This window comes from Pelecanus crispus, chromosome 1 (genome assembly GCF_030463565.1).
Source record: "Pelecanus crispus isolate bPelCri1 chromosome 1, bPelCri1.pri, whole genome shotgun sequence".
NCBI classification, from domain to species: Eukaryota; Metazoa; Chordata; class Aves; order Pelecaniformes; family Pelecanidae; genus Pelecanus; species Pelecanus crispus.
Window position 1 is genome coordinate 25581491 of NC_134643.1, and position 132590 is coordinate 25714080.

Consider the following 132590-nt stretch of genomic DNA (forward strand, 5'->3'; position numbering starts at 1 on the left):
GTATATGCTAATGGTCAAAATAGGAAAGGAAATTTAAACAAAAGGCAGACACTTCTACCTCACACAGATTAATCAAGAGAATTCAGAAATGCTGCAATTTTCAGCATATCTGAAAAAGAGAGTATTGTTATCTACCCCTGAATTTAATTTTCATTTTCTAAATGAATAGATGTAAGAGCGATAATCAATCTGCAGGCTAGAAGGGTGATACTATTAATGACTTAATGGTTTAAGCTACTTACTATACTGAAAGCAAATTAAATATCAATATGTTAAAGAAAATAAATTAAGTGGATCTGAACTAGCTGGAAAAGCATGCTGTGTCTTTGAAAAAGGGACCTAGTTGGTAGAAGTGGGGGCTTATTAGTATTAATTTTTCCTCTCAGGGCCTGCTGTTTTCCCTGACAGTCACCCTGGCTGGGGGACTACTAGTACTCTGGGAGTTGCCAGAGCTGCAGGGCTGCTGGCACCCTGGGCACCTACACCCCCACTTTGCAGCCTGTGGGGCAGCTGCTCACCCGCTGCCCACAGCTGGCTGCTCCAGAACCTGCTTCTGCTCCTACCCCTTCTCCAAGAAGCACAGCTCAACTTTGTCCAGGCTTTGTCATTCAGGCCTCTTTGCTGGGGAATACAGTGCCTATTATTGGTGCTGATAAGCAAACACTACACGGTGGGGTCCTGCTGATGTATCAGCTTGAATTCAGAGATCATAAAAATTGTTTGCTCTTACGAACGTTACTGCATCTATAGTAGGACACGCTGTGTCCTCTCGGTTGTTATCTTCTATCATTCATCTGTCAAGTTTCTCAAGTTTAGTCACAAGTTAAATCACTGCAATCACTGTCTGCATTGCAAGTTCAAATCATGCAGTAGCCATGTGGATTTGAAATGTCCTGAAACTGGATATTTCCCTATTTTTGCATCCATTTTTAATGATTTCCTTCCTTGCCTGTAAAGTCAGACCCAAGTTATCCTATCATAATTAGCCTAGCTTCACTCGCCCCTGGTATTTTCTCACTCAGTCAACATCACTTAATCACTTTTCCTAGACAAGGAGAGCTCTTCACACCTACCCATCCATTAGCTCACAGCTGGGATCACTAGGTTTCTTGCTTTCCAAACCGATATAGATAACACACTACTCTACATACTAGATTTTGTAGTTCTCCTTGGATTTTGCCTTTTAATCTGTAATGGAATGCCAAATCTACAGAAAGGCTGCAGGGTACTCCTATGCAAATCTGCCAGCAGAACTTACTAAAGAAAAATGCTTTTCCATTGTTTGAAAAATGTTTAAATGTTGAAAAATATCATGCATGATATAATCCAGGATTTATCCCCTTGTCGTTTGTCCTTCCTTGTCATTTTTACATCCTCTGGGTTTGATGTTTCTTTTCCTATCTGCCACTGCTCTCCTGATTTTCTGCCTTTCCCTTAAGTCTCTACTTTGCCTTTTTATCTCCTACAGAACAGCCTTCTCTCCTCTATCCTCAGTCCTGTGTTTTCCATCCTCAGTACCAGGAAAGCATTGAGTTCCCCTGGGGAGTGGTCTGGTACAAGAGCACCTTCCCAAGAGGTGGAGGAAAGCAATTTGCATTAAGCAATGGCTCGGGGCAGTGAGTGAGGAGCAGGACTGCAAGAACCTACAACACAGGACTCCCCAGGAGCAAGCCCTCATTAGCAAGCTAGAGATTTGTGCTCCTGTTGTTTCCTCACCTGCCCTCTGGCTGCTTGCTTTGCATGCCTAAATATAGATTTAGCACCCGAGTTTTAAAACTTTGCTCACAAACCTTTAGATCCTATTAAGGATAACACCCTTGGGTGAAATGGGCCCTTGCTACAGGCCATCAAGATGATACTACGTACAAGTGTGCCTGCTGGAAAAAGATGCCAGGTTATTTTCACTCTACTGATCTCCTGGAAGTAAGTCTTATGCTTGCAACTGGTATCTTTTTCTTGGTTTTCCTGCAGAGTGTTGCATAATCGTCTAAGTAATGTCATAGGCTGGGAAAGAAAAAAAAAAAAAAAAAAAAAAAAGCCACAAAAAATGCCTTTTCCTTCCTTTTTTATACAAACTGATGAATCATGAATGCATCACAATATTTTTGTACTCCTCCTTTGATGCAGCAAACTGACTTAGTACATTTGTAAGTGCTTTTTCATTATTTGGACTGGATTACTTTGCAGTACATGAGAACAAGCCCATAACATAAACAAAGATTTTCTCAAAAAGTGAAAAAAGTGATAGCTCAGATGAAATGGGAAGAGCACCAGGAGAGAAAAAAAAGACCATTAGTGAATTTCTGTGTAAGAAAAGATCTGGGAAAGGATCCCAGCTGCCTATTCCCACAATCCAAATGCTGATATTGTGCAGTCTTGTGTTATGTACATATAATTAGATCATTTTGTCAGGTTTAATGACTAATACAGTACAGTTCTTGTCTAGATCTGACAGCCTTAGGCATTACAACATTGCAGATAATAAATCATATCAGAGATAGGCTAGGAAATAATAGTGCAGGATAATTTTAAGTTATATTTTTAGTTCCTGGCCAATTGTTGTCACTGTCCCTGACAAGGCTTTAAATCACAGAATCTCAGAATGGCTGAGGCTGGCAGGGACCTCTGGTCCAACCCCCCACTCAGGCAGGATCACCTAGAGCTGATTGCTCAGGACCATGTACAAAACACCACAAGTCACAAAATGCAAATATTTATCTCAGGACATGTTGAATAAATCTCGAGGGTCTTTTGACTGGATTGACCAAATCTTCATTGAAGTTGTGAAGAAGCCTGGACAACTTGCTCAGCTGTAGACATGCAGGTGTCTGCATCTGCAAGCTGAATCCCACAAAAAAAAAAAAAAAAAAAGCAGGAATCTGTCTAATCCTGTTCAAGCTGTTTAGAACTTAGGGGTCTGGTCAAAGACAGTCATTCAACGTCCTCCAGTGAATACTGGACACCTCCCAAAGCTACCATAAATTCTTTATTTAAAGCTATGTGGAATTAGTCACCCAGCTATCTCCATTAACCTAGAAAAGGAGGTGATAAGTGCCTAGATAACATGCCTACCTATTAGATGGCTAAAGCAACTCATTGCAAAGCATCTCACTTTTCCTGCTACTTTTTATTACACACAGGAGACATTCCCATACACACAGTTCCTTAAAGGGGAGACAATTCCAAAAAATTGTCCTTTGAAAAAGTTCCAATCCAGTTGCATTAATCTGCAATTAATTCTGATGTTATTTGCACATGGGAATTTAATTACAGGTGCTTACTTTTTTCTTTAAAAAGCCATCTGAAGCCAAGTGAAACAAGTTTTCAAAGAAACAGGTAAGCCTATAGTTCTGAAAGAGGGGAAAATAAATTATCTGTTGTTTCACAAATGCACGAAAGAACCTCTAAACAAGTACAAAACATCTTTTGTTACAATTTCCACTACTGTATTGCTGGATCATGGCCTTTTTAGTCTCATGCATAGGCACTAAATGGACTGCTTTAATCCCTGTTTTTTAATGAGCACAGGCACTAACGATTCCTCCATGAAGCTCATTATCAACGTTGATTCAAATTCTCCCATTTTTCTGATTCAATGACATATTGTCATGGTTAATTTAACTTCCCAAAGATGCACATAGCTTTCTGAGGCACTTACAGTGTTTTCGGAACAGGATCTGTTCTCAGTGTTTCTGCTCTATATTCTAAAAACAAAAATGAATTCTTCATAAGTGAAAGAAGTGGGGTCTGATCACAAATCCATTGAAGTTGATGAGATATTCTTTATTGTACTCAGGAAATTTTGGAACATGTTCTCATTGCACAAAATAACATGTAGTTTTTTGTATGCATTAGTTTCTGCTATGCAGTTTAGGATGAAGCAGGTTATGGCTGGATTTCAATATACCCTTTAATAAGTGTGGTGAAATTTGCCATTTCTTGAATAGAAAAAGTGAGTTCATTTCTGCATATTTCTTTCATAATTTTTGTAAAAAGAAATGAGAAAACATTTGCTTTTCCCAAGCAAATCCTGTTAACTTAGTCAAACCATTATTTCAACTGTGTTTATTGGTCAGAATTCCACTATATTTCCATTTCCAAATAGTTGATGACAGCTGAACTAGACATCTTAATTGCACACTTTGATTCCAAAATAAACAGCTTAAAATTAGTAAAAATATAGACTCTCACCCTAAAGAAACCTATTTGCACACCATGTGTTCCAATACAGCCCAATGATGTTCTCCAGACGGCCAGTTCTGCTTCTCTGATGGTTTTTATTGATTACCCTGGCATTCTTTTCACTGTCACACATGATGTTACAGCTGGTACTTTTGATTATGATTCGTATGTTGGTCATATAGCCAGCCAATGCAACTTCATAATAGCCAGTAAATGCATCCTGTCATTTTATACTCATCTGTATGATGACTTTTCAAGGAAGTATAATCCATACGTTTAGCTATAATACCATTCTGTGTTTTCATCTTCTGCTGAGTTTAATTGTTCTTGGTGCCTAAGGTTTATAATCTCTTCTGAACGAACGGCTCATTGTATGGACATATTCGCTATTCAGATTTATCTTGCAAGAGTGGGACACTGTAAGTGTTTTGACTGCCTATGCAGTTTAATGTCAATGGGCAACCAGCTAAGAAGAATCTTCTATCAAATAAGCATTTCATAAAACTTAATAATCTTTCACTGTATACTTCAGTTAACAGTTGATACTCTGGAGATTTCATTTCATTATCATTCTTTACCTGTCAGGTGAGAAACTCACAGGATATCCGTGTAATTTTTGTACTCATTCCGAAGTAATCATCAGCATAATTCCTCCAGAGTGATAATGACAAAGGATGACATAAGGGCAAAGAGATTTTAAGCAGAAGTTGCAGTGAAGCAGAGAAAGCATGTAGATTTCGACCTCATTTCTAGTAGGTGGTTTACCACCTAAACCACAAAGGTGGTTTAGCTGACATTTCAATCTTGCTGAAATATCATAAAGATGATCTTAAAAACTAAATCACATAATGATTATAACACCTGGAAGCCTGTATCCTATGAATAAAGTTGGGCTTATCTCACTCCTTCAGTTCAGGCAGAGAAGGGAAAACTACACTCTTAGTTTCAAGACCATTGAAATGTGTACAACGTCATGCACAGTAGGAAAGCAAGAACTCACAGAGATGTGGTTTTACCTGCAAAGTATGAGTATGAGTTAGGCTGCACATCTTTCATTGAACTCCATCACTATTTCAGAATTCACAAATATATTTAGAAAAAAAAAAAAAAGAGGAAAAGAATCTGAAGTTCCTACAGTAACAGCCACTTCAGATTCCCTCATTAACCAGTACCTGGCTAGCATAATTTAGAATCCAGAATAGGAAAGAGGTACAGTTAAATTATAGAGGAAAGGTGATTTTTCCCAACTTATTTAGCAGAAAAGAGTCATGCTTTGTGGCCTAAACTAGGTTTACAACACTTTACCAAGCTTGCTTTCAACCTCTCACATGAACTATTGACTCCTGTCTTGCAACTGCTGAGTGTAGCGCTGCACTTTCTTTCATTGTAGACTCACATTTGTTTTTTAATTAATATTTCTCATTTCTGCAGGGAAGCATTTTGCTTGGAAAAGATATTAAATATGATGGCACTTAAAAAGGAAATTAATGTAACTGGATTGTTTGCATTCCACTGAGGAATTGGCAACTAATTGGCAGCTAAAAGAAATGTCCTTTTTTGAACATAGGCTGACCACATTTGGGGTAGAAATTGCTATTGTGGCTAAGAAATATGGATGTTTCAAGTGTATTTAAGCATTTTTTTTTCACCATAGAATCACTTTTAAAGTAGCTTGCAAATAATTTGAAAAATCTTGTGCATCGATACTTCATTCTCTATGAGATATGATTTATATGCACACAATATGCATTTACAAGATATCATGTATTTATCTACACATGTATATACATCCCTCTGTCTTCTTAGGAAATAAAAGAAAGACCAAATCTGTCCATCCTGTCCTTGTCTTGCTCCCTCTCCACTGTTATTCTTCTGTTTCAAAATTATGTCAAAAATCTTGCTTTTCCTAGTTTTGTTGAAAAATGGCTTGCATTAGATAAGGTGGTAAGGTGGACACAGCCTGCATATCTACCGTGAATCCTTCTATGGTCCAAAAGTTTAAAACTGCATTACAGAAAGATTAAGTGTCTCTTAAAGTCTCTTGACTCACGTTGTCCTAATTCTCTAGCTGTATTTCTCAGACTAGATTCCAAGTTAAAAAGTGAACAGAAGAAGAATAACACTAAATTTTTTGCAGTCTTCCTTACAGATCAATAAAAGTACAAAACGGACATACGATTGGCTTTTTCCTTTGCAATTCATATTACACTTCCAATAGCTGAAAAGAAATACAAAAGGTTGCAAGGCATGAAGTAGCATCCCTTTATTTTTGTGCAAAACATGTGAAAAGAAATTCAAAGAGCAAGGAGATGAGGATTCAAACCTATGCTATCACCGCTGACATTTTTGTAAACTGTGGATTAGTCATTTTAAAGCAAGTGGAAAATACCAGAGGACATTCTTGGGTGCATATTCACAGTTTTACAGTAAGTCAGATCTGCTTAGGCATTTCCTGTTTAGCTTTACTGTTTCTGTTATGTGCAGCTTGTGTCATGCCTTAAATTGAGAGAAAAGATTGCGAGGAAGCATGGGAATGAAAGGGAAAAGAATTGGTATTGAAAAGATATTCTTCCCATGGAACCAATAATTCTTCTATTAAAAATAACCATTTTAGTTCTTCATGTGTCCTGCTCTATGCTAATCTACCTGTAATGTCTTTGTCGGATAGTCGTTAGAGGCCAGACTCTTACACCTTTACACACATCGTTTCTCATGCCAAGTCATCGCATTAGTACCAACAAGACTGAGGGCTACTCAGCACAATAAATGGTGATAGCGTTTCACCCCACCCTTGGCTGTAGGACTGGTTTCATAAAAGCACAAATCACTCCTTAAACTACTTCCACCCCGGTATAAACCTCAGTAAAACCAGGAGACTCGTAACTTCTCATTTCCAGTTTGATTTCGCACTTCCAGAATGACAGAGGTTTTAGCTGTGTTTAAAAGTGAGAAATGATGGTGCAGGCTACCGAAGGACAGAAAGGTCGGGCTATCCCAGCCCCCCAGTACCAGTGCCAAACCCTCAGCATAGCCTGCAGCCAGCTGCACTCATTCCTCTAGGCTTTGCCATCAAAAGTGCTCTTTTGTCCATGCAGTTAAGGCTGGGGCTCTGGTCACTTCCAGACCTCACAGACACAAAGACACTTGCATCTGCATGTTGTCACCAAAAGTAAAATATTCGTCCTTTCCCCTTCCACGTGTGAGGTGTAGGCACCCTAAACATCTACTGGTGCAACACTGCGGTGCTGCAACAACCCTGTATATTGTCCCAAATACTTTCACATCCCATTTTTGGAGCCTGCATCCTCTTTTTGTTTCCATCTGGCCGCTCAAGGCTGGGTACAGCCTGCTCAATCACAAATGGGTGTGCTGGGGTCAGCTTGTCCTTGCTTCGTGCTCACACACAAGCAGTGGAGGTTGCCAGGGCCAGGGATTTCCTTCCCTTCTGGCTCTTCTCCCTCACTGCCCCACTGCCTTTAACACAGGGACCTCAAACTGGTTTTCAAATGTTAATTCTTAACTTCCTGCTGGAGAGAAAAATGTTCCCTATTGGGATACTGGAACTTTTCAGTGATTTACTAGCAAATCAGTGACAGAGGGAAAATTAAGATACAGGTCATGGTTCCCAGTACTATTTTAATTAAAAGACTGTCCTGTCATTTTAAATCACTGCAGATTATTGATGACACTTCGAATACCAGGGAAAGATAAAGTAATATGGTTTAAATCTGTCTGTGCAGTAGAGGGAGATTAAATATATATGTGCCACAAACAATTTTTCAATTGCTGAAGGATTGAGTAAAAGTATTTTCTGAGTGGATGAAACTATATAAAATCTAGAGTATTATACCATTTTATGTATCTAATACATGAATTTAGATTGCATCTAATATCTGAAACACTGATGTAATTTTTTTATGGAAAAGCTTGATGTACTGTTATTTTCAATTCCATCCATCTGTTGCTATTGTATTATAAACTGGGGACAAACATATTTTAGAAAAAAACATTCTCAATATTTAAAGTTGTAAAGTTTATGTTAAAAGTATAACCTTTTATATGCAATTTCAATATTTTTTTCTTCCCCATAGGCAAAGAATAAAAGGGAAAAATAAATTGTATTTTTTGCCTTCCCAAGGAGCCATATTGACTGTCAGAGCTGTTAGACACTTAATTCCCTGAATAATTAAGACTAATGCCCTCAGCAATGTTCAGTACACTGTTCTGGCTCTGGCCCTTGACAGGTGAAAATAAAAGAGCCTACCAACAGTATTCTGAAAAGAAGTTCTTACTGGTTTATAGATTTTCCTTTTAATTTATTACTAAATACTTTTAACTGAAGATCATGAACATTAATTGGCACTAATAGAATACATCCTGCCTTCTGGCACATAATTTTAATAGCTTATAAGAAAGTATGAATGGGTAATGCTGTACAATAAATAATACATGAGTTTACATTGTTGCAAAGCATTTAAAATAGTTTAGCTTCTTTCATACCATCTGTTTCATTCACACATTCAGTTTTTGAAAGGTTTATGGTTATCAGAGGCAATTATAAAAGAGAAAATTAAGTCGAATTAATAACACAGAGAATTCCTACAATCAGGCTTTGGCTTATTCCTGAGAAAATGCTGTAAGCTAAATTAACTTCAGCTCTCTCAAAGATAAATTCTGCTTTCAGATGGTGTAATTCAAGAAAATTCAATTGAAATTAATTGAGGGGTGTAAATCTGGAAATATTCCAGTTGAATTAATGGAGTTATTAAGCATTTATAATCTTATGAGAGGAAAAATGTGTCCTTTAGTCAGCTAAAAAACCCTAATATGTTGGCAAATGCTTAAAACAGTTGTGTATTTCCATTGCTTGCAGTAAATAATTCCTATTCTTTGGATAACACAAAAGGAAATATTACACTTTGCTGAACAGAACTCAGAATAATTTGGAAAACATGCGTACAGCATTTGAGGTGAAATTAACTTCAGACTTTATTTGCATGCCAATACACATCTTGTCTGGTGTCTACATTGTCTCAAATAAATGAATTAGAAATATCTCTAGCTCTAGAAATACCCAGCACAATATATTAACACAAATCATTAATAAACAGAACTCATTGTCTAATGAGTTGTCTGAAACGACTAACGTTGTCCTCTTTTGGGGTCCTTTTGAGATTATTTTAAAATACACTGTTTGTAGGTGATGGACTGCCTTACTGTGAGACATCTTGAAACAATTACCATGAATGTTTTGCTTTAATGAAAGAAGTATTTTTTTTTTATTTTTCATATGGGATTAAATACATGACCAATATATGATTAGCTGCTTTCTAGATGTCTAGTGTTGCATGCACAGCCCAGTGTGCTTAAGTATTAAATTGATTAATCAGATTTTGAAATACCTTTAAAGTCAAAACATTAGCCTTGCTTTTCAAATGTGAATTTTATTCAAAAGCAGCATTTCAAGATCACTTTTCTAACTTAAAATTCCTGTTACACATTGGAGTGTAAAGCACCAGATAGCTATTTGACAGAAAAAAAAGAAATAAAATATAGTCCAGAATTGACACGCTACTGAAAATAACACAGAAAGCCTTACTAATGGGTAGACTATAAGCAGAAGTGAAAACTTTGTTTTACTGATTATTAATTGAGTAAATAACATGGCACTTACCTCTATAAAGTCAGTGAACAGGAGAAAACTTTGGTGGAACAATTTACAACAGTTGTTGTGTTTGTCCGGGAGTGTGCTCTTCCTAATGAGTGGGCTTTTAACTAATGAGAAACTGAGGGAATCTGAAGATAAGAGCAGAATTTTACCTAAATACTCATCATGTCATTGCAAAATAAGTAAAGAAATTCATTAAAAAGTTAGCTGTATTAGTTGTAAGCAGCCTGGCTCTTGCTATAATAATTTTGTATCATGTACTTTTATGGCCTGATAAGGGAATGACTGGACTAGTGTTTGAGAAGAATTAAGTTGTGTTTTGAGAGTTACATGCCCTGGACTCAGCAGCAACAGCATTAACAGCAGGGGCAGCTCAGTCACTGCGGCGCAGGGAGAAGAAGGGATGCTTGCAAAACCGAGCAAAAAAAAAAGTTCAGGAAAAGCTGTTTTAAAGAACTGGCTGGATGGCCAGACACAAAGCGTCGTGGTGAATGGAGTTAAATCCAGTTGGCAGCCAGTCACAAGTGGTGCTCCCCAGGGCTCAATACTGGGGCCAGTTCTGTTTAATATCTTTATCAATGATCTGGACGAGGGGAATTGAGTGCACCCTCAGTAAGTTTGCAGATGACACCAAGCTGGGCAGGAGTGTTGATCTGCTTGAGGCTCTGCAGAGGGACCTGGACAGGCTGGATCAATGGGCCGAGGCCAACTGTATGAGGTTCAACAACCTGGGTCACAACAACCCCATGCACTGCTACAGGCTTGGGGAAGAGTGGCTGGAAAGCTGCCCGGCAGAAAAGGACCTGGGGGTGTTGGTTGAATGTGAGCCAGCAGTGTGCCCAGGTGGCCAAGAAGGCCAACAGCATCCTGGCTTGTATCAGAAATAGCGTCAACAGTGGGACAAGGGAAGTGATCATCCCCCTGTACTTGGCACTGGTGAGGCCGCGCCTCAAATACTGTGTTCAGGTTTGGGCCCCTCACTACAAGAAAGACATTGGGGTGTTGGAGCATGTCCAGAGAAGGGCAACAAAGCTGGTGAAGGGTCTGGAGCACAGGCCTTATGAGGAGTGGCTGAAGGAACTGGGGTTGTTCCGCCTGGAGAAGAGGAGGCTGAGGGGAGACCTTATAGCTCTCTACAACTACCTGAAAGGAGGTTGTAGTGAGGTGGGTGTTGGTCTCTTCTCCCAAGTAGTTAGCGATAGGACGAGAGGAAATGGGCTCAAGCTGCGCCAGGGGAGGTTTAGATTGGATATTAGGAAACATTTCTTCACCAAAAGGGTTGTCAAGCAATTGGAACAGGCTGCCCAGGTATGTGGTGGAGTCACCATCCCTGGAGGTATTTAAAAGATGTGTAGATGTGGCACTTAGGGACATGGTTTAGTGGTGGACTTGGCAGTGTTAGGTTAACAGTGGGACTCAATGTTCTTAAGGGTCTTTTCCAAACGAAGTGATTCTATGATTCTATGATTTGGGCATAAACCTCCCTAAAACTTAACCCAAAGCGCTCAGTCTTTGCTATTCCCTGAACATGACACCTGCAAGAGGACCCCAGGGACCGCCGGTTCCTGATCATGGCGGCTGAGCGCTGTGGGATCACGTGAGTGACCATAGCAGGGCAGGAGGGACCAGCAATCTCACAGCACCCTTGTGTGTTCCTCAAAGAGGCTTTTAAAATGATTCAGCATGACAACAGGTTAAACAGCTACATCTTACCTCAACGACCAGTCAAATCCCCATCAGATGTGTAGGGATGGATAGAAGGAGTCCTCACATACAGAAGTGTGATGGCCAAGGGCATTTGTGTACTGTAACAGTGCAGACAAGGAGGTCAGAAATGTCCACATCCCCACATGGGAACTGCAAAGTGTAAAAGAAGGAAACCCTCATCTTGTCCATCATGACTGTTGCCATTTCAGTATTAAATTTGAAATAAATACAGGAAACAAGTACAGAGAATTATTGGAACAACTACAGACATTTCTGTTGTTGTTGTTGCCACATTTGTCTCCGAAGCTGCGCAGCTATTTGAATTAAATAGGAAACAAGTAGCTCCATGGACCCTGGAAATAATAAAGGCAAGTTTCCTATGGGCCTGTGTCTCATCCTTGACTGAGCTCCAAACGAAGGTTTCCCAAGGCTGAGGCAAGTACAGAAGATCTCTCCTGTGCTGGTTCTCTGGCTTGCGGCATGACTCCTTTTTTTACTTTCCTTTTACTCAGCAGGTTGTTTCCATCAATGGGTAGAGATGAGATGGTCTCTCAGACCTGAGCCCCTCCTGAGTGTCTGGCTGATGTTTGCTGTCAGGGGAGGACATGCAATTACACAGACAGACAGGCTTGTGCCCATATCTACATGCTCTGCAAGGGCTTTAACATCCCTTCTTCAATGGGAAGGTCTGGAATAACTCCTCATTACTGACTGTTGCCCTACACCTTCAGTAGATATGCAAGAGGGTGCATGTAACAGCTGTCCCAGCCATGCCACGGGTGAGGTGGTGCACCCCAGCCATGCTGCTGAGGTGCCCCTCACTGCCCGGCCGCTGCCCGGCAGCCCCGTGCTGCAGCACTTGGGGTTCCTGTCCCATCCTGGAGTGCACTTGGGGTTCCTGTCCCATCCTGGAGCGCAGGGAGCAGGCTCACCCACCCGGCACCGCTTTTCCTGAGTACCTGCCAGGACTCAGCAACAGCTTATTCAAAACAAAGCACAATTTATTTGCCTAAAATAGAATATAGGACAAAGGGTAAAGTTCAACAGACAGCTTTTCGTATTTGGCCTTATATCCATCTTCCTTTGTAAGCCATTGTAAAGGTCTCTTCAGCTCAATTATCTCAGCCTGCAGGCTTGGGAGTGCCGACCAACCTGAAGCATGTGTGAAAGGCCTCTTTCTCAGTGTGTTTCTAGCTACATCTTTCCCTTGGATGGTGACTGTTGCCCCAGGTGCTGCCCACCTCCCCCTTACTACACCCTTACCCTTTTTTTTTTTTTTTTTTTTTTTTAGGTTGGAAAAGACCTTTAAGATCATCCAGTCCAACCATTAACCTACACGACCAAGTCTACTCTAAGCCAATCAAGGGTAGACTAGACTAAACCATGTCCCGAAGTGCCACATCTACCTGTTTTTTGAACACTTATTTGTACAGGTTAGCATCCCTTTGGAGCCTCGGCTCTGCACAGCTCAGCCTTGCCAGCCCTGCAGCGATACCCCCACCTTTACTTTCATTCTTGTTCTGTGTCTCAATTCACCCCACTAAAACATTTTCCTTTTTCTTATCCTGCACTCAGGTGGAAACTATGAAGCAAACCGTGGCATAATTCACAAGGAATTCACTTCAGTGATTCTCTTTGTTCTATCTGTTCAAGTATACCACACGAAGAATAACTTTCTAATGAAATGTTATTAAAAATATAAGCATGTGAGAGTCGAATAAATACATGCTGTGCACGTGCGTTTGGTTTTATTATCATATGTAGGTAAAATCTTTTGTATAGTCAAAAAATAGACCTGAATACACTTAGAGTGGTAGGGCGGAAAAAAACTCTCAGATAAACCAGTAGAAAGTATCGCATTTCTTTGACTAAAGTGGGAAAGAACAACAAATTTGAAATAAACAGCTGGCACCTACCAAGATACCACCCACTCCAGGGTTTTACTCAGAACTGCACAGAAAAGTGAATCCTGCAGGATAAACAGGAGACAAAGACAACTCAAGAACTTGCTTCTTCAAGGCATCACGAGTCATTCAGGCAGTACCCTGAGCTGGTGGATCAAGAGAAATCCCTCCAGCCACTGAGGAAAAAAAGCCAGCAAGAGCAAAAAGCATGTGTTCAGGGTGATGAAACAGCCCCAAACAACCCAGAATGGAAGAAGCAGCTTTGAGAACAAGTAGCTACTGTTTTACAATATTACTTCATGGCAATACTTAATAAACGTCAGTGTGATACTCTAACCCACCACAGGTTTGGGGTTTTCACCTTTCTTTCTACCTGCACTTGTGTGGGCACTAAGAACACAGTGTGTTTCACTCCTCTTGCTATTTTTACTTGATATTGCAGTTACATTTGATATTTGAGAAATGGAGATCACGAGGAAGGTGCAACAATTGCCATGAGTCAGCATCTATCAAGTCCTGCCATCGGATAAAGGGATGCCTGCGTGTGTATACATATAATTCTGACAGACAGGAGGAGAATGACGCCAGGATTTGCAGTTTAGCTCCTGCCAACCTTCCCCTGTGTGGTACAAAGCTTCTGCTAAATCCGAAAGCCCGAAGCAGCCTGAGATATTTTTTGTGGAGCGCCTGTCACTTGCTGTGTCTCCCTGAACTCCGGTGGTGTGCATCTACATTGGGAGCCTTCCCAAGTCCTGCTCCTTCTTCTCAGCAGCCAGACCTCAGCCCCAGCCACGCTATAGGAGAGGCAGAAGATGTTCTCTGGGACAGAAGGAATGACAGCTGCAGCAGAAGAAAGGGAACTAATTAATTACCAAGTAGTTACTAATATTTGTGTTTAAAGACTATAAGAAAAATACGAAGCCCTGATATATATTATAATCCAGGTTTTACCCCATGTCACAAATGCATTCTGAACAATAAATGCTTCTAAAAAAACTCGCACCTTATTAAACAACTGGACTAAAATAGCAATTCTATGAAGAATATACATTTAATAACAAAATTACTTTTAAGGGGCTTAGAAAAAATTAAATTCAACGCTGCCTACAGAGTAACTCCTTATGCGCCATAGCTAGGAAAAGAAAGTTGATAAGGGGTATGGGAACAATCCAGTACTAGACTGAGTTTTAATACTGATTTTTAAAACAGATTTTGTCAAGTTGATTAGACCTGTGGGCTATGGGCTTCATTTCAAGCCCATATGTGTACCTGGAACTGAGTTCCACTCCTAAGGGTCTATTTTATTTCAAGCTAATGTGACATAAGAGGGCTTGTGCCCCTGTGGTCAGATTTCCAAGTCACATCATTGCCTAAAGATGCAAACAGGCACTTACTGGTGGTGTTAAAAGCAGTTGAACTGATTTGGCCTCATAGGACTAAGGGCTCATATCTGTAAAATTATTCAAATTTTTAGTTCCAGTTTATTGGTGATTTCAGTCCAGTCAGGCACCTAGCTATCTTCAGCATAAGACTGATAGCACTGAACCAGTGTTGTTACTTCTGAAAATACTATTAGATAGTTATCTGCACTTTAAGCCCTTATGTAATTTTATAAATCTCTCCCTTCAAGGGTTAGCAGGTTAAAGGATTAGGTCCCTCTCTTCCATTTCTGAACACATTTAATCATGAATACTGGACATTTGATTTTATAGCTAGATAAACTAAAACTAAAACACTCTAAAAATATCTAGCTAACCATGAGACAGAATAAGCTGCCTCTCCCAGCTTTCTGTTTGGACAGGGGCAAGTTTGGGATGCTTGTGTCTACTGGTAGCTACCTTTTTGTCAACACTTATCACTGACACCTTTTTGGGGAACAGCACCCCATTGTGACAGGCTTTCAGTGAAGTTTGGCTGAAGCTAAGGATGCTCAGGTCACCTCTGCCAGAAAAGTGCTTGGCCCCCGTTGCTGGCACTCAGCCTCCGATCCAGTGTCATATCCACCTCCTTCAAGGTGCAGGACCAAATCCAACATACCCCACTTATTTTTCTGGGAGACGTCAGACTGCCTGATGCTTAATTGCTGATGCAACCCACAGATGCCAAACCATGTTTAATTCTGTGGGTAAATGCAAAAAGTGTACATTTTACTACCATTCTCTGGATGTACCCAGTGGCTTGGTCAATCTTAGGTTTTAGGTATTCTTGCAAAGAATTCCTGAGAATACACTTACCAAACCAGGCTTTTGCACTTAGATAGCAGAGATCTTACTCTGGCGATGGTTATATTTGCAATAAGAAGATACAATACAAAGACAGAAAATATGTTCAAGGCTCAAACATTTATAAGCTTATCACACTGAGAACATAGTTTTGAGATATAAAGGCTTTAGTAACAACTCCCAGAAAATCAGATCTGTGGCTCCCCAACTCTTGGTACATCTATCAAACAGGGAAAAGCCAGGCTGACTCACTGAACACATTTCCCAGTCACCAGGTCTGAGATGCTGCTGTCTGAAGAGATACTTTACTCAAAGAACTTTTCCTAATTTTTTTTTTCTGTGATATTGCCATTATTTTGGCACTTCTTTAGAAAAAATTGTTGTGCATTCACTTTTTTTCTGAACTTAGATGAATTTTTATTGTCACACCAAAGGGAGTTGGTAATCTCATCATACAAGAAGAGAATAAGTAACAGACCTTGTTCCTGGTTGAACAGAGGAATGAAGTTATATTGAAAGTGCAAGGAGGAAGAAATGGAATTCATAAATGCTCAGCTTCACGCAGAGAGGCGGCTGACTCACAGGCCTGTATGGCTGATGGAAGTTTCAAGCAACAGCAGGAGATAAATGAATAAGGAGAAAAAAATGTCAATTTATGTTGACTAAAGAGGAAGCTAAAGAACAGCCATGACTTCTGATATACTTCTGCAAGGCAACTTTCTTCTGTTTCTATTGTATAGTCAGAAAGCAGAAGCTGGGGCCTGTGGCTAAATCATATATCCACAATTTTTGTAGATTTTCTAACATGCTATGAAAACAAGCAGGATCATAGTAATCTCATGAGATCAGGTTATTCCTCCATATCGAAAAAGATGATTTTTCACATTAAATACTTTTGGATGTTAATAAAAAATAATTAGGCAGCACTTGAGAAAAAACTTTTTGTAGAAAATAAGTCTTTGCTTATCTATATACATATATAGAGATGTAGATATATACAGAAATTACAATAAGAAACCCACTGCTCACAAAATGCACTTCACGCTTTAGACTCGTTTTCTAAAGTCTGTGCTGTAAACCAGAACTTGGATAAGCAGGGAGGGTTAACAGTAAGCTACCAATAGAACCAAGAGATTTATTTTTCTGAAATTATTTAGCTCTTTTCTTTGTTGAACACTCAGGCTCATGAAATGTCAAAAGTTCTTTGTCAGCAAGTAGAAACATGATAAAGATATTTGCAGAAGTGTTCACTTCGGTCACGCCCCTTGGCCTTTTAAAAGCTCTTGTGTGGGAGAAGTGAAAGAGGAAAGGCTCTAAAAAGTGCTGAAGATGAAACAGGGATGGGGGAACCATGAACCAGCGCCCAGACTCCACTGCCATTGCACACCTTCAGTACACCACGCTGAGAGAGAGAGCAACCAGGCGATGCTCGTAGCACCCTGGGGCAGCTGCACCTGCAGGAGTGGTGACGGTCAGCAGCCCTGGCACCAAAAAAGAACCAGCAATCAGTCACGGGGAGAGAGCCATCTCATGCCTCTGACAGAAGCCCTTTCTAATAACCATCCTTCTAATCCATGAACTTCCTTTCCAGCTTCTTTTTTTTTTTTTTCTTTACATTATTTTTTCTCAATGCTTTCTGCTTTCTGTCTGAATGAGAACCCATCTCAGCCAGGCAGATCACCTTAACCCTGCTACATTTAGCTTAGCACAGCAAGCTAAAAACCAGTCCCAAACAACCAGATCTAGTTCTTAAAAAAAAAAAAAAAAAAAAAAGTTTTCCATGAATTGTAGAGAGGAAAATAAGAGCAAAAAGGCAAATGTTTTTCCTGGCCCAAAGAACACACTTTGGATCATGTGGTCCAAAAGCTACCCAGATACAGAAGCTATATTTTCCTGCCTTTGCTATTCCTTCCTCCTTCCCCTTCCTACCAGAGGGCTTTGTTTTGCTTTACAAGGAAATATGATTCAATTTTAATGGTGAAACAGAAATGCCACTGTCTGAAATCAGCACCTTTTTTTTTTTTTTTTCACAGAAGGGACATTAATTATGACTTTAAAGACTACCAAATAAGAGAGGTTCTTCCTCTAAAAATAGGGTATAATATAAAAAATATGATATAATAAAGCAGAACTATTTAGAAACATGGTGTACTGAGGTTTCTAATAAGATTTAACCCAAATTATATCCACTTCTTTAAAAATCTTACCCTTATCTTTGAAGCTTTTTCTGTTTCCTTTCTCCTTTCTCTCTATTCATCTTCCTTTTTTTGGCATTTAATAAAAACTAAATGTAATTTTGCTTCCTACATAACTAGTAAAAACCAAGGGCCTTGCAGCATAACTTCAAATCCAGATTTTTGTGCAAAGCAAGGAAGTAGTACAGTCATTTTCCATAAGAGTTTGTGTCTCATCTTTAAACTAATTTTCAAGTACAGGCTGAGTATGCATACGGATGGGCAACTCCCATAAGGAACCGGATTACTTAGACATCAGAGAAACACATGCATGACTTAGGCTGGGACACATCCTTAGGCTTGCAGCTTGCCTAAACAAACTAGGTATGGAGCCATCATACTACCCTGAGTCATGCAAAATCCCGTACTTACGCAATTTGAAGTAAACACTTCCTTTTGACACCCATTGGGTGAACAACCTGTTCCTTCCACAATTAGGGGTTACCACAGGAATGACACCCTATCACCTGGGCCAGGCAGAAGCCAGGTGCGAGTGGCGACTTACCTTGAGACAATGACTTGCTTCATGGTTGGGAGGTGAATTCATGCTTTGTCATCCAGCTACTTGTATTAGGGTTTCTACTTTTCAGAAGAGTTTGTTGGGCAATACAAATACTTGAAAACACTTCAGTCATTCACCCTGCTGTTCCTAGCCATGTGAATGGAAGCAGGTTTGGATTATACTCTCAAATAAAACTCACAAGACTGCCTGAGAGATGTAGGAGCCTATGTGTTTTGTCTTTCAGTAGGAATCAGGCACAAAACTAATTTGAATAAAAGGTTGATTTTTCCACCTTAAATACAGATTAGCATTTGCATGATAAAACACAAAATTACAGCTCTATTCTTAGTAAATTAAACCATATTCTCATCATGTGTTGGACTGGCAATGTGTCGTGGTTTAGCCCCAGCCAGCAACTCAGCACCACGCAGCTGCTCACTCACTCCCCCTACCCCGATGGGATGAGGGAGAGAATCGGAGGAGTAAGAGTGAGAAACACTCCTGGGTTGAGATAACAACAGTTTAATAATTGAAATAAAGTAAAATAGTAATGATAATAATAACAACAATATTATAATTATAATAATAATAACAATATACAAAGCAAGTGATGCACAATGCAATTGCTCACCACCCGCCGACCAATAGATACCCAGACAGTTCCCAAGCAGCGATCGCTGCTCCCTGGCCAACCCCCCACAGTTTATATACTGAGCATGACGTCATATGGTACGGAATAGCCCTTTGGTCAGTTTGGATCAACTATTCTGGCTGTGCCCCCTCCCAGTTTCTTCTGCACCTGGCAGAGCATGGGAAGCTGAAAAAGTCCTTGACTAGCATAAGCAGTACTCAGCAACAACTAAAACATCAGCGTGTTATCAACATTCTTCTCCTACTAAATCCAAACCACAGCACTGTGCCTGCTACTAGGAAGAAAATTAACTCTATCCCAGCCGAAACCAGGACACAATGGTGCACATGGTCAAGTTTGCCCAATGTTTTCACATCACTAGGCAGTATTTTTGGGATACTCAAATCCCAAATAAAAGCAGGGAGATCCTCCATGCTGTTTTGCTCCTCTGCACTTTTCTGGGTGCCTTGCAGAGGAAGCAGCTACTAAATAAGTGTGAAGGGAAGCAGAGAGGGGAGGCAGCCAGGGAAGCAGGTAGGAGATGCTGCTGTATGGATGGGAGAAAAGGGCAAAGGCCAGGGCATCCAGAGGGACTGGAAGGGGATGAGCAAAGGGGAGCCAAGGATGGGGACAGACAGCTGCCAAGGGGCCTCCTCTTTTGCCATCTCCTACTCTTTCAGTATCTGACTTCAAGATAATTTTACAGGTGAAGTGTTACACGAAACCATAAATTTGTTTCTTACTCTTTCAGGTTTTCACCTGTAATGAGGTGAAAATAATAATAAACAGCACTTACCATCCCAAAAGGTCTTCTGAAGTGTCTATAAAAATGATATTGTGAATGTTCTGCTTTTTTACTTTTTCTATACATTTAGCTTAAAAGTTAGAAGTGTTTTGTCTTCTTTTTCTAATTGCCAATTTTGTAAACCCAGCAGCAACCTAAAGGAAAGCTGGTAGCTGGTAGCTTTCCACCCGATTAATCATTCCCGGCAATGAAGACTCTCAGATGTGTTCTCAGCCACACATTGGCAACCCCACTCTTTTTAAATTGCAGTTATATCTGTGCAGATCACCCATGTTCAGTGCATTTCCTTAGACATAACGCTTTGAAATTTGCTAAATAATTGTTTTTATGGTGCATAGAAAGAAACAGAAACCCACTGAGACTGAGCGCTGTGACGCTAAAGAGCTAGCAGTGACAATACGCACTAAAAGGCTATTTCTGTGACACAGATTAGCAAATATGTCCCTGAAGCCATGCAGGATGTATTTTACTCTTTTGCAGAGGGCCACACAAGGACCATATGTCATTTAAATCTCATTTAAACACTATTTTAAAGGCACTAGTAGGACTTCTGCACTCCATCACCCTTTTCATAGGGATTAATTTGATAAGTGTTATTTTTATACAGTTTTCAATGGAAAATTGTACTTTGAGTTGAGGAAGTGGCACCATCTTGTGGGTGAAAATGAAAGTGTTTTTTCTTTAGTAAATTTAGTTGGGTTTTACTTTTCTCTCATCCCCCCCACCCCCACCCCTTTTTGGTTCTCATAATTCTACAGAGTAGCCTTTTGAGTCTAAAAAATCATTGTTTCAGAAGACTTTAGAGCAGAGCTGTGCTCTATTATGCAAAAAGTGCACAGTATTTTGATAACTTTCCCTGCCTACACAGATTTCTGAGACATCGGCTAATGTCGATTCTTGAAAGCACATTTTGAGGTCAGCCCCAGAAAATTAGGAAAAAAAAAAAAAAAAGCTAAAATATGTTTATCAAGAAAATAATGGCTACATTTGCAGTGGCAATGTCTTACTCCCAGAAGTGAGTCAAAATTGTTCAAATCCACAGATAGAAGATTTCAGCTTGCTTACAAACTGATACCCATGCCTTCACTCTGAGAATTATCAAGATGCAGGCTCATTTTTCTCAGTCTTTTCTTTTTTAAATACCTCAACTTCTTCTACTTTTAAAGGGCTAGTCAGACTTGTCAGCAACCTACTGTGGAGACAGAAAAGAGAAGACCAAGAATATTGATGATGATAGACTATTACCAGCTTGTTTAATATACAAACAGCTATAGGGCTAAGAGTAAAATGTGTAGTGCTTGAGCTCATTTATTTAAAGGCATGCCCATAATTACTGTCAGTCACCTCAGTGGGATTCACCTCTCTTTAGATATCACCAGTACAAATGTCTATACCTGAACTGGTCACCAAAGCTCCTTTTGAAGTCACTAGGGAGTAATAGTTGCTTTTAAGGTGCAGTTCATCTCATTGTATTCCAGATATCTGAAATAGATCTGCTGACTCATACTCTTAAAGTGCTTATTTCTCTGCTTTGGTTAAAAAGGGAAAATTATGTGATTAGCATAGACGTAGTTAGCTCCTGGAGTGATCTGCACACAGTCAAATGAATCCCACCCCTTGTGGCTCATATAAATGACATTATCAAGATTTTTTGAGCCCTGTGGATGATATTTAAGTCAGCACTCCCAATGACTTACTACAGACTATCTCAAATACGGATTTCAAGAACAAGCTCTAAAGATCAAAACTCAATTAAGAGCCATTAAAATAGCTTAATATAGGGCTGCACATGTTGCGTCAAGAGGTTGGCATGATCCTTTGTGGTGAACCTATGAGAGGAACTACATATTATAGCACTGGTAGCTTTATATTTAGAGGTGTTTTCAGTTCTTTTTGCCTGTGGTAAATGTACATATAAAGTGGCACTCACAAAAGTTAATGTGCAAAGTAAAAATAACTTCTCTTTCTGATCGCTGAAATACAAGTTAACCCTAAGACATTTCTTGTTAATTGCAGCTATTTTCCAAAATCAAAGTGCCAGAATATGAGCTGGGCCATAAAGCAAAACCTAGGACAAGAGTATCCTCCTTCCAAAATCAGAAACTTATGCAAAGAATAGGGTCCTGCATTGGCATTACCCCTTGTGAGAAAAGCTCAGATGCTATTTCCCTGTTGCTGAACAGAAGGCTGAACTTCACAGCACCTGAGTACAGCTCCTTCCCTTGACCCCGTTGCAGGGCTAGCCACTCCCAGAAGCATGGGGAGAAAATGGGAAGGCTCGTCAGCTTTGCTGCCCAACGGTTCCCCCACACCCGCAAGGTGTGGAGATCCTCTCTGGTGAGATGAAGAGGTGGGACAGGTCTTGCCCATCCTCCCGGCGTGACACAGGACAGCAGTTCAGAGGCTTCTGCTGCCCGAAGCTCATGCGGGAAAACAGACAACATCCAAGTGCTTCCACCTTCACCCCCCGCCGGCTGGACACACCTGGCACCCACGTGTTTCTGGACACGGCTCTCAAAGTTTCCAGTTCTTGAAGGTTAAGCTGCTAGGGGATTTTTCATCTGGGCTTTATGATGCACCTTACCCTCAAGGAGATGAAGGTCTTCATTTTGGAACTGCTGACTCAGAAAATACCTACAGGGATTCTAGATGGGATGTATCTTATCTGAGATCTCCTTCCCATGATCTTCTCTTAAGAAGGGATATTCCAGGACACTACATGGATGCATGTTGTAAAATAATGGCAGCATTTAATCATGAAGAAGCAAAAGAATATAAAGATATATATATACATAAAAATAAAGTTGTAAAGGCAAATCATAAGAAAATGCTTCCCCAAAATCTTACTCAGCAAGCCATAATTAGTTACCTGTGCATTTGTAGAGATTAAGCAAGATAGATTAAAAGTGCATATGGCAAACCAGCCCAGTTATTCACCCAATGAGGAAAGACATCAGAACCTTGTGCAATAAACCGAGAACATTTATTAGAAAATTGAAAAGTTACAGAAACACAGTCTAGATGTAATTTGGGTTAAGATACACTGCCTAAAGTTAAATGTCCAATGTTTAAGGGAAGAGGACAACCCCTAGCTCAACACAAAGCCCTTGGGAAATTCAAGACTTTGCCTAGGCTCCCTGGCTCCACATTTGTAGTAAGCATTTGCACAGACCAAAATCATTACGGAAATACTGCCTTAGGCAAAGCAAGAATCTGGTTGACCCTTTGGCCAATTCTTGGACTGAATCTCTTTTGATGTTAGAAGTAGTCTGGCTCATTTAAATGCTAGCCACTCCACCCACCTTTTCATCTCCTGCTTTGTTTCTTGGGTTGCAAATGTCACTGAGACTAGAAGCTCTTCTTGCAGCACCCTGGGCCCAACGGCAAGCATGATGCAGCTGGAACCTTTTCTCAAATCTTTTCTCCTGCCATTTGCAGCCCATCATCACAGACTAAAGAGAGGCATGTTATTTCAGTGGAAAATCCTCTAACTTTAAACTTTGCCTCATCAATTTGAACAAAATTTGGAGTGAGAATGAAAGAACCCAGAGCTGGTTTTATAATTGCAGAAAGCTTGGTCACCATCATTCGTCATACGATTGCCATGTTAATTGTCACGTTCTCTGCACTTCCTTGATCTGCCTGTATTAGAATGCGCAACACCTGAATATAGTTTCTCTTTTTCAGCATTTGTGATAGGGCACAGTGAGGGAGCATTAGAAACACTGGAAATAATTTTTTTGTTATGAAATGGAAGACACCAAAAGATTTATCCAGATTTATCATGATCAAGATTCATCAATCAAAAAATATTTATTTAACACTCAGTAACACAAGTCACAACCATTTTGGAATTTCTTCATTCAATAATGATATATTAAAAAAATCTTAATATTTATTATCAGGCCTCTATACCTTCACTGCCTTCCATTAAGCTCAAAAGGGGCACAAGTCTTTTCAGTAATATATCAAAAAGGGTTTTGATAGAATAGTTTCAGGTTTTAAGTCTTAAAACAAGCAGTGCCTGAAAAGAGAATACACAAAGGTTGAGCACTGAGCTATGGCTGTTTGGGGGTCCAGGATTGTTCCCACAGCTTTCATTAGCATTTCTCATTTACCTCACTGCAGATGAGACTACACACTGGAGAAGCAGTCAGGTTTGCAGTGCATTTAAATTCTCATGTATCCATTGAGCTCAACTTGCACCCCCTACAGATCTCTGATTCGTTGTAAATGTTTACCATAGGAGGAGGTTTACATTTACATGCCAGCTGCTTACAAAACCTGCAAACACATCAGCATTTTAAGAGCAGGAGGTTTTTCATATGATTTTGTATTCAAATTATCTTGGATGACCAGCAACAACTTCAAAAATCGATGTGAGGAAGCAGAGCTATTCAAAGCTTTCTAAGAAAAAGCTACACCTTCTTGGAAGTCCTGCCTGTCCTCAGGCCCTGGGCTATAAAAACTCATCCAGACAGTACAGCCACATTAAAAGTTCAGCTATAGCCTTAACTGGTGCAAAAGTTCCAGCTTAATAGGCATTTATAAGGCCAAAGACAAACGATGCTCTTCAGGATTGTTGAAGGCAAATGGTTCTTCTCTGGTGGGAGTTTTCCTTTACTCAAGTGGCCAGGATGCATCCCTGTTGGAACAGCAGTGCAGGACAAGAAAAATCAGTGATGATATATATACTAATACACACGCGTATATATACACATACACATATATACAAGCACAAATGCTCCTATCTCTGCAATACATGGCAATTTTCATGAAACCAGCTGTAAATGAGCATGCTGCTTTCCGGGTTGTGGGCTATCATGAGACATGAAGTACTGATGCGTTACAGACTTGTGAAGTGCCTGTTTCGCTGCGGGGAGAGGGGTTACCCCCCCGGTGAGAAAGTACTGCTAATCTTTAGAGAGTATATTATGGTTGATTAACTTCATGGACTGCATTGGTTAATGGACGATTTTGTTTCCAAATATTTTAAATCTCTGATTGCTGGCTCAGAAGCATGTGTTGAAACACAACTCACTTGTGTAGATTGTTTACTGGGTTTTCTTTGTTTGCTTGTTAAAACTTTTGGCATAACTTTAGCTATTCAGTTTCATCAAGAGCAAAACAAGTACAGCAAAGCACAAACTTTGAATTTTTATTAGTAACTGTGCTTTTGAGGGAAAAGGGAAAGTTAGACCAGCCAACCACTAACAGTAAGCAACAGTTTGCTTTAAATTTACAAAGAACAAATAAACGTAGAAGTGGAGATGGTGAACAAAATTATTGCTACAAGACAGAAAGTGTGAATAGTATTCTCTAACAGCTGCAGGACCTCACTGCATTTCTCTTTTGGCACTTACCTCTTCTGATAAGCACAGTGCCAAGCTGTACAGGGTTTGTATCCACACGTATAGCTTGCAGTCACCTTGAGATGCCCTTCCCCAGAAAGCTAACCCTGGTGCCATATCTTAAGTGATCTAGAGGTTATGATAGCGGAAGGGTGCAAAAAAGAAATTACTTGTGCAGCATTGTGTGCATAACCAGCAGAATGGATTATGTTAGGAGTGGTGGGTTTTATGCTCGTGTATCTGTGTAGGCTTTGACAACTGCACAGAGAATTGCCCACCACCAAGGAGGGTCTGTGTCCAAGGACTTCACCATGAGCCCACCCCAGTAACCAGGGGCAGCTTCACAGAAGTGTGAGCATGCCCTGGCACTTGTGACTGCTGGGATTCAATCAGAACAGGAATTCCACATGCTCCCAGCCTGCTGGTATTGTCTTCTCTGCTGTTTCAGAAAGCCGTCCAACATCTTCACATCTCCTTTTTTTAGCATTCTTCCTTTGCATCGGTACAACATCATCTGTGATCTCTCTAGTTTTCTTCTTGGTGTGTATGCTCAGCATCTTGAGTGGGTTGACTGGCCTTTGCATTCGCCAAACTATTTTTTTTAATACTGGAAAAATTAATTTCCCCTGTACATAGTTTACTTTTCTGTGACAAGAGTGGTGTTTGCATTTTTTTATCATTTTAGCACATTCACTTTTTTCACTTATAGGTCAGCCAGACGTTATAAGGGTAAAACCTGTGGCCAAATTCTGCAGTTGCAAGAGAGTGAATTCAAAATGAAGCCAAATTCATAGTTACAGGAGGTAGAGCAAAAGTTGATGAATCCACAAAGTAAGTTTAGAGGAAATTATTTTTCCAAATTTTGTATGCTTAAAATATACGCCAGGAAGTATTGTGATAGCTATTTGCTTTTTATTGTTAGACTTGTTTCAAATGATGCTTGCAAGAATAATATCCAGCTCTAATGGGATATTGAAAGAAAACCCAACAATTTTTTATTTATATGGCTGTTGCTTTATTCCTGTGGGCAAACACCATTTAGATAACTGCTGCTGGCTGGTGGGTCCTGTACCATGAGATAGCCCAGCTTCCTGATGGGATGCCAGAGGTGTTCTAGCCCGGCAGCTCCCAGCGTTACTGCTTTGGCATAGCTACACAAATTCTCTGCAAGCCGTTCTCTGAGATACTGCAGCTTAGTGCCCCTGCACCCAGTGAAAGAAACCTATCCTTCAGCATTTACAGAAGTGCATTGTTTAATAGGATTGCATTTAAATTTCTATAAAGGTTGTCAATCCAAGGCTTATGATTCAGAATGGAAACTTCCTCCAAGAGAGACTTTATTAAACTTGACTTCTAGATACAGAGAGTGAGCGGTACACTGTAAAGAGAGGTTATAAACTTTTTCTGTTTTAAACTAACCAGCAATAAGTTCTGGCTTCAGCAGTTTTATTACTCTTTGTTAAGTGAAGTAGAGCTTGTCTATTATTGGAAAGGGCTAAATAGAATGAAAAAGCTTTTTGACAAGACCGGTTAGACGTATTTTATCACGTATTTTCTATTCAGGGTAATTTCACTGCTGCAGACTAAACAGAGACTTAAATTAAGATTTGACAGATTTGTTTAGAAGCTACTGTTCTCCAAAAAACCCCAAATCATTTATTATTTTTACACAGCTTAAGACAGAAAGATTCTGAATTCCTTCCATAGCAGTGACTGGTTTTATTATTACTTTTTAGATGGTAAAATACCTGAAAGACAAATATGAACAGAAAAACTAAAGGGATTTTCTGAATTACTGAGTCCTGTCCTTTGGTGTTAAAAGCAACACTTTATAGAATCACTTTGATAAATGTCTTGAGCTCCAGCTTAAAAGCAGTTCAATTTTTTGCCTCCACTTAATCCTGCTGGAGACACACTACAGACTATCCTCACAATTAGGAATCAGTAAATTTCTGTCTAAATGTATCCATTATTAATTTCTAAACAATTTTCTTGAACCAATGTTGCCTTTTCCTTTAAAAAAAGATATTTCTTCTCTGATGTGTTCCTCTTAAAGTCCCTCATCACCTGATAAACGAGGATGCAGTCATTGTGGATTGTTTAGAAATTACACGTATGCACAGAAATTATATCTATTCAACAGAAATTGTATCTATTCAATGATCAGGAAGTACTCTATATTTAAAGTTATATCTTTTCTCAGGTCTTCTGTCTTTTTTGTTTTGCCATGATACCTCATCTCTTCTTCCCTATTCTCCTAGACACGCTTTCTTTCCTCTGAACCTGTTCCAATCTAAATTCACCTTCTAGAAAAGGGGCAGAGAGAATCCCACACATTATTTCTGACCAGCGGGCATCAGGGCCTTGCACAGCGGCACTAATGCCTCCCTGGCTTTAGTGGCAATCTCTCCCCCAAAGGCCCCGGGACACACATTCACCTGTCCAAGGCCACATTGCCAGGGCAGCTCCCAACCATTCTCAGGCCTCCCGCTCAGTCGTTCTCAACCAAGACACATAAGCACAGCGCTTTTTACTGCTGAATTTCATCTCATTCCTATGACTCATCCTCAAAGCCACTGTGCTCTTTCTGTCTAATATTCTGATCCTCCTCATATTTTAAGACAATAAATAATGGATAAAGACAGCTCATATTGCAAAAATTAAGCAGGCTGCAGGTTATGGATTGCATCATATTTGAAATAAACCACACATGGTTATAGAGACTTCGGCAAACATTCTGTATATTCAGGAACGATATTAAAAATTGAGTGGGTTATTATTTCATCAAAAATATTTTTTTCAGTGTAAATATGAATTGATTTTTGTCTTCTCTTTTGAAAGTTTAGAGCTCATGCATTTATTCCAGTCCATCTGCTTTATACCATTCCTTAGGCAACCAGCTAACACCGGATTATTTCAGCGTGAAGGAAGTCTCGGTATGACACAGGCCTGTGTAATACTCTCTTTCAGCCTTGACCTTGCACACAGAGACAGCCAGAGAAAGGAGAAGTATAGATACAATGCAACAGCTGAACACACCTAAATCTGCTTTGGAGATTGGAACTACGATTCAGTTATACCCTGTTAGAGATTCTGGGTTACAGAGCACCATAAAACTTATAAAAGTACCCATATTCCCACAGAGTTACGCTACGGTTACAACCATGAGCAACCTAGAAAAGAAAGTTAATTTATTTCTTATGGTTACATGTTGACAATATGGATGACATTCACAAGCAGAAGAACTTAATAACTAAAGGCTGTCTCTTCTGCCACTAACATTTCTCATGTCTTTTTGTTCTGAATTGATCACTGTAGCTAGTAGAAATCAAAACACCTATCCAAAATAATTGTCATAAAGTATCATTATGGAAATAATCCTATATTGCCTATGTATACTGAAATATCATACCTCAGCCTACTGCAATGTGTAGGTAGTATTAAACTAGTATAAAAATCGTACTGAGCCTTATGCCACCTGATTTGAACAAATTCCTTTCTACCACAGTTAAAAACGTCTTAGCTTTTAGGAAGTTTAGTGAAAAATTAACACCCCCCTTAAGCAAACACTCTGCAGGCTATGCTTATGGAAAATTATTCTCATGGTAATCAGCTGTACATGCTGACAAACTTGTTCTTTTCTGGTTGCCTAGCTGTCTACCAACCTCCTCTGGCTCCCTGCCATGACCTCTGTGAAAGAGCTGCTATAGCAGTAGCAAGTATTTTCCCAGAAAGCCTTATTAACTGTGCTGTAGGTTTCTAGTTTTTGAACAGCAACTTGTCGTACTGTAATTATTGTGAAAGTATTTTAAATGAAGACGCTTCATTTCATCTTTTAAACAGATACGAGAAAATTCAAGGCCAAGAAACCTAACTGGAAAAAGCAGGTCAGCACTGCATGTCATGCTGTTGCAGCAAACACTGCAAAAACAAGTCTAGAGTTCAAATAAAATCAGTTCTGGCTCTCTTAAAACCCACAAAAATAGCCTATCAGCTGAAAAATGATAGGTCTAAGGCTGAGATATATATATATATAACAAATGTGATGGTAGGCTTGAAGAACCATGACATCTACAAAAAAAAGAGGTATACATCTTCCAAAATTTCCTTGTCGCAAAGAAGTATAGAAAGAAAATTGATTAAAGGAACTTAACTCAATTTCTCTACTTCAGGTTGTAGCACACAGAATCAATATTTATTCAAGGATGGTTAGTTTTAGGAGGCAGACTCCTGTGAATGTTCTCCAAGTTTAATGTCACCTCCCTCCAGATCAGCTGCTGGGTTCTCATACGTGTTTACAGGGCACTGAATCTGTATGGGGCTTCAGGCACTACTGTGCTACACATACAGCCATATTTCAGTTAGAAAAAAGAAAAAAGAAAAAAAAGATTAGTTCTCATAGGACAACTACTTCTCCTTCAGGTTCAGTTGACAAGCACAAGCAAAGTAGATATCCACATAAAGCACTGATACCATTTGTATGTGCCATCTTAACATACCACGGGAAGGATCCTTAATTGGAAGTAATAATAGGATAGCCAGGAAAGTACCAATTAAAATAACTTGGCTGTCTGTGCTAAATTCTAGATATTCTTAAGGTCTTAAGGAAATTTGATAATCTTTACTTCCTAGGATACAATCAAAACCAAAGATTTACTTTTAGTCTTACTTATCTCTGAGGTGAAACAACAGGACATACTGCAGATTTTTTTGTTGATGCATCATACGTATAAGCAATAGTCAACGGACTGCACATAGAGTTTTGAAAACCAATAAAATAGATTATTTTCATCCATCTTCTCAAGCTAGTTTGCAGCAGGTTCAATTTCATTTTGCTTATATTTGTTAAAGCTCCTACCACATCTATTTGTTAAGCTTCTAGATTTGTTAAATATATTCTTTTTTTCCTGTAGAAACAATATAGTTCACTGCACCAGTAGCTCTAGGTGGCCTGGAGCTGATATGAGTAAACTCCCTGAACACAAAAATCAAGCTGATCAAGATATGCATGTTCTCAATCTCGCTTTATGAGGTGGAGCCATACGCCTTCAAGAACACTGATGCATAAAGAATGCTTTTTCTTTTTTTTCCCTAAATATTTGCATCAACTAGCAAAACCACTGTTGTGGCTTAACCCAGCAGGCAGCTAAACACCACACGGCTGTTTGCTCACTCTTCCCCTCCCCAGTGGGATGGGAGAGAGAATCAGAAAAAAACAGTAAAATTTGTGGGTTGAGATAAAGACAGTTTAATAGGACAGAAAAGGAAGGGATAATAAAAAAAAAAAAAAAGAATGCAAAATAAGTGATGCACAATGCAATTGCTCACCACCCACTGACCGATACCCAGACAGTTCCCGAGCAGCAATTGCTGCCCTCCAACCAACACCACCCCCCCAGTTTATATACTGAGCATGACGTCATATGGTATGGAATAGCCCTTTGGTCAGTTTGGATCAAATATCTTGGCTGTGCCTCCTCCCAGTTTCTCCTGCACCTGGCAGAGCATGGGAAGCTGAAAAATTCCTTGACTAGCGTAAGCACTACTTAGCAACAACTAAATCATCAGTGTGTTACCAACATTATTCTCAAACTAAATCCAAAACAGAGCATTATGGCAGCTACTAGGAAGAAAACTATCTCAGCTGAAACCAGGACAGTATCCACCCCTTATACTATACCATCTATTTCATGCCCAGGTCTCTACCCTTTCCAATAAATTCCAATTAATCACCACTTTTCCTATCTTTTGATATATACACACAGATATTATTCCCTTAGTCTGTGGGCCACCCCTCTAAATTGTCCATTGAGGCCATGACTTTGGGCTCCATCTGTCATAACAGTCTTTCGGGGCAGCAGAAATGGTGTGTGGTATTGGATTGTTGCATGTTGAAGCCAGTTCTGGTTGCATCACTGCTGCACTTTGCATAGTTTCATCAAAGTTCATTCTTCATTAATCTGGGTGGTTCTTACTGTAATACCACTGATATGGCATATAGCAACCATAAAAGTGAGGCCATACAGTATTATATAGCAATTAAGATCATACAGTTCAGTTCATTGGCTATTTTCACCCAAAATCAAATCCTCTTGAGGTACACATCGGACTTCCCCATCCTTCCACATTACCCACCAAGTGCACCCAGGTCCTTGAGCAAAGGCATTCCCACAAATGGGTTTGCCTTTGCCTGAGGCAGGAGTAACCCAGACTGTCTTCCCCAGCATATTTCTTATGTGTGCTACAGGGACTTTATCCTGTTCTATGGTATATAAAAGTTTTGATTGGGCAGGGCCAGCTCGACTGGCAGATCTGCTGGTGTTGACTAACCAGGTGGCTTTTGCTAAATGTGTATCCCAATGTTTGAATGTCCCACCACCCATCGCTCTCAGGGTAGTCTTTAACAGTCCATTGTATCGTTCAATTTTCCCGGAGGCTGGTGCATGATAGGGGATGTGATATACCCACTCAATGCCGTGCTCTTTGGCCCAGGTGTCTATGAGGTTGTTTCGGAAATGAGTCCCGTTGTCTGACTCAATTCTTTCTGGGGTGCCATGTCACCATAGCACTTGCTTTTCAAGGCCCAGGATGGTGTTCCAGGCAGTGGCCGGGGGCATGGGATATGTTTCCAGCCATCCGGTGGTTGCTTCCACCATTGTAAGCACATGGCCCTTGCCTTGGCAGGTTTGTGGGAGTGTGATAAAATCAATCTGCCCGGCCTCTCCATATTTATATTTCAGCTATCATCCTCCATAGCAGAGAGGCTTTAACTGCTTGGCCTGTTTGATTGCAGCGCATGTTTCACATTCATGGATAACCTCTGCAATAGTGTCCATGGTTAAGTCCACCCCTCGATCATGAGCCCATCTATACGTTGCATGTCTTCCTTGATGGCCTGAGGCATCATGGGCCCACCGAGCTATAAATAATTCACCCTTATGTTGCCAGTCCAAATCCACCTGAGCCACTTCAATCTTAGCAGCCTGATCCACCTGCTGGTTGTTTTGATGTTCTTCAGTGGCCTGACTCTTGGGTACATGAGCATCAACGTGACACACTTTTACAACCAGGTTCTCTACCCGGGCAGCAATATCTCGCCATAATGCGGCAGCCCAGATGGGTTTGCCTCTGCGCTGCCAGTTGCTCTGCTTCCATTGCTGTAACCACCCCCACAAGGCATTTGCCACTGTCCATGAGTCAGTACAGAGATAAAGCACTGGCCATTTTTCTCATTCAGCAATATCTAAAGCCAGCTGGATGGCTTTCACCTCTGCAAACTGACTCGACTCCCCTTCTCCTTCAGCAGTTTCTGCGACTTGTTGTATAGGACTCCGTACAGCAGCCTTCCACCTCTGATGTTTTCCTACAAAACAACAGGACCCATCAGGGAACAGGGCATATTGCTTCTCATTTCCTGGCAGTTTATTATATAGTGGGACCTCTTCAGCAAGCATCACCTTCTCCTCCGTCGATATTCCAAAATCTTTGCCTTCTGGCCAGTCCTTGATTACTTCCAAGATTCCTGGGCGACTGGGGTTTCCTGTTCAAGCCCGTTGTGTGATTGGTGCAACCCACTTACTCCACATAGCATCAGTTGCATGATGTGTAGAGGGGACCCTCCCTTTGAACATCCAGCCCAGCACCGGCAGTCGGGGTGCCAGCAGGAGCTGTGCTTCAGTACCAACCACTTCCGAAGCAGCTCGAACCCCTTCATGTGCTGCCAGTATCTCTTTCTCAGTTGGAGTACAGCGGGCCTTGGATCCCCTGTATCCCCAACTCCAAAACCCTAGGGGTCGACCTTGAGTCTCCCCTGGTGCTTTCTGCCAGAGGCTCCAGGTAGGGCCATTCTCCCTGGCTGAGGTATAGAGCACATTTTTTACATCTTGCCCTGCCTAGACTGGCCCAAGGGCCACTGCATGAACTATCTCACGTTTAATTTGTTCAAAGGCTTGTCGTTGTTCAGGGCCCCACTTGAAATCCTTCTTCTGGGTCACCTGCTAAAGAGGACTTACAATCAAACTGTAGTTTGGAATATGCATTCTCCAAAAACCCACAACACCTAAGAAAGCTTGTGTTTCCTTTTTGCTGGTTGGTGGGGACATAGCTGCTATTTTGTTGATCACATCCGCTGGGATCTGACAACGTCCATCTTGCCATTTTATTCCTAAAAACTGGATCTCCTGTGCAGGTCCCTTGACCTTACTCTTCTATGGCAAAACCAGCTTTCAGAAGGATTTGGACTATTTTCTCCCCTTTCTCAAAAACCTCTTCTGCTGTGTTGCCCATCAATGTAGTGCAGGTGTTCTGGAGCTTCACCCTGTTCCAGTGCAGTCCGGATCAGTCCATGGCAAATGGTGGCGCTGTGTTCCACCCCTGGGGTAGTTGATTCCAGGTGTACTGGACGCCCCTCCAAGTGAAAGCAAACTGGGGCCTGCACTCTGCTGCCAAAGGGATTGACAAAAATGCATTAGTGGTATCAATTGTGGCATACCACTTGGCTGCCTTTGACTCCAGTTCGTATTGAAGTTCTAGCATGTCTGGCACGGCAGCACTCAACAACAGCATGTCTTCATTCAGACCACAGTAGTCTACTGTTAGTCTCCACTCTTCATTAGACTTTCTCATTGGCCATATGGGACTGTTAAAGGGTGAGCGAGTCTTGCTGATCACTCCTTGGCTCTCCAGTCAATGAATCAGCTTATGGATGGGAATCAGGGACTCTCGGTTGGTGCAATATTGCCACCAGTGCACAGTTGTGGTAGCGATCGGCACCTGTTGTTCTTCAACCCTCACCAACCCCATAATAGAAGGGTCCTTCTAGAGACTGGGCAAGGTGGACAGCTGTTTAATTTCCTCTGTCTCCAAGGCAGCTATACCAAAAGCCCACCAGTACCCTTTTGGGTCCTTGAAATACCCTCTCCTGAGGTAGTCTATGCCAAGGATGCACGGAGCATCTGAGCCAGTCACAATGGGGTGCTTCTCCCACTCATTCCCAGTTAGGCTCACTTCAGCTTCCAGTACAGTTAGCTGTTGGGATCCCCCTGTCACTCCAGAAATACAGATGGGTTCTGCCCCTGTATAGCTTGATGGCATTAGGGTATGCTGTGCACCGGTGTCCACTAGAGCCTTCTACTCCTGTGGGTCTCCTGTGCCAGGCCATTGAATCCACACAGTCCAGTAAACCCAGTTCTCCCTTTCCTCCACCTGGCTGGAGGCATGGCCCCTCTAGTCCTAGTCATAATATTCGTTACTCGCTTCTTGTAAATATGAATCAGAAGTCCCGTTATTGAGATCAGGGGTAAGATCAGCCTTCTCACTCTGTCTGGGGAATTGCCCACTGGAAACTGGAGCAGCAATTTCCTGGAAGAACCCCCTTTTGTGATTGTTTTTCCTTGCAACTCAGGTACCCGTGCCTCTAGGGTCGAGGTAGGTTTTCCATCCCACTTCCTCATGTCCTCTCTGTGGTCACACAGGGTGGCCCGTGGTGTGTATCCACTATATCCTCTCTCTTAGGGAGAGGGATGCTTACTCCTAATGGCTGAGATACTGGTCCGTACAGGTGGGGAGTAGGACATATCCTCTTTGAGTTGCTGGAACTCTTGGGACAGTTTTTCGGACAGTCTTTCCACAGCTGAGACACAGGCCCATACAGAAGAAGAGAGACTTTCTTCACATTGCCAGAGTTGGCCAGCCAATTCATCCACTGTTGGTTCCTCTCTGTCTTTCCAGATCATTACTGCCAGTGAGTTTGTATGTGATGATGGTGCACTCCATACAAACTTCCGGCACATGGGTCGTGTGCACCTAACTTCATCTGGATCTTTGGATAACTGCTCATTGTTCAGGTCACTATAAATCACCTCCAGCATGGCTAATTCTCTCAGGTACTAGATACCTCTCCCCATGGTGGTCCACTTGTCTGGGTGACATGTAACATCTTCCTTGACACGATACTTTTCCTTCACGCCTGACAGGAGTCATCTCCAGAGGCTGAGGGCTTGTGCCCCCTTTCCAATCACTTTGTCAATGCCCCCTTCCCTAGAAAGGGATCCCAGTTGCTTGGCTTTCCTGCCCTCTAATTCCAGGCTACTGGCCCCGTTATCCCAGCATCGGAGCAGCCAGGTGATGATGTGCTCTCCTGGACAACAACTGAAATCTTTTCGCATATCTCACAGTTCACTCAGGGATAGGGAGTGGGCGGTTACCATCTCATTTATGGGTTCTGCCTCTTCCTCCTCTTCTCATGATGGCCCTGGTTCATCTTCATCCCTTACTAAATGAGCCGATCTTCTTGTGTATTTCTTCTTGTGTATAGGGGTGACTGATATTGGCACAGGTTGGTTCTCTAGTTCAGCCGCGGTGCCTGTCACTGGAGTTTGAGTAGCTCCAGTGTTTGTCACTAGGGTTAGAGTCACTGCAGCACCTGTCACTGAGGTTTGAGTAGCTGCACTGTGTGTCGCGGTGGTTGGAGTAGCTGCAGTGCCTGTCACTGGGGTTTGAGTAGCTGCAGTGTTTCACAGGGTTTTGAGTAACTGCAGTGCCCATCACAGGGCTGGAGAGGCCACAGTGCCCGTCACTGGGGTTGGAGTGGCCGCAGTGCCTCTCAGGGGCTGATGTCTGGATGATATTCTGAAATAGCTGTCTAACTCTAAACAAGACCTGAACTGCATTCAGGAGACATAGCAGTAGGAGGATGCTGGTTTGAATATCCCAAGGATATTCAAAATTCTCAAGAGCTGTTGTAACTAGCCTGAAGGATAAAGGGACAGTGACGGAGTGGGGGAAAGTGTCCCCCTCTGTCTGCCCAATAGATAGGTTCTCTGAGGAGAAGAGGTAAAAAGTGTAATTATTAATACTTTCCTAGAAATGGCTCCCAAAGTATGGGAATGATGGCAGTGCTGAGTACCATCTCATGACCAATAATTTTATCATACCATAAAACAGTGTTACACAGTACAGCAAAGTGGTAACTTTAACCCAGCTGCCATAGGTGATAAACAGCACCACAGGGAATGCATACAGCAAGTAAGGTGTTACACAGCACAGCTCTGAGAACGAGCACAACAACTTTGAGAGCAAATCAATCAACATGGTGACCAGTGACTATTAAACTAATATAATGAATGCTTATCACAAATTTGTTTTAACACGCTCTGGTCAGATCCGTCACTATCTTCAACCCTTTGTGCCCCATGCTGGGTGCCAAAATGATGTTGTGGTTTAACCCGGCAGGCAGCTAAACACTACACACAGCCATTTGCTCACTCTCCCCCTCCCCAGTGGGATGGGGGAGAGAATTGGAAAAAAACAGTAAAATTTGTGGGTTGAGATAAAGACAGTTTAATAGGGCAGAAAAGGAAGGGATAATAATAATAATATGCAAAGTAAGTGATGCATAATGCAACTGCTCACCACCCACTGACCGATACCCAGCCAGTTCCCGAGCAGCGATTGCTGCCTCCCGGCCAACTCCCCCTAGTTTATATACCGAGCATGGCATCATATGGTATAGAATACCCCTTTCATCGATTTGGATCAGCTGTCCTGGCTGTGCCCCCTCCCAGTTTCTTCTGCACCTGGCAGAGCATGGGAAACTGAAAAAGTCCTTGACTAGCGTAAGCAGTACTTAGCAACTAAAACACATCAACAATATCTCCAACATTATCTCCATTATCAACATTATTCTCCAACTAAATCCAAAACACAGCACTATGTCAGCTACTAGGAAGAAAATTAACTCTATCCCAGCTGAAACCAGGACAACCACATTGAAACAAGATGTTTAAAGAAGTACTAACACACCAGAGACAGTCTGATGCAACAGTGAAGCCCCAGGTCTGGATCCATCTGCCAGGTGAAGGCTGACCTTTGATAGGATCTCACTCTTTGGCCTCCTGGAGGGAAGCAGCAGCAGCAGAACAGGACTGGCAGGACACAGCCAGCCCTGACACACCGCAGGGCTGCAGTATGGATCTGGCAGTGTGAGCCCCAGCACAACCCCAGCAAGAACCAAGGTGCAGTTCATGCCTATTCCTTAGGGTCATTATATGCCAGATAAAGAATTGAAAGAAAAAAGAAAAAGAAAGTAACTTTCATGTAGGTTTTCTAAGTCATCCATCAGGATCCAAATTGCAATTGTTGCCGAGTTGCATTACATATTTGCCAGCTGTTCACCGATCTCTTGGGAGTAAACTACTGATCTCAAGCCAGCTCTTAGAGGGCACGTACATCGTACTTAGCGCTTACAGTAAAATGGGTGGATTTTGAATGCATTTGCCTGTGTTCCCCTCTGCTCAGTAAGAACAAGGCTCCCTGGTCAGAACCACGCTGATTGGGGTGGGAAGTCAGTCACACTGCAAACAAGAACTGACATTTCAAAGCCAGAGTGAGATTTCTGTTGTTAAGGAAATGTCCTCCAACAACGGATTTGCAGATTGCAGTAAGGAAAGAACATATTTTTCTTTTTCTTTTTTTAGCTGGTGAAGTTCCTGAGCTTTATCGTGGCTGATTAATAGCTGAAGGAAGATTTCATTACATTGAATTTAAAAACTGTCAGGAAACTTAGAGGAAGGAATAAACATTCCTTTTAATACCTATGGATAAATCAAAATGAACTTATTTACTCCACTCATGGTTATTGCTGGGTGCAAAACTCAGAAGTCACACCTCTGCTGATGTATAAGCCAAACAAAGGGAATAAAGAGTATTTCAACAAACCTGCGCTATACAATTTTGAAGACGAGCTTTGACACAAGGCTAGATGCTAGCTGGGCTGGGGAAAGAAAAATGTTTTCCTCTAATTTGCAGAGCAGCTACAGAACTGTTCCACAGTTACTGCATGCAATGATGAATAAATAAGTATTAAGAGGAGACAGAGGATGCCTCAAATTCCAGTATGTTGTTTGGTCCATCTTCTCCACAGTCCTGGAGAGTGATACAGTCCGATGCTTCAGGCCACAAAGGAATTGTAGAGGAGCTCTTGCGAAGAGCTAGATCTCCCCATAACTGATTTCGAAGTTAAAACAGAGTTGCTCATATCTTAGCCCAGCATATTGAAAGTACGATTCTACATCCAAAGCAAAATCAATGTTATCCTTTGCTGAGCAAAATGGAAGGGCACAAATTACTTTCCTTCAAGTAAACAGTCTGAGGTCGAAAATGAGGGCTAGAAAAGACACAGCAAACAGAAAGACACGCGTAACAGGCACTGCAGGGAAAGAAAAAGTTCTAGCTGGCACCCAAGACAGCATTCGTGCAAGAAATGAAAGAACTTATTGTCCCACGGCACTGGTTCTCAGGCTCCAGCCTGCTCACTCTCGCGGCAAGGACGCTTGCTGAGTGGCCAGCCCACAAAAGGAGAGGATTCTTCCTGCTGACACTATACTTCCACATCCATATGGAATTAGCAGAGGCTTTCCTGACTAATTAAAATAAAACTTAATTGTCAACTTCGTGACTTCTGTGGGTATTTCATGCCCTTCTGCAACTGAAATCTAAAGGATGTAAATTCAATGTCGAGGAAAAAACCACCAGACTCCAGATCCTCTTTCTTCCAGACTATTACCCACCTGAAACAGATAATATAAAATCTCTGTGAGAAAGGAAATGCAGTGACTGAATCTGAAATGAGCCGTAACTTAACAGATGATTCAGTTACCTCCAGAGCAGGCCGGGATTCCTAACTGTTTAAAGGTTCAGTGCACAGAGAGTACAAGTCAATGAACCTCTTGTCATTAAAATAATGTTATTTGCCATCGATTCAGTAACGATGCAAACCCAGTCCTCTTCGATGAGATCTCTGTTGAGAAAAACAACGTGGTTTACTTAAAAAAAGAGAACTTTTGTCTTCACAGCTCAAAACCCACTTCCAACCACAAAGACCGTTCCTTTTTTCGGTTACCACAAGCGGTTTTGCGGTAAGTGGACTGGTGTTTTCTACAGGCCCAGCCAAAAAGGGTGCTGAGGGAAACAAGCCCTTCCTCCCTTTTGTTCATTCTTGGGCTGCCCTGTTGGCATACCCCTCCCGTGCGGTGACAGTAATCATACACTTTCACTCCTGATCTCCCCCAGCCGTGCTCATGTGGTCGCTGCAGCAAGGTTTGCACTTGTCCCAGGCCACTCCACATGTCACAGAGAATGACATGAGATGGAAGAGAGATGGTAGGAAATCTTTTTCTACAGAGAGCCACGTTCTCCTTTAAGCCTGCTTGTTCTTTGGTGTAATCAACTGTCTCTTCATCTCATGGAAAATAAGAAAACCAAACTGTGTGACCTAAATTCAGCACTGGGACAAAATCAAGATTTGGGAAATGCAGTGACACTACTAAAAAAAATAATAAATCCTTGGAGAACTAACTTCTTGCATTTAGATAACTCAGACTTTGATAAAACCTTTAAAATGTATTATGATTCTAGACCTAGAAAAATGAACTTTAGGAAGCTTTCCTCACCTTTTTACTCCATTTTCAACTGCAGAATGTTATTTCTAAAATTGTTTTAACAATTTAACAAAAATTGGGATCGAGTGCACCCTCAGCAAATTTGCAGATGACACCAAGCTGAGTGGTGCAGTTGACACACCAGGAGGACGAGATGTTATCCAGAGGGACCTGGACAAGCTGGAGAGGTGGGCCTGTGTGAACCTCATGAGGTTCAACAAGGCCAAGTGCAAGGTCCTGCACCTGGGACGGGGCAACCCCCGGTATCAGTACAGGTTGGGGGATGAAGAGATTGACAGCAGCCCTGCGGAGAAGGACTTGGGGGTACTGGTGGATGAAAAGCTGGACATGAGCCGGCAATGTGCGCTTGCAGCCCAGAAAGCCAACCGTATCCTGGGCTGCATCAAAAGCAGCGTGGCCAGCAGGTCGAGGGAGGTGATTCTGCCCCTCTGCTCTGCTCTGGTGAGACCTCACCTGGAGCACTGCGTCCAGCTCTGGGGCCCTCAGCACAAGAAGGACATGGACCTGCTGGAGCGGGTCCAGAAGAGGGCCACCAAAATGATCTGAGGGCTGGAGCACCTCTCCTATGAGGCCAGGCTGAGAGAGTTGGGATTGTTCAGCCTGGAGAACAGAAGGCTGCGAGGAGACCTTATTGCGGCCTTTCAGTACTTAAAGGGGGCCTCCAGGAAAGATGGGGAGAATCTTTTTAGCAAGGCCTGTTGTGACAGGACAAGGAATAATGGATTTAAACTAAAGAAGAATAGATTTAGACTAGACATAAGAAAGGAATTTTTTACAATGAGGGTGGTGAAGCACTGGCACAGGTTGCCCAGAGAGGTGGTGGAGGCCCCATCCCTGGCAACATTCAAGGTGAGGTTGGATGGGGCTCTGAGCAACCTGATCTGGTTAAAGCTGTCCCTGCTCACTGCAGGGGGGTTGGGCTAGATGACCTCTAAAGGTCCCTTCCAACCCAAAGCATTCTATGATTCTATGAAAATATTTAAACTCCAAAACTCAAAGTATGAAAGCATGAAAAATTACTGCAGAGGTCCACATTTAAAGACAAAAGTCAGAGATACATATTTTCTGTCAAAGATAAGTCTGACAAGGATAATAAAAATTGTTTATTAAATAAGTATTTATAAAATAAATCTTTAAAATCATTACACTTGCTTGTGCTATGAGCTAGTACCCTGACATGGAAAAATACAAACCAGCAGCTTCCCATAAAGATTACAGACATCAGCAGTTGGTAACACAGCTTGAACCCTAAGGACTACAGTGAGAAATTCAGAGGAAAGCATCAGATAAACACTGACAGCAATTTCCCTAAGAGAGGTCAGAAAGAGCACTGCAATTTCTTCAAAATATAGACAGGTAATTCTAGCGGGTGGCTTTCCTTGAGAGAACTTTGCTTGAAATTGGATGTTTTATGCAGGAATAGCAGCTCTTTGCTGATATTACTGCAAACATGAATATCAAAGGCAAAAATCTGTTTTTCAGTGGGTCCCTTGGTCTTCTCACCAGATACCGATATTTCCATTTCCCTTCAGGACTCGCTGCTTTGCCATGATACAAAACCAGAAACAGCTTTTGCATAATTAATGAAACACAGGGTCTGAAAATAGTCTTTTTTTCTTCCCTTTCCTGCCTACCCCTATTAAAAAAGCAAACAAAATCCTAACAATAGAGCCTGAAGGTTAAAGGGCCCTTACGAATAGCTACCAGCCAGCTGGTCTGAGAAGAACAGTATAAAGCAAAACATTATCACCCATAACACCCAGAACTCTTTTTGAATGGCACGATCTACACAATAAGGAACAAACAGTAGAAGGTAACAGAAATGAGAAAAAAAATTAAGGAACATAGATGGTCAGAGAGGTGAGGACAGTACCAGCATGTATCCATCGAAGCTGTACTATATTTTTAGCTATTTACACTGTGACCACCAACAGAGATATGTAAATGTCCTTGAAACGGCTTTGGCTATAAAATAATTGTTTTATGATATAAAAAAAAATATACCAAGTGTCTTGCAAATTGCTTCCATGTGTTTTATCTTTTTACGTACATTTTCAACGAGCAAAATGCTGCCAATATTCTTTAGCTAAAATATTTCCCCTTCCACTAAAATATGTGCATACTTACATAAGAAAGGAATGAAAACTGAAAAACCTAGGATTGATGAGAAGTACTTTGGAAGCATTGGTTCCTACTGCTTTTTCTTTACAGCAAAGGCCCAAGCCACTTCTGCAAGATCTGCAGATTGAGAAGTCCTGTATACACGTACATTTTAAATTCTTTTTTATGCCAAAAGCTCAGGATTTTCCACCATATTCTCCCTTCCTTACACTTTTGGACACAGTTACAGGCTCTTAAGAACAGGAAAAAGGGCCTATAAGCGGAGCAGAAGGGGTTGCCATCTGTTCCCGCCTGATCTTTCGGAAGATAGGAAGAGAAGTCAGTACAGCTTTGTACAAAGACTTGTGTTCACAGGTTTTCCTCCTGTGTTTCTCTAGTTCCTTTCCTCCTGTGCTTCTTCAGTTCCTTCCTACAATGCAAAGTACACCACCATGGGGGGATTGCTTTGGCACCTCCCCGACGAACAATGAATTTATCAGAGGGTGTGAAGCCAACACATTCTTCACCTAAAAATACTGAGAAAACTAGCAAGGTGCTCACTTTGTCATCTGGTTTTCACCTTTGCCCGTGGGAAGCATGAGGATTTCTTTCGTGCAGCTGAAAGCCAGGCTGGGCATAAGGCAGCTGTGCTCTGGATCTTCAGGCTTCGAAAGGTCTTCAACCTAAGGCAGCTGTGCTCTGGATCTTCAGGCTTTGAAAGGTCTTCAACCTAAGGCAGCTGTGCTCTGGATCTTCAGGCTTTGAAAGGTCTTCAACCTCCACCCCAGCTAGCTGCTGTCACATGGAGAGAAGCAGGGGGAAGAGAAATCTAGCTGACAAAGGCTGCTGATTGCATACACGATTTCTCCTCAGCAGCTGACCCCCGGAGAGCCTTAAGTACCTACTGCTACTTTTAGGTATTTCACCTGAAAATGCAGCAGCCTGCGTTAGGCAGCGTGATGGCGGCCACCCCCGCTCCTGCCTCCCTGCAGGTCACCAGGACGCGTGAACTGCCCGTCCCACGCAACGTGGCGGGGAATAACGCGACCGACTGGGCAGCTTGTATGGCGAATCGTGAGGGAACACTTTCCTGTCACAAGAGGTGAAAAGATTTCTGAGTTACAAATTAAATCGGGTTTCACTAAAAACCTAAGGGCTTCCAGCACAGCCTCCTTCCCTCGCCCCCGAGCCCTGCGTGAGGCCTGGCCACCCCGCGCGCTCGCCCGGTAACGAGCTCCGGTTTAAGGGGCTTCGGGACCTCTTCGCGCCCCGGGTGACCCCCCCGACGGCCCCACGGCCCCTCGCCCGCAGCACCCAGCGGCGCCCCGGGCCGCGCCCCCCCTCACGCCCCGCCCCGGCGGCTCCCACGGCCCCCGCCACAGCGCCGCGCCGGTCCCCGCCGCGCAGCCGCATCCCATCCGGGGACGGCGGCCACCGCTCCTTCCTCTTCTTCTTCCTCCTCCTCCTCCCCGCCTCCGCCCCGCAGCCGCCAGGCCGGCCCGGCAGGTATTGCGGGGGAGGCCGCGGGCGGCGGCGCTCAGCAGCGGGCTGCCGAGGCGCGGCCCGGCGGGGCGGGAGCGGAAGGCGGCGCCCCCTTCCCCCCCCCCCCCGCACGGCGCATGGTCGCGGCGGCAGCGCGCTCGCCGGCCTCCCCTCTGGCTGCCGCGCGCTGTGGTCTCGCCCGCCCCCGCTGCCATGTTGGATCGTGCGGCCGCCGGGGCCGGGCCGGAGTTGGAAGTTTAGCGCCTCTCGGAGGGGCGGGCGCGATCGGCCGCCGGCGCGGAGCGGCACCGGCGCGGCTGTCCCCCTCCCCGGCGCCCCGTCCGCGGGCCGCCGGCAGCTGGCCGAGGCCCCGCCGCCCCTCTGCACCTCCCTCCTTCCCCGGCCCCGAGAGGGAGGCTCCGCGATGCGGCTGCTGTGAGGCCGCGGCGGCAGCGGAGGAGGAGGAGGGGGCCGCGGGCGCCAACAGTCGCAGGGCGGCGAGGGCAGCGCCGGGCCGGCCCCGGCCATGAGCGGCAACCCGCAGCAGCAGCCCCCGCAGCCGCGGCGGGTCACCAATGTGGGCTCCCTGCTGCTCACCCCGCAGGAGAACGAGAGCCTCTTCGGCTTCCTCGGCAAGAAATGCGTGGTGAGTCCCGGCCCGCGGCGGCGGGGAGGGGAGGGGGCGGCCCGCGGCGCTCCCGGGCCGGGGACCCCGAGCCCGTCGCCGCCCCGGGCGCGGAGGCCGGGGGCCGGGGCAGGCAGGGGGCGTGTGAGGACAGGCCGGCCGGGGCGCCGGGAAGTTGAGGGCTGCGGAAGTTTCCGCCGGCCCGGCCCGCTCCGCTGCCCCGGCCCGACGCCCGGGGCGGGGTGGGGGGGCCGCCTCCGCAGGCCCCGCTCCCTGCCCGCCTCGCCCGCAGCGCCCTGGGCGGGGGGAGCGGAGCGGGGGTGCGGGGGGCGATGAATGGCGGCGGCCGCGGCCCGCAGCGCGGGTGCCGGGGCCCCTCGCCCGGCCCGGCCCGGCCCGGCCGGGCTGCCTGCCCCTCGCGGCGGGCCCGGCCTCGCCCCCTCCGCCGTGCCGGCTCCGGCTGGAGCCGTGCGCACCGGGGCGGCTCCGCGGCCGCCTCGAGTGCCGGCGTGGGCGCCGCGCTCCCCCGTCCGTCGGCGCTGAGCTCCCGGGGGGCGGCCGGCGGGGCTCCCCCCTGCCCTGCCGCTGACCCGTGCTCTGGGGGCGAACTGGCCGGCCGGGGAGCAGCCGTGGGGCTCGGTGGAAAAAGTTCGGTTGCTGGACGGGGCTGGGACGAGCCCCCGGTGCACCTGCGGTACAACAAAGCAAGGCTGCCGAAGTTGTAGGAAGGCTCGTATCAGTGCTAGGCTTGCCTTGGGTTTAGTCTGTACTTTTCCTAGCCTAAACAACAGGTTCATGTACTCAAATGCGACTCAAATACCAAATTTTTTCCTGTTTTTATATATATATATGGCAACGTAATGGTTAAAAGAAAAAGCCCTGTGGTAAATGTGTTACCAAGTAGATCAGCAAGTGCTTCATTTTCAGAATACCTTCTTGCATGTTAATATAAAACTGTACTTACCTGTACTAAAGAACTACTTGAAGGCTTCAAAAGTTAACCGCTTTCTTTAGAACAGAAGTGGCTTTTAGAAAAATTGTGGGTTTGCAAAAATTTTTAAAAATGCTTCTTTTTTTTAAAAAGAATGACCATTTGGAAGCCATTGAAAACTATGTTACCTGGCTGTCTTCTGATGCTTTGTGTCCAGCACCTACCATACTAATGTCAGGCACTGTGCATCGTGCTGTAACTCTCTGAAGAGTATTTAATGAACTTAAAATTGTGATTTAAAGCAGGATATCCGTGCAGTCATAATGGTTCCACATACCTCTTTGGACTTTGAAATGGTATTGTTGATCAAACTGACTGTTGCAAGGAAAGAGTAAGATGTAGTAACCGAACAGGAAGTAGGTGATATTTACTTTGGGGTGGGTTAAATAAGATGCTCTCACAGTAACTAAGTTAAATGGATCAGAAGGTGTGACCGTAAAGCATGTTTTTTGAAAAGTAATAAATTTGTAAAAAACACCCTCAGTTAATTGAACTACTTCCATGCACACATTTCATATGTTTAGCTCCTTTGCAAGAAAAACAAAACAAAAAAAAAACCCCAAACCCCAAAACTTTGATATAAATGTTAAAAATAGTGCATGAATTTGTGTAAGTTGATTTTCAGTTTGTTTTTCTACAACTTAGATTTTCTTGTCAAGTGAACACGCTTTGAGTTTGTTACGCTTAGCTGTAACACTCACCTACTCAAGTTCTCAACTTTTCTGCATAAATAGCATGTTGAAAGCAGACTTTGGAGGTATTTATCTTCACAGTATCTGGGTGTCATGTGATTTGTGACAGGTTGATAGCTTCATAGACATGACTTGCTTTGTATTTTTCTTGAAACTACACATTCTTGTGGTTTACACTGAATCTTGGATGACTTTCCAATTGAGATTTTTCTAATTGTGGTCCATTCTCTTCCCCTTTTCCCCCAGCCCTATATGCTCTCTAGGTTAAGCATAGGCTTATCTTACTGTAATTGAGGGTCTCTGCTCAATCTTGAGGACTGTGGCATGAGCAAAAAATGGTGATAATTCAGAAACTAATTCATGAACGGATTGAACACCTCTGTCCCTTGGTGGACAATGTCTATCAGAGAAGTGGAATGGGTACCTGGAGATGGTAACAGCTTCGGCTGTCTAACTTGAATCCACAATGTCTGGCTGTCAGAGCTTGATAGTACTCTTGACCTTCTAGCCTGACTCAGTGTTGGCATGCTATGCTGATAAATGCCTTTTTGCTGTAATGTACATGATATTTGATCTCTTAATATCCCTGTTTGAATAATTCATTAGTGAAACTTCAGACTGTAAATGCTACTTTTTAAGAAAGGAAAATCTTCTGAGTTTTGTAGGATGCTACAAGCTTGCTTTCCCATTAGCTGAATTGTCTGTGCTACCTGGCTGCTACAGGTGGTGTTTCTGTCAGTGTGGGGCATGGATATGCTACTGCATGTGATGTGCATCTGCCATTATCGATGTAATTTTAGGTTATGTTCGTCTTGACCTTGTGTTTACATCACTAGTGAAATGAATGCCAGAGGAACAGTTGAGACATTAAGCTATGATCCTAGATACTCTTTTTGTAGTAATAATTCATAGTGCTCTTATGGAGGGCATAGTGCTGGTATCAGTCCTGAGGGGCTTGGTTAAGAAAGCATGTGGTACTCTGGACCTGATTTATTTCAACTGTCTTTCCTTTGACTCTGTTTTTGATTGATAACAAGACAGCTACTTTGAAATAACACTGGGGATTCAAGTACTCAATTTTTGCTCTATGGAAAAGCAAGGAATTTATCAAGTAGCTTAATTTTGATTGAGTACTTGCAACCTATGAACTCTGATACTGACATAATTTCAGTGGCATCTTAAGTAATGATGACTGGTAAACACAAAAATTACCTGGGAGTGGGGGAAGTAGTGAAGAGCCATCGCTCTGTGTGTGTTGCTGAGGCTGATAGCATTTTCTGGACTACTGCTGATACTTTGGGAATCTCATTGACCAGTAGGCAAACATACATACAGAAGGTTACTGATTTTTTTTCACTGTCTTTTTTTCCCTCTGCTTGCTGAGCTGTAGAAAGCTTATCTGAATCTATAAGCAATTAAAATACCTTTGCCCATGACAGATCAGGTTTTCAAAACCAAGCCCCTGGCTAATAAATAGTCAAAGCTGCAGCTATAGTTAATTTGGTTGAAATATGAATCAAAATGCAGAACTACTTGCAGTAGGTATCCAGCATAAGGTAGTCCTTTAGGACTTTCATTGTTGCTTAGGCATCTAACTAATTTTCATTCAGGTACATGATGTACCTAGGTCAGGTGTAAAATTTACTATCTGTAGAAATTTTTGAACAGCTATTTTTTATCGTAATGTAGAAATAAAAGTCTGTGGAAACTTATGCTAAGGTGAGCTATGAGATTACTTTGGTGCATATTAATGAAATATTTTTGTGGTTATGCCAAACGTGGAAATTTTTGCTTAAGTCTGCGTGGTTATAAATCACTCACTTCAATTTTGTCCTAGGGAATAAGAATGAGTTGTGTAAGAAAAAGCAAATGCTAGGTGTCCCATTGATAATTTTTAATAAAGATACTTTTATAATTTGCATGATTAATATTGGTCAGTAATGTCACCAATGGAAAAACTACTTTATTCTATAGAAATAATTGAGTGTGAGAGGCCTTAAGAAAGAAAACACGAGACGTGTACTTGATAACATTAGAAGTAGGTAGTGGAGTATGGATATTTTATAATGCTTAGAAGTGGGATTCAACACTTGGATAAGGTGTAATGAGTAAGGCTAGGAATAGGTTGTTATTTTAAGATCTTGCCATGGTTGATATGGTAAACTGGAACTGGTAAAGAATGCAAAAAGAGAAGTGACACAGCAGTAAACTAAGAAAACTGTTTTGGTGGCCTTTAAAGCGCGTGCGACCAGAATAAGATTGTATGTCAGAGCCAAAGAACAAATTACAGTAGTAGGTGAGACAAAATAAAACCCCAAATGGCAGTTGTAGTTCTTAATCGATAAAAATTAAAGGTTTTATCAAGAAAGAACTTGTGAGATTACTTATGTGTATGAAAACAGCATGAACTAAGACTTGAAAGTGGACTACAGGTCTGAGTAATGGGCAGCTTCATGTGGCTGAGAAGCGTTGGGCTCTTCAGTTTGAGTTTATTCTGCAGGCTGTACATCCAAAAAAGGTTGAGATTGTATTTTGAAAAGGAGTTATCTCTTGAACAGATAGGAAGAACTGAGTCATCACTTCAGTGGTAGTTGTCTCATCTTTGCGTGTGTTTTTAAATGAGATGCAGAGGGAGAAGACAAAGCGTAAAGGATAGAGTCTTGTAGAACAGACGAATATTGAGTTATGCCTGGATTTCTTTTGAGGTCTGTCCTGTTCTATCAAAAGACATGTAACATCTTCAGATGCCTCGCTAGTACCGCTGGAGTTGCTTCCCTAAACAATTTATCAGAAATAATCTTCCCTTCTAGAGCAAATTACATTGGTGTTTGACAGTTCCTCTTAACCAAACCTGTGCCTGCAAAACTGAATTTCGCAGGAACGGGTCAGGGCAGACTTCAGAGCAAGTGGTTTAGCTATTGTCCTGAAACTGCCTCTGTGTATCTACAGTAGGGTTCCTTATCATAAAGTGTTTCTCATGCTTGTTTTCATCACAGGTTGCTATTAAGCAAAGGTAGTGAACTATGCTGTAAACAGATTATTTACCCATGGATGAGAAATATTTTGAGACCACATGTGAACACTCTGCAAGGCATTGCGTCTCGTAGCTGGATGTATTTGAGACAAAGCATCAATTCACAAAGTGTGGGATTTGGCTCAGGAGTAAGAGACAGAAGTTTAGGTGTTAAAATCCCATCTTGTCAGTAGACATCACTAACTGTTACCTAAATATGCCTTAAGATAGAAACTTAGAATTACCAGCTGAATGTCTGTCTTTGCTTCAGTAAATGTAGTGGCTACATCTCCTGACCATGCTTGTAGCTCATGTGCTAGACACATAAATTTGTGTCTTGACATGCAAAGTGAGTCCTACTACAAATTCCAGTCACTGTATGTCGTATGAAATGTTATATGTTGCTGAACAGAAGGGGATGTAGATATAGGCCTGGAACAAGTACTTCTATGTATTAAGGCTTCAGCGCTCTTGCATTCTCTTCTGAGCTACTTTGTAGATCTTTTCTCTGGTTTGGAGGTAGTCAAGTGCCGAAAGTCTCTTAGCATCTCTGTGGTTCATCAGCTGGTCAAGTATATCACTCATGCTCTTGATAATGTGCTCTGGAATCCTATAGCGTACAGATGCAACAGGATGAAAACAATTTGTAGTCACAAGCTGTTGTGTTGTAACTTACTAGCTCTTCACAGCTAAGAATCAGGTGGAGGGATTTAGAAGAGCACAGAGTTTTACTGTAAGATTCAGATGAACAGTCATGTTTTGACTACAAGATTTCCACCAAGATGTCCAGATACCACTGGTTCAGGAGAACACCTGAGGAAGAGGTAGGTAAAGACTGAGTTTACTATTTCATGCAAATATGTAAATGGAAAGACTACTTTGTTTTTCCTTTAATGGAGGACTGATGTGACTTCTCTGCCATTATCTGGTCATAAATACCGATTTGAATGTTACCACTAGAATGTTTCCTCTGTGAATATTTCTTCTGGGGTTCTCAAGGGTTTAGTATAAGCCCAATTTGTAGCAAGTAGAGTGTATAAGATCCATCTTATACCATGCAATTTCAGGGTAAAAAGGTGATAATGGAGAATGTTGTAACTTTAGATCTCTTATCTCTTCTTTCGGAGGAGTTCTGGTACTTCTGCCTGAGAACTCCCCTGTCTTTTCTGCAGAGCTTCTTACAACCCTTCTTGCTCTACTGTTAGTGTCTCTAGGAGTGCTGGAATTAAGAACTTGGTTACTACTATCATTGCTAAGTACTGGCTGCGGGTGCCAGCAATAGCAGCAATTGCCCCTGGCAGCTCCTCGCTCAGTGCTGGAATGGGTGGAGTGAAGCGTTGAAGTGGTTTGTATGGGATGGGTGACCGTCATCTAGGAACTTTACGGTAGTTCATTAACCAAGGTGACAAAAGGCTTGATTCTTTCATTGAGCTTTTATAGGCAGAGCTGTCTGCAGTGGAGATGGGGTTTGGTGAGCTTTTCAGTGCTCAGTTTCTCAGAGAAAGTTTGCTGTTCACTTAAACTCATGTGGTAAGATTTATGGTGTCCTCTCTTCCAGTGAGCATGTTTCATAGGCTCGTCCCTTGAGGAATCTTTGTAGTACAGAAATAAAACTTAGTATAGTACGGGAGACTTACAGTTTCATGACCTAATACCTAGATAATAAAATATAGGAAGTAACAAAAATGTGTCGTGGGTACTAGACAGAGTTGCTTATTGGTAGGTTAGGGTACAATTTCCTCAAGAAAGGTTGACATTATGTGTTACTTGGGCACAGAGGGATTTTTTTATTGGCCAGTTTGTTTTACTTGTAACAGTAAATCATACAAAGTGGATTTAGTGGAACTAGAAGTGTACCTTCATGGGTGGTTTTAAACAGCTCACTCTACCAGGACATGACTCAGATGCTGTACACAGGTTTGTTTCTCAAGGTATTTGCTTGGGTACACAGCCACACTAACTTCTGTGGCTTTCAGACATGTTGTTTATGCTTGGATAACCAATAAAATGGGCACAGTAGGTGTGCAGTTACCTTCAGGGACAGTTGCAGTTAAATTTGAAGATCCTGAAGTGTGCTGTGATCTTCACATGACAGGAACAGTGTACTAGAAGGGCCAAATGGAAAGAGATGTAATGCAAACAATTATAGGGACACTTTCTTAGAAAGCTGTGCACTTGCTTAATTCTTCAAATTCAGTAGTGTATTTTCAGCTACCTGTGAGTTAAAGGTAGACAATTTTCCGGACACCTCTTCGTGTTTATGCAGTGAATGACACTTTAGGCATCTCAAATTAGAATGACTGTGTTAAGAATATATGATTCTGGAAGAAGTTCATTGAATGAATTACTCGGTTCCTATAGACTTAATGTTCTGTGGAGAACATCATTGCTGGTAAGGAAACTTGCTGCAAAGCTCCACGACGTACTGGCAGATTTGCAGATTGCAGCTCACCTTAGGCACTTGCTTTCATACATGCATCCCCACCTTGGTGAGACTGTTTTCCCTGTACTGTTTATTTGGCTATCCTTAAAATTCTAACTGTAAGGCAGCTTTTTTTTTTTTTCTTTTAAGTTTTCTGAGAAACAGTGTTAATGCGTTTTCCAGTTCTCCAGCATGTCTAGCTTAAAGCTGAAAGATCACGTTAAGGCTTGCTAATCAAGATCGTAAGTGTTTCCATTTCTGTAAGATGGCTTCACCCACCATTTTCCTCTTCAGAACTTTATGTGTAGTTCAGAATTCCCCTGCATTAATCTCATTTTCCTTCAAAGTGAATGTGTTATTTTGCATTTATCTCCCCTTGTTAATTAGCTACTATGCTGCATCAGAGTGGTATAGTTACTCGGGAACATATCTGTGCTCACCAAGCGTATTTTGTATGCAGGAGTACTGTGCCTGCAATTTGAGAAACACCAACCTAACAAAAGAAAATGTGGCTTTCTCCTCTTTGAAAAGCTAAGAAAACTGTATTTCATTATTTGAACTCTTAATTATGGAAAGATAACTCTTGCCTCTAAGGTTGCAAACACTTCTAAACAATGCATTTACTTCAGGCTTTATCAGTGGTGGCTTTCCTGAAAGTTAGCCAGCACGTGGTGAGATTATTTACAAGAAAGGTTCAGTTAAAATATGGATTCCTAAGTAACATTCTCTGAGTATTAACTAACAAGGCCTAGTACTTGTCTTGCTGTCTAGGCTGAAGAACAACAAGAATAATTGAATGTGGGAATTTGGCACTAAATTGTAAATGCTTTCTGCCCCCTCAAGGTGACAGCCAAGAGATTTATTTATCTCTGATTTGTGGATAAGAAAATAAATGAGTATTAATTTGTTGTATTAATATCTTTCTATGTTAGGGATAAAGAAAAGTAAGAGGTGTTTTACAGCCTTCTTAGTATATGTTATAACAGAAGCAGTAATTTATTGACTTAAAAGGAATCTTAGTTTCTATGCAGAAAATAAAGCTGTAAGGTTTTTATACAGCAGATTACTGTGAAGTTGGTAATGATATTTTAGGAATCGATTTAATCACTGTTTCTTTTGTAAGTCCCATCCACCTGATTTGCTTTAAAGTCCTGCACAGTGACCTCTGTCCTCTGAATCTTGTGTCTTGGCTTTCATCAGGGTCTCCTTGGACTCTCTTATCACACACACTGTTTTTTTTAACAAGTTTTCTGTCCCAGCAAAAAGGTTTCCTCCCTTTATTTCCTCTTTCCTGCTTGTACCTCAAGTGTTTCCAGGATCTTCCTTTCTTCCTTCAACCTCTGCATCCATAATCTGCACAAAGATCTCCAGGTAGAAGTGTCTCTCCTCCTCTCCATTCTTCCCTACGCTCACTTACCCCCCTACTTCTCAGTTGCACAAGTGCTTTGCTCTTGCTGATGAACTTTGTGTCTCATCAGACTCACAGTCCTACCCATACCCAGTGCTGGGATAGACTCTTCTAACTCAACAGATCATTGCACAAGGAAAGAGATGAGGAGAGGAGACAGTCTCTATGCCAGCCAGCTGTTTGCTGCTGCATACATAGAGTGCACTTCAGCCTGAGATATGGCCATTAGACATTTCTCTCCTATTTCATCTTCGTCACTGTTAATGTTGCTCTAGAAAAGATAGCTTCTGGTAGATAAGAGAGGGGAAAGCAAAAACCAGAGTATGATATTCCTTAGGCTTCTTGCACTGCTCTGCTTTCCACTGCTGCTTCTCCAGGGAGGACCAGACTCTCCAGTTCGTAAGCTGCTATATTAAGAAACTGTATACTGGAAGATACAGCTTCAGCAACTCTGCAGGCTCAGATCTGAAACCACAGAATTGCTTAGTCCTGCTTTGAGTGAACTGTTAAGTTATTTCCTGTTCCTTTAACCATGTGACAGCTCTCTCTGAGCATAGCTAAGATGTGGTCATTCTTTGTAAGTAGGCATTTTTTTCCTTTACTCCCCCTCAGTCAGCCAAAGCAAATAGAAACATCACTTGGCTTATGACACTAAATATACACAAAGGCATCCAAACAGGCTCTTCTCTGTAAAACTGTGCTTGATTTTTGTGGTTAACTGAAAAGAGGAAGAAAACTATGAACATCCTGTAGTGGTATGTGTTCTGTGCAGTACCACAGGCAAAAGCTTCCTCTTGCATTTGCAAAGAAGGAGGCAGTAGTTTCTAATAAATAAAATGCTGGTTTTTCTTTATTTGCCTTCAGTCTGTAGTTAAGAGTATCTCAGGTATGAAATTCATTTTATAACTGGGCACACAGAATTATTAGTGTTTATATTTTTAGTAACCTGGCAATTAACAGTTTCAGAAAAATACAGGTTTGGGGCTTAATTTTGTGCAATTTTATATCAGCCAGTACTTTTTAGCCATACAACAGCTGTTGTCATTTTGACCTTTCTTAAACAATGTTGGCCTCTAAGTGTTAGACTGCACTGTTAGCACTGTTCTCAGTTTGTGTAGCTGGAACTTTAAAGCTATACAAGGTTTTAAAGTGTCTTTGCAACAGAAAATGCTGGTTGCACTTGATCTCTAGAACTCAGCAGTGATTCAACAAACCACTTATCTATTTAAAAAATAATTTATTTTAGTTTTGTCTTTGAGAGGTTTGTCCACATTGTATTCAGGTGCCAATATTTATATACTTGAGAGACTGTTACTGTGTATCTCTGCACAGAGCATGCCCTTCCTTGCCTTAGTTTAAGCATGTACAAGATGCAGCACGCCTAGTTGCATTACAGTTTTGCTTGGTAGGATGAATGGAGATGGATTTGCAGCTAAATGTTTCTCTAGGAGATGAAGAGCTTATTTATTCCATGTCATGGTTTTCACTTCATCTTTTTGTGTCATTGAGGATGTCTCTCAGTGCTTCAGTTCTTCATTGAGACTTTTCCTTAACAGTCTCTTTGAACATCTCTGGCCTTTGCTGCCTGTAAACAACAAATCCTGTCTGTTCCTCTGCCCTCTGTCCATATTGTTTAGGCAAGGGTTGCTTATTGAACAAGTGTTCCTGCTGCTGTAAGCTTACACTGTGTAACCAAGGGGTCCATCCCTGACACTGGCCATACCTGCCTGGACAATACCTTTCTGTCCCCGATAACCAGAACTGACAAGCTCAAAATGTGAGATACCCACCCAGGTTACATTGAAGCTTAGTGGTGGAAGGATGCATCTTGTCCTTTCTCTCACCTATGGTCTGTCAGCCAGCTGTGCTAACAAACTTAAGTAGGGTAGTAGCATGAACTCAGGCACTGTTCTGTGACTGTCCATAGTGTTTTATTTGTTGGCACACTTCCTGGCACAGGTTTGGGTAGTGCTAGCTAGTACTCGCCCAAATTAATGAGCATGGTTTTGGGAATAGAATGGTGTAAACACAGTTCCTAATAGACTGTATGGGTAGGGCCATCCTTACCCAATTTGTGTTGTGTTGGAAGGAGAGAGTTCCTCTGTGCAGACGTGCATTCTGCTGTACCACTTGCCATTGGATCCAGAAGGTCCCCCTGGTCCTAATTAGTAATATTTGTGCAACCAGTGAAAGCTCCCAGGAGACAAAAGCAACTGTAGTGCTGGGGATGGGGAGACAGAAGTGAGCTACCTGTTCTAGCGTTGTCAGTAGCATGTACATCACAGAATAAGGGTCAGCTCTGCTGCTGTTCTCATAACTGTCCTTTTTGACATCAAGCCAGAGTCAAACCTGGGTTTCCTGCTGGCACTAAAATTCAATCTTGTCTCTCTGCTCCTAGAAATTGCTTTTGGAAACCTGAGAAAATCCAGGTGACTAAGTTTCCAGCAGATGAAGGTGTGCCTATGCATGTAACAACCTACTGCAGTGGACAAATTATCATGTGCATCTGACATATTGTGTACACAAGCTCATAAGGTTCCTGATCCTCTTCTCCGATTTCAGAGGAAAAAAAAAAAATATTTTGCCTTCTGGTAAGGAGATCTGGCTAACTTGTAGCCGTGCTTCTACAAACTGCATTAGATACAGCAGGGGTGACCTTAAGGGCTGCTGCATTTCACTTACTGTACTTCTTGATTACAGAGCACTGGCCTGCCAAGAAAATGAATTCCTGTCTAGAGCTTTCTTTTCTCATGAGTAGTTTGTAATTCAAGAAAAGTTCTGTGCATCTTTAGAGACTCCAGGGATGTGCTGAGGTCTCTTGGAATCTTCCCTGCAGCTGCATTTTGGAGCATTGTAGCAGTTTTCCGTCAGTTCAGACGCAACAATTTGTTTCCCACTTGAGCTCCAGAGACAGTTCTAGGGTGTGAAGTAGCATAATTAATGATAGTTTAATCATCACATACTCTGTTCTGGTGTCTCACCTTAATCATTGGTTCTATCTGGGATGTGAAGGTGCGAACTCAGGAACCTTCTCAGTTCTGTATTCTACATCTACTAGATCTGTTAGTGTTTAGATGCCTCCGTTCTGTAGACACTTACCTGAAGTTTTTATTTTACCCCCCCCGCTCCCCCTCGTGTCCTGTGATCTCCTTTTCCCCCTCAAGCCATATTTTTTTCCAATGCTTTCCAGTGCTTTTATAAGTCAGCACTGGCAGGAACTGGACCCCTGGTGATGCTTGGTTCTGTACAAGCAGTTCTCCCACAGCAGGTAGTCTTTGGTTCAGAGCAGAAGGGAGATGACAATCCATCATGGATTTAGAAGCTGAGTGCTTTTAGTCTTAATTTCAGGATGGTGACTTGCATGTCAATTCTGGCTGCAATAATTGCTCTAGCAATGAAATGACGCAGTACCAATATCCGTATCACTGGAAATAACTTCTTCTCCAAGGTCACCACATACAGACAGTATCACTATGATGCAAGTCTGAATTAGCAAAGGGCATTACGTAGTTGGCTTATTTTAAATAAACAAACCAGCCGTAAATAGGGATGTCTGCATGCACCATCAAGGCTGGTTTTTCACTTCAGATGCTTTGGGCACTTCGTTGAAGGTGCAGCATGGTGCCCTGGTTTGTCAGAGTAAACTGGTCCTCAAGTGAGGTGACTGACATGTCACTTCTTTGACTCTGGGATTCTTCAGAGGACTGTAGTGTTTGTCACAGAACTGAAGCTTTTACATGGGGACTGGCAGATTTAGAGCTCTTAGTTCCACGTCAGCTAATACAAAACTCTCAAGTTCTGTATCATATTGCACATCACATGGTGGACGGCAGAAGCTGCCTTCTGAGGGATGCGCTTTTGAATAACGTATGTTCTATGGACACTTTCTTTGGTGAAGTTGGCTAGCCTTTCAGTTTATTCTGTAAAGCTGCTTCATCTTCTGTAAAGAGTCCATGTGCCCAGGAGTGGATTCTGGACTATCAAGAAATCAATATTCCCCCTCTGTACCTTGGGCTTGCTCAAGGACTAGCTGTGTTACTGGCACATACCCATCACCATCTTCTTGTAGGAAGATCATCAGTGTTTGTACTACAGTGCTGAAGTTTTCTGGCAAACGATTTAATTCCTAGATCTTTTGAGGACCTGGTTATACAGACTTTAATCTGATGTTCATAAAATTCACTATGTTGAATCTCTAGCAGCCTATTAATGCATTGCTATTACGTAGGTCCCACTCCTGTGGTTATTTCTTCCAGGAGACTGGAAAAGATACCCTATTTCTATACTCATAAAGTCTTTTGAGTAGGGTGTCATTTTTCTTGAACTCTCTTAATTGAGTAATCAGCTCATTTTCTCTAAACTGTATACTGGGACTGATACTATCTTTCATATAGTCAACATCAAGAGCTTTCTGCTTCTATGCTGACAGACTGAGGCTGTTCAGGTGCTCAGAGCAATTGCTGTAGTTAGTTGATCACAAAGGAAAGGGAAATTCATACAAAAATCAGAAACGCAGTGTCTGCTTTGACAAGGAGTGCCGTACCTTCTTTCAGTCATTGGGGTTTAAGTTGCATCAGTGCCCTTTTGGAGGAATATTGCATTTCCAAAGGTGTTACACATCTGAAAAAGTTAATCAGTCTGTCATTAATAACCTTTCTTTTCTGTTTAATGGTTACAACCAGTATTAAGGAACATTTTTATTCCATTAGTGTGGTATAACAATATACCTGCTGTCTTTATACTGTCATAAAAGCACTGTAACTTATCACTGCATAAGTGGAGGTATCCAGAAAAGTGACAAACACTTGGCCTGACGGTAAGGCTGTTGCCAGTTCTCCCAAGCAGCAAGAACTAGTTACATTGAGCATGTTAGCCTCGCTGCCAGCTCCAGAACAGACTCAAGAGACTTGCAGAAAAGTAGTTCAGAAACTGAAGCATGTAATGCTTCAAATATGATGCTTGATTAGGGTAATGATACTGGCCGATTGGACTGCCAGCACAATACAGATTGATTGTTTTCAGTATTTCATTTTCACTGGGATCAAAAGTAAAGTTATCTTAAGATAAGATAAGCTTTTTTTTTTTCATTGTAGTTACTATTTTGGCTCAACCTGCTGTATTTCATTAATTCAGATAATACTCACCAAAAAGAGTAAAGGTCAGTTTCAGACCTAATGTTTCTTCTAAATGTTCTTTGAAACAAACATTTTCTGTCCTAAGAGGTTTTTAAGATATTTTAAACCACTATGTCCATGTTAAAATTGTATTGGTGTGACTCTGCGGATTCTAAATTCTTGTGTTGATCTAATAAATACTGATTTTTCTTTATTGTAAGCTTTGTTTCTCACACAAGATCTAGTGCTACTTGAGTGAAATAATTTTTGTATTATCTGTAAATTCAGGCTGATACATACTTTTAACTTTTCATGTAGCATATTTGTTATTGCTGCTGAACAATGTTCACAAGTTATGAACAAGAACACAGCAGTACTGGAGAGGTAATTATCTTCATTTTTTTGTGGGGGTGCTTTTGTTCTGACTCATCCAAACGTATGAATATTTAAGAATAAATGATTGAGAACAATGTCACTGCCTCTGTTCCTCAATTTTGCCTGTGGTTGTACTACCAGCTCTGCACTGAAGGAAAAAATACGTATTGTGTGATTTAAACTGGAAACTGGTGACTGGATATGGACACCAAAGTGAGTGCAGAGGAAAAATCCATCCTGCTGCCCTCTTTCTACAATGTTTTTGTTGTATAAAGAAACACTTTATCATTAACTGTAAATTACTAGATTCTTTATAGTTTTTGCTGTTCTGGTTGTGCCCAGCAGAGCAGGCAACCTCATGATAAGTAACATTCTGGCACCTTACGGAGTTACAGAGGAAGAATTTTGCCTTCAGGGAAGGAGCTTTCCCATTCAGCAGCCCTCTGTGCACTTATTTTCAGGTAGTGGGTAGTAAGTTCAGAAAGGAAATTGTTAGTGTCTGAGTTTCAAAATTGTTTGTTATCTGAACTTTTTTTTGAAGTCCTGGCTTGGCAGAGGTCAGTTGTATCCATTTCTTTTTTCAGCTTGAAAATTGAGTATTGCAAACTCAGCAATTCCTTTCCTTAAGGTGTTTTTTTTTTTTCCCCATCACTAAACTACACTCAAATATGACCTTCGTACTATTAATTTAGATAGTCCAAGGGGAGAGTGTAACAGAAACACAAATTGTACAGGGGAGCTATTCTTACATAGTAGAAATTGAGGGTTTGTAATACCTGTCCTGAGAATTTAAACACAAATCTTGAGCTGCAGAGCCCATGCTACACGGTATCACTGAGGGCAAGCTCTTAATGCTGTTTCTAAGAGGCATAAGTAGTAATGCCAAAAGCTAAATTTAAAATGTCTCTAGCATTTTTTATTATGTATCCTTTGTAAAAGAACCTAGATGTATGGGTGATAATTGCCCTTATTGAAGGGCTGTCAGAACCAGGATAGAGTGCCTAGGTTTCAAAAACTACTTTGTCAGGTGATTATCTAGTTCCTCTGGTATTGCTAACATCAGGTGGGTTGTGGTTTTTTTGGGTTTTTTTTTGGGGGGGGGGGTGGTGCATGGTGTCATGATTTTCTCAATCCTTATGTACTAAGACTTCAGGGGTCAGGGCTATGGAAGAGACCACTGAGAAATGCCAGGTAGGTGGGAAATTTTTCTTTTTTTTGGTAAAAACAATTTTGCTTTTGCCATTAGTTTTGAGTCGTGTGCCTTGTGCTCTTTATTCTTCCATCTTAAGAATCAAGTGTTAAATATACTGTGTAAAAAGTAAGTGTGATGATGACTTACAAAAGCAGTAGTAAGTTTGTTACAAAGAATCTACAGCTGTTGTTTGTCTAAAATGGAAATAGGTGACTTACCTTAAGCCTGAGGTTGGCATAGAATTGGCCACATAAGACCACCATTCTGTGACACTGCTTCCAAACTACTAGAGTTTGTTTACACATGGGTGAATTTAAGTGGCTTTTGACCTCCACAGTGCATTGGTAAATGCAGTGCTTTGGACCTACAAAGAAGGAACCTGTACAGGCAGTGACAGCAGTAACTGTTAGCTGTAATAAATGTCATTTTATTCAAGGGGCATTCCTCTTGGTAAAAGAGTATCTCCATTTCCTTATCTAAAACAGTCAACAATGACCAGGCTATCAGGTATTAATTAATGTTCATGCACTGGGGAGAAAACTAACACTAGTGATGTGGAAACTAAGCTGTCTTAACCTTTCCTTTTGGTAGAGAAGATAATGTAGACACACAACCTCCACACACCCCCAAAATAATGGATTTCTGTCTGTGGCAGCATAATACTTTTTTTTCCTTCACCAATAGTTCTCAAGGTACTTTACAGAGGTAGAGGTCCATATCTCCATGTCAGAGATGAGTAAACTGAGACACGGGGGAGAAATAAACGCAAACATCATGCAACAGGCTATTGCCAGAACTAAATGAAAAATAGCAGTCTCCCAAACATTCAGCTGATGCTTTCACTATTAGGTATGCCTTCTACTCTGAAAGAGCTTTTAGCAATGTATCCCTGGAATGAACTCCGAATATGGCTGGGGATCATATAACCACTACATCTTCATGCTATTTTTTCCTGTAGTATATCTACTTTTTAAGACTTATAGGTGGGAATAACTTTATTCATAGCAGACTCAGTTGTTTGTATAAAAAAAAAAATGTACAATTATGAGTTTCCTTATACCTGACTTGAATTATTGTAACTCTTCTGTTTGAACATGAACTGCTGAAGGAGGAATTAAAGCATGTTGAGTTGTGGCACAGTGGAAGTGTGAGGCGGGGTTGCATCTTTAAGTACCTTTACGTAAGTGGATTGAGTCTACTTTATGGGACAGGACGCAAGTTCTATACACGATTACAAGACCAGTTGCTGGCTATTATTCAAAGAGGTTTTACTTTTAATAGCCTTTTCTCAAATTTGTTAATATTTTGAAGGGGGTTCTTTGTTTTATGTTGGCATGAAGTTAATGTTTTCTTATAAAAGAGTTTTTTCTGTTAAAGCAATTTAAGCTGTTTTATTTCAGTATTCTCTAAGTATCTGAAGTAAAAGTTGCTTATTATTTCCTGTCCTCAAGTGTAAAGATCATAAGAAAAGTTCACCTAAACCTCACCTCTGCAAAGCAAATATTCATTTTTAAATTTTTTTTTATTTTTATTTTTTTTAAGGCTCGATCTGGGATTACCAGTAGATGCTAAATAGCATTTTCAGGGGCTCATTAATGAGTGTTCCAGGGCTGGGATAATTCAGGAATTCCTGAGACTTATGCTTTACATCCTTTCGTTAATCAATTTAACTGTTTTTCTGAAGACTATTGTTTGTGAATGTGATCATCCATATACCATCAAGTGGGACTATAAAGATCTACAGTGGGTCTAACTCTTTAAGACAAAAACCAAACCTGTTTTGGTTTTTATGGATGATAAGGGTCTGAATTCTACCGTATTTTCTCAAAGCACTCTCATGTTCAAAGTGGGTGTGAGGATCTGCTTATAAGAACCTGCATTAAATATGGAACTAGTATGTAGCATCTGGAAAAATGTTACTACATAGAAGATGGAATGGTTGGTGAAGGCTGAAGAAAGGACCTTAGTGCATGAAGGCAATGGGTTGCTGGTGGAAGAGAAGAGAATGCTGAGTCAAAGGAGCTGGCTTCCCTTACAGCTGAATAGGCAGTGGAACAGGACAAAACAGATTCAAGCTCCAATTTTATCCTGTGGGTTGTGTGAAACTCATGATTCTTGCCTTGAATCTGTATGGCTTGAAACACCAATCTGTAATTTGTGTATGACCATGAAACGTAGTTTTGAGAACCGGTTCATCTACAAATCTGTACAGTGGTCTATTTGTGTAAGGATTATCCTGGTCTTGGGAGTCTTGATTAATTTAAAATGGCTCAAAATCAAAAGGTAGACTTTAACATTTCATCTAAAAATTCCCTTAGCTTTGAAAAGGGCAGCCTTACATGCCTTGATTCTGAGTGTCTTGGGAGGCTGGGAGTGGGAGCGGAACTGCAAGACAAAATGTCTTTCTTCTGTAGTGAGAATTTTTGCTCCATGGTAGTAGTACAGTGACAGATTTGCAGATGGCCTGTGTGCAATACACTTTCTGTTGTTCGGAAAATAACTAAATGTATAACTTTAACAACAGAACACAAATAACTGTGTTTTGTCATGTCTCTGCTGCTTTCTGGCCAGCCGAGGTTTCAGCAGTGTTAAGCAGTGAGATGCAGCTGAGTAAGCTGCTAATGATGCTGTGCAGGTAAACAGGAAGTGACAGCGTTCAGCTTGCTCATCAACAAAAAGCCCAGGTTGTCTCTGTCATCTGGTAAATGATCTGCTAAACTGAGATAGCTGGGAATATAATCTGGAGCATGCTTGTGGTTATGGTTATGTCATATCTCTGGAAGGCTAAAGTCCTGCATGTGTCATCTGAACTGAGGTTGTAGGATATAAAAATATGTTTATTCTGTGTATGGTAAAAGCATGTCTCTCTTAATTAATCATGTGCTGTTTGATTTGGTTTTCTATGCTATGCTGTTCACCCACATCTTAACTGTTGGTCTTCTGTCATCCACAGTTGAGCAACCAGTGTTTGAAAAGGAGTTGGCCAGCTCTAGCTGAACTGAGGGGCTCTGGGAAGTACTGGAAGTCTAAATGAACTTGCATCTGAAGACACTCAGAAAAATGTGAGCTGTCTGTAACTGGCTAACTGAGGATTAGGAGTGAAGGATCGCTTTGCTAGACTACTGCAGACTTAAGTCTGGACAAGCACTTGTATAGTTTGGATTTGTTAAACAGCAGTTCCCTGTTTCATCCCTTTTTTTGTTGTAACATCGCTTAGTGATCACTGGTACCTTCTTCACATCAGTAAAAGATCTTCAGTGAGGATATTGCAGCTGACTTGTGTGCTGATCAGAACAAGGCAGGGAATCTCTTCTTGGGTATTAACTTTTTTTTTTGTTTTTAAATTGGTTTTGGTCTCTTGATCCCTTAAATGTTTTGGGCTATGTGTTTTGTGGAACTGTCTTTTAACTTAGATTAAGACCCTCATGTTTCAGAAATGATCAGAAATACCTGAAGTGGCTTTTTGCTATTTCAGAAAAACTTACTCTCTTCCTCCTCCCTTCAAATAAGAAAAAGGCAGCATCTCTTATGCAGTGGCTTTATTTTTAACATAGCCTGACTTTGTGTATAGGTGGAAAAACATACTAATTTCTTAGCATCTATGCATAGTGCATTTTTAAACCAGTGGGCGATCATGGGAAATTAAGAAATGAAAAGCAAGCTTTCAGTTTAAAATTGAACACTGTTGGTGATTGTAGCAAATAATTTCACAAACAGTAGAACTGGTGAGGTCTCAGTGTTTTCAGTTGAGTAATTTTTCAGCTTGCACCAAATAAAGCTTTTCTCATGTGATTGAGTATTTACAAAAGGCTCTCTTATGTCACTTCTGTCAAGTGATGTGAAATCTTGCTTTAGTTTTCCTGTCTGTGGAACAATCAGCCTGTCTTCTGAAAATGTCCTGTAAATGGCATTAAAATTAGGAGATTGTTTCCAGCTGCTAAACTTGTTGAAATCTGCCAGCAAACTTCTGAAGTTCTGTATTTCTTCTTTCTATGGGAAACTAGTTTAAAATCCTGCCTGTAGCATCTGAAGATAACTCTTTTGCAATACACAATTGTCTTTAAAGGTAAGATTATTAGTAATTTCTTAAATGTATCTTTAACAGATATAATAGCTTTAAAAATTGAAGTAATCACAGTTTACCCAAATTGCAAATAAAACAGTATCCAAATCCCCAGTAGACGATCACTGTCACGTCAGACTCGTTTGTGAAGATTCTGGAGGCAACATGGTGCGAAGACATAAATTGTAAGCCAGTCTGAGAGTTGCCAAATCTAACTTACTAAATTCTAATTTCATAGTCAAAATATTGTGGAGTCCTTGAAAAGTATTTTTATCCACAGAAAAGTGTGTATGTGTACTGTCAAGACAGTATCATCACACACTTTTTCTGTACAAGGTGCAGTAACCATAAATAGCCTGATCCACTGTTCTTAAGGGGAAAAAGGCTAAAAAGACAGTCAGATGCATCTGTAGTACTTAATCGTCATCTGGGGCCATAATCCTTGTGGTCCTTAAGATTAAGGTATCAGCAGGAAGCAAAAGCAGTCTGCTTTTAGTGTCACTAGTCTTTTATCTCTCCTTGTGCTTGTTCTTCCTATCTCCATCCCTTCCTATCCAAAACTGCAGAAGTAATTAATTACAAGTTGACACTTGCAAATACTTACTGAGACCTTTAAATTTGGTGAAAGTGTTGATTTTTGTTCATATTTCTTGCTGTTATGCCTGAATTGCACCTAAACCATCATACTAGACACCCAAACTTAAGAGGGTTGGATTACCTACTGTCCAGGGCTAATAAATATTGTAGGATTCTGAACCTAATTAAACTCAAGCTTTCTACCTTTCTGTGAAAGTGCTAGGAAATATTTTTGTCTACTCTGCTACTTATAATATGGAAATTGTTAGGGAGCATACTTGCATGTTGCTTATGTGGCCTAATTAGTTAGGGATCACCTGAATAGTGGCAGGCTTATTCAGTTCATTTAAAAGCACTGTTGGAGGAGATTGCAGTGCGTGCCTTCTGTAGGATTGCGTGGGGGTGAGAAAATTCACCCTGGAAGTGGGTTATCAGCCCTTCATAGCAGGAAGGGAACACACAGTTCCCACATGGCAGGAGACATCCTCAGTGCCAAGAAAATAGCTACATTTTCTCCTGAAATGGGACCACGGTGCAGAAGGGAAATGGAACTGCCAGAAAGAGCGAGCAGAGCTTGGTTGTGTAGGCCACCAAAGGCCTTCCCTTGAGAAGGGGAGGAGGTTCCAGCGCCTGGTCCCTGCAGCAGGTTTTGTTTATGTTTCTATATTAAGAGTGATGAGATAAAATGCGTAGCTGTGTTGAGCACTGCAGAAACGTTTTTGGAAGCTCCGTATATTTATGATGCTGAAGATAAGGTAATTGCAGAACAACAGGAAAGTATTATCATTGTCTAACTCCAATTTTGTTTGCTTTGAATAACATGAATTTATTAAAGTATTGACATTGAAATGTATAATTGCTTAAACATAAGCTTTTTTTTGAGATAAACGAGAATTTCAAGCAATATTTCTGCTTGATTGGCCAGTGCTACATTTTGGGTTTTTTTCTGCAGAATACTTGTAACCTAGAGAAAGAAGTGTCAACCCCTGAGTTCTAACTGCCCAATTTTCTGTGGATTAATATTGCTTTCTTGTAGAGTTAGCTACCCTGCATTCTCACTTCTGCTTCTTGTCTTTCTTATTCATGAGTCTTAATGAGTTTCCGTATCTTCTTCCATGACTCAGATAATGCTAAGCTATTAGAGATTGCCTTGGTACTGAAGCTTCCTGTCCTTGTTGTGGTCAAGATCAGAGTTACACCTTACTAAGCATTTTCCGCAGTGAAGTGGTACTTGGCGTTAGCATGTCTCTATTCCTGAACCCCGCTGTCCGAAGAAGACTGTTTTAATGTCAATGAATAGCAACAGCCCTTTATTCTTGAAGTGGGCTATCTTCCTGGTCTTGTATCAAAGAAGAAATGAGTGACCTAGGAGCACCCAGCATCACCTGGTCAGGCTTCAGCACATTGGCTTAGCCATAATAAGGATTTCCACCACAGTAGGTCTTAAAAAAATGCTTGCCACAGGTACCTTCTCACCAGCTGTAGTATTAATCAGGATAACTTTTCCAGATACCTACTTTAAGGAAAAGATAATAAAAATATTGATTTCTATCGTTACAGGGTTTGGATTGCACACAACTATTCACCGTAGCTTTTTTCCACTGAAATCTTAAAGTAGCTAACTGTGTTCGCTGTGATTTTTAGGCTGAAAGTCTTCAGACCAACTTTGTGAAGAAGCTACAGGCATTGCATCAGCATATTTTTTCCCAAGACATTACTCTTCTTGGAAACAACTGCTACTACTTGTATTCTTACATTACAGGTCAAGGTCTTTTTTTTCCACAGTTTTATTTGTAAGATACTTCCAGGGGTTGGGAAGGATAACTAAGAAAAGCAAGCCTGTCATGTGCAATTAAATTACGTACGTATGCAGGGTTCTGCACCTTTATTGAAAACACAGTTTTAAAATTGAAAAAAGATTGAAAATCACCACTAGTGTGTCTTCAGTAGTACTGTCAACATGTAACACTTAACAAATACTGAACCATTAGAAGAATACATTAAACTTAGTTGCATTTTTACAAGCTCTAAAATGGAAGTGATTAAGCACTGGAATAGGTTTCCCAGAGGTTATTTTCAGCCTTTAAACTTCCCTGGACAGGACCTTGAGCAACTTGAACTCTAGGCTTTTAATTACCCTTGCTATGAGCAGGGGGTTGGACTGTAGGACTTACAGAGGTCACATCCAACCAAAGTCATTTTATGAGTCTTTGATCTTTGCACCACAAGCAGTTGTCAGCTGTATGTGAACACTATGGAAACCATCCCAATGGGTCTTGAAATGCTTTCTGTTCTGTTGTATACCGAAGTGGCTGAACATCCTCTTACAGCCTTAATCTTGCTGCCGCTCTTTGTTGTGACTTTTGGCCCACTATGTTTTAATGTTTGTAGTTTCCTGTAATTTCTTATCTTTTCACAATCCATGTCAACCATAAGCAATCTAGTGTGATGGCTGTTTCTTGTGACGAGATGCGCCACTGTCTGTGTTGGCTTGCTTTACTGTTTTTGAGAAACACTGAGTTACAGCAAGTCACTAACTTGACAGGCTACTGCAGCAAATGTCCACACCAGAAGCTGATCAAAGCATACAGCTCTCTGCTGCCCAGTTGGAAACTATCAGTGGTTGCTGTGATCACATTCTACAAATGTGTGATGACTAGTTGTGGCCACCTTTTGCAGGCAGAAGGTGGTTTGTGAGCCTTTTGTTGGTACCACATATCCTGTAGTATGTGTCCAAGGATCACACCAGCTCTGCCAGTGAGGCAGCCAGTGTACAGCTGACAACACCAGACTTACTGCTTCATACCTCATCAGTTTGAGGGGTGTGACAAGTCCCTGGAATCAATGGCATGTCCTCCAGCTGGACGTTGACTGGAAAAAATCAAGGGAAGGAGGGCTGACTCTCATCTCTGTGGCCCATCAGTTTTTGGTGGGCTACCTTATTTCATAGAATCATAGAATCGTTTAGGTTGGAAAAGACCTTTAAGATCATCCAGTCCAACCATTAACCTACACTACCACATCCACACTAAACCAATCAAGGGTAGACTAGACTAAACCATGTCCCAGAGTGCCACATCTACCCGTTTTTTGAACACCTCCAGGGATGGTGACTCCACCACCTCTCTGGGCAGCCTGTTCCAATGCTTGACAACCCTTTCTGTGAAGAAATTTCTGCTAATTTCCAACCTAAACCTCCCCTGGCGCAGCTTGAGCCCATTTCCTCTCGTCCTATCGCTAACTATATGGGAGAAGAGACCAACACCCACCTCACTACAACCTCCTTTCAGGTAGTTGTAGAGAGCGATAAGGTCTCCCCTCAGCCTCCTCTGTGACCGAAGTGCAGGACCCGGCACTTGGCCTTGTTAAACCTCATACAGTTGGCCTTGGCCCATCGATCTAGCCTGTCCAGGTCCCTCTGCAGGGACATCCTACCCTCCAGCAGATCGACACTCCCCCCCAACTTGGTGTCATCTGCAAACTTACTGAGGGTGTACTCAATCCCCTCATCCAGATCATCGATAAAGATATTAAACAAGGCTGGCCCCAAAACAGAGCCCTGGGGAACACCACTCATGACCGGCTGCCAACTGGACTTAACTCCATTTACCACAACTCTCTGGGCTCGGCCACCCAAACAGTTTTTTACCCAGCGAAGACTACGCTCGTCCAAGCCATGAGCTGCCAGCTTCTCAAGGAGAATATTATGGGAGATGGTGTCAAAAGCTTAGCTAAAGTCCAGGTAAATGACATCCACAGCCTTTCCATCATCTACCGGGCGGGTCACCAGGTCATAAAATGAGATTAGGTTGGTCAAGCAGGACCTGCCTTTCATAAACTTGTGCTGGCTGGTCCTGATCCCCTGGTTGACCTGCACTTGCCTGTTGAGTTCACTCAATATGAAACTCTCCATAATCTTTCCTGGCACCGAGGTCAGGCTGACAGGCCTGTAGTTTCCTGGGTCCTTCTTCCGGCCCTTCTTGTAGATGGGCGTCACATTGGCAAGCCTCCAGTCATCAGGGACCTCCTCTGTTAACCAGGACTGCTGACAGATGATGGAAAGTGGCTTGGTGAGCTCCTCCACCAGCTCCCTCAGTACTCTCAGGTGGATCCCATCTGGCCCCATAGACTTGTGAGCATCCAGGTGGCATAGCAGGTCGTTAACTGCTTCCTCCTGGACTATGAGGGCTCCATTCTGCTCCCCATCCCTATCCTCTAGCTCAGGGGCCTGAGTACCCTGGGGATGACTGGTCTGTCTGTTAAACACAGAGGCAAAGGCAGTGTTAAATACCTCAGCCTTTTCCTTGTCCTTGGTGACAATGTTCCCCCCCACATCCAGCAAGGGATGGAGATCCTCCTTGGCTCTCCTTTTATTGCTGATTTCTTTCACCTATCCGTCTTTTCCAAATATATAAAAAGGACAAGGCCTTTGACAAAACTGTTAAGCAAAGCAGCAGTACCAACTTCAAAATCCTCCTCCTGAAAATACAGTAATAACTTCAGGTGTTAAGTAACAAATCAACTTACTACATGTCTGAAAAATGCACTAATTACGTTGAGTATTTAATGGCAGTCCTGTTCAATTCTGTCTGTAAAACTGGTGGCATGACTTCTTGTAAAGAAATACTTACATATTGTTCTAAAGAACCCATACTCTTAAATTCAACTTTCTCTTCAAGAATGCTGGGAGAAACTGAGCTGGGTGTATTAATTGGCTTCAAAATAGACAAAGTGAATGCTCATTCAGAAAATGCAGTAGAATACTCAAAATATGATATTTGCGTAATATTTATGATATGTTCTCAGATGCTGCAATTCTGCAATTAAAGTTTATTTTTTTTAATTGAATTTGTGTAGGATTCATAATGAATAGCAGTAGATTTAAGTTTATGGTTCATGTATTTCCTCAAGTTTTAAATTTTGCTGGTAAGTTTGTAAGTTTCCAAAGGCTGTGGATGATTAAATATTTTTGCCACCTGTCTTCTAGAAGCTGAATAGCATAAAGCATGGCACCACTGCTCTGCATGATGAAAATGAACAGTGGCTGAAGTAAAAGGAATTGGATTTTATTGTCCTTCTCCCCACAAAAATATACCTTGTATTTTTTCCTGTGTTGTCTTATAATAAAAAAAAGATAGTGGTGTAGCAGTGGAATTTGTAATTTTATGTTCTAGCATGTGAAAGCCTCCTCGCAGTCTGTCAGCACTAGGAATTCGCACAATGCTAATGAGTAAGTTAAAATGTAATTGAACTCTAAGCTTGGTAGGCCTCAAAACAACACCTGCTTCAGATCCAGTGAAATTGTTCTCTACCTTGTAAATTAAGTTCTACTCATAGGGTATCCAAGTGTACATTAAACCTATTATGATTATCCAGAATGAGGACACACTCTTTTTGTGTAATATTATTCTCTCTCTAGTCATGGGGTGGGTGCTGGTTCAAGGCTTTATACACAGTCATCATTGAGTTACGACAGTTACTGGTTTACCCAGATAATCCAGGTGGTGTTTTTGCTGCTAGATACGATAGGAAGCAATGCACAGAGAGCCCTTTCTTGACACAGATCACTGTCTTCTGTGCCTTGAATTTAAGTTGCGTAATTCCTGCCAAGACCGCCTATTTCTGTGGGTAGTCCTGTTGGGGGGAGGTTAGTGGAGCTGGACTTGTTTTGGAGGGTTGAGAAGGCTTCTTACGTGGACAGTGGGATAGTTGCTGTGGTTGAATGTGATGCCTTTGTTACAACTCTAGAATGGCCCACCTGTGCTCCTTTTTGTTGTGTCTACAAGATTATCAGTTTAACAATGAGATGATATTGGAGAAAAATGAGAGAAAAGACTGTTACAGAAGTTTTGAACAAAATCTGGCCAGTTGTGCCCAAAATTAAGTCTTTGCCTCTTGCAACATATGGAGAAAAGTGGCATCTCTTGTATCTGCATCTTAATGTCAGCTAACTGTTTCATTGTGGTAGTATGGCTAATTCAAGGGTCCCTTTTCACTCATCTGATAAGTCCAGTTATAATTAAATCATTCATATTACTCGTTAGGTTATAGGGAGACACGTTTTACTCTATGCTTAGCTGTAGAGCATTTGAGGAGGCAACTGAAAGCTTTCTTTTCATCAATCAGTCGTGCTTTAACTTTTTCTGTAGGCTATCAGGAAGACTAGTAGTCAGTCTGACAACTTCTGAAGAGGTGGTTGCAAAGAGGGACAGAATTATGCATTGACTTATGAAAGTTACATCACAGTTCTTGGTCAAAGGTTATAAAGCTTCACCAAGGAATAGCTGTCAGTCTGGCTATATTACTTTGACTTTATTTTAACACAATTGGAAGGGTTTTTTTGATTAAAAAAAATCCCATGAAACTTAGGTTATTCTTTTGGTTATTTTAAACCAGTTGAAAAGTGTGACATTGGTGATACTGATGTTTAGTAGATAATCTTATAATGCAACAAGACATACCTGCATTCTAGATGTCAACTGTTTTGGCAACTAGTCAGTGTTGATGAAGGCAAAATAATGCTTGTAGAGTGGGTGGGGAAAACCTAATACAGAGCCCATTACTCAGACTAGATGTGATCCCTCCAGAAGGGTCTTGGAACTACAACTCATCTATGAAAACATCTGCTTAATGTTCCATAGTGAAAAAGGAAACAAAACTCTCTGACTTACAAGGAAAGAAATAGAGAACAAATCAAAATATTATTGTGACCGTATATTCAAAAGGCTAGCAAACTGGATTCATACAGCATAAGTCTCATCCCCAGTCAAAGGATGTAGTAGGACTAGGTAAGATCCATGTGAGAGTGACAAGGTTAATTAAAGTGTAGAATGATTTGGTACAAGAATGACTTAAAACTCGTATCACTTCCTAACAGTAGAGAATTTACTGGGCAAAGAAGTGTCACCAATATCTGTAAAACCATGTGCAGCATAGGGAGGCAACCATGAAACCATTAACACCATCTCCTAGTGCAAGCACAAGAAGGGACAGTCAACTGAAATTAGCAGGTGGCAAACTTTTAGATAAAAGTAGGTAACTATTCACACAGTGCATAAATGAACTGTGAAATACAATACTGCCCAGTGTGGTGATGCTCAGAAGTTCACATGGGTCTGAAGAGTGATTAGATAAATTCACAAAGAAAAAATCCAACATGTGCCGTAAAACACGTATGCTGGCTCAGGGGAGCTCTGAGCTCCAACGTGCTGGTTGCTGGGGGTATAGTCCTATAGTGTAATGGTGTGCTCTTGTATTCTTACCTAGTCACCTGGTGCTGTTGAAGAGTAGATCCTGGGCTAGATAGCCTCTGGTCCTGACCCATTACAGATCCTTTAAGCTTTACATCCTTATGACTTGGCTGCTAAATAAATATTCTTCAAAGGCTCCAATTTTCATTCCCTTATAGGACTCTTAAGGTAGGACTAGAAAATATGCTGAGGAACATTACCAGTGACTGAAGCAATCTGGTGTGGCATAATCTTCATCTCTTATTAAAATCTCTCAGTTTGAAAATGGGACGTTTTCACATTGCCAGCTGGGAACGAGCCTAGCTCATGTGAATTCTCAAACCATGCCCAAGAATTCTAGGAGTTTGCTAGTTGGCATAGGCTAGAATCATGCCAGAGACCATTTGAACAATTAAGCAATGTAGACACTTGCGTTCCAGTACCCGGGAGTGTTTCCAGGCACTGTGTAATTTGCAGTTCTAGCCTGAATATTGCATTTCTATCCAATTTGAAGTACTGAACAGAAAGAAATTTAGTTGCACGGTAGGGCTTCTTTTTGTGACCGTAGTTACTGGTCTGCCTCTTACAGGCAAAGTCTCTTTGCTGATTTTTATGAGCAAGAACACAAAGTTCAACTGGGTTCTTAAGCTGTCTAAATCTTGCACAGAAGTGAAAATCTAAAGCGTAGAAGTGATTTGGGATCATTTGAACTTTACTGTGTTACTTCCTGGGAAAACATCAAAGTTGCTGCCTAGAACAAGGAACAAAATTAAGAGATGCTTTGATAGAAGATGAAATGTAGAATTTGTGATTTTTTTTTTTTTTAACCTTAAAAGTAATAGCTACCTTTTCTTTTTAGACGATGTCTTCAGCAGTTGTTCAAATATATGCAGCAGATCGCAATGCCATGTGGTCAAAGAAATGCTGTGGTGTAGCTTGCCTTGTAAAGGACAATCCACAGAGGTCGTATTTTATCAGAATATTTGACATTAAGGTAAGCATTTTTTTTTTTCTTTTTCAGACTCTCTAAGCTTGGTTGTATTCATTCTTCATTTTGAATTGAATGAGTGTAGGTTGTCGTACCTACAAACTCATAGAAATTCTTAAGTAAATTGTTGTGCTTTAAGCAGTGCAATTACAATGTTTATAGGCAAATGCAACCATCTTGGGTATTCTAAATTTAAATCATTTCATAGATGTCAGGTTTTATGGATGAAATATCAGATACAATTTTCTTACAGCTCATAGCTGTCCTCTACAGATCTGATTAGTCAAACTAGTGAAACTTAGTAGTGTGTCACTGATAAGGACAGCTGTCAAAATTCCTAGTGGGTGTCGCTACTTTGGATGATGTTAACAAAATAGATGCTGTCTTCTGTATGGGTGGAAACAATCTTTTTGATTAGTGTGTTGGTGCATGCGAAAACTGCAGGACAAACAGGGTGGGTTTTTTTTCCCTCCACAATACATACATTCATACTGAAGATCTTTGTCCTATTGTAGTATTTCACTCAAGACAGTGGGAACTAAGAGATGAAGTGTCCAAGGTGTGTTTTCATAACAAAAATGGTACTGAGAAGCTTAAGTCCTACTGACTTTGCTGAGACTTGGGAAAGTTTCCCATTATCTCTACAGCCAGGAACAGCTCGTTATCTGTCAGCATTCAGTGCTTGAAGTCTCTCAGATTTGTTCAGGAGTGCCAGTTGGCGCTTGCATTTGACTTTGTGATTTGGTCACTTGACTATTAGACTTAGTGAGAAACCTGTTCCTTGGGTGCTGAACTATAATGCCATTTAAATATATAAAAGTTCTTAAAAAGGTGAGATTTTTGTTCCCTTTAGGCTAACTGTTTTCAAGTCAGGCCTGAGATAACAACAGGAGACTGGAAGTCTCCTTTATTGCTATTGCTGTTATCCCTGTATTCCTATCACTAGTCGCTGTTACTACTCCCAGTATCATTATTGCAGGATTGTAGAACTTGAAGGATGTTTTTTTGAAAACATCCAGGAATTTGAGCAGAACACAGTGACCCGATGGAATAGTCTTCCACAGCTCTTCCACAAGTTCCAGTATATTTTGATTTTGATTGAGCTCATTCATTGGGTTAGTAGCAAGGTAAATGCTTAACACCATGCAGCTTCCAAATCTTACTAGGTTCTATTGTGAAAGAAGTTAAACTCTGCAATTTGTCTGTTTTTTTCAAAATCTTTTTTTTTTTTCTTCTTCTTTTCAGGATGGGAAATTATTGTGGGAGCAGGAGCTGTACAATAACTTTGTATATAATAGTCCTAGAGGATATTTTCATACCTTTGCTGGAGATGTGAGTCTCAACGTCTTTGAATACCTATTTTAAAATGTCTTTTAATTGAACAGTAGCTTCTTCTAATATAACTGAGGTTTTTATTTCATTCTGTAAATTATTTGTAAAAGTACAATGTTACTATAAAAGGATTTTTTTTTTTGCATCTCAACTAGAAAACTTAATCCATAGGACTGAAGCATGAAATCCAGTTCTTTATTTTCAACTCCCTTTCATGAAATTACATTTTGACTTGCAGATGATGATTGTCAAGTATCATATATTCTTAAAGCACAAATTTTCCTCTCCCCCTTTTGATTTCAAGCTACAAGGATTTGCTCAAATTTTTAGCCATGATCTCTAGACTAAACTTGATTAGTAGTAGACAGACATTCCTAAGAGAGACTGTTTCACTAAGACTTGGTTCCAAATTTGCAGTGGTCATTTTTTTTCTGATTATACCTTCAGAAGGTGTAAGAACACATTTAAGAAAGCCTTTGAAACATTCTCTTAGTCATGGGCGGGGGAATATTAATGTTTTTCAGACATGTCAAGTTGGTCTTAATTTTGCTAATGAAGAAGAAGCTAAACTATTCCGCAAAACAGTAACAGATTTACTTGGACGACGGCAGAGAAAATCTGGTAAATATTCAAATTAATCTTAAATTCAGGCTTGTTTATGTTGTTTTGGGGGGAGGCAGGAAGCTACTTTTATGTCTGAAAGCTACTGGAGGCACTGCTGCCATATTTATATTTAGAAGTAATTGTGTTTATTAAAGTGTGCTTCTTTTCTCTGTTGTGCAAAAGTAATATTTTTCTGAAATAACTTAACTTGGTACTCCTTGCTGTAAGTTTCCTTGTAAGCTGAGACTCCAAGGTTGTGGTGTTTGAAAATATAGATCAGGAGGAAGCAAAAATGGTAAGCTGTCAGTGGGAAAACTAGAAATCTTTCTGTAAGCTGTTTTCACATTTGACTAAATCCTCTTTTAGCTCTGGGCTGTTTATAACTGATTTGTTTAAATTCAGCCCAAGTGGGTTGTAACAAAGATTTAACCATCTGGTATGTTCAGTAGTTCATGTGAATGAATTTTTGGCATTGGTCCAGCATTTAGTAGAGTCATATCTTTTATTCAAAACTAGTGATCTTGGTGGAGGCCAAGAACAGAAGACATAATGTGCCTATACTGTCCTTAGCAGCACAGGACAGTCTGAAGCACAGCATGGTTTTTGCCAGCTGCAAGATGCCGTAGGAACATGGTCAGTGTTTTAAAGGGCGCTCAGGCTTCCTACAGATCTTGTCTTGGTCCTTTTCCAGGGAGCCTATAAACAACTTGCCTGTCTGACAGCCATATGTCCATGAAGAATCAGGTGATGTAAAACATAGGCTGGGAACACAAGTTCAGGCTTGCTGTAAGCTGTAGCATGAACTTGTGTTCAAGCTACAGGATGTGTTTTTGTAGTCCATTCTGGAATTGCACTAGCAATGCAGTGTGGAGTAATGTAAAGGGAGGAAGTCCTCATCTTGGAGTGCCATCCTTGCAAGTATTCTTGGGAACCTACATGATCTATATGTATTCACTTGGATTTCATTCAGGTTTGGTGATTCAGGTGCAGAGCATTTGTTCCAGAAGCTTAAATGGCTTCTTTAAGGTTCTCTCTGCTCAGAATTAGAATAAGTTCATAGGGTTTCATGAGAAGTGGGGTCATTGAGAAGTGGCAGTAATAACGTTTCTCATACTTGTTGTGTAAAAGTAATCTTACATCAGCTTGCACCTCCTGTTCCTGAAGTTTCACTCTATTATGTGTCTAAAACACAGTGCTACAGTACCCAGACATGACTTGGGAGGAAATATGTCTGCGTTCTTGGCCGTAGCAAACTGTTTGAAAAAAGTGGTTCAGTCAAACCTCCTGTTCACAGGACAGAGGTTCACCTCTGTCCTTCCACATAGAGTTTCTTTTTCACAGGACCACATAAGTTTTTCTTGTTTATTCTTTGGGCTAATACCTTGGTTTGTGTGTACAAACTCATGTTGTAGGATGAGCTTATTCCATACATTGTCTTTTAACATACAAACAACTCTCCCTCCCCAAACACTTACAACTTGAAGACAACTTTAATTAAAAAAAAGCAAAAGCAAAAAAACTCCCAAGTTTTCTTTCTTAAGAGCTGCAAAACAAGAATTGAAAACAATCATCAGATTCCTTAGTCAAGCCACCAGATGGAGTTCTGTATTTGTCATTGATGTGACTGTATCTAATTGTGCTTCTAAAATAACAGGCTTTGCACTTGTCCAAGTCAAGGCTGATTTGCTGTTGGTGTTTATACATGTATTTATATATATGCTTATTTAAAACATACATTAATTTATACATAGATTTATATATAATCTAAATTACACATAAAAGTTGTGTATTATTTGTATATATATAATTTTGTGTATGTGTATTCTAATGCATCTTCTCAAACACAGAGGTAGTAGTCTGGTAGTTTTGATGCTTTTCTGGTTTAATGCGATTTTTTTACTCCCATGCCTTCCAAAATATGTTTCATTTCATAGCAATGCCACCTGACATGCTTTCAACTGAAAGGAGTACTCTTGTGTGATTGCTTAGCAGCCTGTATACCATTCAGGGCTTGCTAGGAGACTTCCAGGAGTCTTATGGAAAGCTTATGTTGTTGGAAGGTAGCAAGAACAGCAGTTCTGGCTCACAAAACTACGTCTTGGTGCTGAGACTAGTACACAAAATATTGTCTTAACAGCTGCAAGAAGAGGCAACAGTATTTTGCTCTTCCTCACTCAGCCTGAAATGCACTCCAGTATACCGACAACTCCTGAGTAACTGCATCTGGAGTTCCAGAGAGGTGGAAGTTTGGTTCCAAATAGAGAATGTATAAAAGCTTGCAAATGTACAAAATACCTAATAGAGAACAGAATGAGGGAGAAAGGCAGAGAAAGAATTATTGATATGTTGTCTTAATCTTTTTAATATCGGGCTGGTTTTCATCTAGCTAAGTTCTGATTTTTTTTTTTAAGTCAATTAAATTCTTAACCTTAGGTTAGGAAGAAATTACTATAATTATTTAATTTCTCCGGTAGACTTAAATAATCTCTCCATTTACTTCATAAACTGATCCCAAATAGTGCCCCTGGTAAGCAGGGTGAACACAGTGTTTCTCTTCTCAGCTTGTCAGTGTAGTACATTCTCACTTTGGGTATTCTTGCATATAGGTACCATTAGTTTGTGGGGTTTTTTATTATCTTGCCTCAAATGTTAATGTGCATAGACAGGCAAGTGTCCTCTCCGCATGCTGAGCACTCAGCCATGAAAGGGCAGCAGAGCCTTGTAGAACAGAGCCTTGTTCTGAACTGCCTTTCTCAAGTGGGAGGCTGCTTGACTAATTTTTATGGACCACTTGTAGCTCATGGTTGGGAGCTCTGTTAGCTCTCTCTGAAGCTGCCTTTTTCCACCCGAAGCTTTTAGCTCCTGATGCCCTTCCTAATGCACTTCATAAGTTTCAAGCTGGATACTTAATATGGAGAGGTTTTTGGGGGTTTGGGGTTTTTTTTTGTATTTTTTTTTGCTGCATGCAAGACAAGGGCATCTCTGAAGTGCTCAGCTTGCATTGGATTCCAGTCTCAGCAGAGATCATTCTTGTTTCCAGGACTACTTATTGAAGGGAGCTGTGTTTTTTGGATATAGGCAGCTGGTGAAGTTGATCTGTTTTGGATCAGTAGGCATGTCCATTTTCAAAAAAAAGAAATCTGCCAATCTCCAGTCAGGTCATCTGCACTTCAGAACAGGAGTTCATATTTTCTAGTCAGCAGTGGGAACCACAGAAAAACAGATCTAGGATCTTTGGGCCACAAATTAATCTTTTATATACCCATATGGGTACTGCTAAATCCAAAATTCTTAAGAGAATGTGTGTAGGTACATAAATAGTGTGACTGTGTACTGGGGGTTTTGAAGGATGGTTGCAGGGTAGGTAAATGTGGTGGATAGGAATTAATAGTAAGTGAGGGAAATCTCCTTTAAAGGAGAATTTACTATTATACACTGAGAGTACTGAGGTGTGAAATGTTTACAAGTGCATTTTTAAATCATCAAGCCAGATTCTTCATGGTCTGTGAAACTGTTTGCCATTGTGAATAGAATATCAGATTAGTACTAAGGGGATTCTAGTTCTGTTCCATACTATTCGGTTACCTGTTGGATAACACAGGTGAAGTGTCCTGCCCCTCTGTGTCCTATTTTCTTTGCATAAAACCAAAAATAATTATAATATATATTAAGTTCTGTGGAATAACAATACTGTATAAAAGTGCTAATTATATTTCAAATAAAAATAAAGGAACAGTTTCATTCAGTGGAAATTGGAAAGCATAATGCTTCAAAAATCTTGCTTTGATAGGTTGTACCAAAACAGATGCTTTTCGAATATTTTTGAGTCAAAATGTCTGAAGCCAACTTAGTAGCTATTTCATTATGCTCCTACTCAGTTTGCTCACTTGAAATCGGTGGTTATTATCTAAGACTGGGTTTTTATTGTTCTGTAATCTTTGTTTCAACTGCGTAACAAGGAGGCTTTGAGGATATTAATAGATTCTTAAGTTTGAGTTCAAGGTCACTGAAAGCTTCACTAGAAGCTAAAATTTAGAATTATTTTTTCCTGTGATACCTATGAATAAATAGCTCTTTTTCTTTTTCAACAGAAAAAAGACGAGATCCACCAAATGGTAAGCTTTTTGTATGAATCACTGCATTTTATTTTTTCCTACTGCTGTCATTTACTCTTTATGTATAGCCTTGTTTTGGACTTGTTCAGGATAGTCATGTCGTGGCAAAAGCAGTAAACTCTTATTCTGGAGGCTAGTAGATTTGTTTTGTTTCTGTTCTTTGGTATTTGTTTAGTTGTAGCTTGAAAGATTTGTGGCTTAGCTGGCATTTGTAAAGAATGTTTTTGGAGGAGTGTGTTTTGTTGCAAATAGGACAGAGGCCTTTCAGCTGAAACTAAGAAGAAAACTTTGTGCCTTGCATTTGCTGCCTGGTCTTCAGAATATGCATATATAGAATCACTACACAGAAATGAATGCTGAAAGTAAAAGTTAACCTGTTTGTCTAAAGGCAGGCATAATGACAGACTTCATAAAATATCCATAAAATTTCAATTTCAGTGTGTCTGTCTAACTGTGTAAGGTAGCCTTTTGGTCATATGCCATAGTTTTGTCAATACTAAACTTTTTTTTGCATGAAGGATTATTTGAATGTATTTGCCTCTCAGGAACACATCTCGCTGGCATGAAGATACAGGTTGTTCAGGAGATCCTCTCCTTCCATCAATTTAATGAGTCAAGACTGTAAAATTTGATCCAAAAATTTTTTACCATCTATTCTAAAATCAAGTGAAAAATCCACATCAATTAACACCAAGTTTGGAGTCTTTGTAGTTCTGAATTCACACTGAAGTTAAACAGTGATTTCCGCTGTGGTATTTCTGTTGGCGATCCAGATCATAGGTCATATCACTGTATCTGTTAGTTTGCTGTTTGAGCAAGGGTATAGTCAGCTGATCATCTGAGGTCCTCTTACGGTCTGAGGAAGTAGTCTTAAATTTGTACTAACCAAGACATCCAGGCGTCTCGGTAGGTCACCAAAACAGGTAATCCTTAACTAATCCTGAATTATGGGAACCACTGATATCTTTTATATCCAAATAAAGCCTTACCCCATGTGGAATACTCCTCTAAAAAATTACCGTTTCTTTTCCATAAACATTAAATTTGCAGGAAGTTCAGGCAATCATCAGTTTAGACCAGGCATTTTTATTATTGTTTCCTTCAACTGGGACTGGGTTGTTTAGTTTTGAAACAATCATAGTAATACCATCCATGATTGTCTTGCCAGCTTTTCTGAGCTTTCAGAAGGTTTTAACTGTTCTGCCTTTTGAGCGATATTAGCTTCTGCTCAGCTAAACAGTGCATCCATCATAGCAGTATCTGCAGAGCAGATGGGAATGAAAACAGCAGTGGTGACTGTGTAGTGACACCTACCACAAAAATCTTAGCCTTTGTCTCTACTGTGTTACCAACAGTAACACAAACAATTTGTCTAGTTTGCTATCTGTGATTGGAGTAAGATTTAAGAACACTAAACCTGTAAAAACTAAGCCTGCAAAAACTTTTGTGCTTAAAATAGTCTCCATAATTCATCCTCTAAGACCTCAGGCAACAACATTTTTTTGAGAAAAATATTTGCATACTAAACTTGTATTCATCGGTCCTGTGCCTTTATCCTGAATGTTCTGTGGGAGACATAGGTTTATGCCCAGTGTTTCAGGTTTATAATGACTAGTCAAAGCTCTGAGCATCTCTGCTTTCTAGTAAACTGTTTCCCTGCGACATCCACGTACTCTTTCACAACCTGTCCATTTTGCTTTTCTGATTCTGTCAAATTCTATAATGCCTGGCTTCTCTGCTGGCAAAGAGTTAAGTGTGGTCATGCCATCTGTAGTCACAGGTGAGACCCATCATGGTATGGGTTACAGCCTCAGGTGGTTATACTCTATACAGACTCTGCATTTCAGTGATCAGAATTCAGTCTAGAGCAGATATATACTATCAGCATGTAACTGGGGAAAAAAAACCCCACTGTTTTAGGATCATGTAGTTTTTGGTTTACTCTCCATATACAGTGAAATTCTGTTGGAAAAAAAATGGAACACCTGCTTTTTTGTACTGGGTATCAACACATAATTACCTTTAAAACTGGAAAAGAAGAACAGTCACATTTCTATACTCACATGATCCATGCTTGAAATACTGTGGGGAATTTTGTTTTAGTGGGGCTTGTTTGTCTGGATTTTTTGCATATGTTGAAGCTGCATGGAAAAAGCACTCTCTCTTTTCGTATGACGTTTTCAGTGGTACGGATTTAAGATTTTTTGGTTTTGTAGAATTGCAGGATTAAAATCAAATTGGCATTAACAGTTATGTAAAATGTATTAGTCTGTAATTTCCTGGGATTTATGTCCTACTCATTTGTAATAGCTAGGTCTCTTTATGCAAATAAAGAAGAGTTACTGTGGTTGAACTGACCTCTTAGTGAAGTTCTGGATGAAATAAGGGTTTGTCAGAGAATCAGGTTTTGAGGGAATCTTTAAGAACCATGTAGCAGAATTTTGTTTCAGATATTAACTAGAACAGTTTGCATTTATTGTAGGGCTGTCTGTACTCTGGGACAGATGCCTAGAGAGGTTCTGAATAAAATACAAAGAATTTCATAGAATTAAGATTTGAAAATGTTCTGTACTACATTTTCTGGAGCCCCTTCTGAAGATGTCACAGATATTGATTACAGTGGATGTTTAAGGCCGCTGTACTGTCAGGTACTTCCTAATGATGAGCTCTATATGCCTCTCTCATCTTCATTTATTGAGCTGTCTGCACCTGATGGGGAAGGTGCATGTCTTCTGATGGGAAAAATTTTACTGGATATAAATATGGCAGTTCTAGAAGAGTACAATTCTTTCCAAGGTTCTTTTATCCCTCGTGGATTTCTAAGGTCTAAACCTGACGGTAAGAAAAATTTTCATCTTTAAGAGTTTACTGTGATCTCTGGTATGAAAATTATTAGTGTCAAGGAATTAGTTTCAGGCTATCAGTCCTTAATTTTGGCTGAGTTGAATAAAACTTCAGTTTGCAAATGGCTGCTGCTTTGCATGGTAAAAACCATGTACTGTTACTTTAGGATTTTACATCCAAAAATGTGTAATTTCAAAGACTGTTAGGAATGGTGAGAAGAGTATCAAGAACTTCCTAGAAGTGCTAAGGTACATGTTTATTTTTGAACTTCAGTATAGCTTTTGAAACTACAAATATCACTGTAATGGTGAGAAAATATAATAGGTGATTAAAATGAAAATGAACTCCTACAGTATCTTTTGTTTTGGTTTTGAATCTAATAAAATCAAGACTGTAACTTGCAATTAATCCTGAAGACTTACTTAACTCCACTTGTTAAGTTTTGGGTTGATAATATTTGGCAGTTAGTGAATTCATGCTAACTTTAAGTGTAACTTTAACAGTACAAATTGTTTTGCTTGGTTTTATGTGGTCAATTTGGTTTTTGGTATTCTCAGAGGACAGTTGTCTAGACCATAACATGTCTAGATCAAAGCATTTCTGCTTACCAGAAAACACTTTAGAAATTCTTCCTGTAGTTTCAGTGCAGTTTTAAATCTTGTCCTTTAAGAGTCCTACAGGAATGTAGGAGTTGTCATATGGTTTTAGATGAGTTTTGTCTAGTCCAGTGTCATGTTTCTGTTCTGGTTTCTTGTTCTGGCCAGTACTAGGTGCTTCCCACTGAGGTGTTAAACTCCAAATGTCAGCTATGTTATCTGTTGTATTGTCTCCTTCTCCTTTCTGATTTGAACTTTGGACTGTGAAACCTAAGGCTTGTTGGTCTTTTCAGAATGCTTAGGAGAACTTGGAATTATCCATACAGAATGCAGTTATGAAAAAATAATGTCAAAACAAGTTTCAGATTTATCAAAGTCTAACTAGACATTTTTATCATCTGCCCAGTATGACTGGATGCATGAGTCTTATTTTAATTGATTTGTTAACCACTGGGTAGTAACTCACAGTGGAGTGGAGGATGCTTTTCAAACTATTTCTGGCCAAACTGGTCTTAAATTGACTGCTTAGTTTAAGTTTCGGAAGAATGAGATTACTTATCCCTTTTGCAGGTTTCTTTAAAAATATGCATATACATGTGTGTGCATGTGTATATGCAAAATGCATAAACTGCCTCTTAGTATTTGAAGACTACTATCACTTATGTCAAGGGTTATCTTCTGTCAAAACTAAAAAACCTGAGTGGAAAATATGTTGTGGAAATGTATTTATTTGCTAGCGTTATGCAAGTAGTATAATACTAAAATGCTAAAATTGGCAGGAGTATAATTCAGATGCATTTTAAATAATGAGAGTAGTAATTCAGAATTGTTTATAATGAAGAACAAGGTTTGAGAACATAATTCATGATTTGAGTGTTTGATTTGTATTTCTGGTCCTGTTTTCACTGTCACTGCTCTTCAAGCTTTGTTTCTTATCTGGGACTTTAATTTATTTTGCAAACCTGTCAAAGAGTAGATACTGTCATATATTTGAAGACAATACTGTGTCCAGAGAAGCCTTCTGAAGTTCTCGTGATATTCTAGCTGTGTGTGCGATGACAGAAAGCATTCCCACTCGGGGCTTACTAAGCAAAGGTTCCCTCTCCTTTAAGATGAGTTTACTGTGCTGCCAAGGTAATGGCGTGCTGGGCGTAACTGTTCATGGCACTCGCTTCTTTAATCTTGTCTGGGATTGTAGCTGTGCTCTACCTTAATGTGTCTCTTTCCATGTATTCTGTGCACATGAAAGCTCTTCAGTTTAGAATTCCTTTCTTTGCCAAATTTGCAAAAATCAAATTCTAGTTCAGAAAATTTCTCTGCCGTTGCTCTGCTCTAGCAACATGTGTTTGTTTTTTTTTTCCTTCAGCAAATAACTTAGTTTATGTTTCTGACATCCAGAACCCAGCCGGATGTATGTGGCATGTAGAGCTATGGCTACGGTACAAGTATTTTGCCGCTCGGGGCAGGGGGGGAAGTTTGTAGGTTAAATATGGCTTAATTGAAACACTATAGTAAAAATCCTGTACTTTACCTTCGCAGGCCCAAATCTACCAATGGCAACTGTTGATATCAAAAACCCAGAAATTACAACCAACAGATTTTATGCTCCACAAGTCAACAATATTTCATATACCAAAGAAAAGAAGAAAGGAAAAACTAAAAAGAGAAGATTGACAAAGGCAGATATTGGAACACCATCTAATTTCCAGTAAGGACTTTTTTGGGGTTGGGGTTTTGCGGGGGGGGGGCGTGGCGTGTGAGGGTTTTTTGTCTCAATTACACTTGCAAATGCTCAAGATGTAAATGTGTGACTGTTGTGTGTAACCTGAACTACACTGAATGCTAGCTAGAATGTGGAATGCTGCAGGGTTTAAAAGCAAGTTCGTTTATACACAGGCGAGGAGTTTACTGCAACTGTAAACAAAAAGTAACTTGCTATCCTAAAATAGTTTAGAAAACAATTTAGCTGCATAGAAGTGTTTTATTGAAGTGGTCAGCTCAGTGCAGACTCATATTTAGCCTCAATGGTCAACTTTTTAACACTGTTATTCTTACAGCTGTGCCTGCTTATATGTGCTTCGTCATACAAAATACACATGCGGGTCCTGACTTGTCATAACAGCAGAAATGACGTAGCCATATTTTTATCTCTGGCTTTCCGTTTACAGACTTACTTATTCTGGTATATGGGCTAGTACCCATATCTTGTGATGAAAGTACAGTGTGCATGTATACACCTCTTAGGAATGGGTTGGTTTTTTTCTAATACTGTCTCTTATGTATTTTCAATCATTTTAAGCTTCACTTTCATGAAACTTGGGTTGTTGAGTTTACTGAATTAACTATTGTTTTCCTGAACTATAATTTGGTATTTTAATCTTCTGCCTTTTAAAATAAGTGTGCGTTATTTGCTAAAGCAACAGGACTTAAGAGCTTGAGTTATTTACTGGAAAGATAAGTTTCTGTGAAGTATTAGAAAACCAGTGTGAGGTTTACATGCCAAGTCAATGTCTCATCCTTTTCAACCATTATTTTACATCACTTCCACTGACTTGCCTTCCGAGAATAAAACTCCGTAAAAGTAATGCTGGTATTACCAGTTACAGTAATGTTACTGCACCGTGTTTTGAGAGAGTGTTCTGTAGAATGGGATAGCAAAAGGAGAGATGGGCTAAAATGCGTCCCTAACCAGATTTGTGCCTAGATAATTCAGACATCAACCACGTTCTTTCTGATCTGACTATCAGTGAAGTGCTGTATCTATTAATGTCACTTAAACTGAAAAATGCAGAAAAGGAGGAGGAGTGGAAGAAAGAAAATTGAATAGTGATTGGTAGCTGGTCACTGTATCTCTACTGATGCAGACTTCAGCATATGTGGACAAAATTGCAAATAATGATTTGCATTGTGTGTCTCACCTCCGATCAGAATTTCTGGAAGGGTTTGTGCAGCAGCACAGATATAAAATGAATTTGAGACTTTGTTTGTAATGTCTGTCAGGGTCTGACTGTTGCAAAAAACTATGTGCGCTCATAAAATATTAAAGGAGACCTAGAGAAGCTGAGAATAAGATGATAAAATATTTAATGAAGTTCAAACAAAAGATATGTTCCCATATCATTAAATGTAACATTGAGTTGTAAGTGGTGAACCTTTGCAAAAGAAGACTGAAAGTCTATTTTGTTCAGCTTAAGGTCTAGTTAAGTTTCCTGTGGAGTGCAGCTAAGTGTCATCTTACTGCGTAAGATACTTTAATTGCTGATTTTTTACAAACATATGGGAATTGGTGTTTGGTATTGTTAGGCAAATATGCCAGTAGGATAACTTGTATGTAACTTGAGCTGTGATACTGGTGAAGATCAACACTGTCACTGTTTGTTTATGCCAGATCAAAGTTGCAATCAGTAGATGCTATTTTTAAATGCCTTCTGTTAGACAGATGTGGACTTTCAGTGTTCTGAGAAAAAAAAAAAATCAAACTATACTTAGCATTAATGTAACTTATTGCTGTATACATTCTTTTAAATAACATAAGAGTTGCAGTGACCTGGTAACTATGCGTTTTCATTGAAAAGACCTCTGCAAACAATGTGTTACAGTCAGTGTGTGCAAATAACTTAGTTTACTCTGAAGGAGTACATGAGAAATAATGCTAACACTACTCCATATAAACTTTAATATCAATTAAGTACACTAAGCTCTTGAATCGTATGCTCACAACCTCTTAAAAGGGCATCTTGAATTGCACAGATATGCAGAGATATATGGGTAAGATTGTATTTGCTGGTAAACTTGTCAACTTCCATATGCCACTTAATACATTATAATTGGATATGAGACTATGTATTAGGAAATGTGTGTCTAATTTATGTGAAGCAAGCTGTAGCTTAACATCCAGAATTCTGTAATCAATAAATCATCTTATATTTTGGTAGTAAAAGGCATTTAAATATTTAGGGAAATTTAGGGAAAACAGAGGGCTTCCGTTTTCTGCCTTTTCTTGTAGCATAATGCCATTTTTAAACCAGATTTTTTACTTCTTGCCCCTCAAACTAAGTAGTTAACTAATCATAGTTATACCAAGACCAAAACTGATCACTGAGCTTCAGTAATCTCATTAAGAAACCCAAAACATGGAGCGCTTGTAACATGATGGTTCTGTTTTCTATAGCCAACAGCTGTTGCATGAAGTAGCTTGGAAGGGCACAAACTCTTCTGCCTTTTTAGCTGATTATAGCATCACATAAAATAATACTTTAGTAACCACATGAAATGGCTGCTAGAAGCCTAGGAAGGGGGCAACTGAAAATAGTCCTGACTTTGCTTTGAAAGAGAGAAGTGAATGGGAGAAGGGTGATGAGAGAACAAACAGGAGGTAGGGAGGAGAAGGTTTTCCAGCTACGTGACACTCAAGACCTTGGCAGTAGCTTGAAGTCCAGTTACTATATAAAGGCCAAACTCCTCCCTTGATCTCTGTGCAGTCCTTCCATCACCATCCATATGCACCACAGTGTGGCATGGAGCCTTCGTGTTTTGGCACAGACCATAACCTAAGGGGGGAAAATAACTTCTCCACTTGGTCTTTTTGACACAAGACAAAAAGTGGGAGTAAAGGAAGTTCTACTATTCCATTCTCAAGTCGGGCACTGAGAAGTAAGAATTGCTTAGTGTCTTATAAGCCTGGAGATAGAAGCTAGTAGTAATCTCTTGTTATCTTGGTGTGCTGTTATTTTAGTTAACAAGGTCCTTTTTATGCTGATTAAATGGACTTTTCTGCTTTTTCAGACACATTGGACATGTTGGTTGGGATCCAAACACAGGTTTTGATGTAAGTAATTTAACAAGTTATTCAAGACACTGAAAAATTAAAAGCTTTAGAGGATTTTTAATGTCAGTTGTGAAGATTGGCATTAAATAAACCTAACTGTACAGTAAAATAGTTATAAATTGTGATTTTATAATATGATTCAAAGATAGAGAGATGTTGCAGTAGAAGGGAATAGGAGAGATCTGGGATTGAGGGGAAAACATGCAAAACTTAAGTTTTTGTGCAAGGTACGTACCTCTCCTAAAACAGTCCTTTCTGACTGAAAAGTCAACTCAGAGACATATCCTTGGCTTTGCTGTTCCTTTTAACTACATGGTTTGTGGGGTTTTTTCCCAATACAAATGATATTTTTTAAAATTTTTCTATTTCAAGCTACTTCAAACTAGTGTATCTGACTTGCAGGTGAACAACTTAGACCCAGAACTGAAAAACCTGTTTGATCTGTGTGGAATTTCAGAGGCTCAGCTAAAAGACAAAGAAACTTCAAAGGTCATATATGATTTCATTGAAAAAACAGGAGGTGTGGAAGCTGTTAAAAATGAACTGCGCAGACAAGGTGGGATTTGGTTTTTTTCCATGTAAAATTAGCAGGGGGTTTTTTGCCTTAAGGATTAGACTAGAAGCTGTTGATGATGAGCAATTTTTGATTCTCTTCTCTGGACTTTATGTCACTACAGTTGCATTGGATTTCATGATGTTTCTGTATACCATATGCTACGTGAAAATGTTCATGCATGACCCATGAGAGTTCCCTAACGAATAAGAATCTTATCTATGTCAGTTATTTCCAGTGACGCTTAGTCTGACGGTAAAGCTGTGCACTATATTCCATATAGATTTTTCAGACTGTGTATGTTGCATATTTATTTTATAATCTCAATCTTACAAATAAATTAAAACCTTAGAAGCAATTTTGCTTTGTCAGTTGTAGTAGTAGCACATGTCTGACAGGTGTATATGTGGTGCCCATTTACCCTGGCAGCACTGCGTAATGAACCTTGCAACAGCTAGAGGCCTGCAAATCTTTTATGAATATTTAAAAAAGAAAAAGAGCTTTTTTTCTAATTTAAAGTAAAAAGTACTAGTTTTGAGCAGGTTTCTGCTGCAAGAAAATTCTCAAATAAGCCATTTTCTGCTTAAGCTTTAAATGTGATCTCAGCTGATCATAGCTGGAACATATAGCAAGTCAGTCTGAAAATTACACTGCCAGTGTCAAACTTCCAAAAATTTGCCTAGAACACTTCTCAAGAGAAATAGGATATAAATGCCATTGAAATTATAACAGTTTGAAACTAGTGAATAAATTGAGTGACTGAAGAGACACAGATTCAGGGTACAATGACTTATTACATTTATTCCTTAGGTCCCCCGCGGTGGAGCGGTATGTATTTGAGCTGGCATCTAAGCATATGCTTCAAAGTATTCATGCTGCTGTGTGATTTCTTTCCTAGATGAGAAACCGTAGTCCACATCTGGTTTACTGCAATACTAAAAATTATAGTCAAACTTCTTAGTTAAATCGCAGGCAAAATTTCACTTACAATTTGTTTTCTCAGGAAGAAATTTGTCAGTTTCTTTATATAATCTTAACTCTGTTTAAATGTTTACAGAGTTGTTGATCCCAGACTGCTGACCATAAAATTGGATTGAAAACACTTGCCTTGGAGTCTTATGACTTAAAATACTTCAAAAATGCCTATTTTTCTATTATGTATGTGTTAACTTCAAGTTATGGCCACTTGCATGTATGCAATTGAAAGGAAAGCTGCCTCATCTTTAACATGCATGATAATAATCTACCTCTGTGCTTTTTGATAGAGGTAGATAAATTATTCCAGTATTTCAGTGGGTTTACCCACAATTATGTTATTTGATGTGTAGGCTTGACTGCTGTTTGAAGTGTTCCTTCTCAACTGAAACTCATTTTTCTGTGTGTTATTGCAAGAATTTCTGTGCTTACATATTCACACTGAGTAGATGCCGCCTAGAGAGTTGCAGACACATTGTTCTGCTCAGATAGAATCCTTTCTTGGTTTTCCTGCCCTTTCCATAGTTTTGGTACTGTTGGTTGGCTGGGGTTTTTTTTAGTGACAATACCATCAATAGAAGATTTCACATACTTTTTTTTTTGTTGTTGTTAATAGCCATGTTCAGATTAATGGGCATTTATAAAAAACTAAACTTGCTTTGCTTGTACCATCTGTTTAGGGGGAAGGGAGAGAGGATGAGGTAATGGTGCTCCCTCCTTGCTCCTCCTCCCTCATTTCACTCCAGCTGAGTGCAGACAAGCCTTATAAAAACTCATTCATTCTGTTTCCACAGATTGGATGTGCTGTATCTCTTTATATACGATGCAAATAAAACCTTTCCCCACAGGAAAACTTAAATTTTGTGTTCAAAATCTACAGGCACTACAGACTCTGGAGCATGACCATGTTATATATCTTTTCAATAATACAGAAAAACTGTCTAGTGCTTGCTGAGTAAATTATATTTGAAAATACTGGGCTCCAATGGCCAAAAAGGAAAGTACGGTCATGTCAGCCAAAAAGTGGTGGGATTTTTTTTTAATTAAGAATGTTGGCAGTATGTCTCTTGCAAAACATATGAAGTTTGAGAGGAGATTCTCCCCATGTTGTTCTTTTGAAGGGATGGAAAAAACCAGAGCAGTTGTTATGTTCTGAAGTTCCACCATATAATTTTGAGAGGTATGTTTCTCTAAGATGAGCAGGGAAGCAGGCACTGAGGCACTAGTGTCTCCTACTTCCTCAAAATCCCTTTTTTAGGGATGTCCCCTCTCTATTCCAGTGAAAACAGCCTACTTTATCAATGTGTAACAGGAATGAGATAATAGAAGAGGTAAAGAAGTATCTTCTTGAGTATAATACCTTTTTCATTATCACAGCATATGAAATCAAATGTGAATTTTCTTAGTTCTATGACGGCACCTGGATTATTGAGTAGTTACGTGCAACAACCTCACAAGCTAAACTACCATATGTCATTAGATTCTTAATGGAAGAGGAAATGAAACAGTGCTATTGAAAATGCCATTAGCAGAGCAAGTACATTTCAAGGCCACTTCATATAGAAATGATCTTGTGCATTGAGGTAGCCCTGAAGTTGTTTACTTTCTATGGTCCCTTCCATAAAGATATTGTTGGAACTGATTTTCAGTAAAGGAGACTAAGAGTCAGTTTATGCTGCATTGTAATGCATTAGTAGGTTTTTTTGTTACTAGAAGATGATGCTTGAAAAAAATATTTGCCTCTAATTCCCTAATAAAATAATGGATAGATTACAAAGTGAAAATTTTGTATTTCACTTTAAGCGTATTTTCTAAAACCTCTTTCTCTTGCCTTCTGTCCTAGATCAACAAAATTTTAGAGGATTCTTTTGAAATTTTTCTGCATTTTTTTCATGAGAAATTGAAACACTAGCTTAAGATACACTTGGGTTATGAAGAAAATTACTACCATAGGACCAAACCAAAATTAATGACCCAGCTTGTTTTGTGACTTTAATTAGTCTTTTTGTGTATTGCACTTGCTTCCTGCAGTGTTGGTTTATATTCAGCTTGGTGTATTCAGTATATTCAGCTTGGTTTGAACCAAAATATAAAGCTATGCTTCATATTCAACTTAATCCAGAATTGGTAAAATTTGCACAGGCACAGAGATCCTTGCAAAAGGCAAGGCAAAGCCTTTTCTCTTTTTCTGTTAGTCTCTGAAAGACTTATGGGTGTTGAGTAGTATGTAATTGTAAATTGTTTTGTTTCATTTCAGCTCCACCTCCACCACCACCGTGCAGAGGAGGACCCCCCCCACCTCCACCTCCCCCTCCCCATAGCTCGGGCCCTCCTCCTCCCCCTGCTAGGGGCCGAGGGGCACCACCTCCACCTCCTTCAAGAGCTCCCACAGCAGCACCTCCACCCCCACCTCCATCTAGACCTGGTGCCACAGTGCCCCCACCTCCTCCAAACAGGATGTATCCTCCACCACCACCAGTGCATTCATCTGCACCATCCGGCCCTCCTCCACCACCACCACCGCCAGCAAGTGGGTCATCTGTTCCTCCACCACCGCCGCCTCCTCCACCACCTCCTGGTCCTCCTCCACCACCAGGCCTTCCTTCAGAGGTTGATCACCAGCTTCCAGTTCCTGTGGGAAACAAAGCAGCACTCTTGGATCAAATCAGAGAAGGAGCTCAGTTAAAGAAAGTAGAACAGAACAGTCGACCAGTGTCCTGCTCAGGAAGAGATGCACTGTTAGACCAGATACGACAGGGTATACAGCTGAAATCTGTAAGTAAAAGCTGTTTCTCATCTGTGTCCTCTTGGGACTTGTAAATGGCTGCAGTATTGCAGTGTGAACAGTAACTTGTGGTTGTTTTGGGCTGGATCCTAACTTCTATTTTGAAGTGATGCTTTAAATGGTAGTGAGAAAATGCTTGGAATGCATATTTGCTATAAATTAGTATTGGTGCGTGAAATTATCCTTGTTTCAAACTCATTTCTCACTTTTTAGTAAAGCTTCAAGCATAAATCCTACAATGATGATACCACGGTATTGTGGCTGTAAAGAACTTTTGCAAGAACTATGAAAGATTGCTGGTCTCCTGAATACTTCAGTAAAATCGTTGAAACTGCAAGGGATGAGTTCAGCAGTAATGGTAGTGGAAGGCAAACACTAGGTTTCCACACCCCCCTGCCCCGCCATCTGCAAATGGGCCTGAGCTCTGCAAACCAACACTGAGGCTTGAACGTTGAGGCTTGTAAGAAGGTGGCTGCCTGTGTCGGGAAAAGTGCTGCCCGTGAGGAATGCCTCTGCTGTTCCTGCTGCAGCTCAGGCTATTAATACTGCTATTTCTTCTTGACATCACTGAATATCTTCAAAATAATTTTGCCTGTAGATACTTTTTTTTTTTTTTTTGCCAGTCTTGCACTTGAGGCTTCTGATGTGAAAAGTGTGAGGGCATGTTAATATTTATTTGCCATTACAGGTATGCAGTATCAAAATCTATTACCTTCAGAAGGGATTATCAACCCAAAGCAAACCTAGTTAACAAACCCAAACAAGAAAAAATATTTTGTAGTATATACTAAGGATAAAATAAATAATGATTATGTAGCCACACAAGTCATGCCTGTACAGCCATATTAAGAAGCTTTCCTTTAGCTGAGCACTCACTTCATGATGGTCAGAGCTGAAATATTTAATCTTGAATATGGGCTAAACTACCATTGTGTTATATGGCAAAAGAGAAGAGGTTGACTTTTTTTATAAATAAATACTTAGCTTGAGCTAAAGAAACAAACTGCAGCTTCACTCTTCCTTCTGGCTGAAAATAAACTCATTAATCTTATAAGGAAGTTTGTCTCAAAATACACAGGTTCTGTTTTGCTAATTGCATCTTTCTAATGTATCCTTTTTTCCAAGGTATCTGATGGTCAGGAGAGTGCACCACCTACACCTGCACCCACCTCAGGAATTGTGGGTGCATTAATGGAAGTTATGCAGAAAAGGAGCAAAGCCATTCATTCTTCAGGTGAGTCTGGTGGAATGTTTCTGACCTCACCACGTCAGGTTTTCAAGAGTTAACACTTCTATTCGACATACAATATTGTTGGAAAAAAGCATGGATTTTGGCATATAGTCCAATACAGAATGCTCTAGGCAGACCCCTAGTGATGGGTTGAATGGTTACTTTAGGCTAGTTTGAATTACTGGTGTATAGTAGTTTGCAGTAATACTGAATTAAAAATTACTTATCAAGGTTACAAGTGACTTATTTCATCAGACATCTACTGGACAAAAATAAGTTGTCAAAATATTTTGGAAGGAATATTTTTGATGCTTTCTGTTTCTAGAAGCCAAAGCTCTTGCAGAGATTCACGCTCTTAAAACTGTGGCTGCCAATGTGCTTTGGATGCCACCTGCTGGATAATAATCAGATAACTAGTGTTACTTGACTAGTTCTGTACTAGTACTGAATCAACTTTTCACACTTCAGTGCTTGGAAGAAAATAAGGCTGCAAGAGGATTTGCATTTGTCAAATACCAGCTTTGTAATAAATGCAGTTCAGTATCTGCAGTGCAGCTGTGTGGTTACGCCTCTTATGTTTAGGCTTTGAGATATTTTTCTTCCAGAGCTTGCCTTGATATGAAAACTGCACTTGCAGACTGTTTGACTAAGTGCAATATAGTTTGTTGATTTGCTGCCCTATGTAGTAATCTGCAATTCTGGTACTTCATATAAATTAAATACCAGAAGGGTGCTAAATACAGTGTTTTTGTAGGGAAGGAAATGCTCTTGCCTAGCAAATAAGTAGTTTCATTTTAACAGGCTACAATTTTTAAATTATGATACATATAAAAATAGTGGAAGGCTGAATAAAGTTAACAAACATTGATGTTGAAGTTGATGTGCATTACATAGCTTAGAATATTCAGTAACCACAATGGACTTTAGCTCACGTTTTGGGGGATTTTTTTATCCGCTTGTACAGTAAACAGAAATCTCATTATGTAGTAAACCTGGGGAAGCAGTTCTTAAGTTTCAGAAATTAATCTGTCCTTGAAGTTTAAAACTCAATCTGGAACAAGCTGGCCACTCTCACATTCTCTAAGAAAGAGTAGTAAGTGTTAAATGAGAACTTCTGATTCTTTTTCTCATAGCAGAAAACAAGATACATTTTTCCTACCTGGGGAAAGGAGTGAGAAAGGAAGCAAATTAGATTTAACTTTCAGCAGGTATCTCTCTAAACTGAATGTCATGTCTAGACATCTTAAAATCAAGTATTACCAAATGTATTGTTGTGACCTCCTTGAATTGATTGTTCTGTTTTCAGAAAGCTGTGGGAGAAATCAGTAACACTTTTGTGTTAATTCAGTACATGCAAGTGACTTGCTTTTTTTTGTCTTGCAGATGAAGATGAGGATGAAGATGATGAAGAAGACTTTGAGGATGATGATGAATGGGATGATTGATCATATATTATTATATATATATATTTTTTAAGGTGAATGATATACTAAACACTACTTTCTGTCTATGGATTCTGTAAAATTATCATGTAAATGTTCTACCAATTTGCTGTATATTTTTGTTGCCTTTTGCTTTTTTATTAATCTGTGCAATACCTCATTTAATCTGTAAAGGTTTGTCATAATCCTCTACAAAGCTACTCCCTATTAATGTGTGCAAGTTTACACCTGGATGATCATGTACATGTGAATATTTTCCATTCCATCAATAAGGGAGTTTAAATGTAATATGTGAGACTGACAAAAACCTTAATGTAATTTAGTTATAATGCAAGAAGGAAAACACTATTTTCATACCCTACTTTTTCTGTATCTAAATTTTCTTATTAAAAGCTAGTATAGCACTATGTTCTTTAAGTGATGCAGCTCTTAGTTTATTTAGCCCCTTCATTTCAAATGCAATGCTACATGAATGTTGAGGCTGGTTTATACTACTGCATGGTTTCAAATACGTCACAACATTGCAGTTCAAATCTTAGCAGTATGCTTTACATAAAATCACTGCAAAAATGCACAGCTAATTGTGAAGATTACCTTGCCCTAACTGTAGCAATACTGACTGCTATTGAACAGCAGGGGTAATTAAATCCTTCAATTAGGGAACTCTCTATCTGAAGTTAAACAGGGTGGCTTTACGTTATAATAGTGGTAAAGACATCTTTGATGCAGACAAGTTCAGGTTTTTTTTTCTTCCCAGCTCTTACTTTCAGAATGAAGAAGTGTAAATTACTGGGGGCTATACTGGAGGCTGGCAATTGCTACAGTTTGATTTATTTTTAAAATCAATTTTATGTGGTTTTCAGGCTGAAGGGCTGCGTTTAATGCTTGCTTCAATAATGTTTAATTACTTTTTAAAATTTGTAGGACATTGGTGTACTAATAAAGTAAACATAAGTGGTATTACTTTGCAGTTTTTGTGTTATGGTACACAACAAATGCTGAAACACCAATCCTACATCCATAAAGTTGGAAAGCCATTAACTCAGAATATACATTTTGAATAAGTACTGAACTTTATGGCAATATTCTGTCTTCATATGTTGGCTTTAAGACCAAGGGTTGTGATGAAGATCAAGAACCCGATTCACAAGAATAGTATTTGAGTAAGTGGACGGAAAATGGGATTCTCATTTCACAGCTTGCACATTTATATAAGTTGTACTTTCTAGTGCAGTAAACATTGGCATATCTGCCTATTACAAAATACTAATCTATGCTAGGTGGGTATTTAGTATCTGCAGCATTAATTACTGTACTTACTGTAACTTTCAGGTAGAAAATCTTTTTAAAAACCACATTATCTGGCACGGAATGTTTAGTTAAGTCAGTCATATTTGGAGTGTAGTTAATGCATAGTGTCCTGGCTCACTGTAGTCACTTTGACTGTAGTCAAGCTATCAAACTAAATTTAAGTTATCGGAATTGTATTGACTGAAACCCAGTGTTGACCTGATCTTGACAGGCTGGACCTGCATGATACGGCTTGGATTTCTAACCCAGTTATAACCTAGTCTTTAGCGAATTAATTTAGTCATATGAGAAGAAAGGAAAGTTGCTGAAAAGTAGTGGGAGAGGTAAGGTTGTAGTTAAATTATTCAGAGGATGCTAACTTCCTTCCAAGAGTAATTTAAGCACATAACTTGAGGAAAAAAATTTCCAAGTGGTCTCACTTTCTTGCGGTAACTTTCGCATTGCCCTCTGCTGCTAGAAACACTTCCTACCAGCTTTGCTGCTTGTAATGGCTTGAGCATTGGATCAAGTGCAGCCTGGGGTAGCTAATGGCAGTGGAGTTAAGAACTTGTGTATAGGGAAAATACTTGTATGGCTTTCATATAACTTCTGGCACTGCTCCCTTATTTTTTATTGCATATAGGGCATTTTAAAATTAAGCAGATGAGGCCTAGAGGTTTTCCTAACATGCTACTTACTAGATATGTTTAGCTGTTATGTTCCCAGAATTGGAATTTCTGTAATATAGTTAATAATTAAGCATCACAGTTCATTAGTCAAACTTCTATTCCAGGTTTTGGGAGCTCTGAAGTTACCTTACTGAATAAAACTTTGATTTGTAGATACTGGCCAAAGAAAGCTTTTGGTTTTTCTATTTCTTTTTCTTCATACAAAAAGTACACTCACATTCTGTGGTGTCCAGGTTCATATTTACTTTAAAGTAGTGTTTGTACATGATAAATTTCAGGCATAAAAACTGCAGTGGCACTTAAGTTAGTCATACCTGCATGCTTCAGCACTCCGCCACTTGCACTATGAGCAGAAGATAGCATTTCATGATACTGGTGCATTGTTGCTAAACATTGTAATGAAGGCCTCTCTTATATTCTGGTTAAATGACTGTCCAGATAGCCTTAGCAATTAACGAACAAGCATGAGGCTTTTGTATCTCAACACTCTATGTGCATAGACAATATCAGCTAGCCACTTGTACGTATGAAATCCGTAAGAACTTCTCAATCATTCAGTTTTCCATTTATTGAACTGAAATTTTTAGTATGTGAATTTTTGAAATGTACAGTGAATAGGATGTTGCACTGGTGGCAATTCATCATGAAGCATAATAAAATTAATTTGACCCAACTAGCGTAAAACTGTGTGGTTTTTAAGTGCTAATTGTGGCACAGCTTTTAAAATAGATCTGCATATTGATTACACACTTTAAAAGTAACTTTGGTCGCCTAGCCAAGTTCACAAAGCAGTAAATAGCTGCTGTCAAATCGCAGCAGTTTTCATGTCTCTGGAAAGTTGGATTGTGCTAGTGAATAAACACAATGAGTAAGAATGTGACACCCTGTCCTCCTGGCAGATCTCACAGCTGCTCAGCAGCCTCTCTGGAAACAGCTACTGCTGCAGGCAAGTGCAATAATCCAGCAACAGTTCAAGGTCAAACAAACATGGCTGCATTAGTAAACAGTCTAGAAGGAGTACTAAATAGTTAACTCCTGTCAATGAACGCTCTAACTTACGAGGTTTTTACAGGTATAAGTCTTTGTCTTGCGTGTTGTAATGGTTGAGCTCAGGACACTTCAGAAGCCTGTTTTCCTCTGAAGCAGCTGAAGAGTCCAGCATTTCAAATTTTTATCTGGTGTACACTGTCTTTTATAGTTTAGTACTTCTGTGATTTTTAGGCCTTAAGTGCAAGGCAAAGTTGGAACTGTTACTTAGAGGGTGTGCTGAGGTATGTAATTATTTCCTCTCCACTTAGTAAACAGAAGCTTAAAATGTGCTTTTGAAAGGAGGCTTTTTCAATTTTTTAATTCGACAATGGTTACTTTCCCAAGTAAGATGTATGTAAAGAGGAAAAAGGAGGAGAGATCCTTTTGTTTTTAAGACGGTTACCAATCCGTTGCAACAGCCTTTATCTAATCATTGGAGGAATTTCTGGTCTAATTAAAGTTCCTGAAGCTTAAGTACAGTGATAAGCAGCTTTATTTATAGAAAAGTGAAAATGGTTTAGGGAAGCTTAGAAGATACTAAACCTCTGTCTCTCAAAGGAGCGGTGTTATCCTCTAGCACTGCAGTAAGGGCTCCTGTTGCTATGTATTTGTTTACTGCCTGGAGTGTTTTCCTGTGAGTGAGAAGGAAAGGGTAGGGTAGTACGAACTGGAACGTGAGCTGTGGAGGTTTAATGTCCATGGTTAAGCCTGACACTTCTCTCTAAGGTAGTGTTCAGAAGTTTGAGGATTTTTACACAGTTGTGGAAGAGACTTTTTTTTCTTTTTAGCCACCAAACTGCTATGGCATGCCTGCTATTTTGTGCTCGGAAAAATAAACCATTAGTTGTTTGAAATCACAGATTTGAAATTAATGCAGACACATGTTGAGAAGTAGAATCATTGCATCAATATCAAAATATAAATAATGAGTTGTTTTCTGACATTGTATTTCATGCTGAATTTTACAGTATTTGTGGAGTAACCTGCTAAAATGATCTAGAATAGTAATTTATCAAGTATTCAAATTTTTCTCTAATGTAGTTTTGGGTAATACCTGCAGGACTTACCCATCTATGAACAGCTTAATACATGCCTGAAATTGTGAAGCTTGAAATTTTATATTTATTGTGGTTTTTATCTATTAGTACTGACAAACATACTTAAAGGCCTTTTTGCTAGTGCTCTAAAGAGATTTTGGAGTCTTTTTGGAGTGACATTCTTGAGCCATTACTTCATGTGTGTGTTTTTTCCCTCCCTGAAGCTTAATCATCTTTTCTGAGTTTTGTTACTCAAGCAGTATGAATTTTAAATTTGTTACTTGACGATTAGATGGGAGGGTGTAAGGTTTTCTGAGCAAAAAACTTCAGAGAAGTTTTAAAAAACAGAACAAGTTTGAAAATAGACATAACCCGCATTGTATTTGTGTATGTGCCAGCTGGGGGACACAATATGATCTGGAGTTTGAAGCTTAAGAAATACGATAATGGTTGTGTCATATATCAGACACAAAGTATTTGCTTAAATGACATCGGCAGGCATGCAAAATCAGGAATCAGCTCTTCTGGATGTTGATGCCAAAAACCAGGCAACTGCCGGAGCAGTTGAGCTAGATTTGGAGCCCTTTGGTAGATGGGGCTTTCCCAGACGCTCAGGATACAAGGTACACAGACTGACAGACTGTTGAGAAACCTGCACCCTTTTTTTTTTCTTTTTTTTTCTTTTTTTTTTTAAACTAGATGCTACTGTAGAATTTTTCTGGTTAGAATAGTCTTTTGGACCAAAACAGTGCTTATTTCATCATCAAGGGAGGAGATGGTCCTCAGCATATAGTCCTTTTTCAGGGTTATGCCTGTTCAACTGTCAGCAGAGAATCTGTCTTTATTTTTAATTTCAAAATGAAATGGAAGAAGCAGTCTAGACCCAGTTAACATAAACGACATTTTCTGTGGTTAGTCTCCTGAGTAATGTGTGTAAGCGTGAAAGGCAAGTGGCTAAAGCAGCAATCTGCTCAGTAGTAGCATTCTCTTTCAAGGTCCTACAGCAAGAATTAAGTTTTCACCAGTAGTAGCTTTAGTACCTAATCCTTAGAGAATATATTACTGAAACTCACCTGCTGTCCCCAAGGCAGGTAAGAGGAAGATTCTGGAGAGCAAGTGAGCCCCTCTGCTGTCAGTTGTGTTAAGCAGTGCTCAGGCCTGCGTTTTGTAGTTTTGACCATGCTAATAGTGGGTTAGCTGGTACAAAAACAAATAGCATGCTCTTTGTATCAAAGTTGGTGCCAAGAGCACATGACAGGGAAGATACAGACCATGATATTGCTGTTGGGTTTGTTTTTGAAATGGGGATGCTACTGATTAGTTCTCGGCATCCCATCCGGCTCCTGTTTAGGTTCTGTGCTGCCCTTTTCATATGTGAGTCAATATAATTCTCGATGAAAAGCATAGCAGGGATGGTACCTGGACCTTTTTGTTTCTTCACCATGTCTCCAATTTGCCAAACAGAAATAATACATCTTTAGAAGTATTTCTAGATGACTTTTCCAAAATTTTTGTCTGAATGACATACTGTGGTTTGGAGAGGGAAATACTGGTTTTCTTGGCAGGAGGTCTCCCCGCAGACTCTGTGTTCTTAGAAAAGTATTTGAATATGGCACATTACATTGCTAATCTGCTCCTCAGCCAGGCAACCCATCAAGTGTGTTACTCCTTACGGAGAAAATAGTTCTTAAAAACCTACTCTATATTCCTTATGAATTACCCTAATTGTAATGCAAGCTATCAGATAAAGCAGAATTCTTACCAGACTAGGAAAAAAGGAAAGCTACCAACAAAATGTAAGACCTCAGCCAGCAAGATGCCTAGGAAGGTTGCACAGCCTGACTAGGGTTTTTTAGCGGCCAAAATGCAGACAAATATATACCAAGAGTATTCAGAGACCTTAAAAAAAAAAAAAAAAAAAAAAACCCACACAAAAAAAAAAACCAACCCAAAAAACCTGATTACAAGTTGGCAGAAGGACCAATAGAGTCCAGTAAAGCAAGATGAAGGAGAGAAAAACTGTGTGAAATCATTCTGCAATGTTTAAAGGATCCCTTTCGTGCTCTAACACCCTCCATGCTGGCCTTAACAGGAGCTGCAATATTCTTCTGACTCCTGCTAAACTAATGTCCTACCCAGATAACTGAAGTGTCTTTCTTGCAGATACATTATCACATCTCAGCCCTTACTGCTCTTGGCCATTCTGGTCTTCACCACCAATGCCTTATTTCTGGACAGCTCTCCAAACGTCATCATAAAAATACAGTTAGCATAATTGCCTAACAAATACCTTCAGCAGCCTACAGCATGCAGCTGTGGTGTAACACATGAGCCATTTCAAACTGAGCAGAAGTTGTCCTGATGTGGATTCCTCTTGGGGAAAAAATGGTCTTATCTACATACTTAGCTGAAGAACAGTGCGATACTAAATGACCATCAGAGAAAGCTTTGCACTGATTGCTCTAACAAGCAACGTGAGAGATGGGTGGCTGGTCAAAGGATAGCTGTAATCCAAGATGCAAGATGCATTCTTCAAGGAGTCAACCCTACATACATCACTGCTGGCATAGAAAACAAAAAAAATACTGGAATCTTTCTTTGCTGCTGGGCACATTGCCTGGTTCATCATGTGTGCTGACTCTCTAGGGAATGGACCTCAGGAAATCACATGGGCCTTGGGCAGCAACCAGTCGGGATGATCATCATCATTCCACTATTTTATGTGAGGGATCTGCCGCCTCAAGCTGCCCATCCAGTCTAGAGATGGTATCTGGATTTGGAATGAGTTTAGAGCAGCATTCCTTGTACCTTGCACTGTGGATGCTAGCTGTCTAACCAAGTTACCTTCAGTTACACTGCAGTGCAGAGGATTTAGTGAGACTGTATTCTGCCAAGTAGAAATGAACTGTCGCACTGATACCTGTAGACATAATGTATCTCTGTTTCCTGAAAGGCTGTAGCTGCAACCCCCTGATTGAAATAAAATCCTGTGGTAGTTGAAGTTGTTAGTTGTGTTCCTTGTGTTTTCACTGTCAGAACAGCCTTTCTGTTGGTCCTGAAATCCTCCAGAAGTGTGACACAATATGAGAACATTACAGATCTTCGTGGTTCCTGACTTTCCAATAAAACTAGATTATATGCTTCCTTATGTCCTTCCCCAAGCCACGTTTGGCACTAAGCCTCTTACCTTTGGCCCATTCTTCAGACGTTCTCTCTCTGCATAGATAGAACTAGTGCCTTCTGGAAGACAGTAAAAAGTCAAACTATCTGAACATTTGCCATCTTGTCCGTTCTTTGCCATAAAACTCATTCAGGTTGTTAGCAGGCGGACAAGTGCCCTGGATGAAGCTGCTGCTCTGTATGGCAGGAGCATCTTGTCTAACCTCAAGCAGATTATCTCTTGGTGCTGCTTTGGAAGTGACTCCGAAGAGTGGTGGCCATCAGGGAGGACTGTCTGCATGGGGTAGCTCAGCAGTGTGTACAGAAACCTACAGCGAACATCATGGGTGTCATCTCCCCATGCAACAGGCCCCATGGTTCAGCGTTCAAGAGATTCACCCATATTCTCTCTCAGAAATAGACGATGTGTTACTGAGAAATGAGGGTGGGCTGCATCCCAAAGTAGGCTCCTACATTTGTCCAACTCAGCCACTCTTCAGACTCTGTTTATCTCCACTGGCTGTAATGAGAGTGTAGACATCCATTGAGCAGGTAGGCATCCATACTTCAGACACTTAGATAGGTGTCTTATCTGAAACCAGATCTCACCCCAGCTCGCCCTGTGCCTCACTTGCCCAGCTGTGTAATGGTGGTAACAGCATATCAAAAGTAATGCATATATATACATACAGACCGTGGTACTGCAGTCCAGACATGTGACACTTAAAATATTTTTAAATGACAATTTTGCTTACTAAAATTTAGTTATCTCAATTCTCAGAACAAAAACATTGGCTAAGACTTCTTTATGTCTACTAGGCCTGGTTTTCAGAATCAGCAGCCATTTTTAAGCTCTCAAAAAGAAAAACAAAACCCACCTGAATCGTGTCTGTAAACCAGAGTTAATCTGAGCAGTTTGATTATCTGTGTGTGCAAATATGGGACCATACTCTTGTGTTCCCTTAAACTGTGCTTTTGAATTTACTATCTCCTGTCTGATCAGAACACTGGAAACCCAGCCACAGCATGCAGTTCCCCTCGGATTTAGTTTTAATAAACTTTAAAAGTTTTAATAAACCATGTGAAAAACATGAATTTTGGGACAGAGCTATAGAGCAGTTGCTAACCCCGTGGTTTACAAGTGAAATGTGCTCAGCTCCCATGGGGAGCACTGCAGTGTGATTGACGGTGTCAGAAGCTTAACTGATCCTGAACAGGGAGTCCTCGCCAGGGCGAGCCACCCGAGCCCAAGTGCGTGATTATTGCAGGCTGCGTTTGTACGAGCGGCAGCAGCTATGTACGGCCCTATCGTATGGCCACTCGGCTCTGCCTATTCAATGTATCAGACGTCCTCACTGGTTGGCTACGAACGGGCACACATTTCTCCCTAAGGATGCAAAGAACGTTAGCTTCATGGGTGTAAGTCACTACAAAATCACAGGAATTGGTGCCTCTTCTGAACGCCTGCAGGTCTGCAAGACCAAAGGGTGCAGCAGTGCTGCTGCCACGCTTTCGGAAAGCTTGGGGGCCTCTGAAGACTTTAAGTACAGGAGGTATTCTGTTAATGGCTTGGATTTACTGCAGCTCTGTGCGTGCTGGCTCCTGCTGGTTTCGTCTTACTGCCTCGTCTGTCTCTATCATCTTGGTTTGAAAGGGGCCATCCTGTTTTCATCAGGGTGCACGTTAAAGCTCTGACTTTCTTTGAGGAAAGGCAGCCAATAGCTTTGAAGTGTGTGATAATATTTTTGCTGCGGGATGACAGTCACACTCTATATCCCCAGCCTCTCAGATCATCACGGGACATTAGGAGAAATTGTGACTGGACGCGGCTGAAATCAGATTGATTTACTTTCCTCTATTAAATTTCTTTTTTATTATTTGCACTTGATAACTACTATAGCCACAGGGTAAAAATATGTCAGCTATTTCAGCTGAACAATGTGATCCATGCTTACCTAAAACTGTTGGACTTGCCATATATTTTAAGATCCCAGCTAAGATTTTATTAATCTTTCTGCATAATTTTCAGTGAACAGCTGCACTGTCAACTTAGAGACAGAGAGGTGTTCCAAGAAACACAAGGGCAAACGTAGCTCTTTAAATCTGACCTCCTGTTTTATTACTATGAAGACAGTTGGGTTCTAATTTAGCAGCATCTATTCTGCAGCATTAAAGAAGAAAAAAAAGAAACAAAAACTTTGTCATTTGTGTTGCTAATTTGACTGAAACTGGCAAAATGTTTCTGCCCAATGCAACTTCTTAAGGTCTTGCTAAACAGAAGCTCATAGATGTACTAACCCCAAAGTTTTTCATTCAGTTTAAATATTGGTTATTCTCTGCACGTGTGTGCCAGCATTTTGTTCAGGACCTCTAAGCATTTTCCTAACACTAACCAGATTGGACTGCAAGAGGTTCTGTAAAGGGTTCAGGCAATAAAATGTTACTGTTCAAGTTGCAAATGGGGAAGGCTCATTTCACCAAGGCTTTTGCAGAATTTTGTGATAAAGGTATGTGCTCTATCCATTGCTCCTGATTTCCAGCAGTATTACATTTTATCCAGTCATGAAATCCTTCCACCAAGCTGTATTTAGAACCACTAAACTGGAGTGAAGTCATGGTATGGACTCAGTAAGTCAAACTGTTGGGATGTTCTGGAAATAGATGGGATAGGAGCTCTGCAACAGCAAACGCAGCAGTACGGTGGTACTTAACTAGCAATAGTCTCAGTGTCAGAGAATAATATGTGTTTAATTGGTGTGATACTTCAACGACAGGTCGTGTAAGGAGTAGAGCTATCAGTTTGTAGAGAGTGATTCCCTATAGGGTTAGTTTTTATAATGTTCATTGAGCAGCTCTCATGTACCATAGCTACCTGCTGGGGACACATGGTATGGGGTTGTCTCTGCATTTCATCACTGTTTCCTCTTAAATCATAGAATCATAGAATCATAGAATCATAGAATCGTTTAGGTTGGAAAGGACCTTTAAGATCATCCAGTCCAACCATTAACCTACACTACCAAGTCCACTCTAAACCAATCAAGGGTAGACTAGACTAAACCATGTCCTGAAGTACCACATCTACCCATTTTTTGAACACTTAATGTATGATATCTCAGAGAAGAACATAGGTGATGTACAAAATATAAGCTGACACTGGAGATGGGAGCATCTGAAGCAATCTGCACAGTATGTACGATCAAAGCCCCCCCCCAGACTTCCCTCTCTGGGGCACATGAGCGTTTGGCAGAATTCATAGAGCAGAAGCAAAGACTGGAATTATAGGCTTGAGAAGGGATTTGTTAGGCTATCTGAGGCAGTGCCCCATTACACAGAAAGACATCAGTCTGTACAAAAATATATCAAGAGATCCACAAGTTCATATTACAGTTTTGGCAATTCTTGCAAGCTGGCAAAACATTTGGCCTTTGTAATGGGGGTAATTGTTTGGCTGTCCGGAGGCTGGAGCTGCATAAAGGGCATAGCCCTATGGTACTGGAGAAGACACATAAAATAAAAACCAGGCTGATTCTGCATGCTGCAGTATATTTATCAAATTTTTCTGACAGACAATTTTTAATATGAGAACAAACTTACTTTCTACTCTGAGTTGCAATTACATATTTTATATGTGGTGCGGGTGATTATGTAGCTGCTTTCTAATAAAAACTATTTTTAGAATACAGAAAAGCAGCAAATCTATATTAAAATGCTTTGTGGATTTTTTGTCTTAGAGAAATTAATGCTGAAGAACATTTATTTAGATTCATAGTGGAAGTTTCAGTTTCATCTTTCTTTATCCACCAGAGAAACCTCTCATTTATGTTTATCACTTTTCCAACCACCAGGACAGGACCCTCTACCTGAAACACATTCAGGGGTTTAAAAGCCTGTGTGATGTCTGCTAGGAAGTACATTCTTCATCGGTAGTGAGACATAAAATGAAAACATGTCTTATCCTTTGTTCTGGTTCAGAGCCAGTGGGAAGGAAAAGCAGCTTAATGGAGTTTTGATTCAGACTGTCTTCATGGTTTAGGCTTGGCTTTTCCTTATCTCATGTACTTACATCTCCTATGACCCAAGCAATGCCAGATGAGGATTAAAGGGGAAAGAAAAGGTTGCAGGGTGTCTTTTGACATGACGATGTGGAGCCCAGCGCAGAGACGTGTGAGGAAAAGATTGACATTGATGAGAGCACCCTGAGCCCAAGCTGATAACACTTGGATCACACAGAGTATGTCTCCAAGAGAGTTATTAAACAGACAAATGTCCCAAAGCAAACATGGAAAAAAGCAAGCCTCTTCTAGGAGAAAACAAAAGTGATGGGGCATGCTGCTTCTATAATTTTGAAAGTGGTAATTGGAGGAATGGGAAGACACATGGAAACAAAAAAGAAAAACTGACTATAGTTAAACCTTTCTTGGTACCGTGCAGCGTGGAGGCCAAGCTGGTGAGAAAGCCCTTCAAGTGAGAAGTCTGATCACTGGCAGCATGGTGCCCACCTCCGTCTCACAGCGAGGTGATCCCTCACATACCGCTTGGTGGAAAAACAAATGAAAGGGTAGAGCATTCTTAGTTCCTCATATATTTTTATGCAGCCTTCCCCCCTGTACTGCAGTGGGAGTCCGGCTCACAAGCAGCCATGTAGATACCGTGCAGGAAATTCTGCTACTGGTTAGCTCAGTGTTTGCATTTTGAAGCATTATAGAATATCTGGTGTAAGAGGCAGGAGATCAGAGTAGAGCTACAGCTTCAGCAGCGTTTCCAGACTAAATCCCTGATTTCACTTAAAAGCTGACTGTAATAAATTACGCAACTCCTGATCTGACTTCAGGTCATTCCCAGCTGGTTTCAACTAAATTAGATGTGCTGCTTTTAAAGTATGATGTTCTGCGTCAGAAATAACATACCCGAGTCTATTGCTTGCTTTTAAATGCCAGCAATGGCCCTGGAGACCTCCCGTGACCTCAGGGCAGCAGGCAGCATCTCTTGCTGGCAGAAAGACTGGAACGAGGTGGACACATTTGAATCTTCTTTCTCCTTTGCACAGAAATCATTGCAGCTCGCGCAGACCCAGCAAGAGGACTGAATGGCCCTGAAGAGGTTTCCCATTCCATGGCTTGTTGAAGAACTGAATTGTTTCACCGTGTGCCCCAGGAAGAAATGAACCCTCCAGACTTCTTCATGAAAAGCAAACAAAAGAGAGGCACCCTGAATCTGCCCAAGGGATACATTACATTTGAATTTCAAATAAGGAAGTATCCTATAAACAAAGCTACAGTCAAACTGAAACTCTCTTGAGCCCTCCGCTCCACTTGGAGAGGGGGGTAAATATCTATCAGCTCCGGAAGAGGCTGATTTGGAAAGCAGGTGTTTAAACATTCATTGAAATATAGCAGACCGAAGTTCGGGTCTTCATTTTGAGCGGTATCGGGCATGTGAGTCCCACCACAACAGCAGCACTTGAGACCCAGAGGCTCAGGCTGGTTCTCTCACTCTGATCAGAAATTCCGCCCTGGAAGTGATGAATTGGCCCATCCGTGATGAAAGAACTGCCTCTGCACCTCTCACCCCATTGCCACTTTATCCCAGGTGGCACTACTAGTGTCAACACAATGATGAAACAGTACCAGACAACTGACAGGCAAAGCAAGCGATGGGAGAGCAATCATGGGTCATGCAGATCCCCAAATGTGCCAACGACCCCATATTCCCAGTTACTCACCACCATGTCTCTTCTGGTGGGGAATACAGCTGAGGAGCTGCGGAGCAGCACACTGCAGGGGGAACAGTTGACTGCTTCAGAATTAATCCTGCTCTTGGTGGGATCACAGCTAGGTAACGTGCAATGAGCTATGGGCCCCATTAGCTTTCAAATGGATGACTGTCAGAGGGCCCAGTACCCTTAGCATTGAACAGGTCTGGTCACCCTGCATTTAATTAAGTGGTAGAATGAGATACAGCATTTTGTAGTATTAACATGCTATACAGGCACTCACAGATGAGGCCACACATTGCCACTCTGAGGTAGCCAAATGATAGCTATCCACTGTGAATGCTCCTCCATGTCCAGTGTGGTTGATACAAAAAAGTAATGGGGTTACTTTCCACCTGAGAAGATGACAAAGCACTACGGAAGACTTTCCAATGGATGGTTGTTTAGGGAGACTAGGAGCTCCATCCAGTATGCATTTTTAAGGACTGGTTTAATTATGTTTGATCTTGTCTTGGAGCAAAGGCCACTCTGGAAGCACTTTGTATAACTAATTTTTATGCTCTACAGAGATAGGAAGCTGACACAACTTGCTCAGTGCCCTTCAGGCACACCGTGTCTCCTAGCACGGAGCTGGCAGAGCAGGATTAGGGCTTGGGACTGTCTGACACCCAGGTGTGAGCTCAGTTCTCCATGTGACCTGTGGGATTTATCTCAGTGGGAATTTGAGAGCAGGAGCCAGCAGCATGGTGGGGTGATGCAGGCTGCTCAGCTGTGCTGGGCTATCAACATCTGTGGTTCTGTTGTCACAAAGAGCTTAGGGGATGGATCCAGAACAATTTAAGCCAAGCTAAATCCATGCTGCCTGATGCTGTCCTCCCTCTGTTCCTGGCCAGAGGTTCCCACTGCCTCCTCTGCACCAGCAACACAGCACTGAACCTGCAGTGAGAGGTCTGGGGAACCAAACCAGAACAGTCTTCCTTTTTGTTTGTTTGCTTTTCTTTTTCTTTTCTTTTTTTGTTGCTGGTTTACTTCCCCAAACTGACTGATTGCATGTTTGGTGTGAGAGAGGGGGCAGCAACGCACAGACAAGCAGGCATGAAGGGGACTACAAGGACCACAGCAGTGCTCATCCAGAGCTGCAAAATTGTCCTGGAGCCGCTCCGACTGGCGTTGCACCTAAAATCCAACTATTAGGATGTTTGGAGCGATTGGATCTCACTTAGTCTTTTTTCGGTCACTCTAAACTATAGCAGAGACTGAGAAGTTTAGCTCATGACTGGCTAGACAGGAGACAAGCCTGGCATGGGATGTCAAAAGTCATGTAACAGGGGCTAGTGATGCACCCAAACCTGCGTGCTAAACCAGGATGAAAGGCAGGAATATTCGCCCCGTCTGAGTGCTGCCTGCGCAGTCACACACTTTCCGGACTGGTGCTGGCGCCTGTCTCACCAGCTCACAATATGGGCAGAGTTTGCCTGTACCTGCCTGCCCTATGCAACCGAGACTGACCTGCCGCGGTCAGGGCAGACTTGGTGAAGAGGAAAATGAAGGGCTGGAGTCTGGCGGAAGTGTTGAAGAGTACATGAAACATGAGCACTGTTGCCTTCCAACTTGTTTGTGTAACACAGCAACATGTGCATGTATTGGAGCCGTAAGCTGAGACCCAGCAAAAGGAGTGACCCCACTCTGTGTACAAATAAACACTTCCTTCAGGTGCCTGTGAAATTCACTGCTTTAACTGTAGCTCATCAACAGCCCTCAAGAACATTCATAAGTATGTTAATAAAAAAATACAGCTATGGCTCCAAATGTTTCTCAGAAAAAGCCCTGGAAAGAAAAGCCCAGGAAATATTTAGCCCTTTATGGGTGGATTGACTTAATGCTCTCAGCAGAAAGGCATAATGGGGTGCAGAAGGGATTAATTTCTTACCTATGGAATTGAAACTTCAGGTATCTTCCATGCAAGAAAAATAGTCTGATGGGTAGAGGTTATACTTGGTTAGTCTGGTGAAATTGTCTCCTATGCCTCTCCGGGGAAACAGCCCCAATTTATCTTTCTCAGGGTGCATAAGTATTTCTGACTGTCCTTTCAGTTCCTTATATGCTTGTTTCTTAGGTGCCTAATGACAGAAATGGCATGTCTTCCTTTCGATGGCATTCTTGCATGTCCCAGTCAGCCTTGGGATTCATGTTCTCGTGGTTTGCTTCATCTGCATTTACAAAATTTCCTGCACTGGGTCATGGGCTGTGCTTCTCTTACCGCTTAGAAATACACTGACACTCATCATATTCACTTATATTCCGCCAGTCAAAACATTCCTGTTAGCTAAAATAAAAATAAAAATAAGAGCAAAAATAAAAATAAAAATAATGCATCTAATAGCTCTTGATGTCTGAGGATCTTGGAGCACACTTGAGTCAGTGTGAACATAGCCTTGCAGTATTGTGAGGCAGATCAGTACTGATAACTCAAGGCAAAGCAGATGCACAAGAAATTAAGCAAGATACCCCAGAGTACACAAACAGCAGAAGTACAGCCCAGGACTTAGCCCTCAGTCTTGGCTCTGGGATACATGTTCTGGCTCTTACCAGAAACTCACTGAGAACTTTTGCTGTGACAATATTTTAAGGAAAGAGAAGCGTCTTTCCCTGTGTTAGAGTTCTGTAGAAAATCATTCATTTTTTGCCATTAGAAAGGCTTTATAAAATTCATATTCATTTGAAGCTGAAAATAGTTGAACGTTACAGATGGAAATAAATACACCTGGCAGGCAGGCTGTTGCCCTGCTTTCAACAAGGGCAGAATTTTTCCGTATCTCCATTTTTCTTTTGGACCGATCCATCCTTTTCACACAGAACAGTTACATCTGGGCCTCGTAACGCACCAGCTACCCCACAGCCAGCTGGCGACAGTTGCCCTGTTTTTCCACTGCCTTCACGGAAAGCAAGCCCCTCAACCGCTGCGCATTAGCTGCAGTCTGCTCTTTCACCTTCCCGTTTCAGCACTGTCGTGGTTTAGCCCCAGCCAGCAGCTAAGCACCACGCAGCCGCTCGCTCACTGCCCCTGCCCCGGTGGGATGGGGGAGAGAATCGGAGGAGTAAGAGTGAGAAACACTCCTGGGTTGAGATAAGAACAGTTTAATAATTGGAAGAAAGTAAAATGGTAATGATAATAGTAACAGTATAATAATGATAATAATAATAACGATATACGAAGCAAGTGATGCACAATGCAATTGCTCACCACCCGCTGACCGATACCCAGACAGTTCCCGAGCAGCGATCCCTGCTCCCTGGCCAACCCCCCCCCAGTTCCTATACTGAGCATGACGTCATATGGTATGGAATAGCCCTTTGGGCAGTTTGGGTCAACTCTTCTGGCGGTGCCCCCTCCCAGTTTCTTCTGCACCTGGCAGAGCATGGGAAGCTGCAAAGTCCTTGACTAGCATAAGCAGTACTCAGCAACAACTAAAAACATCAGTGTGTTATCAACATTCTTCTCCTACTAAATCCAAAACACAGCACTATGCCTGCTGCTAGGAAGAAAATTAACTCTATCCCAGCCGAAACCAGGACAAGCACGAAGCTGGGTCCACCCAGCAGACCCAAAGCTGCGACGGACCTTCAGCCCATGCTCCCCTTGCAGGACAGCCCTGGCAAGCCGGGGAGCAGCGCGGACCGGGGGGTGGAAACAGTCGGTCCCTGCTGGGAGCTCCCCGGCTGCAGCTAACCCTTACCAGTAGCCCTCTTACTTCGTCCAGACCCATACCTTCACTTTGCCTACCTGCGCTGTGACGGCGGCACCCCGTGCCCGTAATCCTCCTCCCTCGTGGCTCCAGGTCTTGGCAGCTCGGGGTGAGGCTGAGGACTGGGAAGCCCAAGTGCCAGCCGAGAGGTGGGATGTTGAGATGTGTCCCCTCAGGTGATGAAGGTCTTTTCAGCTCTTAAACATGAGTCCTCTGTACTTCCAAGAGCAAGACAACTGTCAGATAAAATAAAATTACCATAATACTGCAAAACTCACAGTCTGATTCAGAAACTTCATTTAGAAGTGCCTAACTTGAAACACTGTCAGTGGGCTGACATTTTGCATGTCTGAAAAGAAAAATATCTCATGCTACTTATATAAAAGCGGCCACTCCAAATCACCAGATGCTTCTAAAGAGCATCTTCTCAATGACACAGGCACACAATTTAATTTCTGAGCAAGGCTTTATCTCTCAATTGCAGGTTTTCTCCTTGTGTGTAAGGGACAATCATCACTATCCTATTCAAGAACTTAAAACCCAAAATTAAGTCATTGACCTGGCAAGTCAAAGTACACTTGTGTTGTAACTTTTGAGGAATGAATCTAAAAATGAATTCTGTCCTAAGTGCAGAGTTTTGCAAATGGACATCTGTCAGACCAAGGCAGTGTATGTACAGTGCTGGGCTTACCCATATGTGAACAAAATTCTGCCACCTCTTCTGAGTATTTGGTTCCTGTTGGTATCAAGCGTAGACGGTATTAAGCCAGCACCCAGTATAAGACTTTGGCTTCCATGTGATAGTCTTTTTCTAAAGTTACATCTGACTTGCATGGATTTGAAAATAAAGCACCTTACTACAAATTGTAGGAAATTTTTACAACTTTCAATACTATTCAAGCTTGCAGATCCTGTGGTGTTATCACATCTAAGAGTATTAAGATAACAATGGCAGGAGCTTCTGTGTTACCAGTTTCAGGCTTCTGCTGCTGAAAGCACCATACCATACTATCCTTTTCATAAGCTTCTTGCATTCTTTTAACGGTAATTTGGTGAATTTGCCCATTCCTTTTTAATGGGAATGCTGTTCCAAGAACCTTCTTGTTCTAAGAGTTAGGAAATTTCTTCTAATTTCTGATCCAAATGCTGTCATGCACCGTTTCTGTCCTTTTTTTTCCTACCGCTAAGAGTGTCCTGTAGCTCTTTCCCCTTTGCAGTATTTATAGATACGAGCTGAAATCCTTTTGAGCCTTTGTTTGGCTAGACTGATGCCACCACCTGTTCTCATCTCTCTCTCATAGGACAGCCTCTCCAGTTCCCCAATTATCCTAGCCATTTTCTGCCCCTCTTCCGATTCAAAACAATTTTTCCGGGCTGTTAGTTACTGGAATTGTACACACTCTTCCAGATGCTATTTCACTTGCGCCTGCACCCAGGAATAGTTCTTGGAGCAACCTCTCCCCTTACATCCAGGCATTGCAGGTACCCCCTTCATGGCTATCTCATGCTAGTTATTATGGTGTCATTCTCTAAACAACCTACAGACAAGTCCGCTCTATTTTGGCTGTGGAGGTGCTCCGCCTTAATCATTACTTCCATAGATCTGATGAACTTCTGAAGAAACTGTGTAAGTAGTAGTGTAGAAGTCTTGAATACCCATGGCTTCTCTTCTGTGCTGGGAGGGTTGCGCTTGTGTTGTGCTAGCATGTGGGTAAGGGAGAGGCCTTGGCCATAACATCCCTCTCCCCACCACCTCGAGCCTCCCGTGCCCCAGGACATCTATCCTCCCACCATGCCATGCTGGGACTGCGCTGCACCAGCTCCTCTGGCTTCCCAGCTGGCTGCAGCACAGACTCAGCCTCCAGAAACAGATGTGGCTTCACCTGGAAGGAGCCTCGTTGGCCACCTGCCCTGTTTGGTGGGAAGGAAGCACCTCCGCAGGGCTGTCGGACCAGCACCTCTACCCCCAGCTAAACCCTGCAATTGCAGAGCAACATGCGTCGCTGTCCAGAATCATAGAATCATAGAATGCTTTGGGTTGGAAGGGACCTTGAGATCATCGAGATCAACACCCCTGCAGTGAGCAGGGATTGAACCCGCGACCTTGGCGTCATGTCTAACAGGGGGCTCGGCAGGAGGCAGGACACTTCCAGAAGATGTGGAAATAAAATCCCTTGGACTTTTATGACCTCCTTTTCTTTCTATAAGCTCAGACGCTTCCCTAGGTGATGAGGCACAAACTAAAGGGCCAGATACTGGAATTACAGGTAACAGTCAAGCTCTGATATTTCTGGAGCTTTGGTAGGTCAGCTCTTTTGCACCATGTTACACAGCATGGATGCTCACATGGATACACGTTATGAGGAAGGGCCAAAGCATGAAGCTGCAGTGGAGGCAGTGCCTCCTTGTCGGACTACCTGGAGCATGGGGCTTGGCAGGGTGGCACAGCCTCTGACCACCATGCAAGGTGCAGCGGCGTGGCGGATCATCGCTGCGGCAGCAGCACATGGGCAGGGCAGCTGTGGGACCCCATGTCAGTCTCCACCACAGCGTGAAGCTTGTGCGGTCTGCACAGTACCCAGCCCTCCTCTCCTGCCCCCCAGCCCAAATTTGGGGGATCACTCACAGGAGAGATTTGGCTCAGTGTAAATAGGGGAGGCAGGTTTTGCTTTTTTTTCTTCCTCGGGAAGCTACAGTATTTCTGCTCTTCAATGGGCTGGTTATTTCTGCAACTCATGAGGAGATAAATAATGTTCTAAGGATATATCATCTGTTCGTAAAGACATTATAACCCGTTGTCCTCTCCTGTCCTTTTACGTCTTCAGTGACAGCAAGCACTTGGTTATCCCTTGCAGCTCTTTTATTGCTGACCAATTAATTTTGACAGATTTTGGTGTGTTTATTTCTCTGACTGGTCTTTGAGAGAAAGTGGATGGCCACACACTGCAGGGAGCCCTACGAATCCAAACGAGGAGCATGCCTGCATCCTGGGCGTCCCTTGTCCAGACACCATGCCCACCATGTCTCAGGCATAGCAGCGGAAGTGCAGGAGCTGACCAAGGGGCCACCTTCCTTACAGGTCAAACAAGAGGCAGTCAGGCCTTCAAAGGAGATGATTTGCTTCCCTGTGACTCAAGGGAAGGGTATGGAAAGTGAACCGAGCTTACAGGCAGGACCTGGGCCCCAGGGGAAATGCAGAGTTTTTTGTTCCCCAGGCAGGAACATGGCTTGGCACCTGCTGGCTCCTGCTAAACCATCTTCCAGTCCGGGAAGACAGCACAATATCTCCCAGAGGGGGTTTATATGCTTGTCATACGGTGCTCGCTTGCCTATTTGAAAGGAAAACAGATTGCTCCCTGGAAGCATCCGTGAGGGAGCTGAGCACCATCGGCAGCAGGGCTGACACCCACCCGAGGAGGGATGGGGGCTGCCTTGCCCTTCAGTGGGGCACCAAAACCTTAACAAGGTGTATTCAGGGGCTCTGCCTTGCAAATCTGCAAATAGGAGATAGGCTTTGAAACGCCTCCAAGTGAAACCGCTGTGAAATTTATGTAGGCAGAAGGTAATTACCCAGATTAGACTTTGGCTAAGGCGCAGGACTGACACTTTGTGAGGGATTGTGCCGCAGGACCTTAAATAACCACACACAGCCGCTGCTTCCGTGACTTTACATTTTAGCTGAAATACTGATCTCCATCATCAGAGCAGGCTGCAGCACCACAGAGGACCGATGAGCCACCTGTCAGCGACTGCAGGCAGCAGCTCCACCCGAGCCTTTGCAAGGGCTGCGCTCATCGCCCTCCCCTTCTGCAAAAGAATAACTCCAGCAGCTCTTACCGACCTGAAAGATGAATCATACCTTCCTTTTTTTCCTTTTTCTAGGTTTTCTTCTTCTTCCACATTCTTCTCTTTTCTTCACTCATCTGCCACTTTTCAGTATTCATTTTCTTCTATGTGATCTTCTTTTTCTGTATCAGTTTTCAGCCCCCATACAGACAGATTCCTTGCTTCTCACTCTCCCTCTTTCCTTAAAGGTTTGGTTTTGGGTTTTTTTAAACATTTTCTTGTCTTTCTCCAAATCCTCTCCATTGTGCTTTCCCTGAGTTCCCTCCCTATCTTTCATTCTCCCTCACAACTGCTTAGCTGCTTCTGGCATTTGATTAAACATTTTGCTCTTTCGCATCCTTCACAAAGCTGCTGGGGACAAGGTCTGGGGTCACAGGTCTCTTGATTGTGGTCTGCATTCTAGCATTGTTTCCATCCTCAGAGGATCCCAAGCTCCAGCTTCCATTTGGTCATGGGAGACTGACCAAAGATTGATTTTTATGCTATGGGAGCCTATGCAACTATAAAGGCAGCTGAAGACTAATTGCATGTACCATATTTCCTGCGATACAGGGTCTAGAAATACTCATGAGTTGTTGTGATCCTGAGGCAAGAGGAAAAATGTTGGAAAGTGTTTCAGTTAGTTATAAATTGCTTTTGGTATGTTCTATTCAATAGATACAAATGCAAAAAGATATCATCACTGTTTTCTTGCCATAATAGTAGCATTCCTGACAATTCACTGATGGATTCCTTCTCTATTATGCTTCATTTCCCTCCAGTAATTTGTTCCTCTTTCTGGGGAAATCTGTCTCATTAATATTTCTAGATACAAGCTTACCTGTATTTTTTCAGTACCACAGCAATGTTGGGTAACCAACAATGGTGTGATTTTATGTAAGGGAAATACTAATTCTGTTATTTATTGTTGTTATATTAGAGCAAACTAATTCATATTTAGTCGTGCTTCTAAACATATGTCTTCTCTTGCCTTTCAACATTTTGGCCACTGCTTATTTTTCTTCATGTTATCACTACCTTCGCACTAGCTGAAGCACCCAGAACCGTAACTAAGCTGACAGAGAGTGAAGTCTAATACTACACGAAGAAGGGCTATTCATGCCATCGCCTGTGATGTGATACCTCCAGCCATGCATCTCCAAATGATATTGGCTCTGCTTCTACCATATCGTATTGACAGTTCACACCCCGCTTGTTGTTCAGCTGATATTGTATGAAAGTCTTTTTCCACCTGAATGCTAGACTGCTTTTCAAGTTTCTCTGACTGAATGTCTGCACTGGGGTTAGTTCTGCCTAGATACAGCAGCGTGCACTTCTACTGAATGGATCTCAGTTGAATAATTCTGCTGCATCCTTAAAATATCTACATTAATTTTTAACCTTTAAGTCAACATGAACTGCAGCTCTATTCATCACCCACTTCCCCTTCTGCTAGATCCAGGTTTGGGACCTGGTACGCAACACCAGTGACCTGACACAGCCCACAGCTTAGTTTTAGTTGTATATAGCCTTATGAACCATTTTTTCCCATGTCAGTATGAAACTGCACTAACATACGGGCTCAGGTGCTATCCTCCAAGCAGGCTTGATGGGTGCAGCTGAGAAAGATCTCAGTTTCTCCCCCAGGAGACTTCCCTAATGTTCATGAACTTGACGCAGACCTGTGGTAGGTTTTCACTCACAGAAACCCAGGACTATGTGTCTGCTTGAAAGCTTCAAACCACATTTATTGTAAATTCATGGAAAAAAAAAAAAAAAGAAGAAACCACAGGTTGGTAAACTATTACATCTCAGTGTGAAGAACTTGTCCAGTGATGTGCAATGAGATATTGAAAAGAATATCTAAATAAGCAGCAATTTCTCAATAGAAATCTCATTAAATAAAAAAGAAAATTATTTCCATATTTACAGATTACAAAGCAAATGTATCCTTAAAGCATTGTTTTGTATTTAGCGGGTTCATTTCTTTGAAATAAAAGAGAAATGGTTTGAATCTAAGAGTGTACTTTGGAAGCAGCTTGCTAGACAGTCTGTGTTACCACCAGTGAATGGACGAGTAGCCTCCCCTCGACCACTGCAGTGCTCTGCTTCTTCTGTCATCCAGGCTTTCACCGAAGGGCTTCTGGTACCTCCACCTACAAAACGGGGGCGGGGAGGGTGGGAGGGTGTTCATTACATTTGCTGTACACTCTGGATGGCAAAATTCCTACCAGAGACACACTCCCAAGAGCCCTGTGCTACGCACCATCTCCCATAACAAGCCTGAACCTGGGAAAGTACCCCACTTCCTGTCAAAATCACAGCTGAACAGAAATCAGTGTGCTGAGAAAAGCTGCATAAGAGGAGAGCCTCCTCCCGAGTGCTTTCTTAGGCTCACATTTCTACGAATGTTTTTTTTATTAAATAGATATGTACTAAAATTAATTGAGCTTGTGCTGTATCTGAGCCACAATCAGTTACTGAAATCGGATCTCTTACTTACCCGCCTTAATTGCTTTATGCTGCTTGCCCGAATTGCTTCCATAAGGCTATCATGGAGAGACCTTTGTGGGGTGGAGGGACGGGTGGAGGGTCGTGAACCTTCCTCTGATTTTCTGTCCGAGACTGATTTTAGAGAATCTTTAATTTCTTGCAATATGCTGTTCTCACGTTTTTTGCTTTTTTTGCCTTTTTTCTTTTTCTGTCCATTCTGTAAGGCTTTTTTTGCACTTTCTTGCTGTTTGATGACTTCAGCTATATTCCTGGTTGGTGCCTTCTTCTCTGGAATAACTGGGGGAGGAGGAGGAGGAGGAGGCGGGGGTGGAGGGGGAGGTGGGGGTGCAGGAACTGGAGGCTGACTTTTCACTGGAAGTGCTTTCTTAGGGAGCTTTGGAGAGGACCAAGGTGAGCTCTTAGGGGACACATAAGGTGAGGACTGAGGTGTCCCCTTCTGCAAGACTTTGGTCTTTGGATTGACAGCTCCGTCACAACCAGACTCTTGTTGCCGCTGCTCCTGCATACGCTTTTGCCTTTGTTTATCCATATTTCTTGTCAGGATACTTGTCATGCTCATTCTTGGGCCAGCAAGGTCAAAGTGGTATCCAAGCTTGACCAGAGTGGTGTTCTCTTTCAACAGTTTAACTATGTCCATTTCCACCTGGCTGCCCATGATGTGCCTTTGATTGTGGAACCGCAGTTCTGTTAGAACCTTGTTATTCTGCAAAGCTCTCATGATGGCCAGCACTCCTTTGCCTGTGATAAAATTTGATTCAATATTCAGACTAGTTATATACTTATTTACCTTTAACATACCAGCAATAGCTATTGCAACGTTGTCATCAGCATGTGTGTTAGCCAAGCTGAATGACTTAACCACTGTGTTGTCCCTCAGGGCTTGAGAAAATTGTATAAGCATCTGTGAAGTGATGTTTTCAATGTTGTTCAGATTGACCTCTGTGGTGTCAGGGTCATTGCTCCTAACTTTTTCCAAAGCATCCTCAATAACTGTTGGATTTCCACAAGGGTGGATGGCACTGCTTTTTAAGCTGACATTATCGGTGTCTTTTCCATCAAGGCCATTGAGTAAGTTTTCATTGTCCTTTGGGCTGTTACACTTTTTGTGTCTGATGTGGTCAGAACTCCTGCCATCCTCAGGTCTTTCGCCAGCTGCAGCATTTTGCTTTTCCTCATCCTCATCATCACTCTCATCTTCATCTTCCTCCTCCTCCTCATCTTCTTCTTCTTCTTCTTCATTATCCTCTTCAGTATATGCCTCCTCAGACACTTCACTATTGCTTTCTGTGAAATATTCTTCTCGAATGTCTTCTGAATTGCCGTCGTCTTGCTCAGGATCCTGAACAGGAATGTAGGTATGGGTGTTAAACATGATTGCAGTAATGTAGCTACTGCCTTTTTGCACAAAAACAATTATCTTGAAACGATAAAAGTTAATGTTGAAGGCTAAAAATAAATCCCCAAAAACAGAGACAGGAGAACAGAAAATGTTTCAGCACCTAACACCTTTTTAACATTTTTTTCATATTCTTTAGAAGACAAATGCTTAGCATAAACTGGAACAGCTTTACTGATGTCAATGATTTCTGCCAAGAGAAAATTTGATACAAGACGTTGCAACATGGACATACTTCATGTTTTCTATGTGTTGGCATGTCCACATGGGGATATTATTTAGATCGTTGCCAGGAGAAACACAAGACAGCAATTTCAGAATGGACGTGATCTATGAGCAACAAGTTTCTTCATTTCATAAGGATTAGACATCTGTGTCAATGCTCAGACTCCCTTGCATATGTTAGTAGATCTAAAAAGGCTAAGGACTGCCACGATTAGAATACAAACAGTGTCGGCATGTGTAAACATGCATATTGACATGCAAAATAATACAGAATTACAGAAGTCACGTCAAAAAGACTCTGCATGCACTACATGGGCTATACACACTTAGAAGCTATTTGTGAAGAAAAGGTTCAGACACATTCCCACGGGTAACAAGTAATCACATGTCAATAATCCCCAAATTTCTTCATGTTTGCCAAGAGCTAAGACTGTGCTCACTGACAGCTGTTGCAGGTCAGCTGCCATACTGTAACTCATTATAACTCATTGCCTACAGAGTAAACCGATTGTTTTTCTAACACTCAAGGTTATTTTAGTGTGTTTGGTGACCACCAAGAAAGCAAATTTGAACCACTTCTCAAAGCTCTGCCTGGTGCCCTTAGCAGTTATGGTGGCTGAAGACAATTCTCTGTGCAGGAGCAGCAAAAAGTCCGTACCCCAGGAAAGTCTCACTCTCCACCTGGACAACTCCAGAAGCACAGCAGTGTTGGATGGGCCATGACTGAACCCACATGCTATGACCAACCTTAAACCTCTTGCCCAAAAAGATCTCCCAAGTCCTGTTTTGTCCACTGGAGAAGCCATAGCATATGCCTTTTTATTTACATTTGTAAATGTTCATAAAATTTTGGATGACGTATAATTGTCTGTATGCACTACTTCAGCAACATTCATATTTCAGACTTTGTAAAATACTAGAGGGTATTTTACAAACTGAGTACACTCTGTGGAGACACAGCAATTCTGTTTTGTGCTTCTGGAAAACAAAAGTGTTATCAACATGACAGCCTATTTTTAGAAAACCTGTTTCCTTAATTATCCGGCTCTAAAAATGCAGGGAAAGGTTAAAATAATACTAATGGCAGATTGCATGGTACTGTTTCACAACCTTAAGCAGATTTCTGTGTTGGGACACACAGAAAACAGACAGTAATTGTGACGTTTGCAGAAGCGTGACTTTAATGAAACAGGGCAGCGAGCTGTTCCAGCCTGTAGTTCCTGAGCGTTGGGCACCTGGAGGGCTTGCAGGGTCCGGCCCCGTTGCTTCGCCTGTGGATCGTGTGCAGGAAGGCCCTTACACTGAGAGATGCTGTGCTACAGACAGAAACAGGGCTGTGTTTGAGCCAGGTTTATTATGGGACTAAGATTGATATCTGTAGCTTCTATACATACATGCAGACTTTCAAAAGCTGAAGACACCAGGTACCCAGGAACCCATCTTTATGGCTATGCTTTTATCTATCCAGGAATGTATACTACAGCCTTCAACACAGCTGCAGATGAGCAGAAGTTGGCAAGTCTAAATGGACTGCTAATACGCTTGATGACACTAGATTAATAAAAAAAAGTTTGATTTTTTTTTTGAGCGGCATTTCTGGGGTCAAAGGGGGAATTTATTTTCCTGTCACATATATCGTTTGGTGTCATACCAGTCTGCATGACAATTTTGAAATCGAGTACTTTTCTCTTTGCAGATCCATAGAGGCATGCTCTGTTATTGTGGCAGCATTTCAGTACAGCACTGCTGCAGGCAGTCTGCAGGGCTTCATCTTACTTCAGAGTAGTAACCCGATGAAAAGTTAGGACTAAGACAGTCAATGCAGAGAGGTAAACATCTCTGCAGGGCAAGTCATTCACCCTAAAAGGCTATCTGCAGGATGTTTGCCTTCTGGAGGGGCTGATCTCTCACCCCTAACTATAGAAGAGGCACACATAACCATCTTAGATAAGGTGTCCAACTTTCAGACAGTTGAGGGCAAGAAGACAATTGCTTTCAAGAAACTTAGAAGGAGCTTTCTCACTGCCTTCAGTGGAGAAAGCCTTTCTGTCCTCTACATCAGCATGTCAACATTTTCATAATTACAGATGCATTTAGGAAGTTTCGTCTCAGATCCAAAAGTACAGAGGCTTTTGCTAGCACTTTGAGGTTTAGCCAGTACCCTTTGTTAATGCTGTATAGACATGGAAAAAGAAAAAAAAAAAATCCTGCCATTATATAAGACACTGAACTAGACCTGTTCAGAAGGTTTTTTGGAACTGTCCAGGTTTCGAGTTCCAGGCTCAGCTGGAAATAAACATTAATCTTGCCATTGCCTCCCTAGGACTTGACAAACAGGGAGTGAAGTTAACGTCTGCAAGCTGATACTAATGGTCTGATGACAGCTAGTGGTCTGTGCTCTTGCCTGCAAAGACATTACACCACCATTCACAAGCAGGAGAAAACACTTACGTGTAAAGAAATCCTGGATATTAGTATGGCAGGCTAATCTAATCCAGGTGATTTTTCTCTAGGAGAATATTTTATCTAATGTACAAACAGCAATTATTTCCTTGCAAATGAACTGAGGTCCTGAATCAAGGCTGTTAGAAGTTCTGAGTCGAGTTGTGCTGTCTTTGCCTTTTTTGTATTATTTTCTACTTAAACATGGGGAAACGTGTCCTTATAGACAGAGTCAGAGCTTGGTATGAAACAATGCTTAAAAATCAAAAAGCTACTCGCATCCCCAAGTCCCCACTTTGCTTTGAAATTACATGGAGCCAACATGAAATCAGAAGTTGCTTTTTGATAGAGCTCAGTCTCGCAAACTGTTTTAGCAAGGGGCTGGGCAATGCCAGCATGGACATCAGCCTACACTGAGAGCGCTCATTGCCTGCTAGGACTGAGCCCTTCGCTCCCGCCCAGCTCTACTCTGCATTCGCAGTTCAGGGACAGGCTTTTATTATTAACATTTTTGTTTTGGGGGATGTATTGCCTAGCAAGCACTGTTGGTTTTTTTGGGGGGGAATACAGATAAATGGTTTGGCTGATGGCTCTACCCCAGGCCGCTTTTTAAATAACTTACAGCTACCCTCTGACAACAGTTGCCAGAAGACTCCTGAGCCGTGCCAAGGATCCTCAGCAGGAACAAAGCAACATAAGCTGCTGACTGCAATGCAGCTTCCTTCCAGCGAGCACGAAGCCTGGCTGCCGCTTACTCAACTTCTGACATAACATATATTCAGAATTATCTTCCTGACTGCTTCTCAGCAGTCAATACTGATTTTTTTGGAAGGAAAGGAAAGGGCAACTTTTTTTAGCTTTTAAACAAAATCAAATGTTATCCAAAAGTCCACATTGCTACCTGGCAATAATTTCTAATATGCCTTTTAAAATTTTTCCTATTTTAATCACTAATGATAGTCTTTACAGGACTTTCTTCTGTTCTCAACTGAACATTTAAGGTACTTTCAGAGGGAGCAAAAACTCTCTCAGATAATATGCAGCGCTTTAGCAGGCACAAAAGTATGGCTAACAATGTTCTTAAAAATGCTACAAGAGACGGAAAGAAAATGAAAACAGTCAGTGAGATCATGCCAGGGAAGAACAAACCCAAATATCGCTAGGAAACGGCAAATGCCTCAGCGTCTTACCTTGTCGCATGCACCCAATCTCTCTTTTTCTAAGAGTTTCTTGGTCTCCCTCTCCCAATAGGCCATCAGCGCTTCCCTGCTGAAAGTCCCCGTCGGTGTTTTCTCCGTCAGGCTCTTCTGCCGTTGTCCCACCGGAAGGTTACGGTCGGGCTCTATGTCCTCCAGCTCCCGCTCCAGCTCCTTCAGCTCCTCTTCAGTGAGAGACGCGAGGAGCTCATCTTCATCAATGTCTTCATATTTACTCAGCTCTCTTCTGTAGCCAAAGGTAGACATGGTCCCGCTTGGTCAGGCTGGTACAAACTTGAAGTGACTAGGCATTCAGGAGGGCTGAGGCAAGCAAGCTGTGTCTCGTTTGGTCAGCAACTGTTTGCCTGCGTAGCGGAGGCACCCTTTTAAGAGTAATCATCGGGGGCTTACGACAATGCACGAAGGGATGAAAGCATGCTCCGTTTTAAGCATCAGACGTCAGCGAGACATCTGAACAGCAAGAATGTCCCAACACTAGTGTTTGCAGGTCCCTTAAAGAGGAGGATTATTGACGGACTGGCCATGGCCATATTTAGAGCAGGCGGCTAGCGGGAGAATACCAGCCTCGCGGACGGGGGGGCGGCAGCAAATAAAACCCCGGGCGCATTTACACTGACTTCGCGTCCAAACTGCAGTAGAGAAAGAATAATGCAAATCCAGTTAATCCTGAGCTGCCACGGGGGCTGGAAATAAAACACCCTCGCTGGTGTTCACCGGATTTCCTCTCATTTTCACGGTTTTCGAGCGGAGCTGCGCCGCTACCCCGCCAAGGTGTTTGCAGGAGGTTGGGATCGGTGGGAAGGCAGCCCGAGGGGAGGAGGTGGGTGTGCCGGCACCCACGGGGAGCACCGCTCCCCATAACAAATCACACAACTGGATTATTTATTAATTACCCTTTTTTTTTTTTTTTTTTTTTTTTTTTTTTTTTGAGGATGATCGGAGGGAGAATCGGCTTGACATGTCCATTTGGAGCTCCTGTGAGAACCCCTTTGGCTCAGAGGATTGCGCTCTGCTGGGGGAGCGAGCAGAGTCCCCCAGAGCTTTAGGGGGAACCAGCCCTGGGTGGGAGCGGGGCTCTGCCTCCATCCCTTCTGACAGCCCCTAGTAAATGAAGGCCTCTAGTGGCTGTTTTAGTCCATGGCTGCTGCTTGCTGTAGCTGACTGATGTGCAGCTGGAGAGTGCCCTTCAATTCTTAATTTTAAATATATATCTACATTACCATGTCTGCTAATAAATGATACATTTTTCGGATATTATTTTTATAGACAGGTATCTGCCAATATAAGAAACTACAGAGTGACAGGTTAAACTTCCCGCTGTTTTTTCCTTTTCTCTATTAGCAGTGAACGATGGTGAACTAGCAACATTTTCTGGAACGTGCAGGCCAGCAATATCTGCAAACCTGTGTTGTGAGAGAGAGAGAGGGAGAGGAAGAGAGAAAGACAGAGAAAAGGTTGGTTTTGGTACAGGGAAGTAGGAGCATATCTATAACAACACTTATTAAATGATAACACACGGTGGGTTTACTTTTAGATAGTCAAGTCATTATTTAATGGAAATGTAAGTGAAAATAATTTGAAGTATTGTTCTTGTCCAGCATCATCTCTTTTTGGTTAGTATAGATTGGGCACCTGAACTGATGTATGATGTTTAGCCAAACTACTCATTTAGTTTTATTATAATGCACATTGTTTTACTGTTTTACTCTCAGAGAGAGGAGATTGAGTGTGATTTTCATAAACAGATTTGATAAAGAAATTACATTTTTTCTTTGATCATTTTTCTATATGAATTTCATGCAGTTTAGCTTGCTCAAGAAGTGGGATGAAACCTTACAGGCTTAGTCTTACCTAACACACGAAATACATTAATAAAGCAGACTAAAAATATTGTGCACCTTAAAATAAAATAAATATTTGCAGGTTGTCTACAGTGACCAAATCTTTGCATAAAATAAAAAGGAGGAAGATGCAAAACAGTTTGGCTTACGGAGCTAAGAGTGTTTCCTTCATGGTATAAGATACTGTGATGGGCTACCTGTGTCTAGACAAGTCAGTGGGCCAGCAGAACTTCTGCTCACTCTTTCAGCTGCGCTTGCAGAACTGATGCTTAGGCCAAATTCTGTAAAATGTGAAACAGCAGGAAAAAACAATAAGTACCTTTTTTTTCTTTTAACTTTGCATTGTGAATGTTGATGTTGGCATTAATTAAATCTGTACAACAGAAGTCCAGGCAATTTTATTTCTTCAGTATGTCTAGGACAATGGTTCACTTTGTTATCACTGGACTTAGCCAGAGAAGCAGCACAATAAAATTATCTTTCTTGGGCACATTTTTGCAGACAACATTTAGATGGAGTTAGAAAATTTGCACCAGACAGATTTTCTGTTGGAAAATGCTGACTGAAACTGAAATGCTTTTACAAATGTGCTAGATTTTATTAGTACAATGTTGAGATGTACAACATTGATATGTACAATATTAACAGCAAAAACATGCTGTTAAAAATTAAATCTATTCAAATATACTGTTTCCCAGAAAATTATGAGCTTTCTGCTTTTCCTTTTTTTGCTCAGATACAACAAAATTTATAAGTCTCTGAATTTTCCTGGGCTGAGAGTCCATAATAAAAACATACAGATACCTGAATCTTTTATTCAAAGTTTTCTATGTATAATTCAAATTTTCCAAACTCAAAGCAACTTCAAAAAGCAACATTCATTACGCACTTGTAAAATAATATTCCAAAGGAAGATTTAGTCCAGTCCTTGGCAGCCACATGAATATTACCTTCAATGCTACTCCTTGCTGAGGCATGATACAACACTGGGCCAGTGCTGATGTTTTTCTATATATGAAATGTCAGCGATGTCCATTCCAGCCATGAGATAAGAGAATTTAAAGATGTTACTAAAGACAGACAAGGTATTTTATTGTAAATATGTCCCCTGAAGCAGGGGGAAATTGGCACAGTTAGGTGAGGTTATGAGAGGCTTGGGTCCTTTCTTAATCCTGTACACGTCACTCATGGTAATTTAGGACCCATTCTTTATATGGAGATGGCCAAAGGTGAAGATCCAGGAACACTCTCTAGAACAATTTCAATAAAAGTAATAAGGCTGTAGCACATGACAAATTACACGCACAAAAAGGATGCTAAAACTGTAAAGCTAAGTACTCACACGTCAGAAAATGTGGGAATAGTATTTGTCCTTGCCTGTTGATGAGCACTGAAACAGAGTCCTTAATTCCATAGTTCTGTAATCCTATGTTTTGATCCTAGACCCATGAGTCCCCAGGACCTTTACTCTTGTTCAGTGTACAAGAGAGATCATGAACATTTAATAAACAGCCTTTCAGCATTTTGGTTTGCCCCTATTCTTCAGCATATCAAGACTACCAATGGCTTGACTTGTCCAGCGGCCCTTTCAGGAAACGTGAAGATGTTACTGCCTTTGTGAGGAGGAAGGCTAGAGGTACAGAGACCTTAAGATTGAAAGTACCCACTAATCTGGAGTTTAGGATTCCCTCTTTGGGGGTATTTGGCATTACGCAGCAGTTCAGCTGGGCAGGGCTCAGTTCCTGTGGGCACCAGCCACTGCTGAAGCCACCCACCACTTCAACAGGTCGGATCACAGGTTAACACTCAAATGATTTAATTACAATTCAATTGACTTGTCCAACTTCTGAGAGGAACTCTGCTGTAAAGACAGGAGTGATTGTGTTTTCCTGTTACTAGCATTCCTGCCTGAAACTTTTTGTTCTCATTCCACAGTCCTATTTCTCAGGCAACATACATGTTCAGATTTCTGCAAAAAACAAGCAAAAAAATAGCAGTCTGAGCATCCTGTTATATGTTCCAGGCTGTGTGCTCGATCACACCATTATAAACAGTTTAGGAAGACCTTGTGCTAGTGAGGTGGCACGGTGAACTTCCATCACAGAAGGCAGGAGAGCAGAGTGTGAGCCGTGTGTAGCATGCAAGGGCAGGTTTACACTGGCTGCGTTGAAGGGTTGAATCCTTTGAAGTGCTTTGCCACCTCCTAACAGGAAACCCAAACTCACCTCCCTAATGCCCTGCTGAAATCCTGTATGCAGGGAATAAGCCATTTCATCTATAGGCCATGAAAGCTCATCGCTCAATCAACAGCACTATTAAAAGTTTTGTTCCCTTCAGGACCTGGGCTAAGATGAGAGGAAAACAAGAACTGGGAGTGCTCATTTAATAAGAGCAGGATTCACTCTGTCATGGCAGATACTTGGCACCCAAGTTCCTGGCTTCGAGTGGGACGGAGCCCACTCAGTGGCAGCTAGATTGCAAGACTTTCAATGTTTTCTAGCCTGGGTAATCTAATTTCTTGTTTTTTAAAAGAAGAAACACTTCTAAATGTTTTTTTCTCTCCAAGCAATTAACTATTTCAAGCAGCAGCCTAGGAAACTTTGTTCGGCTTGTCACACGTCTCCACACATTTGGGCACGTTGGCCCAATGGCTGAAAGGACCACGAGCAACACCTGAGGGGTGGTACTCAGCCCCCAGTCGGAATTTTACTTCCACTTGGGTGAGTGCAGGGAAAACGACAGGCAAGCAAAGAGAGGGCTGCACAACCTTGTCCTCAGGCGCGGGACACAGCCGGCCCCAAGACAGCGGCTATTTCGGTGACGGCTCCTGAGGACAGCCTGTCAGACAGATGCGTTGGCTCGTACGGAGCTGCAGTCCCACGCTGCAGGAAGAGGTCCAATTGCCATAGAGCGCATTCAAAACAACGCGCCACAGCTCCTCTGGGCTTTCCCCATCTCTCCCGCTGCTCTTCTGCCTGCGGTGCTCGCTCCTGCCTCCCCCCCGCAGCTTTTTGCACCCCTCATTTCCCAACCAGCTCCTTCCCTCCTGCCGTCCCTTCACGCAGACCCGGAGGCGCCGGCCCCTGAGCTCGCCCACCTTCCCCTTTCCCGCCTCCGTGCTGCTGCGCTGCCTTCTCCATCCCTGGCCCTGCGGGCCCCCCTCGCCTGCCCGCCCTGCACAGCCCCTCGCTGTCCTCAGCTGCCTCCGCTGCCTCTTCCCTGACCTCTCCTTCCCTCCCCTCCTGCCCCCGTGCTCCTCGCTGCCTCCCCCCTTCCGCCTATGTCATACATATATATATATATGTGTACATGGTGTGTGTGTCTCAATTTCTGTACGCTGCTTGTACAGGCCCAGGTTGAATGCAGAGTCCAGATACGCCTGGAGAGACAAAGGGTCAGCAACCTGGCATCTAAACAGGACGGCGAGGCAGACTGATGGGACAAGCTGTAGCTCCTTCTCCCAGGAGACCAGCGTAACTTGTGCAAATCGTGCGCGCCGTACTGTTCCTGAAAAGGATGTGTCATCACCTACATTTAACAGTGGTATCAGCAGAGCAAATGGGATAAAGCATGCACTGAAGGCATTTGAAGGAACAATTTTTCAGCTGCTTTTCTTTATGCCAGATGATTCTGTTGTCCAGTCCATCTCTCCTGGTGATGCTGTAAACAGGGAGTCACACGGGAGAAAAAGATCTTTCCCTTCATCCATGCTGGGGAAACAAAAAGTCAGGTAGGTTTAAAGATGACCCTGATCCAAAAGCAGTCTTCGCTTGGGAATTGGACTCAGCATCCTAACTCAGAGATGGATTTTTCCCACTGATCCCCTGCAGCACACCCCAGGCTACCGGGAGGGCAGATTCCAGGTCCAGATTGTAGCTTAACAACCCAGACCCATCACAAACAGCGATCAGCTTTCACTCAAAAACATGTGCATGTGGGCTGCTTTATTGCTCAGATTAGTTTTGAAAACAGCATGCCCGACAGCTGCTGGGGACATAACCAGGAGTCTATATACAACGCTATATATCAACAAGCCATGGGGCAACCACTAATCTAATGTATTTTGATGGCAGGGGTGTTTGGGTTGCCTTGCTTATCAAGAAGACAGAAGAGTCATAGTGAGTGAAGAAATGAGTGGGCTCTGATAGTGCTGCTGACGGGAAGAGTGTAAGGATGCATCTTGGAAGGGGAGTCAAGAGGTCGACCTGGCTGCAGGGAAGCACCAGGGGAAAAAATTCATCTGGGTGCAAATAAGAATGTTTCTGGACTACCAAATCCCTCAACCTTTGATTAAAAGAAGGAAAACTCAGTGCCCACATTGCACAGGCGCCCGGTGTCCTTCATGCACAGATTCTGAAGGTCTATTTGATTACACAGAGGCATGCAGCTGGCTGCCAAGGGTGCAGCAGACTCGGGGTTTATTGCCCCTTTTGCCTACACTAAAATAGGGAAGGCAAGGGGGACAAATAAATGTTACTGAATAAACGTCATTCCCATTCCTAGTTTTCTTTCCTTCCTGCACAATACTTTTTAATCACCTTGTGTCAGTACAATGTCATGTTCTGTAATAACAGAGCGAGATGAACCTGCTTATCTTTGACAGCACAAACTATTCCTGCCAGGGTTTTGCTCAAAGCAAGTGCTTCTCCACATCTCTGCAGACTGGCCATTTCCTCAGTGCCAGTTTCTGCCACATCAGAAAGATAAACTGCCTCGTACACAACGATGATCTTAATGCTCTTGCTTTCATATAGCTGCTCTTATCCCTCAGGAAGAATCTCAGTGTGCTTTACAAACATTGCCAACAGATTTACAAACTATATATAGAAATCATTTCACTCGCTACTGATGTACAGACATAGGGTGACCACAGCAGCTGTTTGGAATTACATTGCGATATTGCTCAACAGGTTTGGACAGGAAGTAGAGGCCACTGTATTGCAAAGAAAGTAGCAGAGGAACTGCTGCATGTACAAAAAATGTGGGGTTTGGAAGTGCAGTTTGAATGCGATGCCATTTAGGCATCTGCAGCTAGCCTATTCTTTCCCGAAAAAGCATGATAAAATAGGTAACATCTGCCAATGTAAGCATTATATTATTTGTGGTGGTATTTGCAAATATACCATATTTGCATGTCCAGGTCCGGCAATTATTAAATTCTAATTGATTTTAAAAAGTGCATGGACTTAATCCTTCGTTGAATACCTTAGTCCCAGATAGTTCTCCCATGTAGCTTAGCCAAACCTACAGTTTGCCATTCAGATAAAAAATGTGCTCTATTTCTTTATACGCTGACAGCAACACAGGTACTTACTTCTACATTCAGCATTTCCTTGGTTTTTGTCACTTTTTTTTAAGTGTGTGTTTATGAAGATTTTTTTTAAAAAGGAGATCCCAGCAATATGAACAAGTGATGTAGTTCATAGGGAATTAAATACAAGGCAGCAATACTAAGTAAATTCTCTACTTTATTGTCTTTATTTATGTCTATTTTTTAAATAGTCCATATTAATGATGATGGAAGTTCTGGGCACCATATCTACCATGCGCATAATATGCAGAAAAAAGGCAATGGTTTTGCCTGATCAAATGTAGAGATTTCTACTGAAGATGTGAATTTTGAAAATCAAATGTAAATACCTTGTACATGTCACCAGAGCTACACTGTTATATCACTCTTAAGACTACTAACAATTTACTAACATATTTTTACAGCTTTTCAGGAGAACCATGAAACATAGGTTCCTCAGGGAATATTTCTCCTGATCTAAGCACCTCTTCTGATGGTGTGAGTGACACTTAAGGGAGCATTTCAGAGAGAAAATGCTTCCCATTGCAATATATACCTTTAAATATTTATACAGTAATTTGGTGCATTTACCCATGTACTTCTTTCTGGTTTACCCAGCATTTGTCCTGGTAAAGAATTGGGATGGATTTCTTTGAAAACTGCTCCATGCATTTGGAGACAGACGGTGTATTTTTGAATCAAGGTCATTATCTGTAGGGTGCAGAAAAGGCCTCTGAAGGATAAACACCTTCGGTGGTAAGGTGCCAGTTTTAATTACTGCAGCCTAAACAAACAATTTCCAGTGGAAAGGTCAGGAAGAGAACAAGCCAGAATAGGTGCATTAAGGCTGAACATCACTTTGGCTGGAATTACTTTTCTTGATACCATTTTCCTGAGCAGATATCTATCTGTCCTAAGGCTCAAAGGAAAAAAAAAAAAGTGGAGGAAGGCTTCAAAAGGACTAATTCAGCAGGCAGAGTACACCAGGGAGCCAAAGCTGGCTACACAGAAGACACAGAGGTGAGGGCAAGAGACTGTTGATTAGGCGTATTAAAGGGAGTGATGGAAAAGCAAAAGAGATGAGACCTATTCTACAGAGATAAGTGCTCGTGAATTTATGCCACTTTTCTCCATGCAAACCATAAACAGCTGGAAATTTTAGAAGCCTTTTTTCTACCCCAAGTAAGGGTCAGAAAAAATCCCTTTGCCCTACACCAGGGTACACACACAAGAGCTTTGCGACTGTGTTTTTCCATGCACGACTCCCATACTATCAGCAATAGCCTGAGAAAGGGCAGCTCAGGCACAAAGAGCCCGAGCCAGAACACCGACTGCTGCAGTGAAACAGTAAAATTGTTCCCCCTTTATACCCGTAACAAGGATCTGCTGTGCCGGCTCCCAAGATTAGATGGTCGCTAGTGCACAGAAGTTTTATGGAAGGCACAAGACATTATCGGCCCTACAGGAAAGAGCTGGTCATATACAGAACTCATGGCTATGGTTCGGTCCTTCACCGAGCTATGAAAACACAGCTACAAAGTCCATCTTGCTGGTACTGCAAAGGCTGACGTAACCACTGTTGAATGTCTGGCTCCTTAGAGAGCTCATCAGTCTGGTGCAGCTGCTTGTGTCAGATTTTATGAGAAACAGAGACCAAATGATACCTCTGCTTTCAAGTATTTTCCCCAAACCGATAGGAGTCCCTACCCCAGAGCATGCCTGAATCAATGCCAGGGCATTTAATTACTTCTAGCCAACACCATCCATGGGGTGGACATGCCATGGAATTGGGTTGCGGTGGAACACCCCATGAGTCACACCCAAATAGCAGAGAAAATTAAATCCCAGTGTTGCAAGGGTTCAATCACAGTCTAAGCAGGGAAAAAAGGAGTAATTTTTTTCCTACCAACTTCTTCTTCCAGCTGGGGCTGCTGCCTTTGCCTCTTTTCACACAACCACCGATCCTGGACCAGTAACATTTCCTGCTACCACCAGCACGTACTCAGCTCCATAAAACTAGTATTCAGTGGTCTGGCTGCAACACATGGGAGTTGAAAGACTTGTGTTCAATTCCTAGCTGTGCCATAAGCATGTCCTGGGGTAAACAGCTCCCTTTCCGTGTCTGTCTCACCTTATATTCCATTTGAATGTCTTGCCCCTCCTGCCTCCATTCAGTTCACAGATGCCTTGAAAGCATTAAAGATGCTTTCTCATAATGTTGCACTTCCTTTAGCATGGGGGGTAGGGGGGAAGTTTTCAATAAATAAACAACTTTAATGTTGAAGGACAGAAAGGCTTTAAAACAGGATTAGGCCACCTCCTATAACAGGCTGCCAAACAACAAAAAGGGCCCAGATGTATTGTTTAAAAGACAAACACAATAATACCATGTCTTTTTAGCTCACCTAACGATATTCTAAGGACTAGTTCATGATATTTTAAACACTTGGGGCAATGCTCTGTCCTAGAGCTGAATGCTTTGATGCCACGGGCAATGTAACTATTGCCTGAGGCGTGTATGAAGTCCTAAATATAAACCTTGGCCTATGAACTAAAATTACTAATGGAATTTGGCTCTAGCCACAGAAAGGGTTTAAAATCTCCTGTCTAAAGCCCTATTTGATCATGTTTCCTTTGCTGGTTGCAGTATACTGTATCAGATATGTGACTACCCAGATTCTTGTGTTATGGTCACTGTATTCATTAAAATTGCTGCTATTTAAGACTTCTTATTATTAAGCCTGTATTTCTCTTTAGGAATTCCCACACAGAAATACCAGTTTATAGGTTATGCAGCATACACGCATTCAGCCTGGTATGTCCAGGATGTATCGGCCGGTGGAGCCTTGCCTGCAGACAGCTGCGTTGGGTTCACTGGGCACTCTCCGCTCGAGCCATGCCTGCAGTCACCAGTCACCCGGGGCACCCTCCTGACAAGGGCCTGGCCCAGATGCCAGATACCTAGAAATTTTTCACAGGTGACCAAATTCTTCTTTTTCATCCTGGTCAAAATTTCTGGCAAAAAACCAGAAGACATATCTTGGAAAGCCAGATGAATAGTAGCCCTAGCGAGAGCAGAAGCAGCAATTAAACCTTCTGTTCAACCCTCTGCATGTCCCAGAGCAGTGATTCACACTCCTTCCATTTGCTCCTGTAAATCTGCTGTGAGGAAGGACAGACCCACAAAGGGCTGATATAGCTGCCTTTGGAAGTAGAATTTACATCTCTGGCTGAGGCGTTAATAAATTATATATGACAATGACATCCAACAAGTAAGAAGAAGTTCTGAAGAACAGGGAGAGCCAGTGTAGGGAGCAGAGCAGAAGGATGCTTGAACTGACGTTTGGTGTGAGCGTGTGTATGTGTGTGATGACCAGTGTATCTTAAATTACATGTTTAGCTAAACCCTGACTACGCACTACGTAATTCTGACATCCACCAACTGAAATCTTTTCTTAGTTTAGGGGGTTTGGATTCTTTTTTTTTTCCCCTCAAGATGGAAGGGATGGTAGAACAGCAAAGAGAGTAAGGGCAATCCACTTTTAATAGAACAATTTAAAGAATATTTAATCAGATGTGTTTTTCTCTAGATGTGCAGAAGCATACTGCCAAGTGCATCACGGCATGACTGAGGGTGGTGTTTAGTTTGGTTGAGAAGTGATCTGTCAAAACTCTGCAGGAACCATAACTAAAGTTATGACATTGCAACATTTCTCAACCAAAGGGATATGCTGGTCAACTTCCTGGTTTGTTTGTCCATCAAAATCTACTCTTTCTTTAAAACAGCCTACTTAAGGTCCCTCAAATTTTGCCAACCCTTGAAACATGCAGTACTGGCACACACAGCAGTCGTATCTGGGAGCAAACACTTTGCAAAAATAGCTAAAAAGAATCTTTTAAGTGTTTGGAGAATTTTGTAATAGGATCATGATCTT

General features: G+C 41.3%; 2 protein-coding genes across 2 annotated transcripts; one reads left to right on the top strand and one right to left on the bottom strand.

Moving 5' to 3' along the window:
* The first annotated feature begins 43773 nt into the window (after positions 1-43773).
* On the top strand, positions 43774-93242 carry WASL (WASP like actin nucleation promoting factor). The gene is made up of 11 exons (XM_075725314.1): positions 43774-43893; positions 71807-71941; positions 73181-73267; positions 73792-73888; positions 77962-77985; positions 82965-83133; positions 86211-86253; positions 86656-86809; positions 90039-90556; positions 91692-91800; positions 93181-93242. The coding sequence occupies exons 1-11, from the start codon at positions 43774-43776 to the stop codon at positions 93240-93242; spliced, it is 1518 nt and encodes a 505-aa protein (XP_075581429.1).
* Positions 93243-115859: 22617 nt separating this feature from the next.
* Positions 115860-121770, bottom strand: LMOD2 (leiomodin 2). Its single transcript, XM_009486325.2, has 3 exons — positions 121498-121770; positions 116234-117574; positions 115860-115886 (listed from the first exon to the last, which is right to left on the bottom strand). The coding sequence occupies exons 1-3, from the start codon at positions 121768-121770 to the stop codon at positions 115860-115862; spliced, it is 1641 nt and encodes a 546-aa protein (XP_009484600.1).
* Positions 121771-132590: the final 10820 nt, after the last annotated feature.

Coding starts and splice junctions, on each gene's coding strand:
- WASL (XM_075725314.1), top strand. CDS start 43,774: ATGAGCGGCAACCCGCAGCAGCAGCCCCCGCAGCCGCGGCGGGTCACC. Junction 71,942..73,180: donor TCAGAATATTTGACATTAAG/GTAAGCATTTTT, acceptor TCTTCTTTTCAG/GATGGGAAATTATTGTGGGA. Junction 73,268..73,791: donor TTCATACCTTTGCTGGAGAT/GTGAGTCTCAAC, acceptor AATGTTTTTCAG/ACATGTCAAGTTGGTCTTAA.
- LMOD2 (XM_009486325.2), bottom strand. CDS start 121,770: ATGTCTACCTTTGGCTACAGAAGAGAGCTGAGTAAATATGAAGACATT. Junction 117,575..121,497: donor GATTGGGTGCATGCGACAAG/GTAAGACGCTGA, acceptor CAGGATCCTGAG/CAAGACGACGGCAATTCAGA. Junction 115,887..116,233: donor GCATAAAGCAATTAAGGCGG/GTAAGTAAGAGA, acceptor CCCGTTTTGTAG/GTGGAGGTACCAGAAGCCCT.